Source organism: Phyllobates terribilis, unplaced genomic scaffold, assembly GCF_046119375.1.
Source record: "Phyllobates terribilis strain yellow unplaced genomic scaffold, ASM4611937v1 Scaffold_44__1_contigs__length_10104851, whole genome shotgun sequence".
NCBI lineage: Eukaryota > Metazoa > Chordata > Amphibia > Anura > Dendrobatidae > Phyllobates > Phyllobates terribilis.
Window position 1 is genome coordinate 1,151,350 of NW_027362804.1, and position 140,987 is coordinate 1,292,336.

The following is a 140,987-nucleotide window of genomic DNA, read 5'->3' on the forward strand; positions in this document are numbered from 1 at the left end:
TTGGAAGAGACGTGCAGGTCGCAGTAGCTTAACAAGACGGTTTAAATGCCCCTTGCAAAAGACATGTAGGTCGCAGTAGCTTAACAAGACGGTTTAAATGCCCCTTGTAAAAGACGATAAGGTCGCTGTAGCTTAACAAGGCGTTTTAAATGCCCCTTGGAAGAGCGGTGGAGGTCGCAGTAGATTAACAAGATGTTTTAAATGCCCCTTGGAAGAGACACGCAGGACGCAGTAGCTTAATAAGAAGGATTAAAAGCCCCTTGGAAGAGCGGTGGAGGTCGCAGTAGCTTAAAAAGACGGTTTAAATGCCCCTTGGAAGAGACGTGCAGGTCGCAGAAGCTTAACAAGATTGTTTAAACGCCCCTTGGTAGAGACGTGCAGGTCGCAGTAGCTTAACAAGACGGTTTAAATGCCCTTTGGAAGAGCGGTGGTGGTCGCAGTAGCTTAACAAGACGGTTTACATGCTCCTTGGAAGACACGTGCAGGTCGCAGTAGCTTAATAAGAAGGTTTAAATGCCCTTTGGAAGAGACATGCAGGTCGCAGTAGCTTAACAAGACGGTTTAAATTCCCCTTGGAGGAGACATGCAGGTCGCAGTAGCTTAACAAGACGGTTTAAATGCCCTTTGGAAGAGACGTTCAGTTCGCAGTAGCTTAATAAGACGGTTTAAATCCTTTTTGGAAGAGACATGCAGGTCGCAGCAGCTTAGCAAGACGCTTTAAATGCCCCTTGGAAGAGACGTGCAGGTCGCAGTAGCTTAACAAGATAGTTTAAATTCCCCTTGGAAGAGCGCTGGAGGTCGCAGTAGCTTAAAAAGACAGTTTAAATGCCCCTTGGAAGAGACGTGCAGGTCGCAGTAGCTTCACAAGACAATTTAAATCCCGCTTGGTAGAGACGTGCAGGTTGCAGTAGCTTAACAAGAGCATTTAAATGCCCCATGGAATAGGCTTGCAGGTCGCAGTAGCTTACCAAGACGGTTTAAATGCCTCTTGGAAGAGACATGCTGGTCACAGTAGCTTAACAAGACGGTTTAAATGCCCCTCGGAAAAGTGGTGGAGGTTACAGTAGCTTAACAAGACGGTTTAAATGCCCCTTGGAAGAGACATGCAGGTAGCAGTAGCTTAACAAGACGGTTTAAATGCCCCTTGGAAAAGTGGTGGAGGTTACAGTAGCTTAACAAGACGGTTTAAATGCCCCTTGGAAGAGACGTGCAGGTCGCAGTAGCTTAACAAGACGGTTTAAATGCCCCTTGGAAGAGGGGTGGAGGTCGCAGTAGCTTAACAAGAGGGTTTAAATGCCCCTTGGAAGAGCGGTGGTGGTCGCAGTAGCTTAACAAGACGGTTTGAATGCTCCTTGGATGAGACGTGCAGGTCGCAGTAGCTTAATAAGAAGGTTTAAATGCTCCTTGGAAGAGACATGCAGGTCGCAGTAGCTTAACAAGACGGTTTAAATTCCCCTTGGAAGAGACGTGCAGGTCGCAGTAGCTTAACAAGACTGTTTAAATGCCCCTTGGAAGAGACGTGCAGGTCGCAGTAGCTTAATAAGACGGTTTAAATCCCTTTTGGAAGAGACATGCAGGTCGCAGCAGCTTAACAAGATGCTTTAAATGCCCCTTGGAAGAGACGTGCAGGTCGCAGTAGCTTAACAAAACGGTTTAAATGCTCCTTGGAAGAGACGTGCAGGTCGCAGTACTTAACAAGACGGTTTAAATGCCCCTTACAAGAGACATGCAGGTCGCAGTAGCTTAACATGACGATTTAAATGCCCCTTGGAAGAAACGTGCAGGTCGCAGTAGCTTAACATGACCGTTTAAATGCCCCTTGTAAAAGACGATAAGGTCGCAGTAGCTTAATAAGAAGGTTTAAATGCCCCTTGGAAGAGACATGCAGGTCGCAGTAGCTTAACAAGACGGTTTAAATTCCCATTGGAAGAGACGTGCAGGTCGCAGTAGCTTAACAAGACGGTTTAAATGCCATTTGAAAGAGACGTGCAGGTCGTAGTACCTTAATAAGACGGTTTAAATCTTTTTTGGAAGAGACATGCAGGTCGCAGCAGCTTAACAAGACGCTTTAAATGCCCCTTGGAAGAGACGTGCAGGTCGCAGTAGCTTAAAAAGATAGTTTAAATTCCCCTTGGAAGAGCGCTGGAGGTCACAGTAGCTTAACAAGACAGTTTAAATACCACTTGGAAGAGACGTGCAGGTCGTAGTAGCTTAACAAGACGGTTTAAATGTCCCTTGGAAGAGACGTGCAGGTCGCAGTAGCTTAACAAGACGGTTTAAATGCCCCTTGGAAGAGAAGTGCAGGTTGCGGTAGCTTAACAAGACGGTTTAAATGCCACTTGGAAGAGCGGTGGAGGTCACAGTAGCTTAACAAGACAGTTTAAATGGCCCTTGGAAGAGATGTGCAGGTCGCATTAGCTTAATAAGAAGGTTTAAATGACCCTTGGAAGAGCCGTGCAGGTCGCAGTAGATTAACAAGACGGTTTAAATGCCCCTTGGAAGAGACGTGCAGGTCGCAGTAGCTTCACAAGACAGTTTAAATCCCCCTTGGTAGAGACGTGCAGGTTGCAGTAGCTTAACAAGAGCATTTAAATGCCCCATGGAATAGGCTTGCAGGTCGCAGTAGCTTACCAAGACGGTTTAAATGCCTCTTGGAAGAGACGTGCAGGTCACAGTAGCTTAACAAGACGGTTTCAATGCCCCTTGGAAGTGAAGTGCAAGTCGCAGTAGCTTAAAAAGACGGTTTAAATGCGCCTTGGAAGAGACATGCAGGTCGCAGTAGCTTAAATAGATGGTTTAAATGTGCCTTGGAAGAGACGTGCAGGTCGCAGTAGCTTAACAAGAAGGTTTAAATGCCCCTTGGAAGAGACGAGCAGTTTGCAGTAGCTTAACAAGATGGTTTAAATGCCCCTTGGAAGAGCGGTGGAGGTCACAATAGCTTAACAAGACAGTTTAAATGCCCCTTGGAAGAGACGTGCAGGTCACAGTAGCTTAACAAGATGGTTAAAATGCCCTTTGGAAGAGCGGTGGAGGTCGCAGTAGCTTAACAAGACGGTTTAAATGCCCCTTGGAAGAGACGTGCAGATCGCAGTAGCTTAACAAGACGGTTTAAATGCCCCTTGGAAGAGCGGTGGAAGTCGCAGTAGGTTAACAAGACAGTTTAAATGCCCCTTGGAAGGGACGTGCAGGTCGCAGAAGCTTAACAAGACGGTTTAAATACCCTTTGGTAGAGTAGAGCAGGTCGCAGTAGCTTAACAAGACGGTTTAAATGCCCCTTGGTAGAGCGGTGGAGGACGCAGTAGCTTAACAAGATGGTTTAAATGCCCCTTGGAAGAGACATGCAGGTCGCAGCAGCTTAACAAGATGGTTTAAATGCCCCTTGGAAGAGACGTGCAGGTCCCACTAGCTTAACAAGACGGATTAAATGCCCCTTGGAAGAGACATGCAGGTCGCAGTAGCTTAACAAGACGGTTTAAATGCCCCTTGGAAAAGTGGTGGAGGTTACAGTAGCTAAACAAGAAGGTTTAAATGCCCCTTGGAAGAGACGTGCAAGTCGCAGTATCTTAACAAGACGGTTTAAATGCCCCTTGGAAGAGACGTGCAGTTCGCAGTAGCTTAAAAAGATGGTTTAAATGCCCCTTGGAAGAGACATGCAGGTCGCAGTAGCTTAACAAGACGTTTTAAATGCCCCTTGGAAAAGTGGTGGAGGTTACAATAGCTTAACAAGACGGTTTAAATGCCCCTTGGAAGAGACGTGCAGGTCGCAGTAGCTTAACAAGTCGGTTTAAATGCCCCTTGAAAGAGGGGTGGAGGTCGCAGTAGCTTAACAAGACGGTTTAAATGACCCTTGGAAGAGCGGTGGTGGTCTCAGTAGCTTAACAAGACGGTTTAAATGCTCCTTGGAAGAGACATGCAGGTCGCAGTAGCTTAACAAGACGGTTTAAATTCCCCTTTCAAGAGACGTGCAGGTCGCAGTAGCTTAACAAGACGGTTTAAATGCCCCTTGGAAGAGACGTGCAGGTCGCAGTAGCTTAATAAGACGGTTTAAATCCCTTTTGTAAGAGACATGCAGGTCGCAGCAACATAACAAGACGCTTTAAATGCCCTTTGGAAGAGAAGTGCAGGTCGCAGTAGCTTAACAAAACGGTTTAAATGCTCCTTGCAAGAGACGTGCAAGTCGCAGTAGCTTAACAAGATGGTTTAAATGCCCCTTGCAAGAGACATGCAGGTCGCAGTAGCTTAACATGACGATTTAAATGCCCCTTGGAAGAAACGTGCAGGTCGCTGTAGCTTAACAAGACGTTTTAAATGCCCCTTGGAAGAGCGGTGGAGGTCGCAGTAGCTTAACAAGATGTTTTAAATGCCCCTTGGAAGAGACACGCAGGACCCAGTAGCTTAATAAGAAGGTTTAAATGACCCTTGGAAGAGACGTGCAGGTCGCAGTCGCTTAACAAGACGGTTTAAATGCCCCTTGGAAGAGAAATGCAGGTCGCATTAGCTTAAAAAGACGGTTTAAATGCCCATTGGAAGAGACATGCAGGTCTCAGTAGCATAACAAGACTGTTTAAAAGCCCCTTGGAAGAGCGGTGGAGGTCGCAGTAGCTTAAAAAGACAGTTTAAATGCCCCTTGGAAGAGACGTGCAGGTCGCAGAAGCTTAACAAGATGGTTTAAACGCTCCTTGGTAGAGACGTGCAGGTCGCAGTAGCTTAACGAGATGGTTTAAATGCCCCTTGGAAGAGCGGTGGTGGTCGCAGTAGCTTAACAAGACGGTTTACATGCCCCTTGGAAGAGAAATGCAGGTCGCATTAGCTTAAAAAGACGGTTTAAATGCCCCTTGGAAGAGACGTGCAGGTCTCAGTAGCATAACAAGACTGTTTAAAAGCCCCTTGGAAGAGCGGTGGAGGTTGCAGTAGCTTAAAAAGACGGTTTAAATGCCCCTTGGAAGAGACGTGCAGGTAGCAGTAGCTTAACAAGATGGTTTAAACGACCCTTGGTAGAGATGTGCAGGTCGCAGTAGCTTTACGAGACGGTTTAAATGCCCCTTGGAAGAGCGGTGGTGGTCGCAGTAGCTTAACAAGACGGTTTCCATGCTCCTTGGAAGAGACGTGCAGGTCGCAGTAGCTTAATAAGAAGGTTTAAATGCCCCTTGGAAGAGACATGCAGGTCGCAGTAGCTTAACAAGACGGTTTAAATTCCCCTTGGAAGAGACGTGCAGGTCGCAGTAGCTTAACAATACGGTTTAAATGCCCTTTGGAAGAGACGTGCAGGTCGCAGTACCTTAATAAGACGGTTTAAATCTTTTTTGGAAGAGACATGCAGGTCGCAGCAGCTTAACAAGACGCTTTAAATGCCCCGTGGAAGAGACGTGCAGGTCGCAGTAGCTTAAAAAGATAGTTTAAATTCCCCTTGGAAGAGCGCTGGAGGTCACAGTAGCTTAACAAGACAGTTTAAATACCACTTGGAAGAGACGTGCAGGTCGTAGTAGCTTAACAAGACGGTTTAAATGTCCCTTGGAAGAGACGTGCAGGTCGCAGTAGCTTAACAAGACGGTTTAAATGCCCCTTGGAAGAGAAGTGCAGGTTGCGGTAGCTTAACAAGACGGTTTAAATGCCACTTGGAAGAGCGGTGGAGGTCACAGTAGATTAACAAGACAGTTTAAATGGCCCTTGGAAGAGATGTGCAGGTCGCATTAGCTTAAGAAGAAGGTTTAAATGCCCCTTGGAAAAGCCATGCAGGTCGCAGTAGATTAACAAGACGGTTTAAATGCCCCTTGGAAGAGACGTGCAGGTCGCAGTAGCTTCACAAGACAGTTTAAATCCCCCTTGGTAAAAACGTGCAGGTTGCAGTAGCTTAACAAGAGCATTTAAATGCCCCATGGAATAGGCTTGCAGGTCGCAGTAGCTTACCAAGACGGTTTAAATGCCTCTTGGAAGAGACGTGCAGGTCACAGTAGCTTAACAAGACGGTTTCAATGCCCCTTGGAAGTGACGTGCAAGTCGCAGTAGCTTAAAAAGACGGTTTAAATGCGCCTTGGAAGAGACATGCAGGTCGCAGTAGCTTAAATAGATGGTTTAAATGTGCCTTGGAAGAGACGTGCAGGTCGCAGTAGCTTAACAAGAAGGTTTAAATGCCCCTTGGAAGAGACGAGCAGGTTGCAGTAGCTTAACAAGACGGTTTAAATGCCCGTTGGAAGAGCGGTGGAGGTTACAATAGCTTAACAAGACAGTTTAAATGCCCCTTGGAAGAGACGTGCAGGTAGCAGTAGCTTAATAAGAAGGTTTAAATGCCCCTTGGAAGAGACATGCAGGTCGCAGTAGCTTAACAAGACGGTTTAAATTCCCCTTGGAAGAGACGTGCAGGTCGCAGTAGCTTAACAAGACGTTTTAAATGCCCTTTGGAAGAGACGTGCAGGTCGCAGTACCTTAATAAGACGGTTTAAATCTTTTTTGGAGGAGACATGCAGGTCGCAGCAGCTTAACAAGACGCTTTAAATGCCCCGTGGAAGAGACGTGCAGGTCGCAGTAGCTTAAAAAGATAGTTTAAATTCCCCTTGGAAGAGCGCTGGAGGTCACAGTAGCTTAACAAGACAGTTTAAATACCACTTGGAAGAGACGTGCAGGTCGTAGTAGCTTAACAAGACGGTTTAAATGTCCCTTGGAAGAGACGTGCAGGTCGCAGTAGCTTAACAAGACGGTTTAAATGCCCCTTGGAAGAGAAGTGCAGGATGCGGTAGCTTAACAAGACGGTTTAAATGCCACTTGGAAGAGCGGTGGAGGTCACAGTAGCTTAACAAGACAGTTTAAATGGCCCTTGGAAGAGATGTGCAGGTCGCATTAGCTTAAGAAGAAGGTTTAAATGCCCCTTGGAAAAGCCATGCAGGTCGCAGTAGATTAACAAGACGGTTTAAATGCCCCTTGGAAGAGACGTGCAGGTCGCAGTAGCTTCACAAGACAGTTTAAATCCCCCTTGGTAAAAACGTGCAGGTTGCAGTAGCTTAACAAGAGCATTTAAATGCCCCATGGAATAGGCTTGCAGGTCGCAGTAGCTTACCAAGACGGTTTCAATGCCCCTTGGAAGTGACGTGCAAGTCGCAGTAGCTTAAAAAGACGGTTTAAATGCGCCTTGGAAGAGACATGCAGGTCGCAGTAGCTTAAATAGATGGTTTAAATGTGCCTTGGAAGAGACGTGCAGGTCGCAGTAGCTTAACAAGAAGGTTTAAATGCCCCTTGGAAGAGACGAGCAGGTTGCAGTAGCTTAACAAGACGGTTTAAATGCCCCTTGGAAGAGCGGTGGAGGTTACAATAGCTTAACAAGACGGATTAAATGCCCCTTGGAAGACCAGTGGAAGTCGTAGTAGCTTAACAAGACGCTTTAAATGCCCTGTGGAAGAGCGGTGGAGGTCGCAGTAGCTTAAAAAAACGGTTTAAATGCCCCTTGGAAGAGCGGTGGAGGTCGCAGTAGCTTAACAAGACAGCTTAAATGCCCCTTGGAAGAGACGTGAAGGTCGCAGTAGCTTAACAAGACGGTTTAAATGCCCCTCGGAAAAGTGGTGGAGGTTACAGTAGCTTAACAAGACGGTTTCAATGCCCCTTGGAAGTGACGTGCAAGTCGCAGTAGCTTAAAAAGACGGTTTAATTGTGCCTAAGAAGAGACATGCAGGTCGCAGTAGCTTAAATAGATGGTTTCAATGTGCCTTGGAAGAGACGTGCAGGTCGCAGTAGCTTAACAAGACGGTTTAAGTGCCCCTTGGAAGAGCGGTGGAGGTCGCAGTAGCTTAACAAGACAGCTTAAATGCCCCTTGGAAGAGACGTGAAGGTCGCAGTAGCTTAACAAGACGGTTAAATTGCCCCTTGGAAGAGACGTGCCGGTCGCAGAAGCTTAACAAGACGGTTTAAATGCCCCTTGGAAGAGAAGTGGAAATCGCAGTAGCTTAACAAGACAGTTTAAATGCCCCTTGGAAGAGACGTGCAAGTCGCAGAAGCTTAACAAGACGGTTTAAATGCCCCTTGGAAGAGACATGCAGTTCGCAGTAGCTTAACAAGACGGATTAAATGCCCCTTGGAAGAGCAGTGGAGGTCTCTGTAGCTTAACAAGACGGTTTAAATGCTCCTTGGCAGAGACGTGCAGGTCACAGTAGCTTAACAAGATGGTTAAAATGCCCTTTGGAAGAGCGGTGGAGGTCGCAGTAGCTTAACAAGACGGTTTAAATGCCCCTTGGAAGAGACGTGCAGATCTCAGTAGCTTAACAAGACGGTTTAAATGCCCCTTGGAAGAGCGGTGGAAGTCGCAGTAGGTTAACAAGACAGTTTAAATGCCCCTTGGAAGAGACGTGCAGGTCGCAGAAGCTTAACAAGGCGGTTTAAATACCCTTTGGTAGAGTAGAGCAGGTCGCAGTAGCTTACCAAAGACGGTTTAAATGCCCATTGGTAGAGCGGTGGAGGATGCAGTAGCTTAACAAGATGGTTTAAATGGCCATTGGAAGAGACATGCAGGTCGCAGCAGCTTAACAAGATGGTTTAAATGCCCCTTGGAAGAGACGTGCAGGTCCCACTAGCTTAACAAGACGGATTCAATGCCCCTTGGAAGAGACATGCAGGTCGCAGTAGCTTAACAAGATGGTTTAAATGCCCCCTGGAAAAGTGGTGGAGGTTACCATAGCTAAACAAGAAGGTTTAAATGCCCCTTGGAAGAGACGTGCAAGTCGCAGTATCTTAACAAGACGGTTTAAATGCCCCTTGGAAGAGACGTGCAGTTCGCAGTAGCTTAAAAAGATGGTTTAAATGCCCCTTGGAAGAGACATGCAGGTCGCAGTAGCTTAACAAGACGTTTTAAATGCCCCTTGGAAAAGTGGTGGAGGTTACAGTAGCTTAACAAGACGGTTTAAATGCCCCTTGGAAGAGACGTGCAGGTCGCAGTAGCTTAACAAGACGGTTTAAATGCCCCTTGGAAGAGGGGTGGAGGTCGCAGTAGCTTAACAAGACGGTTTAAATGCCCCTTGGAAGAGCGGTGGTGGTCTCAGTAGCTTAACAAGACGGTTTAAATGCTCCTTGGATGAGACGTGCAGGTCGCAGTAGCTTAATAAGAAGGTTTAAATGCTCCTTGGAAGAGACATGCAGGTCGCAGTAGCTTAATAAGACGGTTTACATCCCTTTTGGAAGAGACATGCAGGTCGCAGCAGCTTAACAAGTAGCTTTAAATGCCCTTTGGAAGAGACGTGCAGGTCGCAGTAGCTTAACAAAACAGTTTAAATGCTCCTTGGAAGAGACGTGCAGGTCGCAGTAGCTTAACAAGACGGTTTAAATGCCCCTTGCAAGAGACATGCAGGTCGCAGTAGCTTAACATGACGATTTAAATGCCCCTTGGAAGAAACGTGCAGGTCGCAGTAGCTTAACAAGACCGTTTAAATGCCCCTTGTAAAAGACGATAACTTCGCTGTAGCTTAACAAGACGTTTTAAATGCCCCTTGGAAGAGCGGTGGAGGTCGCAGTAGCTTAACAAGATGTTTTAAATGCCCCTTGGAAGAGACACGCAGGACCCAGTAGCTTAATAAGAAGGTTTAAATGACCCTTGGAAGAGACGTGCAGGTCGCAGTAGCTTAACAAGACGGTTTAAATGCCCCTTGGAAGAGACGTTCAGGTCGCAGTAGCTTAATAAGACGGTTTACATCCCTTTTGGAAGAGACATGCAGGTCGCAGCAGCTTAACAAGTAGCTTTAAATGCCCTTTGGAAGAGACGTGCAGGTCGCAGTAGCTTAACAAAACGGTTTAAATGCTCCTTGGAAGAGACGTGCAGGTCACAGGAGCTTAACAAGACGGTTTAAATGCCCCTTGCAAGAGACATGCAGGTCGCAGTAGCTTAACATGACGATTTAAATGCCCCTTGGAAGAAACGTGCAGGTCGCAGTAGCTTAACAAGACCGTTTAAATGCCCCTTGTAAAAGACGATAACATCGCTGTAGCTTAACAAGACGGTTTAAATTCCCCTTGGAAGAGACATGCAGGTCGCAGTAGCTTAATAAGACGGTTTACATCCCTTTTGGAAGAGACATGCAGGTCGCAGCAGCTTAACAAGTAGCTTTAAATGCCCTTTGGAAGAGACGTGCAGGTCGCAGTAGCTTAACAAAACAGTTTAAATGCTCCTTGGAAGAGACGTGCAGGTCGCAGTAGCTTAACAAGACGGTTTAAATGCCCCTTGCAAGAGACATGCAGGTCGCAGTAGCTTAACATGACGATTTAAATGCCCCTTGGAAGAAACGTGCAGGTCGCAGTAGCTTAACAAGACCGTTTAAATGCCCCTTGTAAAAGACGATAACATCGCTGTAGCTTAACAAGACGTTTTAAATGCCCCTTGGAAGAGCGGTGGAGGTCGCAGTAGCTTAACAAGATGTTTTAAATGCCCCTTGGAAGAGACACGCAGGACCCAGTAGCTTAATAAGAAGGTTTAAATGACCCTTGGAAGAGACGTGCAGGTCGCAGTAGCTTAACAAGACGGTTTAAATGCCCCTTGGAAGAGACGTTCAGGTCGCAGTAGCTTAATAAGACGGTTTACATCCCTTTTGGAAGAGACATGCAGGTCGCAGCAGCTTAACAAGTAGCTTTAAATGCCCTTTGGAAGAGACGTGCAGGTCGCAGTAGCTTAACAAAACGGTTTAAATGCTCCTTGGAAGAGACGTGCAGGTCACAGTAGCTTAACAAGACGGTTTAAATGCCCCTTGCAAGAGACATGCAGGTCGCAGTAGCTTAACATGACGATTTAAATGCCCCTTGGAAGAAACGTGCAGGTCGCAGTAGCTTAACAAGACCGTTTAAATGCCCCTTGTAAAAGACGATAACATCGCTGTAGCTTAACAAGACGGTTTAAATTCCCCTTGGAAGAGACGTGCAGGTCGCAGTAGCTTAACAAGACGGTTTAAATACCCCTTGGAAGAGACGTGCAGGTCGCAGTAGCTTAATAAGACGGTTTACATCCCTTTTGGAAGAGACATGCAGGTCGCAGCAGCTTAACAAGTAGCTTTAAATGCCCTTTGGAAGAGACGTGCAGGTCGCAGTAGCTTAACAAAACGGTTTAAATGCTCCTTGGAAGAGACGTGCAGGTCGCAGTAGCTTAACAAGACGGTTTAAATGCCCCTTGCAAGAGACATGCAGGTCGCAGTAGCTTAACATGACGATTTAAATGCCCCTTGGAAGAAACGTGCAGGTCGCAGTAGCTTAACAAGACCGTTTAAATGCCCCTTGTAAAAGACGATAACATCGCTGTAGCTTAACAAGACGTTTTAAATGCCCCTTGGAAGAGCGGTGGAGGTCGCAGTAGCTTAACAAGATGTTTTAAATGCCCCTTGGAAGAGACACGCAGGACCCAGTAGCTTAATAAGAAGGTTTAAATGACCCTTGGAAGAGACGTGCAGGTCGCAGTAGCTTAACAAGACGGTTTAAATGCCCCTTGGAAGAGAAATGCAGGTCGCATGAGCTTAAAAAGACGGTTTAAATGCGCATTGGAAGAGACGTGCAGGTCTCAGTAGCATAACAAGACTGTTTAAAAGCCCCTTGGAAGAGCGGTGGAGGTCGCAGTAGCTTAAAAAGACGGTTTAAATGCCCCTTGGAAGAGACGTGCAGGTCGCAGAAGCTTAACAAGATGGTTTAAACGCCCCTTGGTAGAGACGTGCAGGTCGCAGTAGCTTAACGAGACGGTTTAAATGCCCCTTGGAAGAGCGGTGGTGGTCGCAGTAGCTTAACAAGACGGTTTACATGCTCCTTGGAAGAGACATGCAGGTCGCAGTAGCTTAACAAGACAGTTTAAATTCCCCTTGGAAGAGACATGCAGTTCGCAGTAGCTTAACAAGACGGATTAAATGCCCCTTGGAAGAGCAGTGGAGGTCTCTGTAGCTTAACAAGACGGTTTAAATGCTCCTTGGCAGAGACGTGCAGGTCACAGTAGCTTAACAAGATGGTTAAAATGCCCTTTGGAAGAGCGGTGGAGGTCGCAGTAGCTTAACAAGACGGTTTAAATGCCCCTTGGAAGAGACGTGCAGATCTCAGTAGCTTAACAAGACGGTTTAAATGCCCCTTGGAAGAGCGGTGGAAGTCGCAGTAGGTTAACAAGACAGTTTAAATGCCCCTTGGAAGAGACGTGCAGGTCGCAGAAGCTTAACAAGGCGGTTTAAATACCCTTTGGTAGAGTAGAGCAGGTCGCAGTAGCTTACCAAAGACGGTTTAAATGCCCATTGGTAGAGCGGTGGAGGATGCAGTAGCTTAACAAGATGGTTTAAATGGCCATTGGAAGAGACATGCAGGTCGCAGCAGCTTAACAAGATGGTTTAAATGCCCCTTGGAAGAGACGTGCAGGTCCCACTAGCTTAACAAGACGGATTCAATGCCCCTTGGAAGAGACATGCAGGTCGCAGTAGCTTAACAAGACGGTTTAAATGCCCCTTGGAAAAGTGGTGGAGGTTACAGTAGCTAAACAAGAAGGTTTAAATGCCCCTTGGAAGAGACGTGCAAGTCGCAGTATCTTAACAAGACGGTTTAAATGCCCCTTGGAAGAGACGTGCAGTTCGCAGTAGCTTAAAAAGATGGTTTAAATGCCCCTTGGAAGAGACATGCAGGTCGCAGTAGCTTAACAAGACGTTTTAAATGCCCCTTGGAAAAGTGGTGGAGGTTACAGTAGCTTAACAAGACGGTTTAAATGCCCCTTGGAAGAGACGTGCAGGTCGCAGAAGCTTAACAAGACGGTTTAAATGCCCCTTGGAAGAGGGGTGGAGGTCGCAGTAGCTTAACAAGACGGTTTAAATGCCCCTTGGAAGAGCGGTGGTGGTCTCAGTAGCTTAACAAGACGGTTTAAATGCTCCTTGGATGAGACGTGCAGGTCGCAGTAGCTTAATAAGAAGGTTTAAATGCTCCTTGGAAGAGACATGCAGGTCGCAGTAGCTTAATAAGACGGTTTACATCCCTTTTGGAAGAGACATGCAGGTCGCAGCAGCTTAACAAGTAGCTTTAAATGCCCTTTGGAAGAGACGTGCAGGTCGCAGTAGCTTAACAAAACGGTTTAAATGCTCCTTGGAAGAGACGTGCAGGTCGCAGTAGCTTAACAAGACGGTTTAAATGCCCCTTGCAAGAGACATGCAGGTCGCAGTAGCTTAACATGACGATTTAAATGCCCCTTGGAAGAAACGTGCAGGTCGCAGAAGCTTAACAAGACCGTTTAAATGCCCCTTGTAAAAGACGATAACATCGCTGTAGCTTAACAAGACGTTTTAAATGCCCCTTGGAAGAGCGGTGGAGGTCGCAGTAGCTTAACAAGATGTTTTAAATGCCCCTTGGAAGAGACACGCAGGACCCAGTAGCTTAATAAGAAGGTTTAAATGACCCTTGGAAGAGACGTGCAGGTCGCAGTAGCTTAACAAGACGGTTTAAATGCCCCTTGGAAAAGACGTTCAGGTCGCAGTAGCTTAATAAGACGGTTTACATCCCTTTTGGAAGAGACATGCAGGTCGCAGCAGCTTAACAAGTAGCTTTAAATGCCCTTTGGAAGAGACGTGCAGGTCGCAGTAGCTTAACAAAACGGTTTAAATGCTCCTTGGAAGAGACGTGCAGGTCGCAGTAGCTTAACAAGACGGTTTAAATGCCCCTTGCAAGAGACATGCAGGTCGCAGTAGCTTAACATGACGATTTAAATGCCCCTTGGAAGAAACGTGCAGGTCGCAGTAGCTTAACAAGACCGTTTAAATGCCCCTTGTAAAAGACGATAACATCGCTGTAGCTTAACAAGACGGTTTAAATTCCCCTTGGAAGAGACGTGCAGGTCGCAGTAGCTTAACAAGACGGTTTAAATACCCCTTGGAAGAGACGTGCAGGTCGCAGTAGCTTAATAAGACGGTTTACATCCCTTTTGGAAGAGACATGCAGGTCGCAGCAGCTTAACAAGTAGCTTTAAATGCCCTTTGGAAGAGACGTGCAGGTCGCAGTAGCTTAACAAAACGGTTTAAATGCTCCTTGGAAGAGACGTGCAGGTCGCAGTAGCTTAACAAGACGGTTTAAATGCCCCTTGCAAGAGACATGCAGGTCGCAGTAGCTTAACATGACGATTTAAATGCCCCTTGGAAGAAACGTGCAGGTCGCAGTAGCTTAACAAGACCGTTTAAATGCCCCTTGTAAAAGACGATAACATCGCAGTAGCTTAACAAGACGTTTTAAATGCCCCTTGGAAGAGCGGTGGAGGTCGCAGTAGCTTAACAAGATGTTTTAAATGCCCCTTGGAAGAGACACGCAGGACCCAGTAGCTTAATAAGAAGGTTTAAATGACCCTTGGAAGAGACGTGCAGGTCGCAGTAGCTTAACAAGACGGTTTAAATGCCCCTTGGAAGAGAAATGCAGGTCGCATGAGCTTAAAAAGACGGTTTAAATGCGCATTGGAAGAGACGTGCAGGTCTCAGTAGCATAACAAGGCTGTTTAAAAGCCCCTTGGAAGAGCGGTGGAGGTCGCAGTAGCTTAAAAAGACGGTTTAAATGCCCCTTGGAAGAGACGTGCAGGTCGCAGAAGCTTAACAAGATGGTTTAAACGCCCCTTGGTAGAGACGTGCAGGTCGCAGTAGCTTAACGAGACGGTTTAAATGCCCCTTGGAAGAGCGGTGGTGGTCGCAGTAGCTTAACAAGACGGTTTACATGCTCCTTGGAAGAGACATGCAGGTCGCAGTAGCTTAACAAGACGGTTTAAATTCCCCTTGGAAGAGACGTGCAGGTCGCAGTAGCTTAACAAGACGGTTTAAATGCCCTTTGAAAGAGACGTGCAGGTCGCAGTAGCTTAATAAGACGGTTTAAATCCTTTTTGGAAGAGACATGCAGGTCGCAGCAGCTTAACAAGACGCTTTAAATGCCCCTTGTAAGAGACGTGCAGGTCGCAGTAGCTTAACAAAACGGTTTAAATGCCCCTTGGAAGAGACGTGCAGGTCGCAGTAGCCTAACAAGACGGTTTAAATGCCCCTTTCAAGAGACATGCAGGTCGCAGTAGCTTAACATGACGATTTAAATGCCCCTTGGAAGAAACGTGCAGGTCGCAGTAACTTAACAAGTCGGTTTAAATGCCCCTTGTAAGAGACGATAAGGTCGCTGTAGCTTAAAAAGACTTTTTAAATGCCCCTTGGAAGAGCGGTGGAGGTCGCAGTAGCTTTACAAGATGGTTTAAATGCCCCTTGGAAGAGATGTGCAGGTCACAGCAGCTTAAAAAGATGGTTTAAATGCCCAGTGAAAGAGACATGCAGGTCGCAGTAGCTTAACAAGACGGTTTAAATGCCCCTTGGAAGAGACATGCAGTTCGCAGTAGCTTATCAAGACGGTTAAATGCCCCTTGGAAGAGACGTGCAAGTCGCAGAAGCTTAACAAGACGGTTTAAATGCCCCTTGGAAGAGACATGCAGGTCGCAGTAGCTTAACAAGACGGTTTAAATCCCCCTTGGAAAACTGGTGGAGGTTACAGTAGCTAAACAAGAAGGTTTAAATGCCCCTTGGAAGAGACGTGCAAGTTGCAGTAGCTTAACAAGACGGTTTAATTGCCCCTTGGAAGAGACGTGCAGGTCGCAGTAGCTTAAAAAGACGGTTTAAATGCTCCTTGGAAGAGACATGCAGGTCGCAGTAGCTTAACAAGACGGTTTAAATTCCCCTTGGAAAAGTGGTGGAGGTTACAGTAGCTTAACAAGACGGTTTAAATGCCCCTTGGAAGAGACGTGCAAGTCGCAGAAGCTTAACAAGACGGTTTAAATGCCCCTTGGAAGAGACGTGCAGTTCGCAGTAGCTTAACAAGACGGATTAAATGCCCCTTGGAAGAGCAGTGGAGGTCGCAGTAGTTAACAAGACGGGTTAAATGCCCCTTGGCAGAGACGGGCAGGTCACAGTAGCTTAACAAGATGGTTAAAATGCCCTTTGGAAGAGCGGTGGAGGTTGCAGTAGCTTAACAAGACGGTTTAAATGCCCCTTGGAAGAGACGTGCAGATCTAAGTAGCTTAACAAGACAGTTTAAATGCCCCTTGGAAGAGCGATGGAGGTCGCAGTAGCTTAACAAGACGGTTTAAATGCCCCTTGGAAGAGACGTGCAGGTCGCAGTAGCTTAACAAGATGGTTTAAATACCCTTTGGTAGAGTAGAGCAGGTCGCAGTAGCTTAACAAGACGGTTTAAATGCCCCTTGGTAGAGAGGTGGAGGTCGCAGTAGCTTAAAAAGACGGTTTAAATGCCCCTTGTTAGAGACATGCAGGTCGCAGCAGCTTAACAAGATGGTTTAAATGCCACTTGGAAGAGACGTGCAGCTCCCAGTAGCTTAACAAGACAGTTTAAATGTCCCTTGGAAGAGACATGCAGGTCGCAGTAGCTTAACAAGCCGGTTTAAATGCCCCTTGGAAAACTGGTGGAGGTTACAGTAGCTAAACAAGAAGGTTTAAATGCCCCTTGGAAGAGACGTGCAAGTTGCAGTAGCTTAACAAGACGGTTTAATTGCCCCTTGGAAGAGACGTGCAGGTCGCAGTAGCTTAAAAAGACGATTTAAATGCCCCTTGGAAGAGACATGCAGGTCGCAGTAGCTTAACAAGACGGTTTAAATGCCCCTTGGAAAAGTGGTGGAGGTTACAGTAGCTTAACAAGACGGTTTAAATGCCCCTTGGAAGAGGCGTGCAGGTCGCAGTAGCTTAAAAAAACGGTTTAAATGCCCTTTGGAAGAGACGTGCAGTTCGCAGTAGCCTAACAAGACGGTTTAAATGCCCCTTGCAAGAGACATGCAGGTCGCAGTAGCTTAACATGACGATTTAAATGCCCCTTGGAAGAAACGTGCAGGTCGCAGTAGCTTAACAAGACGGTTTAAATGCCCCTTGTAAGAGACGATAAGGTCGCTGTAGCTTAAAAAGACATTTTAAATGCCCCTTGGAAGAGCGGTGGAAGTCGCAGTAGCTTTACAAGATGGTTTAAATGCCCCTTGGAAGAGACGTGCAGGTCACAGCAGCTTAACAAGATGGTTTAAATGCCCATTGAAAGAGACATGCAGGTCGCAGTAGCTTAACAAGACGGTTTAAATGCCCCTTGGAAGAGACATGCAGTTCGCAGTAGCTTAACAAGACGGTTAAATGCCCCTTGGAAGAGACGTGCAAGTCGCAGAAGCTTAACAAGACGGTTTAAATGCCCCTTGGAAGAGACGTGCAGTTCGCAGTAGCTTAACAAGACGGATTAAATGCCCCTTGGAAGAGCAGTGGAGGTCGCAGTAGTTAACAAGACGGTTCAAATGCCCCTTGGCAGAGACGTGCAGGTCACAGTAGCTTAACAAGATGGTTAAAATGCCCTTTGGAAGAGCGGTGGAGGTCGCAGTAGCTTAACAAGACGGTTTAAATGCCCCTTGGAAGAGACGTGCAGATCTCAGTAGCTTAACAAGACGGTTTAAATGCCCTTGGAAGAGCGGTGGAGGTCGCAGTAGCTTAAAAAGACGATTTAAATGCCCCTTGGAAGAGACGTGCAGGTCGCAGTAGCTTAACAAGATGGTTTAAATACCATTTGGTAGAGTAGAGCAGGTCGCAGTAGCTTAACAAGACAGTTTAAATGCCCCTTGGTAGAGAGGTGGAGGTCGCAGTAGCTTAACAAGACGGTTTAAATGCCCCTTGGTAGAGAGATGCAGGTCGCAGCAGCTTAACAAGATCGTTTAAATGCCCCTTGGAAGAGACATGCAGCTCCCAGTAGCTTAACAAGACAGTTTAAATGCCCCTTGGAATAGACATGCAGGTCGCAGTAGCTTAACAAGACGGTTTAAATGCCCGTTGGAAAACTGTTGGAGGTTACAGTAGCTAAACAAGAAGGTTTAAATGCCCCTTGGAAGAGACGTGCAAGTTGCAGTAGCTTAACAAGACGGTTTAAATGCCCCTTGGAAGAGACGTGCAGGTCGCAGTAGCCTAACAAGACGGTTTAAATGCCCCTTGCAAGAGACATGCAGGTCGCAGTAGCTTAACATGACGATTTAAATGCCCCTTGGAAGAAACGTGCAGGTCGCAGTAGCTTAACAAGACGGTTTAAATGCCCCTTGTAAGAGACGATAAGGTCGCTGTAGCTTAAAAAGACATTTTAAATGCCCCTTGGAAGAGCGGTGGAGGTCGCAGTAGCTTTACAAGATGGTTTAAATGCCCCTTGGAAGAGACGTGCAGGTCACAGCAGCTTAACAAGATGGTTTAAATGCCCATTGAAAGAGACATGCAGGTCGCAGTAGCTTAACAAGACGGTTTAAATGCCCCTTGGAAGAGACATGCAGTTCGCAGTAGCTTAACAAGACGGTTAAATGCCCCTTGGAAGAGACGTGCAAGTCGCAGAAGCTTAACAAGACGGTTTAAATGCCCCTTGGAAGAGACGTGCAGTTCGCAGTAGCTTAACAAGACGGATTAAATGCCCCTTGGAAGAGCAGTGGAGGTCGCAGTAGTTAACAAGACGGTTCAAATGCCCCTTGGCAGAGACGTGCAGGTCACAGTAGCTTAACAAGATGGTTAAAATGCCCTTTGGAAGAGCGGTGGAGGTCGCAGTAGCTTAACAAGACGGTTTAAATGCCCCTTGGAAGAGACGTGCAGATCTCAGTAGCTTAAAAAGACGGTTTAAATGCCCTTGGAAGAGCGGTGGAGGTCGCAGTAGCTTAAAAAGACGATTTAAATGCCCCTTGGAAGAGACGTGCAGGTCGCAGTAGCTTAACAAGATGGTTTAAATACCATTTGGTAGAGTAGAGCAGGTCGCAGTAGCTTAACAAGACAGTTTAAATGCCCCTTGGTAGAGAGGTGGAGGTCGCAGTAGCTTAACAAGACGGTTTAAATGCCCCTTGGTAGAGAGGTGCAGGTCGCAGCAGCTTAACAAGATCGTTTAAATGCCCCTTGGAAGAGACATGCAGCTCCCAGTAGCTTAACAAGACAGTTTAAATGCCCCTTGGAAGAGACATGCAGGTCGCAGTAGCTTAACAAGACGGTTTAAATGCCCGTTGGAAAACTGTTGGAGGTTACAGTAGCTAAACAAGAAGGTTTAAATGACCCTTGGAAGAGACGTGCAAGTTGCAGTAGCTTAACAAGACGGTTTAAATGCCCCTTGGAAGAGACGTGCAGGTCGCAGTAGCTTAAAAAGACGGTTTAAATGCCCCTTGGAAGAGACATGCAGGTCGCAGTAGCTTAACAAGACGGTTTAAACGCCCCTTGGAAAAGTGGTGGAGGTTACAGTAGCTTAACAAGACGGTTTAAATGCCCCTTGGAAGAGACGTGCAGGTCGCAGTAGCTTAACAAAACGGTTTAAATGCCCCTTGGAAGAGACGTGCAGGTCGCAGTAGCCTAACAAGACCGTTTAAATGCCCCTTGTAAAAGACGATAACATCGCTGTAGCTTAACAAGACGTTTTAAATGCCCCTTGGAAGAGCGGTGGAGGTCGCAGTAGCTTAACAAGATGTTTTAAATGCCCCTTGGAAGAGACACGCAGGACCCAGTAGCTTAATAAGAAGGTTTAAATGACCCTTGGAAGAGACGTGCAGGTCGCAGTAGCTTAACAAGACGGTTTAAATGCCCCTTGGAAGAGAAATGCAGGTCGCATGAGCTTAAAAAGACGGTTTAAATGCGCATTGGAAGAGACGTGCAGGTCTCAGTAGCATAACAAGTCTGTTTAAAAGCCCCTTGGAAGAGCGGTGGAGGTCGCAGTAGCTTAAAAAGACGGTTTAAATGCCCCTTGGAAGAGACGTGCAGGTCGCAGAAGCTTAACAAGATGGTTTAAACGCCCCTTGGTAGAGACGTGCAGGTCGCAGCAGCTTAACGAGACGGTTTAAATGCCCCTTGGAAGAGCGGTGGTGGTCGCAGTAGCTTAACAAGACGGTTTACATGCTACTTGGAAGAGACATGCAGGTCGCAGTAGCTTAACAAGACGGTTTAAATTCCCCTTGGAAGAGACGTGCAGGTCGCAGTAGCTTAACAAGACGGTTTAAATGCCCTTTGAAAGAGACGTGCAGGTCGCAGTAGCTTAATAAGACGGTTTAAATCCTTTTTGGAAGAGACATGCAGGTCGCAGCAGCTTAACAAGACGCTTTAAATGCCCCTTGTAAGAGACGTGCAGGTCGCAGTAGCTTAACAAAACGGTTTAAATGCCCCTTGGAAGAGACGTGCAGGTCGCAGTAGCCTAACAAGACGGTTTAAATGCCCCTTTCAAGAGACATGCAGGTCGCAGTAGCTTAACATGACGATTTAAATGCCCCTTGGAAGAAACGTGCAGGTCGCAGTAACTTAACAAGTCGGTTTAAATGCCCGTTGTAAGAGACAATAAGGTCGCTGTAGCTTAAAAAGACTTTTTAAATGCCCCTTGGAAGAGCGGTGGAGGTCGCAGTAGCTTTACAAGATGGTTTAAATGCCCCTTGGAAGAGATGTGCAGGTCACAGCAGCTTAACAAGATGGTTTAAATGCCCAGTGAAAGAGACATGCAGGTCGCAGTAGCTTAACAAGACGGTTTAAATGCCCCTTGGAAGAGACATGCAGTTCGCAGTAGCTTATCAAGACGGTTAAATGCCCCTTGGAAGAGACGTGCAAGTCGCAGAAGCTTAACAAGACGGTTTAAATGCCCCTTGGAAGAGACATGCAGGTCGCAGTAGCTTAACAAGACGGTTTAAATCCCCCTTGGAAAACTGGTGGAGGTTACAGTAGCTAAACAAGAAGGTTTAAATGCCCCTTGGAAGAGACGTGCAAGTTGCAGTAGCTTAACAAGACGGTTTAATTGCCCCTTGGAAGAGACGTGCAGGTCGCAGTAGCTTAAAAAGACGGTTTAAATGCTCCTTGGAAGAGACATGCAGGTCGCAGTAGCTTAACAAGACGGTTTAAATGCCCCTTGGAAAAGTGGTGGAGGTTACAGTAGCTTAACAAGACGGTTTAAATGCCCCTTGGAAGAGACGTGCAAGTCGCAGAAGCTTAACAAGACGGTTTAAATGCCCCTTGGAAGAGACGTGCAGTTCGCAGTAGCTTAACAAGACGGATTAAATGCCCCTTGGAAGAGCAGTGGAGGTCGCGGTAGTTAACAAGACGGGTTAAATGCCCCTTGGCAGAGACGGGCAGGTCACAGTAGCTTAACAAGATGGTTAAAATGCCCTTTGGAAGAGCGGTGGAGGTTGCAGTAGCTTAACAAGACGGTTTAAATGCCCCTTGGAAGAGACGTGCAGATCTAAGTAGCTTAACAAGACAGTTTAAATGCCCCTTGGAAGAGCGGTGGAGGTCGCAGTAGCTTAACAAGACGGTTTAAATGCCCCTTGGAAGAGACGTGCAGGTCGCAGTAGCTTAACAAGATGGTTTAAATACCCTTTGGTAGAGTAGAGCAGGTCGCAGTAGCTTAACAAGACGGTTTAAATGCCCCTTGGTAGAGAGGTGGAGGTCGCAGTAGCTTAAAAAGACGGTTTAAATGCCCCTTGTTAGAGACATGCAGGTCGCAGCAGCTTAACAAGATGGTTTAAATGCCACTTGGAAGAGACGTGCAGCTCCCAGTAGCTTAACAAGACAGATTAAATGTCCCTTGGAAGAGACATGCAGGTCGCAGTAGCTTAACAAGCCGGTTTAAATGCCCCTTGGAAAACTGGTGGAGGTTACAGTAGCTAAACAAGAAGGTTTAAATGCCCCTTGGAAGAGACGTGCAAGTTGCAGTAGCTTAACAAGACGGTTTAATTGCCCCTTGGAAGAGACGTGCAGGTCGCAGTAGCTTAAAAAGACGATTTAAATGCCCCTTGGAAGAGACATGCAGGTCGCAGTAGCTTAACAAGACGGTTTAAATGCCCCTTGGAAAAGTGGTGGAGGTTACAGTAGCTTAACAAGACGGTTTAAATGCCCCTTGGAAGAGACGTGCAGGTCGCAGTAGCTTAAAAAAACGGTTTAAATGCCCCTTGGAAGAGACGTGCAGGTCGCAGTAGCCTAACAAGACGGTTTAAATGCCCCTTGCAAGAGACATGCAGGTCGCAGTAGCTTAACATGACGATTTAAATGCCCCTTGGAAGAAACGTGCAGGTCGCAGTAGCTTAACAAGACGGTTTAAATGCCCCTTGTAAGAGACGATAAGGTCGCTGTAGCTTAAAAAGACATTTTAAATGCCCCTTGGAAGAGCGGTGGAGGTCGCAGTAGCTTTACAAGATGGTTTAAATGCCCCTTGGAAGAGACGTGCAGGTCACAGCAGCTTAACAAGATGGTTTAAATGCCCATTGAAAGAGACATGCAGGTCGCAGTAGCTTAACAAGACGGTTTAAATGCCCCTTGGAAGAGACATGCAGTTCGCAGTAGCTTAACAAGACGGTTAAATGCCCCTTGGAAGAGACGTGCAAGTCGCAGAAGCTTAACAAGACGGTTTAAATGCCCCTTGGAAGAGACGTGCAGTTCGCAGTAGCTTAACAAGACGGATTAAATGCCCCTTGGAAGAGCAGTGGAGGTCGCAGTAGTTAACAAGACGGTTCAAATGCCCCTTGGCAGAGACGTGCAGGTCACAGTAGCTTAACAAGATGGTTAAAATGCCCTTTGGAAGAGCGGTGGAGGTCGCAGTAGCTTAACAAGACGGTTTAAATGCCCCTTGGAAGAGACGTGCAGATCTCAGTAGCTTAACAAGACGGTTTAAATGCCCTTGGAAGAGCGGTGGAGGTCGCAGTAGCTTAAAAAGACGATTTAAATGCCCCTTGGAAGAGACGTGCAGGTCGCAGTAGCTTAACAAGATGGTTTAAATACCATTTGGTAGAGTAGAGCAGGTCGCAGTAGCTTAAAAAGACAGTTTAAATGCCCCTTGGTAGAGAGGTGGAGGTCGCAGTAGCTTAACAAGACGGTTTAAATGCCCCTTGGTAGAGAGATGCAGGTCGCAGCAGCTTAACAAGATCGTTTAAATGCCCCTTGGAAGAGACATGCAGCTCCCAGTAGCTTAACAAGACAGTTTAAATGCCCCTTGGAAGAGACATGCAGGTCGCAGTAGCTTAACAAGACGGTTTAAATGCCCGTTGGAAAACTGTTGGAGGTTACAGTAGCTAAACAAGAAGGTTTAAATGCCCCTTGGAAGAGACGTGCAAGTTGCAGTAGCTTAACAAGACGGTTTAAATGCCCCTTGGAAGAGACGTGCAGGTCGCAGTAGCCTAACAAGACGGTTTAAATGCCCCTTGCAAGAGACATGCAGGTCGCAGTAGCTTAACATGACGATTTAAATGCCCCTTGGAAGAAACGTGCAGGTCGCAGTAGCTTAACAAGACGGTTTAAATGCCCCTTGTAAGAGACGATAAGGTCGCTGTAGCTTAAAAAGACATTTTAAATGCCCCTTGGAAGAGCGGTGGAGGTCGCAGTAGCTTTACAAGATGGTTTAAATGCCCCTTGGAAGAGACGTGCAGGTCACAGCAGCTTAACAAGATGGTTTAAATGCCCATTGAAAGAGACATGCAGGTCGCAGTAGCTTAACAAGACGGTTTAAATGCCCCTTGGAAGAGACATGCAGTTCGCAGTAGCTTAACAAGACGGTTAAATGCCCCTTGGAAGAGACGTGCAAGTCGCAGAAGCTTAACAAGACGGTTTAAATGCCCCTTGGAAGAGACGTGCAGTTCGCAGTAGCTTAACAAGACGGATTAAATGCCCCTTGGAAGAGCAGTGGAGGTCGCAGTAGTTAACAAGACGGTTCAAATGCCCCTTGGCAGAGACGTGCAGGTCACAGTAGCTTAACAAGATGGTTAAAATGCCCTTTGGAAGAGCGGTGGAGGTCGCAGTAGCTTAACAAGACGGTTTAAATGCCCCTTGGAAGAGACGTGCAGATCTCAGTAGCTTAACAAGACGGTTTAAATGCCCTTGGAAGAGCGGTGGAGGTCGCAGTAGCTTAAAAAGACGATTTAAATGCCCCTTGGAAGAGACGTGCAGGTCGCAGTAGCTTAACAAGATGGTTTAAATACCATTTGGTAGAGTAGAGCAGGTCGCAGTAGCTTAACAAGACAGTTTAAATGCCCCTTGGTAGAGAGGTGGAGGTCGCAGTAGCTTAACAAGACGGTTTAAATGCCCCTTGGTAGAGAGATGCAGGTCGCAGCAGCTTAACAAGATCGTTTAAATGCCCCTTGGAAGAGACATGCAGCTCCCAGTAGCTTAACAAGACAGTTTAAATGCCCCTTGGAAGAGACATGCAGGTCGCAGTAGCTTAACAAGACGGTTTAAATGCCCGTTGGAAAACTGTTGGAGGTTACAGTAGCTAAACAAGAAGGTTTAAATGCCCCTTGGAAGAGACGTGCAAGTTGCAGTAGCTTAACAAGACGGTTTAAATGCCCCTTGGAAGAGACGTGCAGGTCGCAGTAGCTTAAAAAGACGGCTTAAATGCCCCTTGGAAGAGACATGCAGGTCGCAGTAGCTTAACAAGACGGTTTAAACGCCCCTTGGAAAAGTGGTGGAGGTTACAGTAGCTTAACAAGACGGTTTAAATGCCCCTTGGAAGAGACGTGCAGGTCGCAGTAGCTTAACAAAACGGTTTAAATGCCCCTTGGAAGAGACGTGCAGGTCGCAGTAGCCTAACAAGACAGTTTAAATGCCCCTTGCAAGAGACATGCAGGTCGCAGTAGCTTAACATGACGATTTAAATGCCCCTTGGAAGAAACGTGCAGGTCGCAGTAGCTTAACGAAATGGTTTAAATGCCCCTTGGAAGAGCGGTGGTGGTCGCAGTAGCTTAACAAGACGGTTTACATGCCCCTTGGAAGAGAAATGCAGGTCGCATTAGCTTAAAAAGACGGTTTAAATGCCCCTTGGAAGAGACGTGCAGGTCTCAGTAGCATAACAAGACTGTTTAAAAGCCCCTTGTAAGAGCGGTGGAGGTTGCAGTAGCCTAAAAAGACAGTTTAAATGCCCCTTGGAAGAGACGTGCAGGTCGCAGTAGCTTAACAAGATGGTTTAAACGCCCCTTGGTAGAGACGTGCAGGTCGCAGTAGCTTTACGAGACGGTTTAAATGCCCCTTGGAAGAGCGGTGGTGGTCGCAGTAGCTTAACAAGACGGTTTACATGCTCCTTGGAAGAGACGTGCAGGTCGCAGTAGCTTAATAAGAAGGTTTAAATGCCCCTTGGAAGAGACATGCAGGTCGCAGTAGCTTAAGAAGACGGTTTAAATTCCCCTTGGAAGAGACGTGCAGGTCGCAGTAGCTTAACAAGACGGTTTAAATGCCCTTTGGAAGAGACGTGCAGGTCGCAGTACCTTAATAAGACGGTTTAAATCTTTTTTGGAAGAGACATGCAGGTCGCAGCAGCTTAACAAGACGCTTTAAATGCCCCGTGGAAGAGACGTGCAGGTCGCAGTAGCTTAAAAAGATAGTTTAAATTCCCCTTGGAAGAGCGCTGGAGGTCACAGTAGCTTAACAAGACAGTTTAAATACCACTTGGAAGAGACGTGCAGGTCGTAGTAGCTTAACAAGACGGTTTAAATGTCCCTTGGAAGAGAAGTGCAGCTTGCGGTAGCTTAACAAGACGGTTTAAATGCCACTTGGAAGAGCGGTGGAGGTCACAGTAGCTTAACAAGACAGTTTAAATGGCCCTTGGAAGAGATGTGCAGGTCGCATTAGCTTAATAAGAAGTTTTAAATGCCCCTTGGAAGAGCCGTGCAGGTCGCAGTAGATTAACAAGACGGTTTAAATGCCCCTTGGAAGAGACGTGCAGGTCGCAGTAGCTTCACAAGACAGTTTAAATCCCCCTTGGTAGAGACGTGCAGGTTGCAGTAGCTTAACAAGAGCATTTAAATGCCCCATGGAAGAGACGTGCAGGTCGCAGTAGCTTACCAAGACGGTTTAAATGCCTCTTGGAAGAGACGTGCAGGTCACAGTAGCTTAACAAGACGGTTTCAATGCCCCTTGGAAGTGACGTGCAAGTCGCAGTAGCTTAAAAAGACGGTTTAAATGCGCCTTGGAAGAGACATGCAGGTCGCAGTAGCTTAAATAGATGGTTTAAATGTGCCTTGGAAGAGACGTGCAGGTCGCAGTAGCTTAACAAGAAGGTTTAAATGCCCCTTGGAAGAGACGAGCAGGTTGCAGTAGCTTAACAAGACGGTTTAAATGCCCCTTAGAAGAGCGGTGGAGGTCACAGTAGCTTAACAAGACAGTTTAAATGCCCCTTGGAAGAGACGTGCAGGTAGCAGTAGCTTAACAAGACGGATTAAATGCCGCTTGGAAGAGCAGTGGAATTCGTAGTAGCTTAACAAGACGCTTTAAATGCCCTTTGGAAGAGCGGTGGAGGTCGCAGTAGCTTAAAAAAACGGTTTAAATGCCCCTTGGAAGAGCGGTGGAGGTCGCAGTAGCTTAACAAGACAGCTTAAATGCCCCTTGGAAGAGACGTGAAGGTCGCAGTAGCTTAACAAGACGTTTTAAATGCCCCTCGGAAAAGTGGTGGAGGTTACAGTAGCTTAACAAGACGGTTTCAATGCCCCTTGGAAGTGACGTGCAAGATGCAGTAGCTTAAAAAGACGGTTTAATTGTGCCTAAGAAGAGACATGCAGGTCGCAGTAGCTTAAATAGATGGTTTCAATGTGCCTTGGAAGAGACGTGCAGGTCGCAGTAGCTTAACAAGACGGTTTAAATGCCCCTTGGAAGAGCGGTGGAGGTCGCAGTAGCTTAACAAGACAGCTTAAATGCCCCTTGGAAGAGACGTGAAGGTCGCAGTAGCTTAACAAGACGGATAAAATGCCCCTTGGAAGAGACGTGCCGGTCGCAGAAGCTTAACAAGACGGTTTAAATGCCCCTTGGAAGACAAGTGGAGTTCGCAGTAGCTTAACAAGACAGTTTAAATGCCCCTTGGAAGAGACGTGCAAGTCGCAGAAGCTTAACAAGACGGTTTAAATGCCCCTTGGAAGAGACGTGCAGTTCGCAGTAGCTTAACAAGACGGATTAAATGCCCCTTGGAAGAGCAGTGGAGGTCTCTGTAGCTTAACAAGACGGTTTAAATGCTCCTTGGCAGAGACGTGCAGGTCACAGTAGCTTAACAAGATGGTTAAAATGCCCTTTGGAAGAGCGGTGGAGGTCGCAGTAGCTTAACAAGACGGTTTAAATGCCCTTTGGAAGAGACGTGCAGATCGCAGTAGCTTAACAAGACGGTTTAAATGCCCCTTGGAAGAGCGGTGGAAGTCGCAGTAGGTTAACAAGACAGTTTAAATGCCCCCTGGAAGAGACGTGCAGGTCGCAGAAGCTTAACAAGACGGTTTAAATACCTTTTGGTAGAGTAGAGCAGGTCGCAGTAGCTTAACAAGACGGTTTAAATGCCCCTTGGTAGAGCGGTGGAGGACGCAGTAGCTTAACAAGATGGTTTAAATGCCCCTTGGAAGAGACATGCAGGTCGCAGCAGCTTAACAAGATGGTTTAAATGCACCTTGGAAGAGACGTGCAGGTCCCACTAGCTTAACAAGATGGATTAAATTCCCCTTGGAAGAGACATGCAGGTCGCAGTAGCTTAACAAGACGGTTTAAATGCCCCTTGGAAAAGTGGTGGAGGTTACAGTAGCTAAACAAGAAGGTTTAAATGCCCCTTGGAAGAGACGTGCAAGTCGCAGTATCTTAACAAGACGGTTTAAATGCACCTTGGAAGAGATATGCAAGTGGCAGTAGCTTAAAAAGACGGTTTAAATGCGCCTTGGAAAAGACGTGCAGGTTGAACTAGCTATAGAAGACGGTTTAAATGCCCCTTGGAAGAGACGAGCAGGTCGCAGTAGGTTAACAAGACGGTTTAAATGCCCCCTGAAAGAGAGGTGGAGGTGGCAGTAACTTAACAATACAGTTTAAATGCCCCTTTGAAGAGACGTGCAGGTCGCAGTAGCTTATCAAGACCGTTTAAATGCCCCTTGGAAGAGACATGCAGGACGCAGTAGCTTAATAAGAAGGTTTAAATGACCCTTGGAAGAGACTTGCAGGTCGCAGTAGCTTAACAAGACGGTTTAAATGCCCCTTGGAAAAGTGGTGGAGGTTACAGTAGCTAAACAAGAAGGTTTAAATGCCCTTTGGAAGAGACGTGCAAGTCGCAGTAGCTTAACAAGACGGTCTAAATGCCCCTTGGAAGAGACGTGCAGGTCGCAGTAGCTTAAAAAGACGGTTTAAATGCCCCTTGGAAGAGACATGCAGGTCGCACTAGCTTAACAAGACGGTTTAAATGCCCCTTGGAAGATCGGTGGAGGTCGCAGTAGCTTAACAAGACCGTTTAAATGCCCCTTGGAAAAGTGGTGGAGGTTACATTAGCTTAACAAGACGGTTTAAATGCTCCTTGGCAGAGACGTGCAGGTCACAGTAGCTTAACAAGATGGTTAAAATGCCCTTTGGAAGAGCGGTGGAGGTCGCAGTAGCTTAAAAAGACGGTTTAAATGCCCCTTGGAAGAGACGTGCAGATCGCAGTAGCTTAACAAGACGGTTTAAATGCCCCTTGGAAGAGCGGTGGAAGTCGCAGTAGGTTAACAAGACAGTTTAAATGCACCTTGGAAGAGACGTGCAGGTCGCAGAAGCTTAACAAGACGGTTTAAATACCTTTTGGTAGAGTAGAGCAGGTCGCAGTAGCTTAACAAGACGGTTTAAATGCCCCTTGGTAGAGCGGTGGAGGACGCAGTAGCTTAACAAGATGGTTTAAATGCCCCTTGGAAGAGACATGCAGGTCGCAGCAGCTTAACAAGATGGTTTAAATGCACCTTGGAAGAGACGTGCAGGTCCCACTAGCTTAACAAGACGGATTAAATTCCCCTTGGAAAAGACATGCAGGTCGCAGTAGCTTAACAAGACGGTTTAAATGCCCCTTGGAAAAGTGGTGGAGGTTACAGTAGCTAAACAAGAAGGTTTAAATGCCCCTTGGAAGAGACGTGCAAGTCGCAGTATCTTAACAAGACGGTTTAAATGCACCTTGGAAGAGATATGCAAGTGGCAGTAGCTTAAAAAGACGGTTTAAATGCGCCTTGGAAAAGACGTGCAGGTTGCACTAGCTATAGAAGACGGTTTAAATGCCCCTTGGAAGAGACGAGCAGGTCGCAGTAGGTTAACAAGACGGTTTAAATGCCCCCTGAAAGAGAGGTGGAGGTGGCAGTAACTTAACAATACAGTTTAAATGCCCCTTTGAAGAGACGTGCAGGTCGCAGTAGCTTATCAAGACCGTTTAAATGCCTTTTGGAAGAGACATGCAGGACGCAGTAGCTTAATAAGAAGGTTTAAATGATCCTTGGAAGAGACTTGCAGGTCGCAGTAGCTTAACAAGACGGTTTAAATGCCCCTTGGAAAAGTGGTGGAGGTTACAGTAGCTAAACAAGAAGGTTTAAATGCCCCTTGGAAGAGACGTGCAAGTCGCAGTAGCTTAACAAGACGGTCTAAATGCCCCTTGGAAGAGACGTGCAGGTCGCAGTAGCTTAAAAAGACGGTTTAAATGCCCCTTGGAAGAGATATGCAGGTCGCAGTAGCTTAACAAGACGGTTTAAATGCCCCTTGGAAGATCGGTGAAGGTCGCAGTAGCTTAACAAGACGGTTTAAATGCCCCTTGGAAAAGTGGTGGAGGTTACATTAGCTTAACAAGACGGTTTAAATGCACCTTGGAAGAGACGTGCATGTCGCAGTAGCTTAACAAGATGGTTTAAATGCCCCTTGGAAGAGACGTGCAGGTCGCAGTAGCTTAACAAGACTGTTTAAATGCCCCTTGGAAGATACGTGCAGGTCGCAGTAGCTTAACAAGACGGTTTAAATGCCACATGGAAGAGCGGTGGATGTCGCAGTAAATTAACAAGACAGTTTAAATGCCCCTTGGAAAAGTGGTGGAGGTTACAGTAGCTTAAAAAGACGGTTTAAATGCGCTTTGGAAAAGACGTGCAGGTTGCACTAGCTATAAAAGACGGTTTAAATGCCCCTTGGAACAGACGAGCAGGTCGCAGTAGGTTAACAAGACGGTTTAAATGCCCCCTGAAAGAGAGGTGGAGGTGGCAGTAACTTAACAAGACAGTTTAAATGCCCCTTTGAAGAGACGTGCAGATCGCAGTAGCTTAACAAGACGGTTTAAATGCCCCTTGGAAGAGCGGTGGAAGTCGCAGTAGGTTAACAAGACAGTTTAAATGCCCCTTGGAAGAGACGTGCAGGTCGCAGAAGCTTAACAAGACGGTTTAAATACCTTTTGGTAGAGTAGAGCAGGTCGCAGTAGCTTAACAAGACGGTTTAAATGCCCCTTGGTAGAGCGGTGGAGGACGCAGTAGCTTAACAAGATGGTTTAAATGCCCCTTGGAAGAGACATGCAGGTCGCAGCAGCTTAACAAGATGGTTTAAATGCACCTTGGAAGAGACGTGCAGGTCCCACTAGCTTAACAAGACGGATTAAATTCCCCTTGGAAGAGACATGCAGGTCGCAGTAGCTTAACAAGACGGTTTAAATGCCCCTTGGAAAAGTGGTGGAGGTTACAGTAGCTAAACAAGAAGGTTTAAATGCCCCTTGGAAGAGACGTGCAAGTCGCAGTATCTTAACAAGACGGTTTAAATGCACCTTGGAAGAGATATGCAAGTGGCAGTAGCTTAAAAAGACGGTTTAAATGCGCCTTGGAAAAGACGTGCAGGTTGCACTAGCTATAGAAGACGGTTTAAATGCCCCTTGGAAGAGACGAGCAGGTCGCAGTAGGTTAACAAGACGGTTTAAATGCCCCCTGAAAGAGAGGTGGAGGTGGCAGTAACTTAACAATACAGTTTAAATGCCCCTTTGAAGAGACGTGCAGGTCGCAGTAGCTTATCAAGACCGTTTAAATGCCCCTTGGAAGAGACATGCAGGACGCAGTAGCTTAATAAGAAGGTTTAAATGACCCTTGGAAGAGACTTGCAGGTCGCAGTAGCTTAACAAGACGGTTTAAATGCCCCTTGGAAAAGTGGTGGAGGTTACAGTAGCTAAACAAGAAGGTTTAAATGCCCTTTGGAAGAGACGTGCAAGTCGCAGTATCTTAACAAGACGGTTTAAATGCACCTTGGAAGAGATATGCAAGTGGCAGTAGCTTAAAAAGACGGTTTAAATGCGCCTTGGAAAAGACGTGCAGGTTGCACTAGCTATAGAAGACGGTTTAAATGCCCCTTGGAAGAGACGAGCAGATCGCAGTAGGTTAACAAGACGGTTTAAATGCCCCCTGAAAGAGAGGTGGAGGTGGCAGTAACTTAACAATACAGTTTAAATGCCCCTTTGAAGAGACGTGCAGGTCGCAGTAGCTTATCAAGACCGTTTAAATGCCTTTTGGAAGAGACATGCAGGACGCAGTAGCTTAATAAGAAGGTTTAAATGATCCTTGGAAGAGACTTGCAGGTCGCAGTAGCTTAACAAGACGGTTTAAATGCCCCTTGGAAAAGTGGTGGAGGTTACAGTAGCTAAACAAGAAGGTTTAAATGCCCCTTGGAAGAGACGTGCAAGTCGCAGTAGCTTAACAAGACGGTCTAAATGCCCCTTGGAAGAGACGTGCAGGTCGCAGTAGCTTAAAAAGACGGTTTAAATGCCCCTTGGAAGAGATATGCAGGTCGCAGTAGCTTAACAAGACGGTTTAAATGCCCCTTGGAAGATCGGTGAAGGTCGCAGTAGCTTAACAAGACGGTTTAAATGCCCCTTGGAAAAGTGGTGGAGGTTACATTAGCTTAACAAGACGGTTTAAATGCACCTTGGAAGAGACGTGCATGTCGCAGTAGCTTAACAAGACGGTTTAAATCTTTTTTGGAAGAGACATGCAGGTCGCAGCAGCTTAACAAGACGCTTTAAATGCCCCGTGGAAGAGACGTGCAGGTCGCAGTAGCTTAAAAAGATAGTTTAAATTCCCCTTGGAAGAGCGCTGGAGGTCACAGTAGCTTAACAAGACAGTTTAAATACCACTTGGAAGAGACGTGCAGGTCGTAGTAGCTTAACAAGACGGTTTAAATGTCCCTTGGAAGAGACGTGCAGGTCGCAGTAGCTTAACAAGACGGTTTAAATGCCCCTTGGAAGAGAAGTGCAGCTTGCGGTAGCTTAACAAGACGGTTTAAATGCCACTTGGAAGAGCGGTGGAGGTCACAGTAGCTTAACAAGACAGTTTAAATGGCCCTTGGAAGAGATGTGCAGGTCGCATTAGCTTAATAAGAAGTTTTAAATGCCCCTTGGAAGAGCCGTGCAGGTCGCAGTAGATTAACAAGACGGTTTAAATGCCCCTTGGAAGAGACGTGCAGGTCGCAGTAGCTTCACAAGACAGTTTAAATCCCCCTTGGTAGAGACGTGCAGGTTGCAGTAGCTTAACAAGAGCATTTAAATGCCCCATGGAAGAGACGTGCAGGTCGCAGTAGCTTACCAAGACGGTTTAAATGCCTCTTGGAAGAGACGTGCAGGTCACAGTAGCTTAACAAGACGGTTTCAATGCCCCTTGGAAGTGACGTGCAAGTCGCAGTAGCTTAAAAAGACGGTTTAAATGCGCCTTGGAAGAGACATGCAGGTCGCAGTAGCTTAAATAGATGGTTTAAATGTGCCTTGGAAGAGACGTGCAGGTCGCAGTAGCTTAACAAGAAGGTTTAAATGCCCCTTGGAAGAGACGAGCAGGTTGCAGTAGCTTAACAAGACGGTTTAAATGCCCCTTAGAAGAGCGGTGGAGGTCACAGTAGCTTAACAAGACAGTTTAAATGCCCCTTGGAAGAGACGTGCAGGTAGCAGTAGCTTAACAAGACGGATTAAATGCCGCTTGGAAGAGCAGTGGAATTCGTAGTAGCTTAACAAGACGCTTTAAATGCCCTTTGGAAGAGCGGTGGAGGTCGCAGTAGCTTAAAAAAACGGTTTAAATGCCCCTTGGAAGAGCGGTGGAGGTCGCAGTAGCTTAACAAGACAGCTTAAATGCCCCTTGGAAGAGACGTGAAGGTCGCAGTAGCTTAACAAGACGTTTTAAATGCCCCTCGGAAAAGTGGTGGAGGTTACAGTAGCTTAACAAGACGGTTTCAATGCCCCTTGGAAGTGACGTGCAAGATGCAGTAGCTTAAAAAGACGGTTTAATTGTGCCTAAGAAGAGACATGCAGGTCGCAGTAGCTTAAATAGATGGTTTCAATGTGCCTTGGAAGAGACGTGCAGGTCGCAGTAGCTTAACAAGACGGTTTAAATGCCCCTTGGAAGAGCGGTGGAGGTCGCAGTAGCTTAACAAGACAGCTTAAATGCCCCTTGGAAGAGACGTGAAGGTCGCAGTAGCTTAACAAGACGGATAAAATGCCCCTTGGAAGAGACGTGCCGGTCGCAGAAGCTTAACAAGACGGTTTAAATGCCCCTTGGAAGAGAAGTGGAGTTCGCAGTAGCTTAACAAGACAGTTTAAATGCCCCTTGGAAGAGACGTGCAAGTCGCAGAAGCTTAACAAGACGGTTTAAATGCCCCTTGGAAGAGACGTGCAGTTCGCAGTAGCTTAACAAGACGGATTAAATGCCCCTTGGAAGAGCAGTGGAGGTCTCTGTAGCTTAACAAGACGGTTTAAATGCTCCTTGGCAGAGACGTGCAGGTCACAGTAGCTTAACAAGATGGTTAAAATGCCCTTTGGAAGAGCGGTGGAGGTCGCAGTAGCTTAACAAGACGGTTTAAATGCCCTTTGGAAGAGACGTGCAGATCGCAGTAGCTTAACAAGACGGTTTAAATGCCCCTTGGAAGAGCGGTGGAAGTCGCAGTAGGTTAACAAGACAGTTTAAATGCCCCCTGGAAGAGACGTGCAGGTCGCAGAAGCTTAACAAGACGGTTTAAATACCTTTTGGTAGAGTAGAGCAGGTCGCAGTAGCTTAACAAGACGGTTTAAATGCCCCTTGGTAGAGCGGTGGAGGACGCAGTAGCTTAACAAGATGGTTTAAATGCCCCTTGGAAGAGACATGCAGGTCGCAGCAGCTTAACAAGATGGTTTAAATGCACCTTGGAAGAGACGTGCAGGTCCCACTAGCTTAACAAGACGGATTAAATTCCCCTTGGAAGAGACATGCAGGTCGCAGTAGCTTAACAAGACGGTTTAAATGCCCCTTGGAAAAGTGGTGGAGGTTACAGTAGCTAAACAAGAAGGTTTAAATGCCCCTTGGAAGAGACGTGCAAGTCGCAGTATCTTAACAAGACGGTTTAAATGCACCTTGGAAGAGATATGCAAGTGGCAGTAGCTTAAAAAGACGGTTTAAATGCGCCTTGGAAAAGACGTGCAGGTTGAACTAGCTATAGAAGACGGTTTAAATGCCCCTTGGAAGAGACGAGCAGGTCGCAGTAGGTTAACAAGACGGTTTAAATGCCCCCTGAAAGAGAGGTGGAGGTGGCAGTAACTTAACAATACAGTTTAAATGCCCCTTTGAAGAGACGTGCAGGTCGCAGTAGCTTATCAAGACCGTTTAAATGCCCCTTGGAAGAGACATGCAGGACGCAGTAGCTTAATAAGAAGGTTTAAATGACCCTTGGAAGAGACTTGCAGGTCGCAGTAGCTTAACAAGACGGTTTAAATGCCCCTTGGAAAAGTGGTGGAGGTTACAGTAGCTAAACAAGAAGGTTTAAATGCCCTTTGGAAGAGACGTGCAAGTCGCAGTAGCTTAACAAGACGGTCTAAATGCCCCTTGGAAGAGACGTGCAGGTCGCAGTAGCTTAAAAAGACGGTTTAAATGCCCCTTGGAAGAGACATGCAGGTCGCACTAGCTTAACAAGACGGTTTAAATGCCCCTTGGAAGATCGGTGGAGGTCGCAGTAGCTTAACAAGACCGTTTAAATGCCCCTTGGAAAAGTGGTGGAGGTTACATTAGCTTAACAAGACGGTTTAAATGCTCCTTGGCAGAGACGTGCAGGTCACAGTAGCTTAACAAGATGGTTAAAATGCCCTTTGGAAGAGCGGTGGAGGTCGCAGTAGCTTAAAAAGACGGTTTAAATGCCCCTTGGAAGAGACGTGCAGATCGCAGTAGCTTAACAAGACGGTTTAAATGCCCCTTGGAAGAGCGGTGGAAGTCGCAGTAGGTTAACAAGACAGTTTAAATGCACCTTGGAAGAGACGTGCAGGTCGCAGAAGCTTAACAAGACGGTTTAAATACCTTTTGGTAGAGTAGAGCAGGTCGCAGTAGCTTAACAAGACGGTTTAAATGCCCCTTGGTAGAGCGGTGGAGGACGCAGTAGCTTAACAAGATGGTTTAAATGCCCCTTGGAAGAGACATGCAGGTCGCAGCAGCTTAACAAGATGGTTTAAATGCACCTTGGAAGAGACGTGCAGGTCCCACTAGCTTAACAAGACGGATTAAATTCCCCTTGGAAAAGACATGCAGGTCGCAGTAGCTTAACAAGACGGTTTAAATGCCCCTTGGAAAAGTGGTGGAGGTTACAGTAGCTAAACAAGAAGGTTTAAATGCCCCTTGGAAGAGACGTGCAAGTCGCAGTATCTTAACAAGACGGTTTAAATGCACCTTGGAAGAGATATGCAAGTGGCAGTAGCTTAAAAAGACGGTTTAAATGCGCCTTGGAAAAGACGTGCAGGTTGCACTAGCTATAGAAGACGGTTTAAATGCCCCTTGGAAGAGACGAGCAGGTCGCAGTAGGTTAACAAGACGGTTTAAATGCCCCCTGAAAGAGAGGTGGAGGTGGCAGTAACTTAACAATACAGTTTAAATGCCCCTTTGAAGAGACGTGCAGGTCGCAGTAGCTTATCAAGACCGTTTAAATGCCTTTTGGAAGAGACATGCAGGACGCAGTAGCTTAATAAGAAGGTTTAAATGATCCTTGGAAGAGACTTGCAGGTCGCAGTAGCTTAACAAGACGGTTTAAATGCCCCTTGGAAAAGTGGTGGAGGTTACAGTAGCTAAACAAGAAGGTTTAAATGCCCCTTGGAAGAGACGTGCAAGTCGCAGTAGCTTAACAAGACGGTCTAAATGCCCCTTGGAAGAGACGTGCAGGTCGCAGTAGCTTAAAAAGACGGTTTAAATGCCCCTTGGAAGAGATATGCAGGTCGCAGTAGCTTAACAAGACGGTTTAAATGCCCCTTGGAAGATCGGTGAAGGTCGCAGTAGCTTAACAAGACGGTTTAAATGCCCCTTGGAAAAGTGGTGGAGGTTACATTAGCTTAACAAGACGGTTTAAATGCACCTTGGAAGAGACGTGCATGTCGCAGTAGCTTAACAAGATGGTTTAAATGCCCCTTGGAAGAGACGTGCAGGTCGCAGTAGCTTAACAAGACTGTTTAAATGCCCCTTGGAAGATACGTGCAGGTCGCAGTAGCTTAACAAGACGGTTTAAATGCCACATGGAAGAGCGGTGGATGTCGCAGTAAATTAACAAGACAGTTTAAATGCCCCTTGGAAAAGTGGTGGAGGTTACAGTAGCTTAAAAAGACGGTTTAAATGCGCTTTGGAAAAGACGTGCAGGTTGCACTAGCTATAAAAGACGGTTTAAATGCCCCTTGGAACAGACGAGCAGGTCGCAGTAGGTTAACAAGACGGTTTAAATGCCCCCTGAAAGAGAGGTGGAGGTGGCAGTAACTTAACAAGACAGTTTAAATGCCCCTTTGAAGAGACGTGCAGATCGCAGTAGCTTAACAAGACGGTTTAAATGCCCCTTGGAAGAGCGGTGGAAGTCGCAGTAGGTTAACAAGACAGTTTAAATGCCCCTTGGAAGAGACGTGCAGGTCGCAGAAGCTTAACAAGACGGTTTAAATACCTTTTGGTAGAGTAGAGCAGGTCGCAGTAGCTTAACAAGACGGTTTAAATGCCCCTTGGTAGAGCGGTGGAGGACGCAGTAGCTTAACAAGATGGTTTAAATGCCCCTTGGAAGAGACATGCAGGTCGCAGCAGCTTAACAAGATGGTTTAAATGCACCTTGGAAGAGACGTGCAGGTCCCACTAGCTTAACAAGACGGATTAAATTCCCCTTGGAAGAGACATGCAGGTCGCAGTAGCTTAACAAGACGGTTTAAATGCCCCTTGGAAAAGTGGTGGAGGTTACAGTAGCTAAACAAGAAGGTTTAAATGCCCCTTGGAAGAGACGTGCAAGTCGCAGTATCTTAACAAGACGGTTTAAATGCACCTTGGAAGAGATATGCAAGTGGCAGTAGCTTAAAAAGACGGTTTAAATGCGCCTTGGAAAAGACGTGCAGGTTGCACTAGCTATAGAAGACGGTTTAAATGCCCCTTGGAAGAGACGAGCAGGTCGCAGTAGGTTAACAAGACGGTTTAAATGCCCCCTGAAAGAGAGGTGGAGGTGGCAGTAACTTAACAATACAGTTTAAATGCCCCTTTGAAGAGACGTGCAGGTCGCAGTAGCTTATCAAGACCGTTTAAATGCCCCTTGGAAGAGACATGCAGGACGCAGTAGCTTAATAAGAAGGTTTAAATGACCCTTGGAAGAGACTTGCAGGTCGCAGTAGCTTAACAAGACGGTTTAAATGCCCCTTGGAAAAGTGGTGGAGGTTACAGTAGCTAAACAAGAAGGTTTAAATGCCCTTTGGAAGAGACGTGCAAGTCGCAGTAGCTTAACAAGACGGTCTAAATGCCCCTTGGAAGAGACATGCAGGTCGCAGTAGCTTAAAAAGACGGTTTAAATGCCCCTTGGAAGAGACATGCAGGTCGCACTAGCTTAACAAGACGGTTTAAATGCCCCTTGGAAGATCGGTGGAGGTCGCAGTAGCTTAACAAGACCGTTTAAATGCCCCTTGGAAAAGTGGTGGAGGTTACATTAGCTTAACAAGACGGTTTAAATGCTCCTTGGCAGAGACGTGCAGGTCACAGTAGCTTAACAAGATGGTTAAAATGCCCTTTGGAAGAGCGGTGGAGGTCGCAGTAGCTTAAAAAGACGGTTTAAATGCCCCTTGGAAGAGACGTGCAGATCGCAGTAGCTTAACAAGATGGTTTAAATGCCCCTTGGAAGAGCGGTGGAAGTCGCAGTAGGTTAACAAGACAGTTTAAATGCACCTTGGAAGAGACGTGCAGGTCGCAGAAGCTTAACAAGACGGTTTAAATACCTTTTGGTAGAGTAGAGCAGGTCGCAGTAGCTTAACAAGATGGTTTAAATGCCCCTTGGTAGAGCGGTGGAGGACGCAGTAGCTTAACAAGATGGTTTAAATGCCCCTTGGAAGAGACATGCAGGTCGCAGCAGCTTAACAAGATGGTTTAAATGCACTTTGGAAGAGACGTGCAGGTCCCACTAGCTTAACAAGACGGATTAAATTCCCCTTGGAAGAGACATGCAGGTCGCAGTAGCTTAACAAGACGGTTTAAATGCCCCTTGGAAAAGTGGTGGAGGTTACAGTAGCTAAACAAGAAGGTTTAAATGCCCCTTGGAAGAGACGTGCAAGTCGCAGTATCTTAACAAGACGGTTTAAATGCACCTTGGAAGAGATATGCAAGTGGCAGTAGCTTAAAAAGACGGTTTAAATGCGCCTTGGAAAAGACGTGCAGGTTGCACTAGCTATAGAAGACGGTTTAAATGCCCCTTGGAAGAGACGAGCAGATCGCAGTAGGTTAACAAGACGGTTTAAATGCCCCCTGAAAGAGAGGTGGAGGTGGCAGTAACTTAACAATACAGTTTAAATGCCCCTTTGAAGAGACGTGCAGGTCGCAGTAGCTTATCAAGACCGTTTAAATGCCTTTTGGAAGAGACATGCAGGACGCAGTAGCTTAATAAGAAGGTTTAAATGATCCTTGGAAGAGACTTGCAGGTCGCAGTAGCTTAACAAGACGGTTTAAATGCCCCTTGGAAAAGTGGTGGAGGTTACAGTAGCTAAACAAGAAGGTTTAAATGCCCCTTGGAAGAGACGTGCAAGTCGCAGTAGCTTAACAAGACGGTCTAAATGCCCCTTGGAAGAGACGTGCAGGTCGCAGTAGCTTAAAAAGACGGTTTAAATGCCCCTTGGAAGAGATATGCAGGTCGCAGTAGCTTAACAAGACGGTTTAAATGCCCCTTGGAAGATCGGTGAAGGTCGCAGTAGCTTAACAAGACGGTTTAAATGCCCCTTGGAAAAGTGGTGGAGGTTACATTAGCTTAACAAGACGGTTTAAATGCACCTTGGAAGAGACGTGCATGTCGCAGTAGCTTAACAAGACGGTTTAAATCTTTTTTGGAAGAGACATGCAGGTCGCAGCAGCTTAACAAGACGCTTTAAATGCCCCGTGGAAGAGACGTGCAGGTCGCAGTAGCTTAAAAAGATAGTTTAAATTCCCCTTGGAAGAGCGCTGGAGGTCACAGTAGCTTAACAAGACAGTTTAAATACCACTTGGAAGAGACGTGCAGGTCGTAGTAGCTTAACAAGACGGTTTAAATGTCCCTTGGAAGAGACGTGCAGGTCGCAGTAGCTTAACAAGACGGTTTAAATGCCCCTTGGAAGAGAAGTGCAGCTTGCGGTAGCTTAACAAGACGGTTTAAATGCCACTTGGAAGAGCGGTGGAGGTCACAGTAGCTTAACAAGACAGTTTAAATGGCCCTTGGAAGAGATGTGCAGGTCGCATTAGCTTAATAAGAAGTTTTAAATGCCCCTTGGAAGAGCCGTGCAGGTCGCAGTAGATTAACAAGACGGTTTAAATGCCCCTTGGAAGAGACGTGCAGGTCGCAGTAGCTTCACAAGACAGTTTAAATCCCCCTTGGTAGAGACGTGCAGGTTGCAGTAGCTTAACAAGAGCATTTAAATGCCCCATGGAAGAGACGTGCAGGTCGCAGTAGCTTACCAAGACGGTTTAAATGCCTCTTGGAAGAGACGTGCAGGTCACAGTAGCTTAACAAGACGGTTTCAATGCCCCTTGGAAGTGACGTGCAAGTCGCAGTAGCTTAAAAAGACGGTTTAAATGCGCCTTGGAAGAGACATGCAGGTCGCAGTAGCTTAAATAGATGGTTTAAATGTGCCTTGGAAGAGACGTGCAGGTCGCAGTAGCTTAACAAGAAGGTTTAAATGCCCCTTGGAAGAGACGAGCAGGTTGCAGTAGCTTAACAAGACGGTTTAAATGCCCCTTAGAAGAGCGGTGGAGGTCACAGTAGCTTAACAAGACAGTTTAAATGCCCCTTGGAAGAGACGTGCAGGTAGCAGTAGCTTAACAAGACGGATTAAATGCCGCTTGGAAGAGCAGTGGAATTCGTAGTAGCTTAACAAGACGCTTTAAATGCCCTTTGGAAGAGCGGTGGAGGTCGCAGTAGCTTAAAAAAACGGTTTAAATGCCCCTTGGAAGAGCGGTGGAGGTCGCAGTAGCTTAACAAGACAGCTTAAATGCCCCTTGGAAGAGACGTGAAGGTCGCAGTAGCTTAACAAGACGTTTTAAATGCCCCTCGGAAAAGTGGTGGAGGTTACAGTAGCTTAACAAGACGGTTTCAATGCCCCTTGGAAGTGACGTGCAAGATGCAGTAGCTTAAAAAGACGGTTTAATTGTGCCTAAGAAGAGACATGCAGGTCGCAGTAGCTTAAATAGATGGTTTCAATGTGCCTTGGAAGAGACGTGCAGGTCGCAGTAGCTTAACAAGACGGTTTAAATGCCCCTTGGAAGAGCGGTGGAGGTCGCAGTAGCTTAACAAGACAGCTTAAATGCCCCTTGGAAGAGACGTGAAGGTCGCAGTAGCTTAACAAGACGGATAAAATGCCCCTTGGAAGAGACGTGCCGGTCGCAGAAGCTTAACAAGACGGTTTAAATGCCCCTTGGAAGAGAAGTGGAGTTCGCAGTAGCTTAACAAGACAGTTTAAATGCCCCTTGGAAGAGACGTGCAAGTCGCAGAAGCTTAACAAGACGGTTTAAATGCCCCTTGGAAGAGACGTGCAGTTCGCAGTAGCTTAACAAGACGGATTAAATGCCCCTTGGAAGAGCAGTGGAGGTCTCTGTAGCTTAACAAGACGGTTTAAATGCTCCTTGGCAGAGACGTGCAGGTCACAGTAGCTTAACAAGATGGTTAAAATGCCCTTTGGAAGAGCGGTGGAGGTCGCAGTAGCTTAACAAGACGGTTTAAATGCCCTTTGGAAGAGACGTGCAGATCGCAGTAGCTTAACAAGACGGTTTAAATGCCCCTTGGAAGAGCGGTGGAAGTCGCAGTAGGTTAACAAGACAGTTTAAATGCCCCTTGGAAGAGACGTGCAGGTCGCAGAAGCTTAACAAGACGGTTTAAATACCTTTTGGTAGAGTAGAGCAGGTCGCAGTAGCTTAACAAGACGGTTTAAATGCCCCTTGGTAGAGCGGTGGAGGACGCAGTAGCTTAACAAGATGGTTTAAATGCCCCTTGGAAGAGACATGCAGGTCGCAGCAGCTTAACAAGATGGTTTAAATGCACCTTGGAAGAGACGTGCAGGTCCCACTAGCTTAACAAGACGGATTAAATTCCCCTTGGAAGAGACATGCAGGTCGCAGTAGCTTAACAAGACGGTTTAAATGCCCCTTGGAAAAGTGGTGGAGGTTACAGTAGCTAAACAAGAAGGTTTAAATGCCCCTTGGAAGAGACGTGCAAGTCGCAGTATCTTAACAAGACGGTTTAAATGCACCTTGGAAGAGATATGCAAGTGGCAGTAGCTTAAAAAGACGGTTTAAATGCGCCTTGGAAAAGACGTGCAGGTTGAACTAGCTATAGAAGACGGTTTAAATGCCCCTTGGAAGAGACGAGCAGGTCGCAGTAGGTTAACAAGACGGTTTAAATGCCCCCTGAAAGAGAGGTGGAGGTGGCAGTAACTTAACAATACAGTTTAAATGCCCCTTTGAAGAGACGTGCAGGTCGCAGTAGCTTATCAAGACCGTTTAAATGCCCCTTGGAAGAGACATGCAGGACGCAGTAGCTTAATAAGAAGGTTTAAATGACCCTTGGAAGAGACTTGCAGGTCGCAGTAGCTTAACAAGACGGTTTAAATGCCCCTTGGAAAAGTGGTGGAGGTTACAGTAGCTAAACAAGAAGGTTTAAATGCCCTTTGGAAGAGACGTGCAAGTCGCAGTAGCTTAACAAGACGGTCTAAATGCCCCTTGGAAGAGACGTGCAGGTCTCAGTAGCTTAAAAAGACGGTTTAAATGCCCCTTGGAAGAGACATGCAGGTCGCACTAGCTTAACAAGACGGTTTAAATGCCCCTTGGAAGATCGGTGGAGGTCGCAGTAGCTTAACAAGACCGTTTAAATGCCCCTTGGAAAAGTGGTGGAGGTTACATTAGCTTAACAAGACGGTTTAAATGCTCCTTGGCAGAGACGTGCAGGTCACAGTAGCTTAACAAGATGGTTAAAATGCCCTTTGGAAGAGCGGTGGAGGTCGCAGTAGCTTAAAAAGACGGTTTAAATGCCCCTTGGAAGAGACGTGCAGATCGCAGTAGCTTAACAAGACGGTTTAAATGCCCCTTGGAAGAGCGGTGGAAGTCGCAGTAGGTTAACAAGACAGTTTAAATGCACCTTGGAAGAGACGTGCAGGTCGCAGAAGCTTAACAAGACGGTTTAAATACCTTTTGGTAGAGTAGAGCAGGTCGCAGTAGCTTAACAAGACGGTTTAAATGCCCCTTGGTAGAGCGGTGGAGGACGCAGTAGCTTAACAAGATGGTTTAAATGCCCCTTGGAAGAGACATGCAGGTCGCAGCAGCTTAACAAGATGGTTTAAATGCACCTTGGAAGAGACGTGCAGGTCCCACTAGCTTAACAAGACGGATTAAATTCCCCTTGGAAAAGACATGCAGGTCGCAGTAGCTTAACAAGACGGTTTAAATGCCCCTTGGAAAAGTGGTGGAGGTTACAGTAGCTAAACAAGAAGGTTTAAATGCCCCTTGGAAGAGACGTGCAAGTCGCAGTATCTTAACAAGACGGTTTAAATGCACCTTGGAAGAGATATGCAAGTGGCAGTAGCTTAAAAAGACGGTTTAAATGCGCCTTGGAAAAGACGTGCAGGTTGCACTAGCTATAGAAGACGGTTTAAATGCCCCTTGGAAGAGACGAGCAGGTCGCAGTAGGTTAACAAGACGGTTTAAATGCCCCCTGAAAGAGAGGTGGAGGTGGCAGTAACTTAACAATACAGTTTAAATGCCCCTTTGAAGAGACGTGCAGGTCGCAGTAGCTTATCAAGACCGTTTAAATGCCTTTTGGAAGAGACATGCAGGACGCAGTAGCTTAATAAGAAGGTTTAAATGATCCTTGGAAGAGACTTGCAGGTCGCAGTAGCTTAACAAGACGGTTTAAATGCCCCTTGGAAAAGTGGTGGAGGTTACAGTAGCTAAACAAGAAGGTTTAAATGCCCCTTGGAAGAGACGTGCAAGTCGCAGTAGCTTAACAAGACGGTCTAAATGCCCCTTGGAAGAGACGTGCAGGTCGCAGTAGCTTAAAAAGACGGTTTAAATGCCCCTTGGAAGAGATATGCAGGTCGCAGTAGCTTAACAAGACGGTTTAAATTCCCCTTGGAAGATCGGTGAAGGTCGCAGTAGCTTAACAAGACGGTTTAAATGCCCCTTGGAAAAGTGGTGGAGGTTACATTAGCTTAACAAGACGGTTTAAATGCACCTTGGAAGAGACGTGCATGTCGCAGTAGCTTAACAAGATGGTTTAAATGCCCCTTGGAAGAGACGTGCAGGTCGCAGTAGCTTAACAAGACTGTTTAAATGCCCCTTGGAAGATACGTGCAGGTCGCAGTAGCTTAACAAGACGGTTTAAATGCCACATGGAAGAGCGGTGGATGTCGCAGTAAATTAACAAGACAGTTTAAATGCCCCTTGGAAAAGTGGTGGAGGTTACAGTAGCTTAAAAAGACGGTTTAAATGCGCTTTGGAAAAGACGTGCAGGTTGCACTAGCTATAAAAGACGGTTTAAATGCCCCTTGGAACAGACGAGCAGGTCGCAGTAGGTTAACAAGACGGTTTAAATGCCCCCTGAAAGAGAGGTGGAGGTGGCAGTAACTTAACAAGACAGTTTAAATGCCCCTTTGAAGAGACGTGCAGGTCGCAGTAGCTTAACAAGACGATTTAAATGCCCCTTGGAAGAGACATGCAGGACGCAGTAGCTTAATAAGAAGATTTAAATGACCCTTGGAAGAGACGTGCAGGTCGCAGTAGCTTAACAACACGGTTTAAATGCCCCTTGGAAGAGAAATGCAGGTCGCATTAGCTTAAAAAGACGGTTTAATTGCCCCTTGGAAGAGACGTGCAGGTCTCAGTAGCTTAACAAGACTGTTTAAAAGCCCCTTGGAAGAGCGGTGGAGGTCGCAGTAGCTTAAAAAGACAGTTTAAATGCCCCTTGGAAGAGACGTGCAGGTCGCAGAAGCTTAACAAGATGGTTTAAATGCCCCTTGGCAGAGATATGCAGGTCGCAGTAGCTTAACAAGACGGTTTAAATGCCCCTTGGAAGAGCGGTTGTGGTCGCAGTAGCTTAACAAGACGGTTTACATGCTCCTTGGAAGAGACGTGCAGGTCGCAGTAGCTTAATAAGAAGGTTTAAATGCCCCTTGGAAGAGACATGCAGGTCGCAGTAGCTTAACAAGACGGTTTAAATTCCACTTGGAAGAGACGTGCAGGTCGCAGTAGCTTAACAAGACGGTTTAAGTGCCCCTTGGAAGAGACGTGCAGGTCGCAGTAGCTTAATAAGACGGTTTAAATTTCTTATGGAAGAGACATGCAGGTCCCAGTAGCTTAACAAGACGCTTTAAATGCCCCTTGGAAGAGACGTGCAGGTAGCAGTAGCTTAACAAAACGGTTTAAATGCCCCTTGGAAGAGACGTGCAGGTCGCAGTAGCTTAACATGACGATTTAAATGCCCCTTGGAAGAAACGTGCAGGTTGCAGTAGCTTAACAACACGGTTTAAATGCCCCTTGGAAGAGAAATGCAGGTCGCATTAGCTTAAAAAGACGGTTTAATTGCCCCTTGGAAGAGACGTGCAGGTCTCAGTAGCTTAACAAGACTGTTTAAAAGCCCCTTGGAAGAGCGGTGGAGGTCGCAGTAGCTTAAAAAGACAGTTTAAATGCCCCTTGGAAGAGACGTGCAGGTCGCAGAAGCTTAACAAGATGGTTTAAATGCCCCTTGGCAGAGATATGCAGGTCGCAGTAGCTTAACAAGACGGTTTAAATGCCCCTTGGAAGAGCGGTTGTGGTCGCAGTAGCTTAACAAGACGGTTTACATGCTCCTTGGAAGAGACGTGCAGGTCGCAGTAGCTTAATAAGAAGGTTTAAATGCCCCTTGGAAGAGACATGCAGGTCGCAGTAGCTTAACAAGACGGTTTAAATTCCACTTGGAAGAGACGTGCAGGTCGCAGTAGCTTAACAAGACGGTTTAAGTGCCCCTTGGAAGAGACGTGCAGGTCGCAGTAGCTTAATAAGACGGTTTAAATTTCTTATGGAAGAGACATGCAGGTCCCAGTAGCTTAACAAGACGCTTTAAATGCCCCTTGGAAGAGACGTGCAGGTAGCAGTAGCTTAACAAAACGGTTTAAATGCCCCTTGGAAGAGACGTGCAGGTCGCAGTAGCTTAACATGACGATTTAAATGCCCCTTGGAAGAAACGTGCAGGTCGCAGTAGCTTAACAAGACCGTTTAAATGCCCCTTGTAAGAGACGATAAGGTCGCTGTAGCTTAACAAGACGGTTTAAATGCCCCTTGGAAGAGCGTTGGAGGTCGCAGTAACTTAAAAAGACGGTTTAAATGCCACTTGGAAGAGACATGCAGGTCACAGCAGCTTAACAAGATGGTTTAAATGCCCATTGGAAAAGACGTGCAGGTCTCAGTAGCTTAACAAGACTATTTAAAATCCCTTTGGAAGAGCGGTGGAGTTCGCAGTAGCTTAAAAAGACAGTTTAAATGCACCTTGGAAGAGACGTGCAGGTCGCAGAAGCTTAACAAGATGGTTTAAATGTCCCTTGGAAGAGCGGTGGTGGTCGCAGTAGCTTAACAAGACGGTTTACATGCTCCTTGGAAGAAATGTGCAGGTCGCAGTAGCTTAATAAGAAGGTTTAAATTCCCCTTGGAAGAGACATGCAGGTCGCAGTAGCTTAACAAGACGGTTTAAATTCCCCTTGGAAGAGCGGTGGAGGTCGCTGTAGCTTAACAAGACAGTTTAAATACCCCTTGGAAGAGACGTGCAGGTCGTAGTAGCTTAATAAGACGCTTTAAATGTCCCTTGTAAGAGACGTGCAGGTCGCAGTAGCTTAACAAGACGGTTTAAATGCCCCTTTGAAGAGAAGTGCAGGTCGCAGAAGCTTAACAAGATGGTTTAAACGCCCCTTGGTAGAGACGTGCAGGTCGCAGTAGCTTAACAAGACGGTTTAAATGTCCCTTGGAAGAGCGGTGGTGGTCGCAGTAGCTTAACAAGACGGTTTACATGCTCCTTGGAAGAAACGTGCAGGGCGCAGTAGCTTAATAAGAATGTTTAAATGCCCCTTGGAAGAGACATGCAGGTCGCAGTAGCTTAACAAGACGGTTTAAATTCCCCTTGGAAAAGACGTGCAGGTTGCAGTAGCTTAACAAGACGGTTTAAATGCCGCCTGGAAGAGACATGCAGGTCGCAGTAGCTTAATAAGACGGTTTAAATCCCTTTTGGAAGAGACATGCAGGTCGCAGCAGCTTAACAAGACGCTTTAAATGCCCCTTGGAAGAGACGTGCAGGTCGTAGTAGCTTAACAAAATGGTTTAAATGCCCCTTGGAAGAGAAATGCAGGTCCCAGTAGCTTAATAAGAAGGTTTAAATGACCCTTGGAAGAAATATGCAGGTCGTAGTAGCTTAACAAGACGGTTTAAATGCCCCTTGGAAAAGTGGTGGAGGTTACAGTAGCTAAACAAAACGGTTTAAATGCCCCTTGGAAGAAACATGCAAGTCGCAGTAGCTTAACAGAACGGTATAAATGCCCCTTGGAAGAGACATGCAGGTCGCAGTAGCTTAAAAAGACGGTTTAAATGCCCCTTGGAAGAGACATGCAGATCGCAGTAGCTTAACAAGACGGTTTAAATGCCCATTTTAAAAGTTGTGGAGGTTACAGTAGCTTAACAAGACGGTTTAAATGCCCCTTGGAAGAGACGTGCAAGTCGCAATAGCTTAACAAGATGATTTAAATGCCCCTTGGAAGAAACGTGCAGGTCGCAGTAGCTTAACAAGATGGTTTAAATTCCCCTTGGAAGAGCGGTGGAGGTCGCTGTAGCTTAACAAGACAGTTTAAATACCCCTTGGAAGAGACGTGCAGGTCGTAGTAGCTTAATAAGGCGGTTTAAATATCCCTTGGAAGAGACGTGCAGGTCGCAGTAGCTTAACAAGACGGTTTAAATGCCCCTTGGAAGAGAAGTGCAGGTCGCAGTAGCTTAACAAGACTGTTTAAATGCCACATGGAAGAGCGGTGGATGTCGCAGTAAATTAACAAGACAGTTTAAATGCCCCTTGGAAAAGTTGTGGAGGATACAGTAGCTTAACAAGACGGTTTAAATGCACCTTGGAAGAGACATGCAAGTGGCAGTAGCTTAAAAAGACGGTTTAAATGCGCCTTGGAAAAGACGTGCAGGTTGCACTAGCTATAAAAGACGGTTTAAATGCCCCTTGGAAGAGACGAGCAGGTCGCAGTAGGTTAACAAGACGGTTTAAATGCCCCCTGAAAGAGAGGTGGAGGTGGCAGTAACTTAACAAGACGGTTTAAATGCACCTTGGAAGAGACGTGCAAGTCGAAGTAGCTTAACAAGATGGTTTAAATTCCCCTTGGAAAAGACGTGCAGGTTGCAGTAGCTTAACAAGACGGTTTAAATGCCGCTTGGAAGAGACATGCAGGTCGCAGGAGCTTAATAAGACGGTTTAAATCCCTTTTGGAAGAGACATGCAGGTCGCAGCAGCTTAACAAGACGCTTTAAATGCCCCTTGGAAGAGACGTGCAGGTCGCAGTAGCTTAACAAAATGGTTTAAATGCCCCTTGGAAGAGACATGTAGGTCCCAGTAGCTTAATAAGAAGGTTTAAATGACCCTTGGAAGAGATATGCAGGTCGTAGTAGCTTAACAAGACGGTTTAAATGCCCCTTGGAAAAGTGGTGGAGGTTACAGTAGCTAAACAAAACGGTTTAAATGCCCCTTGGAAGAAACGTGCAAGTCGCAGTAGCTTAACAGAACGGTATAAATGCCCCTTGGAAGAGACATGCAGGTCGCAGTAGCTTAAAAAGACGGTTTAAATGCCCCTTGGAAGAGACATGCAGATCGCAGTAGCTTAACAAGACGGTTTAAATGCCCATTTTAAAAGTTGTGGAGGTTACAGTAGCTTAACAAGACGGTTTAAATGCCCCTTGGAAGAGACGTGCAAGTCGCAATAGCTTAACAAGATGATTTAAATGCCCCTTGGAAGAAACGTGCAGGTCGCAGTAGCTTAACAAGATGGTTTAAATTCCCCTTGGAAGAGCGGTGGAGGTCGCTGTAGCTTAACAAGACAGTTTAAATACCCCTTGGAAGAGACGTGCAGGTCGTAGTAGCTTAATAAGGCGGTTTAAATATCCCTTGGAAGAGACGTGCAGGTCGCAGTAGCTTAACAAGACGGTTTAAATGCCCCTTGGAAGAGAAGTGCAGGTCGCAGTAGCTTAACAAGACTGTTTAAATGCCACATGGAAGAGCGGTGGATGTCGCAGTAAATTAACAAGACAGTTTAAATGCCCCTTGGAAAAGTTGTGGAGGTTACAGTAGCTTAACAAGACGGTTTAAATGCACCTTGGAAGAGACATGCAAGTGGCAGTAGCTTAAAAAGACGGTTTAAATGCGCCTTGGAAAAGACGTGCAGGTTGCACTAGCTATAAAAGACGGTTTAAATGCCCCTTGGAAGAGACGAGCAGGTCGCAGTAGGTTAACAAGACGGTTTAAATGCCCCCTGAAAGAGAGGTGGAGGTGGCAGTAACTTAACAAGACGGTTTAAATGCACCTTGGAAGAGAAGTGCAAGTCGCAGTAGCTTAACAAGATTGTTTAAATGCCCCTTGGAAGAGACGTGCAGGTCGCAGTATCTTAACAAGACGGTTTAAATGCCCCTTGGAAGATACGTGCAAGTCGCAGTAGCTTAACAAGATGGTTTAAATTCCCCTTGGAAGAGCGGTGGAGGTCGCTGTAGCTTAACAAGACAGTTTAAATACCCCTTGGAAGAGACGTGCAGGTCGTAGTAGCTTAATAAGACGTTTTAAATGTCCCTTGGAAGAGACGTGCAGGTCGCAGTAGCTTAACAAGACGGTTTAAATGCCCCTTGGAAGAGAAGTGCAGGTCGCAGTAGCTTAACAAGACGGTTTAAATGCCACATGGAAGAGCGGTGGATGTCGCAGTAAATTAACAAGACAGTTTAAATGCCCCTTGGAAAAGTGGTGGAGGTTACAGTAGCTTAAAAAGACGGTTTAAATGCGCCTTGGAAATGACGTGCAGGTTGCACTAGCTATAAAAGACGGTTTAAATGCCCCTTGGAAGAGACGAGCAGGTCGCAGTAGGTTAACAAGACGGTTTAAATGCCCCCTGAAAGAGAGGTGGAGGTGGAAGTAACTTAACAAGACAGTTTAAATGCCCCTTTGAAGAGACGTGCAGGTCGCAATAGCTTAACAAGACGGTTTAAATGCCCCTTGGAAGAGACATGCAGGACGCAGTAGCTTAATAAGAAGGTTTAAATGACCCTTGGAAGAGACGTGCAGGTCGCAGTAGCTTAACAAGATGGTTTAAATGCCCCTTGGAAGAGAAATGCAGGTCGCATTAGCTTAAAAAGACGGTTTAATTGCCCCTTGGAAGAGACGTGCAGGTCTCAGTAGCTTAACAAGACTGTTTAAAAGCCCCTTGGAAGAGCGGTGGAGGTCGCAGTAGCTTAAAAAGACAGTTTAAATGCCCCTTGGAAGAGACGTGCAGGTCGCAGAAGCTTAACAAGATGGTTTAAACGCCCCTTGGTAGAGATGTGCAGGTCGCTGTAGCTTAACAAGACGGTTTAAATGCCCCTTGGAAGAGCGGTTGTGGTCGCAGTAGCTTAAAAAGATGGTTTACATGCTCCTTGGAAGAGACGTGCAGGTCGCAGTAGCTTAATACGAAGGTTTAAATGCCCCTTGGAAGAGACATGCAGGTCGCAGTAGCTTAACAAGACGGTTTAAATTCCACTTGGAAGAGACGTGCAGTTCGCAGTAGCTTAACAAGGCGGTTAAAATGCCCCTTGGAAGAGACGTGCAGGTCGCAGTAGCTTAACAAGATGGTTTAAATTCCACTTGGAAGAGACGTGCAGTTCGCAGTAGCTTAAAAAGACAGTTTAAATGCCGCTTGGAAGAGACGTGCAGGTCGCAGAAGCTTAAAAAGATGGTTTAAACGCCCCTTGGTAGAGACGTGCAGGTCGCAGTAGCTTAACAAGATGGTTTAAATGCCCCTTGGAAGAGCGGTGGTGGTCGCAGTAGCTTAACAAGACGGTTTACATGCTCCTTGGAAGAAACGTGCAGGTCGCAGTAGCTTAATAAGAAGGTTTAAATGCCCCTTGGAAGAGACATGCAGGTCGCAGTAGCTTAACAAGACGGTTTAAATTCCCCTTGGAAAAGACGTGCAGGTCGCAGTAGCTTAACAAGACGGTTTAAATGCCCCTTGGAAGAGACGTGCAGGTCGCAGTAGCTTAATAATACGGTTTAAATCCCTTTTGGAAGAGAGATGCAGGTCGCAGCAGCTTAACAAGACGCTTTAAATGTCCCTTGGAAGAGACGTGCAGGTCGCAGTAGCTTAACAAAACGGTTTAAATGCCCCTTGGAAGAGACGTGCAGGTCGCAGAAGCTTAACAAGACGGTTTAAATGCCTCTTGCACGAGACAAGCAGGTCGCAGTAGCTTAACATGACGATTTAAATGCCCCTTGGAAGAAACGTGCAGGTCGCAGTAGCTTAACAAGAACGTTTAAATGCCCCTTGTAAGAGACAATAAGGTCGCTGTAGCTTAACAAGACGGTTTAAATGCCCCTTGGAAGAGCGGTGGAGGTCGCAGTAGCTTAACAAGACGGTTTAAATGCCCCTTGGAAGAGCGGTGGCGGTCGCAGTAGCTTAACAAGACGGTTTAAATGCCACTTGGAACAGACGTGCAGGTCACAACAGCTTAACAAGATGGTTTAAATGCCCATTGGAAGAGACGTGCAGGTCGCAGTAGCTTAACAAGATGGTTTAAATGTCCCTTGGAAGAGACATGCAGGTCGCAGTAGCTTAACAAGAGGGTTTAAATGCCCCTTGGAAGAGACGTGCAGGTCGCAGTAGTTTAACAAGACAGTTTAAATGCCCCTTGGAAGAGACGTGCAGGTCGCAGTAGCTTAACAAGACGGTTTAAATGCCCCTTGCAAGAGACGTGCAGGTCGCAGTAGCTTAATAAGACGGTTTAAATGCCCCTTGGAAGAGCGGTGGAGGTCGCAGTAGCTTAACAAGACAGTTTAAATGCCCCTTGAAAGAGACGTGCAGGTCGCAGTAGCTTAACAAGACGTTTTAAATGCCCCTTGGAAGTGCGGTGGAGGTCGCAGTAGCTTAATAAGACGGTTTAAATGACCCTTGGAAGAGCGGTGGAGGTCGCAGTAGCTTAACAAGACAGTTTAAATGCCCCTTGAAAGAGACAGGCAGGTCGCAGCAGCTTAACAAGACGGTTTAAATACCCCTTGGTAGAGAAGTGCAGGTCGCCTTGGCTTAACAAGACGGATTAAATGCCCCTTGGAAGAGACTTGCAGGTCGCAGTAGCTTAACAAAGCTTTTTAAATGCCCCTTGGAAGAGACGTGCAGGTCGCAGTAGCTTAACAAGACGGTTTAAATGTCCCTTGGAAAAGTGGTGGAGGTTACAGTAGCTTAACAAGATGGTTTAAATGCCCCTTGGAAGAGCGGTGGTGGTCGCAGTAGCTTAACAAGACGGATTACATGCTCCTTGAAAGAGACGTGCAGGTCGCAGTAGCTTAATAAGAAGGTTTAAATGCCCCTTGGAAGAGACATGCAGGTCGCAGTAGCTTAACAAGACGGTTTAAATTCCCCTTGGAAGAGACGTGCAGGTCGCAGTAGCTTAACAAGGCGGTTTAAATGCCCCTTGGAAGAGACGTGCAGATCGCCGTAGCTTAATAAGACGGTTTAAATCCCTTTTGGAAGAGACATGCAGGTCGCAGCAGCATAGCAAAACGCTTTGAATGCCCCTTGGAAGAGACGTGCAGGTCGCAGTAGCTTAACAAAACAGTTTAAATGCCCCTTGGAAGAGACGTGCAGGTCGCAGTAGCTTAAAATAATGATTTAAATGCCCCTTGGAAGAAACGTGCAGGTCGCAGTAGCTTAACAAGACCGTGTAAATGCCCCTTGTAAGAGACGATAAGGTCGCTGTAGCTTAACAAGTCGGTTTAAATGCCCCTTGGAAGAGCGGTGGAGGTCGCAGTAGCTTAACAAGACGATTTAAATGCCCCTTGGAAGAGCGGTGGAGGTCACAGTAGCTTAACAAGATGCTTTAAATGCCACTTGGAAGAGACGTGCAGGTCAAAGCAGCTTAACAAGATGGTTTAAATGCCCATTGGAAGAGACGTGCAGGTCGCAGTAGCTTAACAAGATGGTTTAAATGCCCCTTGGAAGAGACGTGCAGGTCGCAGTAGCTTAACAAGACGGTTTAAATGCCCCTTGGAAGAGACGTGCAGGTCGCAGTAGCTTAACAAGACAGTTTAAATGCCCCTTGGAAGAGACGTGCAGGTCTGAGTAGCTTAACAAGATGGTTTAAATTCCCCTTGGAAGAGAGGTGGAGGTCGCTGTAGCTTAACAAGACAGTTTAAATACCCCTTGGAAGAGACGTGCAGGTCGTTGTAGCTTAATAAGACGGTTTAAATGTCCCTTGGAAGAGAAGTGCAGGTCGCAGAAGCTTAACAAGACGGTTTAAATGCCCCTTGGAAGAGAAGTGCAGGTCGCAGTAGCTTAACAAGACGGTTTAAATGCCACATGCAAGAGCGGTGAATGTCGCAGTAAATTAACAAGACAGTTTAAATGCCCCTTGGAAAAGTGGTGGAGGTTACAGTAGCTTAACAAGACGGTTTAAATGCCCCTTGGAAGAGACATGTAAGTGGCAGTAGCTTAAAAAGACGGTTTAAATGCGCCTTGGAAAAGACGTGCAGGTCGCACTAGCTATAAAAGACGCTTTAAATGCCCCTTGGAAGAGACGAGCAGGTCACAGTAGGTTAACAAGACCCTTTAAATGCCCCCTGGAAGAGAGGTGGAGGTGGCAGTAACTTAACAAGACAGTTTAAATGCCCCTTTGAAGAGACGTGCAGGTCGCAGTAGCTTAACAAGACGGTTTAAATGCCCCTTCGAAGAGCGGTGGACGTCGCAGTAGCTTAACAAGACAGTTTAAATGCCCCTTGCAAGAGACATGCAGGACGCAGTACTTAATAAGAAGGTTTAAATGACCCTTGGAAGAGACGTGCAGGTCGCAGTGGCTTAACAAGACGGTTTAAATGCCCCTTGGAAGAGAAATGCAGGTCGCATTAGCTTAAAAAGACGTTTTAAATGCCCCTTGGAAGAGACGTGCAGGTCTCAGTAGCTTAACAAGACTGTTTAAAAGCCCCTTGGAAGAGCGGTGGAGGTCGCAGTAGCTTAAAAAGACAGTTTAAATGTCCCTTGGAAGAGACGTGCAGGTCGCAGAAGCTTAACAAGATGGTTTAAACGCCCCTTGGTAGAGACGTGCAGGTCGCAGTAGCTTAACAAGACGGTTTAAATGCCCCTTGGAAGAGCGGTGGTGGTCGCAGTAGCTTAACAAGACGGTTTACATGCTCCTTGGAAGAGACGTGCAGGTCGCAGTAGCTTAACAAAGCGGTTTAAAAGCCCCTTGGAAGAGAATTGCAGGTCGCAGTAGCTTAACATAATGATTTAAATGCCCCTTGGAAGAAACGTGCAGGTCGCAGTAGCTTAACAAGACGGTTTAAATGCCCCTTGGAAGAGCGGTGGAGGTCGCTGTAGCTTAACAAGACGGTTTAAATGCCCCTTGGAAGAGCGGTGGAGGTCGCAGTAGCTTAACAAGACGATTTAAATGCCCCTTGGAAGAGCGGTGGAGGTCACAGTAGCTTAACAAGACGCTTTAAATGCCACTTGGAAGAGACGTGCAGGTCACAGCAGCTTAACAAGATGGTTTAAATGCCCATTGAAAGAGACGTGCAGGTCGCAGTAGCTTAACAAGATGGTTTAAATGCCCCTTGGAAGAGACGTGCAGGTCGCAGTAGCTTAACAAGACGGTTTAAATGCCCCTTGGAAGAGACGTGCAGGTCGCAGTAGCTTAACAAGACAGTTTAAATGCCCCTTGGAAGAGACGTGCAGGTCTCAGTAGCTTAACAAGATGGTTTAAATTCCCCTTGGAAGAGCGGTGGAGGTCGCTGTAGCTTAACAAGACAGTTTAAATACCCCTTGGAAGAGACGTGCAGGTCGTTGTAGCTTAATAAGATGGTTTAAATGTCCCTTGGAAGAGAAGTGCAGGTCGCAGAAGCTTAACAAGACGGTTTAAATGCCCCTTGGAAGAGAAGTGCAGGTCGCAGTAGCTTAACAAGACGGTTTAAATGCCACATGCAAGAGCGATGGATGTCGCAGTAAATTAACAAGACGGTTTAAATGCCCCTTGGAAAAGTGGTGGAGGTTACAGTAGCTTAACAAGACGGTTTAAATGCCCCTTGGAAGAGACATGCAAGTGGCAGTAGCTTAAAAAGACGGTTTAAATGCGCCTTGGAAAAGACGTGCAGGTCGCACTAGCTATAAAAGACGCTTTAAATGCCCCTTGGAAGAGACGAGCAGGTCGCAGTAGGTTAACAAGACGGTTTAAATGCCCCCTGGAAGAGAGGTGGAGGTGGCAGTAACTTAACAAGACAGTTTAAATGCCCCTTTGAAGAGACGTGCAGGTCGCAGTAGCTTAACAAGACGGTTTAAATGCCCCTTGGAAGAGCGGTGAATGTCGCAGTAGCTTAACAGGACAGTTTAAATGCCCCTTGCAAGAGACATGCAGGACGCAGTAGCTTAATAAGAAGGTTTAAATGACCCTTGGAAGAGACGTGCAGGTCGCAGTTGCTTAACAAGACGGTTTAAATGCCCCTTGTAAGAGAAATGCAGGTCGCATTAACTTAAAAAGACGTTTTAAATGCCCCTTGGAAGAGACGTGCAGGTCTCAGTAGCTTAACAAGACTGTTTAAAAGCCCCTTGGAAGAGCGGTGGAGGTCGCAGTAGCTTAAAAAGACAGTTTAAATGCCCCTTGGAAGAGACCTGCAGGTCGCAGAAGCTTAACAAGATGGTTTAAACGCCCCTTGGTAGAGACGTACAGGTCGCAGTAGCTTAACAAGACGGTTTAAATGCCCCTTGGAAGAGCGGTGGTGGTCGCAGTAGCTTAACAAGACGGTTTACATGCTCCTTGGAAGAGACATGCAGGTCGCAGTAGCTTAATAAGAAGGTTTAAATGCCCCTTGGAAGAGACATGCAGGTCGGAGTAGCTTAACAAGACGGTTTAAATTCCCCTTGGAAGAGACGTGCAGGTCGCAGTAGCTTAACAAGACGGTTTAAATGCCCCTTGGAAGAGACGTGCAGATCGCAGTAGCTTAATAAGACGGTTTAAATCCCTTTTGGAAGAGACATGCAGGTCGCAGCAGCTTAACAAAACGCTTTAAATGCCCCTTGGAAGAGACGTGCAGGTCGCAGTAGCTTAACAAAACGGTTTAAATGCCCCTTGGAAGAGACGTGCAGGTCGCAGTAGCTTAACATAACGGTTTAAATGCCCCTTGTAAGAGACGATAAGGTCGCTGTAGCTTAACAAGACGGTTTAAATGCCCCTTGAAAGAGCGGTGGAGGTCGCAGTAGCTTAACAAGACGGTTTAAATGCCCCTTGGAAGAGCGGTTTAGGTCGCTGTAGCTTAACAAGACAGTTTAAATACCCCTTGGAAGAGACGTGCAGGTCGTTGTAGCTTAATAAGATGGTTTAAATGTCCCTTGGAAGAGAAGTACAGGTCGGAGATGGAGATGGAGATGGAGATGGAGTTAACAGTAGCTTAACAAGATGCTTTAAATGCCACTTGGAAGAGACGTGCAGGTCACAGCAGCTTAACAAGATGGTTTAAATGCCCATTGGAAGAGACGTGCAGGTCGCAGTAGCTTAACAAGATGGTTTCAATGCCCCTTGGAAGAGACGTGCAGGTCGCTGTAGCTTAACAAGACGGTTTAAATGCCCCTTGGAAGAGACGTGCAGGTCGCAGTAGCTTAACAAGACAGTTTAAATGCCCCTTGGAAGAGATGTGCAGGTCGCAGTAGCTTAACAAGACGGTTTAAATGCCCCTTGCAAGAGACGTGCCGGTCGCAGTAGCTTAATAAGACGGTTTACATGTCCCTTGGAAGAGCGGTGGAGGTCGCAGTAGCTTAACTAGACAGTTTAAATGCCCCTTGAAAGAGACGTGCTGGTCGCAGTAGATTAACAAGACGTTTTAAATGCCCCCTGGAAGAGACATGCAGGTCGCAGCAGCTTAACAAGACGGTTTAAATGCCCCTTGGAAGAGACGTGCAGGTCCCAGTAGCTTAACAAGATGGTTTAATTTCCCTTTGGAAGAGACATGCAGGTCGCAGTAGCTTAACAAGACGGTTTATCATAGAATCATAGAATCATAGAATCATAGAATGGTAGAGTTGAAAGGGACCTCCTGGGTCATCTGGTCCAACCCCCTGCTCAAAGCAGGATTCACTAGATCATCTCAGACAGATGTCTGTCCAGCCTCTGTTTGAAGACGTCCATTGAAGGGGAACTCACCACCTCTCGTGGCAGCCTGTTCCACTCATTAATCACCCTAACTGTCAAAAAGTTTTTTCTAATATCTAATCTGTGTCTCCTCCCATTTAGTTTCATCCCATTGCTTCTAGTCTTTCCTTGTGCAAATGAGAATAAAGATGATCCTTCTACAATGTGACAGCCCTTGACATATTTGTAGACAGCTATTAAGTCTCCTCTCAGTCTTCTTTTTTGCAAGCTAAACATTCCCAAATCCTGCAACCGTTCCTCATAGGACATGGTTTGCAGACCAGTCACCATTCTGGTCGCTCTTCTCTGAACTTGCTCCAGTTTGTCTATGTCTTTTTTAAAATGTGGTGCCCAAAACTGTACACAGTATTCCAGATGAGGTCTGACCAAAGAGGAGTAAAGACCGATAATGACTTCACGTGATCTAGACTGTATGCTTCTGTTAATACATCCCAGAATTGTATTTGCCTTTTTTGCTGCTGCATCACACTGTTGACTCATGTTCAGTCTATGATCTATTAGTATACCTAAGTCTTTTTCACATGTACTGTTGCTTAGCTCTATTCCTCCCATTCTGTATATGCTTTTTTCATTTTTATTGCCCAGATGTAGTACTTTGCATTTTTCCCTGTTAAAAACCATTCTGTTGGTTGATGCCCACTGCTCCAGTTTATTTAGGTCTTTTTGAATCCTCTCTCTCTCTTTTCTAGTATTAGCTATCCCTCCTAGCTTTGTGTCATCAGCAAATTTAATCAGTTTACCCTCAATTCCTTCATCTAAATCATTGATAAAGATGTTGAACAATACAGGTCCCAGGACGGAGCCCTGTGGTACCCCACTTGAGACATTCATCCAGCTGGATGTGAAGCCATTTACAACCACCCTTTGAGTCCGATCACTAAGCCAGTTATGAATCCACCTAACAGTTGCCTGGTCCATTCCATACTTGGTCATTTTTTCAATAAGGATGGTGTGAGATACTTTGTCAAATGCTTTGCTGAAGTCAAGATATACTATATCTACAGCATTTCCCTGATCCACCCAGTCAGTGATTCTGTCATAGAAGGAAATTAAGTTAGTCTGACATGACTTGTTAGTTACAAACCCATGCTGACTCTGGTTAATCACTTCATTCTTATCCATGTATTTACATACATGTTGTTTAATAATTTGTTCAAAGATCTTTCCTGGTAAAGAAGTCAGACTCACCGGCCTATAGTTCCCTGGGTCCACCTTCTTCCCCTTTTTGAAGATAGGAACAACATTTGCTCTTCTCCAGTCTTCTGGGACTTCTCCTGTTCTCCAAGAATTTTCAAAGATTATGGAGAGTGGTTCTAAAATTTCTTCTACGATCTCCTTCAGTACTCTGGGGTGTAATTCATCTGGACCTGGAGACTTGAACTCATTTATGTTAGCTAAATATTCCCTCACAATCTTTCTGTTTACAGATAACTTGGATTCCTCTATTCCTTTAAAAGGACAGTGAAGATCAGTTGATGTTACATTTTCTTTCTGAGAGAAAACAGATGCAAAATAGGAAATAAAAAGTTCGGCCTTCTCAACATCCTCTCTTACCATTTCTCCATTTTCATCCTGTAAAAATCCTATAGCATCTTTGACTTTTCTTTTACTTTTGACATACCCCCAAAATCCTTTTTTATTGCTTTTGACATCTCTTGCAAGCCTTAATTCATTGTCAGCTTTAGCTAACCTGATACGTGCCCTACAGGATCTGCAGACTGCATTATAATCTTCTTTAGATATGCCTCCCTCTTTCCATTTAATAAACATTTCTTTCTTTCTTTTTAGCATGTGTTTAAGTTCTGTGTTCATCCATCCTGGTTTCCTTAAATGCTTCCCATTCTTCCTACTTTTCGGGATTGTTAACGATTGTGCTTTGAGAATCTCATTTTTAAAAATTTCCCATCCTTCCTGGACATTTTTGTCCTTAAGGACATCCAGCCATTGGATCCCTCCTATTCTCTTTCTGAGTCTCTTAAAATCTGCCTTTCTAAAATCTAACCTTGAAGTCTGAGTCTTCACATGTCTTCCTCCTCTAGCTATCCAAAATTCTATAATAGCATGATCGCTGCCTCCTAGGGTCCCAGCCACCTTTACCTCCTCAACCATTTCCTCCCTGTTTATAAGGATTAGATCCAAAGTAGCAGATCCCCTTGTTTTCTCCCCTACCTTTTGGAAGATAAAGTTGTCAGCAAGAGAGGATAAGAATTTGCTTGACCTGTTAGTTTTACTTGAGAGAGATTCCCAACAAATGTCTGGATAGTTGAAATCTCCCATGACCACTACGTCATATTTTTTGGAGAACTTGGTCATTTGATACATAAAGAGTTCATCCATATCTTCAGCTTGCCCAGGTGGCCTGTAGTAAATGCCTACAATGGTGTCCTTTCCGTTGTTCTCTCCTTGTATTCTTACCCAAACAGTTTCCACAGAACTCCCAGTCTCTGAAGCTTCAATCTCTGTGCAGATATACGCTTTTCTAACATACAATGCAACACCTCCTCCTCGTTTATCAAGTCTGTTTCTTGCAAATAAGTTGTATCCTTTTAGCCTTTTATTCCAATCATGTGTATCGTCCCACCAAGTTTCAGTGATTCCAATGACATCATATTCCTTTTCCTGCATTAGTAGTTCCAATTCTCCTTGTTTGTTGCCCATGCTTTGTGCATTTGTATAAAAACATTTTAGTTTGTGATTGGTTTCTCTTCCTCCCATATTTTTATTATTTAAATTGTTTTGTCTTTGTTCTTCCTTTCCACTTCCAGTAGCAGTTTAAATGCCCCTTGGAAAAGTGGTGGAGGTTACAGTAGCTAAACAAGAAGGTTTAAATGCCCCTTGGAAGAGACGTGCAAGTCGCAGTAGCTTAACAAGACGGTTTAAATGCCCCTTGGAAGAGACGTGCAGGTCGCAGTAGCTTAAAAAGACGGTTTAAATGCCCCTTGGAAGAGACATGCAGGTCGCAGTAGCTTAACAAGACGGTTTAAATGCCCCTTGGAAAAGTGGTGGCGGTTACAGTAGCTTAACAAGACGGTTTAAATGCCCCTTGGAAGAGACGTGCAAGTCGCAGTAGCTTTACAAGATGGTTTTAATTCCCCTTGGAAGAGCGGTGGAGGTCGCTGTAGCTTAACAAGACAGTTTAAATACCCCTTGGAAGAGACGTGCAGGTCGTAGTAGCTTAATAAGACGGTTTAAATGTCCCTTGGAAGAGACGTGCAGGTCGCAGTAGCTTAACAAGATGGTTTAAATGCCCCTTGGAAGAGAAGTGCAGGTCGCAGTAGCTTAACAAGACAGTTTAAATGCCACATGGAAGAGCGGTGGATGTCGAAGTAAATTAACAAGACAGTTTAAATGCCCCTTGGAAAAGTGGTGGAGGTTACAGTAGCTTAACAAGACGGTTTAAATGCCCCTTGGAAGAGACATGCAAGTGGCAGTAGCTTAAAAAGACGGTTTAAATTCGCCTTGGAAAAGACGTGCAGGTCGCACTAGCTATAAAAGACGGTTTAAATGCCCCTTGGAAGTGACGAGCAGGTCGCAGTAGGTTAAGAAGACGGTTTAAATGCCCCCTGGAAGCGAGGTGGAGGTGGCAGTAACTTAACAAGACAGTTTACATGCCCCTTTGAAGAGACGTGCAGGTCGCAGTAGCTTAACAAGACGGTTTAAATGCCCCTTGGAAGAGCAGTGGACGTCGCAGTAGCTTAACAAGACAATTTAAATGCCCCTTGGAAAAGACATGCAGGACGCAGTAGCTTAATAAGAAGGTTTAAATGACCCTTGGAAGAGACGTGCAGGTCGCAGTAGCTTAACAAGACGGTTTAAATGCACCTTGGAAGAGAAATGCAGGTCGCATTAGCTTAAAAAGACGGTTTAAATGACCCTTGGAAGAGACGTGCAGGTCTCAGTAGCTTAACAAGACTGTTTAAAAGCCCCTTTGAAGAGACGTGCAGGTCGCAGTAGCTTAATAAGAAGGTTTAAATGCCCCTTGGAAGAGACATGCAGGTCGCAGTAGCTTAATAAGAAGGTTTAAATGCCCCTTGGAAGAGACATGCAGGTCGGAGTAGCTTAACAAGACGGTTTAAATTCCCCTTGGAAGAGACGTGCAGGTCGCAGTAGCTTAACAAGACGGTTTAAATGCCCCTTGGAAGAGACGTGCAGATCGCAGTAGCTTAATAAGACGGTTTAAATCCCTTTTGGAAGAGACATGCAGGTCGCAGCAGCTTAACAAAATGCTTTAAATGCCCCTTGGAAGAGACGTGCAGGTCGCAGTAGCTTAACAAAACGGTTTAAATGCCCCTTGGAAGAGACGTGCAGGTCGCAGTAGCTTAACATAACGATTTAAATGTCCCTTGGAAGAAAAGTGCAGGTCGCAGTAGCTTAACAAGACGGTTTAAATGCCACTTGTAAGAGACGATAAGGTCGCTGTAGCTTAACAAGACGGTTTAAATGCCCCTTGGAAGAGCGGTGGAGGTCGCAGTAGCTTAACAAGACGGTTTAAATGCCCCTTGGAAGAGCGGTGGAGGTCACAGTAGCTTAACAAGACACTTTAAATGCCCATTGGAAGAGACGTGCAGGTCGCAGTAGCTTAACAAGATGGTTTAAATGCCCCTTGGAAGAGACGTGCAGGTCGCTGTAGCTTAACAAGACGGTTTAAATGCCCCTTGGAAGAGACGTGCAGGTCGCAGTAGCTTAACAAGACAGTTTAAATGCCCCTTGGAAGAGACGTGCAGGTCGCAGTAGCTTAACAAGACGGTTTAAATGCCCCTTGCAAGAGACGTGCCGGTCGCAGTAGCTTAATAAGACGGTTTAAATGTCCCTTGGAAGAGCGGTGGAGGTCGCAGTAGCTTAACTAGACAGTTTAAATGCCCCTTGAAAGAGACGTGCTGGTCGCAGTAGATTAACAAGACGTTTTAAATGCCCCCTGGAAGAGACATGCAGGTCGCAGCAGCTTAACAAGACGGTTTAAATGCCCCTTGGAAGAGACGTGCAGGTCCCAGTAGCTTAACAAGACGGTTTAATTTCCCTTTGGAAGAGACATGCAGGTTGCAGTATCTTAACAAGACGGTTTAAATGCCCCTTGGAAAAGTGGTGGAGGTTACAGTAGCTAAACAAGAAGGTATAAATGCCCCTTGGAAGAGACGTGCAAGTCGCAGTAGCTTAACAAGACGGTTTAAATGCCCCTTGGAAGAGACGTGCAGGTCGCAGTAGCTTAAAAAGACGGTTTAAATGCCCCTTGGAAGAGACATGCAGGTCGCAGTAGCTTAACAAGACGGTTTAAATGCCCCTTGGAAAAGTGGTGGAGGTTACAGAAGCTTAACAAGACGGTTTAAATGCCCCTTGGAAGAGACGTGCAAGCCGCAGTAGCTTAACAAGATGGTTTTAATTCCCCTTGGAAGAGCGGTGGAGGTCGCTGTAGCTTAACAAGACAGTTTAAATACCCCTTGGAAGAGACGTGCAGGTCGTAGTAGCTTAATAAGACGGTTTAAATGTCCCTTGGAAGAGACGTGCAGGTCGCAGTAGCTTAACAAGACGGTTTAAATGCCCCTTGGAAGAAAAGTGCAGGTCGCAGTAGCTTAACAAGACAGTTTAAATGCCACATGGAAGAGCGGTGGATGTCGAAGTAAATTAACAAGACAGTTTAAATGCCCCTTGGAAAAGTGGTGGAGGTTACAGTAGCTTAACAAGACGGTTTAAATGCCCCTTGGAAGAGACATGCAAGTGGCAGTAGCTTAAAAAGACGGTTTAAATTCGCCTTGGAAAAGACGTGCAGGTCGCACTAGCTATAAAAGACGGTTTAAATGCCCCTTGGAAGTGACGAGCAGGTCGCAGTAGGTTAACAAGACGGTTTAAATGCCCCCTGGAAGCGAGGTGGAGGTGGCAGTAACTTAACAAGACAGTTTACATGCCCCTTTGAAGAGACGTGCAGGTCGCAGTAGCTTAACAAGGCGGTTTAAATGCCCGTTGGAAGAGCAGTGGACGTCGCAGTAGCTTAACAAGACAATTTAAATGCCCCTTGGAAGAGACATGCAGGACGCAGTAGCTTAATAAGAAGGTTTAAATGACCCTTGGAAGAGACGTGCAGGTCGCAGTAGCTTAACAAGACGGTTTAAATGCCCCTTGGAAGAGAAATGCAGGTCGCATTAGCTTAAAAAGACGGTTTAAATGACCGTTGGAAGAGACGTGCAGGTCTCAGTAGCTTAACAAGACTGTTTAAAAGCCCCTTTGAAGAGACGTGCAGGTCGCAGTAGCTTAATAAGAAGGTTTAAATGCCCCTTGGAAGAGACATGCAGGTCGCAGTACCTTAACAAGACGGTTTAAATTCCCCTTGGAAGAGACGTGCAGGTCGCAGTAGCTTAACAAGACGGTTTAAATGCCCCTTGGAAGAGACGTGCAGGTCGTAGTAGCTTAATAAGACGGTTTAAATCCCTTTTGGAAGAGACATGCAGGTCGCAGCCGCTTAACAAGAAGCTTTAAATGCCCCTTGGAAGAGACGTGCAGGTCGCAATAGCTTAACAAAACGGTTTAAATGTCCCTTGGAAGAGACAAGCAGGTCGCAGTAGCTTAACATGACGATTTAAATGCTCCTTGGAAGAAACGTGCAGGTCGCAGTAGCTTAACAAGACCGTTTAAATGCCCCTTGTAAGAGACTATAAGGTCGCTGTAGCTTAACAAGACGGTTTAAATGCCCCTTGGAAGAGCGGTGGAGGTCGCAGTAGCTTAACAAGACGGTTTAAATGCCCCTTGGAAGAGCGGAGGAGGTCGCAGTAGCTTAACAAGACGGTTTAAATGCCACTTGGAAGAGACGTGCAGGTCACAGCAGCTTAACAAGATGGTTTAAATGCCCATTGGAAGAGACGTGCAGGTCGCAGTAGCTTAACAAGATGGTTTAAATGCCACTTGGAAGAGACGTGCAGGTCGCAGTAGCTTAAAAAGACGGTTTAAATGCCCCTTGGAAGAGACGTGCAGGTCGCAGTAGCTTAACAATACAGTTTAAATGCCCCTTGGAAGAGACGTGCAGGTCGCAGTAGCTTAACAAGACGGTTTAAATGCCCCTTGCAAGAGACGTGCAGGTCGCAGTAGCTTAACAATACGGTTTAAATGCCCCTTGGAAGAGCGGTGGAGGTCGCAGTAGCTTAACAAGACAGTTTAATTGCCACTTGAAAGAGACATGCAGGTCGCAGCAGCTTAACAAGACGGATTAAATGCCCCTTAGAAGAGACGTGCAGGTCGCAGTAGCTTAACAAAGCTTTTTAAATGCCCCCTGGAAGAGACGTGCAGGTCGCAGTACCTTAACAGGACGGTTTAAATGCCCCTTGGAAAATTGGTGGAGGTTACAGTAGCTTAACAAGACGGTTTAAATGCCCCTTGGAAGAGACGTGCAAGTCGCAGTAGCTTAACAAGACGGCTTAAATGCCCCTTGGAAGAGACGTGCAGGTCGCAGGAGCTTAACAAGTCGGTTTAAATGCCCCTTGGCAGAGCGGTGGAGGTCGCAGTAGCTAAATAAGACAGTTTAAATGCCCCTTGGAAGAGACATGCAGGTCGCATTAGCTTAACAATACGGTTTAAATGACCCTTGGAAGAGAAGTACAGGTCGCAGAAGCTTAACAAGACGGTTTAAATTCCCCTTGTTAGAGACGTGCAGTTCGCAGAAGCTTAACAAGATGGTTTAAATGCCCCATGGAGGAGACGTGCAGGTCGCAGTAGCTTAACAAGACGGTAAAAATGCCTCTTGGAGGAGACGTGCAGGTCGCAGAAGCTTAACAAGACTGTATAAATGCCCCTTGGAAGAGACGTGCAGTTCGCAGTAGCTTAACAAGACGGTTTAAATGACCCCTTGTTAGAGACGTGCAGGTCGCAGAAGCTTAACAAGACTGTTTAAATGCCCCTTGGAAGAGACGTGCAGTTCGCAGTAGCTTATCAAGACGGTTTAAATGCCCCTTGGAAGAGACGTGCAGGTCGCAGTAGCTTAACAAGACGGATTAAATGCCCCTTGGAAAAGCAGTGGAGGTCGCAGTAGCTTAACAAGACGGTTTAAATGCCCTTTGGTAGAGACGTGCAGGTCGCAGTAGCTTAACAAGACGGATTAGATGCCCCTTGGAAAAGCAGTGGAGGTCGCAGTAGCTTAACAAGACGGTTTAAATGCCCCTTGGTAGAGACGTGCAGGTCGCAGTAGCTTAAAAAGACGGATTAAATGCCCCTTGGAAGAGCGTTGGAGGTCGCAGTAGCTTAACAAGACTGTTTAAATGCCCCTTGGAAGAGACGTGCAGGTCGCAGAAGCTTAACAAGACTGTTTAAATGCCCCTTGGTAGAGACGTGCAGTTCGCAGTAGCTTAACAAGACGGTTTAAATGCCCCTTGGAAGAGACGTTTTGGTCGCAGTAGCTTAACAAGACGGTTTAAATGCCCCTTGGAAGAGCGGTGGAGGTCGCAGTAGCTTAACAAGACAGTTTAATTGCCCCTTGAAAGAGACATGCAGGTCGCAGCAGCTTAACAAGACGGATTAAATGCCCCTTGGAAGAGACGTGCAGGTCGCAGTAGCTTAACAAAGCTTTTTAAATGCCCCCTGAAAGAGACGTGCAGGTCGCAGTACCTTAACAGGACGGTTTAAATGCCCCTTGGAAAATTGGTGGAGGTTACAGTAGCTTAACAAGACGGTTTAAATGCCCCTTGGAAGAGACGTGCAAGTCGCAGTAGCTTAACAAGACGGCTTAAATGCCCCTTGGAAGAGACGTGCAGGTCGCAGGAGCTTAACAAGTCGGTTGAAATGCCCCTTGGCAGAGCGGTGGAGGTCGCAGTAGCTAAATAAGACAGTTTAAGTGCCCCTTGGAAGAGACCTGCAGGTCGCATTAGCTTAACAATACGGTTTAAATGACCCTTGGAAGAGAAGTACAGGTCGCAGAAGCTTAACAAGACGGTTTAAATTCCCCTTGTTAGAGACGTGCAGTTCGCAGTAGCTTAACAAGATGGTTTAAATGCCCCATGGAAGAGACGTGCAGGTCGCAGTAGCTTAACAAGACGGTAAAAATGCCTCTTGGAGGAGACGTGCAGGTCGCAGAAGCTTAACAAGACTGTATAAATGCCCCTTGGAAGAGACGTGCAGTTCGCAGTAGCTTAACAAGACGGTTTAAATGACCCCTTGTTAGAGACGTGCAGGTCGCAGAAGCTTAACAAGACTGTTTAAATGCCCCTTGGAAGAGACGTGCAGTTCGCAGTAGCTTAACAAGACGGTTTAAATGCCCCTTGGAAGAGACGTTTAGGTCGCAGTAGCTTAACAAGACGGATTAAATGCCCCTTGGAAGAGCAGTGGAGGTCGCAGTAGCTTAACAAGACGGTTTAAATGACCCCTTGGTAGAGACGTGCAGGTCGCAGAAGCTTAACAAGACTGTTTAAATGCCCCGTGGAAGAGACGTGCAGTTCGCAGTAGATTAACAAGACGGTTTAAATGCCCCTTGGAAGAGCCGTGCAGGTCGCAGTAGCTTAACAAGACGGATTAAATGCCCCTTGGAAAAGCAGTGGAGGTCGCAGTAGCTTAACAAGACGGTTTAAATGCCCCTTGGTAGAGACGTGCAGGTCGCAGTAGCTTAACAAGACGGATTAAATGCACCTTGGAAAAGCAGTGGAGGTCGCAGCAGCTTAACAAGACAGTTTAAATGCCCCTTGGTAGAGACGTGCAGTTCGCAGTAGCTTAACAAGACGGATTCGATGCCCCTTGGAAAAGCAGTGGAGGTCGCAGTAGCTTAACAAGACGGTTTAAATGCCCCTTGCTAGAGACGTGCAGGTCACAGAAGTTTAACAAGATGGTTAAAATGCCCTTTGGAAGAGCGGTTGAGGTCGCAGTAGCTTAACAAGACTGTTTAAATGCCCCTTGGAAGAGACGTGCAGGTCGCAGTATCTTAACAAGTCGGTTTAAATGCCCCTTGGAGGAGCGGTGGAGGTCGCAGTAGCTTAAAAAGACGGTTTAAATGCCCCTTGGAAGAGACGTCCACGTCGCAGTAGCTTAACAAGACGGTTTAAATACCCTTTGGTTGAGTAGAGCAGGTCGCAGTAGCTTAACAAGACGGTTTAAATGCCCCTTGGAAAACTGGTGGAGGTTACAGTAGCTAAACAAGAAGGTTTAAATGCCCCTTGGAAGAGACTTGCAAGTCGCAGTAGCTTAACAAGACTGTTTAAATGCCCCTTGGAAGAGACGTGCAGGTCGCAGTAGCTTAAAAAGACGGTTTCAATGCCCCTTGGAAGAGCGGTGGACGTCGCAGTAGCTTAACAAGACAGTTTAAATGCCACTTGGAAGAGACATGCAGGACGCAGTAGCTTAATAAGAAGGTTTAAATGACCCTTGGAAGAGGCGTGCAGGTCGCAGTAGCTTAACAAGACGGTTTAAATGCCCCTTGGAAGAGAAATGCAGGTCGCATTAGCCTAAAAAGACGGTTTAAATGCCCCTTGGAAGAGACGTGCAGGTCTCAGTAGCTTAAAAAGACGGTTTAAATGCCCCTTGGAAGAGACGTGCAGGTCGCAGAAGCTTAACAAGATGGTTTAAACGCCCCTTGTTAGAGACATGCAGGTCCCAGTAGCTTAACAAGATGGTTTAAATGCCCCTTGGAAGAGCGGTGGTGGTCGCAGTAGCTTAACAAGACGGTTTACACGCTACTTGGAAGAGACATGCAGGTCGCATTAGCTTAATAAGAAGGTTTAAATGCCCCTTGGAAGAGACGTGCAGGTCGCAGTAGCTTAACAAGACAGTTTAAATTCCCCTTGGAAGAGACGTGCAGGTCGCAGTAGCTTAACAAGACGGTTTAAATGCCCCCTGGAAGAGAGGTGGAGGTGGCAGTAACTTAACAAGACAGTTTAAATGCCCCTTTGAAGAGACGTGCAGGTCGCAGTAGCTTAACAAGACGGTTTAAATGCCCCTTGGAAGAGCGGTGGACGTCGCAGTAGCTTAACAAGACAGTTTAAATGCCCCTTGGAAGAGACATGCAGGACGCAGTAGCTTAATAAGAAGGTTTAAATGACCATTGGAAGAGACGTGCAGGTCGCAGTAGCTTAACAAGACGGTTTAAATGCCCCTTGGAAGAGAAATGCAGGTCGCATTAGCTTAAAAAGACGGTTTAAATGCCCCTTGGAAGAGACGTGCAGGTCTCAGTAGCTTAACAAGACTGTTTAAAAGCCCCTTGGAAGAGCGGTGGAGGTCGCAGTAGATTAACAAGACGGATTAAATGCCCCTTGGAAAAGCAGTGGAGGTCGCAGTAGCTTAACAAGATGGTTTAAATGCTCCTTGGTAGAGACTTGCATGTCACAGAAGCTTAACAAGATGGTTAAAATGACCTTTGGAAGAGCGGTGGAGGTCGCAGTAGCTTAACAAGACTGTTTAAATGCCCCTTGGAAGAGACGTGCAGGTCGCAGTATCTTAACAAGTCGGTTTAAATGCCCCTTGGAAGAGCGGTGGAGGTCGCAGTAGCTTAAAAAGACGGTTTAAATGCCCCTTGGAAGAGACGTCCACGTCGCAGTAGCTTAACAAGACGGTTTAAATACCCTTTGGTTGAGTAGAGCAGGTCGCAGTAGCTTAACAAGACGGTTTAAATGCCCCTTGGAAAACTGGTGGAGGTTACAGTAGCTAAACAAGAAGGTTTAAATGCCCCTTGGAAGAGACTTGCAAGTCGCAGTAGCTTAACAAGACTGTTTAAATGCCCCTTGGAAGAGACGTGCAGGTCGCAGTAGCTTAAAAAGACGGTTTCAATGTCCCTTGGAAGAGACATGCAGGTCGCAGTAGCTTAACAGGACAGTTTAAATGCCCCTTGGAAAAGTGGTGGAGGTTACAGTAGCTTAACAAGACGGTTTTAAATGCCCCTTGGAAGAGACGTGCAGGTCGCAGTAGCTTAACAAGACGGATTAAATGCCCCTTGGAAAAGCAGTGGAGGTCGCAGCAGCTTAACAAGACAGTTTAAATGCCCCTTGGTAGAGACGTGCAGTTCGCAGTAGCTTAACAAGACGGATTAGATGCCCCTTGGAAAAGCAGTGGAGGTCGCAGTAGCTTAACAAGACGGTTTAAATGCCCCTTGCTAGAGACGTGCAGGTCACAGAAGTTTAACAAGATGGTTAAAATGCCCTTTGGAAGAGCGGTTGAGGTCGCAGTAGCTTAACAAGACTGTTTAAATGCCCCTTGGAAGAGACGTGCAGGTCGCAGTATCTTAACAAGTCGGTTTAAATGCCCCTTGGAAGAGCGGTGGAGGTTGCAGTAGCTTAAAAAGACGGTTTAAATGCCCCTTGGAAGAGACGTCCACGTCGCAGTAGCTTAACAAGACGGTTTAAATACCACTTGGAAGAGACATGCAGGACGCAGTAGCTTAATAATAAGGTTTAAATGACCCTTGGAAGAGGCGTGCAGGTCGCAGTAGCTTAACAAGACGGTTTAAATGCCCCTTGGAAGAGAAATGCAGGTCGCATTAGATTAAAAAGACGGTTTAAATGCCCCTTGGAAGAGACGTGCAGGTCTCAGTAGCTTAAAAAGACGGTTTAAATGCCCATTGGAAGAGACGTGCAGGTCGCAGAAGCTTAACAAGATGGTTTAAACGCCCCTTGGTAGAGACATGCAGGTCCCAGTAGCTTAACAAGATGGTTTAAATGCCCCTTGGAAGAGCGGTGGTGGTCGCAGTAGCTTAACAAGACGGTTTACACGCTCCTTGGAAGAGACGTGCAGGTCGCAGTAGCTTAATAAGAAGGTTTAAATGCCCCTTGGAAGAGACGTGCAGGTCGCAGTAGCTTAACAAGACGGTTTAAATTCCCCTTGGAAGAGACGTGCAGGTCGCAGTAGCTTAACAAGACGGTTTAAATGCCCCCTGGAAGAGAGGTGGAGGTGGCAGTAACTTAACAAGACTGTTTAAATGCCCATTTGAAGAGACGTGCAGGTTGCAGTAGCTTAACAAGACGGTTTAAATGCCCCTTGGAAGAGCGGTGGACGTCGCAGTAGCTTAACAAGACAGTTTAAATGCCCCTTGGAAGAGACATGCAGGACGCAGTAGCTTAATAAGAAGGTTTAAATGACCCTTGGAAGAGGCGTGCAGGTCGCAGTAGCTTAACAAGACGGTTTAAATGCCCCTTGGAAGAGAAATGCAGGTCGCATTAGCTTAAAAAGACGGTTTAAATGGCCCTTGGAAGAGACGTGCAGGTCTCAGTAGCTTAAAAAGACGGTTTAAATGCCCCTTGGAAGAGACGTGCAGGTCGCAGAAGCTTAACAAGATGGTTTAAACGCCCCTTGGTAGAGACATGCAGGTCCCAGTAGCTTAACAAGATGGTTTAAATGCCCCTTGGAAGAGCGGTGGTGGTCGCAGTAGCTTAACAAGACGGTTTACACGCTCCTTGGAAGAGACGTGCAGGTCGCAGTAGCTTAATAAGAAGGTTTAAATGCCCCTTGGAAGAGACGTGCAGGTCGCAGTAGCTTAACAAGACGGTTTAAATTCCCCTTGGAAGAGACGTGCAGGTCGCAGTAGCTTAATAAGACGGTTTAAATGCCCCCTGGAAGAGAGGTGGAGGTGGCAGTAACTTAACAAGACAGTTTAAATGCCCCTTTGAAGAGACGTGCAGGTCGCAGTAGATTAACAAGACGGTTTAAATGCCCCTTGGAAGAGCGGTGGACGTCGCAGTAGCTTAACAAGACAGTTTAAATGCCCCTTGGAAGAGACATGCAGGACGCAGTAGCTTATTAAGAAGGTTTAAATGACCATTGGAAGAGACGTGCAGGTCGCAGTAGCTTAACAAGACGGTTTAAATGCCCCGTGGAAGAGAAATGCAGGTCGCATTAGCTTAAAAAGACGGTTTAAATGCCCCTTGGAAGAGACGTGCAGGTCTCAGTAGCTTAACAAGACTGTTTAAAAGCCCCTTGGAAGAGCGGTGGAGGTCGCAGTAGCTTAAAAAGACAGTTTAAATGCCCCTTGGAAGAGACGTGCAGGTCGCAGAAGCTTAACAAGATGGTTTAAACGCCCCTTGGTAGAGACGTGCAGGTCGCAGTAGCTTAACAAGACGGTTTAAATGCTCCTTGGAAGAGCGGTGGTGGTCGCAGTAGCTTAACAAGACGGTTTTCATGCTCCTTGGAAGAGACGTGCAGGTCGCAGTAGCTTAATAAGAAGGTTTAAATGACCCTTGGAAGAGACATGCAGGTCGCAGTAGCTTAACAAGACGCTTTAAATTCCCCTTGGAAGAGACGTGCAGGTCGCAGTAGCTTAACAAGACGGTTTAAATGCCCCTTGGAAGAGACGTGCAGGTCGCAGTAGCTTAACAAGACGGTTTAAATGCCCCTTGGAAGAGACGTGCAGGTCTCAATAGCTTAAAAAGACGGTTTAGATGCCCCTTGGAAGAGACGTGCAGGTCGCAGAAGCTTAACAAGATGGTTTAAACTCCCCTTGGTAGAGACATGCAGGTCCCAGTAGCTTAACAAGATGGTTTAAATGCCCCTTGGAAGAGCGGTGGTGGTCGCAGTAGCTTAACAAGACGGTTTACACGCTCCTTGGAAGAGACGTGCAGGTCGCAGTAGCTTAATAAGAAGGTTTAAATGCCCCTTGGAAGAGACGTGCAGGTCGCAGTAGCTTAACAAGACAGTGTAAATTCCCCTTGGAAGAGACGTGCAGGTCGCAGTAGCTTAATAAGACGGTTTAAATGCCCCCTGGAAGAGAGGTGGAGGTGGCAGTAACTTAACAAGACAGTTTAAATGCCCCTTTGAAGAGACGTGCAGGTCGCAGTAGCTTAACAAGACGGTTTAAATGCCCCTTGGAAGAGCGGTGGACGTCGCAGTAGCTTAACAAGACAGTTTAAATGCCCCTTGGAAGAGACATGCAGGACGCAGTAGCTTATTAAGAAGGTTTAAATGACCATTGGAAGAGACGTGCAGGTCGCAGTAGCTTAACAAGACGGTTTAAATGCCCCGTGGAAGAGAAATGCAGGTCGCATTAGCTTAAAAAGACGGTTTAAATGCCCCTTGGAAGAGACGTGCAGGTCTCAGTAGCTTAACAAGACTGTTTAAAAGCCCCTTGGAAGAGCGGTGGAGGTCGCAGTAGCTTAAAAAGACAGTTTAAATGCCCCTTGGAAGAGACGTGCAGGTCGCAGAAGCTTAACAAGATGGTTTAAACGCCCCTTGGTAGAGACGTGCAGGTCGCAGTAGCTTAACAAGACGGTTTAAATGCTCCTTGGAAGAGCGGTGGTGGTCGCAGTAGCTTAACAAGACGGTTTTCATGCTCCTTGGAAGAGACGTGCAGGTCGCAGTAGCTTAATAAGAAGGTTTAAATGACCCTTGGAAGAGACATGCAGGTCGCAGTAGCTTAACAAGACGGTTTAAATTCCCCTTGGAAGAGACGTGCAGGTCGCAGTAGCTTAACAAGACGGTTTAAATGCCCCTTGGAAGAGACGCGCAGATCGCAGTACCTTAATAAGACGGTTTAAATCCCTTTTGGAATAGACATGCAGGTCGCAGCAGCTTAACAAAACGCTTTAAATGCCCCTTGGAATAGACGTGCAGGTCGCAGTAGCTTAACAAAACGGTTTAAATGCCCCTTAGAAGAGACGTGCAAGTCGCAGTAGCTTAACATAACGATTTAAATGGCCCTTGGAAGAAACGAGCAGGTCGCAGTAGCTTAACAAGACGGTTTAAATGCCCCTTGTAAGAGATGATAAGGTCGCTGTAGCTTAACAAGACGGTTTAAATGCCCCTTGGAAGAGCGGTGGAGGTCGCAGTAGCTTAACAACACAGTTTAAATGCCCCTTGGAAGAGCGGTGGAGGTCACAGTAGCTTAACAAGACGCTTTAAATGCCACTTGGAAGAGACGTGCAGGTCACAGCAGCTTAACAAGATGGTTTAAATGCCCATTGGAAGAGACGTGCAGGTCACAGTAGCTTAAAAAGATGGTTTAAATGCCCCTTGGAAGAGACGTGCAGGTCGCAGTAGCTTAACAAGACGGTTTAAATGCCCCTTGGAAGAGACGTACAGGTCGCAGTATCTTAACAAGACGGTTTAAATGCCCCTTGCAAGAGACGTGCCGGTTGCAGGAGTTTAATAAGACGGTTTAAATGTCCCTTGGAAGAGCGGTGTAGGTCGCAGTAGCTTAACTAGACAGTTTAAATGCCCCTTGAAAGAGACGTGCTGGTCGCAGTAGATTAACAAGACGTTTTAAATGCCCCCTGGAAGAGACATGCAGGTCGCAGCAGCTTAACAAGAAGGTTTAAATGCCCCTTGGAAGAGACTTGCAGGTCCCAGTAGCTTAACAAGACGGTTTAAATGCCCTTTGGAAGAGACATGCAGGTCGCAGTAGCTTAACAAGACGGTTTAAATGCCCCTTGGAAAAGTGGTGGAGGTTACAGTAGCTAAACAAGAAGGTTTAAATGCCCCTTGGAAGAGACGTGCAAGTCGCTGTAGCTTAACAAGATGGTTTAAATTCCCCTTGGAAGAGCGGTGGAGGTCGCTGTAGCTTAACAAGACAGTTTAAATACCCCTTGTAAGAGACGTGCAGGTCATAGTAGCTTAATAAGACGGTTTAAATGTCCCTTGGAAGAGACGTGCAGGTCGCAGTAGCTTAACAAGATGGTTTAAATGCCCCTTGGAAGAGAAGTGCAGGTGTCAGTAGCTTAACCAGACAGTTTAAATGCCACATGGAAGAGCGGTGGATGTCGAAGTAAATTAACAAGTCAGTTTAAATGCTCCTTGGAAAAGTGGTGGAGGTTACAGTAGCTTAACAAGACGGTTTAAATGCCCCTTGGAAGAGACATGCAAGTGGCAGTAGCTTAAAAAGACGGTTTAAATGCGCCTTGGAAAAGACGTGCAGGTCGAACTAGCTATAAAAGACGGTTTAAATGCCCCTTGGAAGTGACGAGCAGGTCGCAGTAGGTTAACAAGACGGTTTAAATGCCCCCTGGAAGCGAGGTGGAGGTGGCAGTAACTTAACAAGACAGTTTAAATGCCCCTTTGAAGAGACGTGCAGGTCGCAGTAGCTTAACAAGACGGTTTAAATGCCCCTTGGAAGAGACATGCAGGACGCAGTAGCTTAACAAGACGGTTTAAATTCCCCTTGGAAGAGACGTGCAGGTCGCAGTAGCTTAACAAGACGGTTTAAATGCACCTTGGAAGAGACGTGCAGGTCGTAGTAGCTTAATAAGATGGTTTAAATCCCTTTTGGAAGAGACATGCAGGTCGCAGCAGCTTAACAACAAGCTTTAAATGCCCCTTGGAAGAGACGTGCAGGTCGCAATAGCTTAACAAAATGGTTTAAATGTCCCTTGGAAGAGACGTGCAGGTCGCAGTAGCTTAACAAGACGGTTTAAATGCCCCTTGCAAGAGACAAGCAGGTCGCAGTAGCTTAACATGACGATTTAAATGCCCCTTGGAAGAAACGTGCAGGTCGCAGTAGCTTAACAAGACCGTTTAAATGCCCCTTGTAAGAGACGATAAGGTGGAAGAGCGGTGGAGGTCGCAGTAGCTTAACAAGACGGTTTAAATGCCCCTTGGAAGAGCGGTGGAGGTCGCAGTAGCTTAACAAGACGGTGTAAATGCCACTTGGAAGAGACGTACAGGTCACAGCAGCTTAACAAGATGGTTTAAATGCCCATTGGAAGAGACGTGCAGGTCGCAGTAGCTTAACAAGATGTTTTAAATGCCACTTGGAAGAGACGTGCAGGTCGCAGTAGCTTAACAAGACGGTTTAAATGCCCCTTGGAAGAGACGTGCAGGTCGCAGTAGCTTAACAATACAGTTTAAATGCCCCATGGAAGAGACGTGCAGGTCGCAGTAGCTTAACAAGACGGTTTAAATGCCCCTTGGAAGAGCGGTGGAGGTCGCAGTAGCTTAACAAGACGGTTTAAATACCCTTTGGTTGAGTAGAGCAGGTCGCAGTAGCTTAACAAGACGGTTTAAATGCCCCTTGGAAAACTGGTGGAGGTTACAGTAGCTAAACAAGAAGGTTTAAATGCCCCTTGGAAGAGAATTGCAAGTCGCAGTAGCTTAACAAGACTGTTTAAATGCCCCTTGGAAGAGACGTGCAGGTCGCAGTAGCTTAAAAAGACGGTTTCAATGCCCCTTGGAAGAGACATGTAGGTCGCAGCAGCTTAACAAGACAGTTTAAATGCCCCTTGGAAAAGTGGTGGAGGTTACAGTAGCTTAACAAGACGGTTTTAAATGCCCCTTGGAAGAGACGTGCAGGTCGCAGTAGCTTAACAAGACGGTTTAAATGCCCCTTGGAAGAGCGGTGGACGTCGCAGTAGCTTAGCAAGACAGTTTAAATGAAACTTGGAAGAGACATGCAGGACGCAGTAGCTTAATAAGAAGGTTTAAATGACCCTTGGAAGAGGCGTGCAGGTCGCAGTAGCTTAACAAGACGGTTTAAATGCCCCTTGGAAGAGAAATGCAGGTCGCATTAGCTTAAAAAGACGGTTTAAATGCCCCTTGGAAAAGACGTGCAGGTCTCAGTAGCTTAACAAGACTGTTTAAAAGCCCCTTGGAAGAGCGGTGGAGGTCGCAGTAGCTTAAAAAGACGGTTTAAATGCCCCTTGGAAGAGACGTGCAGGTCGCAGAAGCTTAACAAGATGGTTTAAACGCCCCTTGGTAGAGACAGGCAGGTCCCAGTAGCTTAACAAGATGGTTTAAATGCCCCTTGGAAGAGCGGTGGTGGTCGCAGCAGCTTAACAAGACGGTTTACACGCTCCTTGGAAGAGACGTGCAGGTCGCAGTAGCTTAATAAGAAGGTTTAAATGCCCCTTGGAAGAGACGTGCAGGTCGCAGTAGCTTAACAAGACGGTTTAAATTCCCCTTGGAAGAGACGTGCAGGTCGCAGTAGCTTAAAAAGACGGTTTCAATGCCCCTTGGAAGAGACATGTAGGTCGCAGCAGCTTAACAAGACAGTTTAAATGCCCCTTGGAAAAGTGGTGGAGGTTACAGTAGCTTAACAAGACGGTTTTAAATGCCCTTGGAAGAGACGTGCAGGTCGCAGTAGCTTAACAAGACGGTTTAAATGCCCCTTGGAAGAGCGGTGGACGTCGCAGTAGCTTAGCAAGACAGTTTAAATGCCACTTGGAAGAGACATGCAGGACGCAGTAGCTTAATAAGAAGGTTTAAATGACCCTTGGAAGAGGCGTGCAGGTCACAGTAGCTTAACAAGACGGTTTAAATGCCCCTTGGAAGAGAAATGCAGATCGCATTAGCTTAAAAAGACGGTTTAAATGCCCCTTGGAAAAGACGTGCAGGTCTCAGTAGCTTAACAAGACTGTTTAAAAGCCCCTTGGAAGAGCGGTGGAGGTCGCAGTAGCTTAAAAAGACGGTTTAAATGCCCCTTGGAAGAGACGTGCAGGTCGCAGAAGCTTAACAAGATGGTTTAAACGCCCCTTGGTAGAGACATGCAGGTCCCAGTAGCTTAACAAGATGGTTTAAATGCCCCTTGGAAGAGCGGTGGTGGTCGCAGTAGCTTAACAAGACGGTTTACACGCTCCTTGGAAGAGACGTGCAGATCGCAGTAGCTTAATAAGAAGGTTTAAATGCCCCTTGGAAGAGACGTGCAGGTCGCAGTAGCTTAACAAGACGGTTTAAATGCCCCTTTGAAGAGACGTGCAGGTCGCAGTAGCTTAACAAGATGGTTTAAATGCCCCTTGGAAGAGCGGTGGACGTCGCAGTAGTTTAACAAGACAGTTTAAATGCCCCTTGGAAGAGACATGCAGGACGCAGTGGCTTAATAAGAAGGTTTAAATGACCTTTGGAAGAGACGTGCAGGTCGCAGTAGCTTAACAAGACGGTTTAAATGCCCCGTGGAGGAGAAATGCAGGTCGCATTAGCTTAAAAAGACGGTTTAAATGACCTTTGGAAGAGACGTGCAGGTCTCAGTAGCTTAACAAGACTGTTTAAAAGCCCCTTGGAAGAGCGGTGGAGGTCACAGTAGCTTAAAAAGACAGTTTAAATGCCCCTTGGAAGAGACGTGCAGGTCGCAGAAGCTTAACAAGATGGTTTAAACGCCCCTTGGTAGAGACGTGCAGGTCGCAGTAGCTTAACAAGATGGTTTAAATGCTCCTTGGAAGAGCGGTGGTGGTCGCAGTAGCTTAACAAGATGTTTTACATGCTCCTTGGAAGAGACGTGCAGGTCGCAGTAGCTTAATAAGAAGGTTTATATGCCCATTGGAAGAGACATGCAGGTCGCAGTAGCTTAACAAGACGGTTTAAATTCCCCTTGGAAGAGACGTGCAGGTCGCAGTAGCTTAACAAGACGGTTTAAATGCCCCTTGGAAGAGACGTGCAGATCGCAGTAGCTTAATAAGACGGTTTAAATCCCTTTTGGAAGAGACATGCAGGTCGCAGCAGCTTAACAAAACGCTTTAAGTGCCCCTTGAAAGAGACGTGCAGGTCGCAGTAGCTTAACAAAACGGTTTAAATGCCCCTTGGAACAGACGTGCAGGTCGCAGTAGCTTAATATAACGATTTCAATGCCCCTTGGAAGAAACGTGCAGGTCGCAGTAGCTTAACAAGACGGTTTAAATGCCCCTTGTAAGAGACGATAAGGTCGCTGTAGCTTAACAAGACGGTTTAAATGCCCCTTGGAAGAGCGGTGGAGGTCGCAGTAGTTTAACAAGACAGTTTAAATGCCCCTTGCAAGAGACGTGCCGGTCGCAGTAGCTTACCAAGACAGTTTAAATGCCCCTTGGAAGAGCGGTGGAGGTCGCAGTAGCTTAACTAGACAGTTTAAGTGCCCCTTGAAAGAGACGTGCTGGTCGCAGTAGATTAACAAGACGTTTTAAATGCCCCCTGGAAGAGACATGCCGGTCGCAGCAGCTTAACAAGACGGTTTAAATGCCCCTTGGAAGAGATGTGCAGGTCCCAGTAGCTTAACAAGACGGTTTAAATGCCCTTTGGAAGAGACATGCAGGTCGCAGTAGCTTAACAAGACGGTTTAAATGCCCCTTGGAAAAATGGTGGAGGTTACAGTAGCTAAACAAGAAGGTTTAAATGTCCCTTGGAAGAGACGTGCATGTCGCAGTAGCTTAACAAGACAGTATAAATACCCCTTGGAAGAGACGTGCAGGTCGTAGTAGCTTAATAAGACAGGTTAAATGTTCCTTGGAAGAGACGTGCAGGTCGCAGTAGCTTAACAAGACGGTTTAAATGCCCCTTGGAAGAGAAGTGCAGGTGTCAGTAGCTTAACCAGACAGTTTAAATGCCACATGGAAGAGCGGTGGATGTCGAAGTAAATTAACAAGACAGTTTAAATGCCCCTTGGAAAAGTGGTGGAGGTTACAGTAGCTTAACAAGACGGTTTAAATGCCCCTTGGAAGAGACATGCAAGTGGCAGTAGCTTAAAAAGACGGTTTAAATGCGCCTTGGAAAAGACGTGCAGGTCGCACTTGCTATAAAAGACGGTTTAAATGCCCCTTGGAGGTGACGAGCAGGTCGCAGTAGGTTAACAAGACGGTTTAAATGCCCCCTGGAAGCGACGTGGAGGTGGCAGTAACTTAACAAGACAGTTTAAATGCCCTTTGAAGAGACGTGCAGGTCGCAGTAGCTTAACAAGACGGTTTAAATGCCCCTTGGAAGAGCAGTGGACGTCGCAGTAGCTTAACAAGACAGTTTAAATGTCCTTTGGAAGAGACATGCAGGACGCAGTAGTTTAATAAGAAGGTTTAAATGACCCTTGGAAGAGACGTGCAGGTCGCAGTAGCTTAAAAAGACGGTTTAAATGCCCCTTGGAAGAGACGTGCAGGTCTCAGTAGCTTAACAAGACTGTTTAAAAGCCCCTTTGAAGAGACGTGCAGGTCGCAGTAGCTTAATAAGAAGTTTTAAATGCCCCTTGGAAGAGACATGCAGGTCGCAGTAGCTTAACAAGACGGTTTAAATTCCCCTTGGAAGAGACGTGCAGGTCGCAGTAGCTTAACAAGACGGTTTAAATACACCTTGGAAGAGACGTGCAGGTCGTAGTAGCTTAATAAGATGGTTTAAATCCCTTTTGGAAGAGACATGCAGGTCGCAGCAGCTTAACAAGAAGCTTTAAATGACCCTTGGAAGAGACGTGCAGGTCGCAATAGCTTAAAAAAACGGTTTAAATGCCCCTTGGAAGAGACGTGCAGGTCGCAGTAGCTTAACAAGACGGTTTAAATGCCCCTTGCAAGAGACAAGCAGGTCGCAGTAGCTTAACATGACGATTTAAATGCCCCTTGGAAGAAACGTGCAGGTCGCAGTAGCTTAACAAGACCGTTTAAATGCCCCTTGTAAGAGACGATAAGGTCGCTGTAGCTTAACAAGACGGTTTAAATGCCCCTTGGAAGAGCGGTGGAGGTCGCAGTAGCTTAACAAGACGGTTTAAATGCCCCTTGGAAGAGCGGTGGAGGTCGCAGTAGCTTAACAAGACGGTTTAAATGCCACTTGGAAGAGACGTGCAGGTCACAGCAGCTTAACAATATGGTTTAAATGCCCATTGGAAGAGACGTGCAGGTCACAGTAGCTTAACAAGATGGTTTAAATGACACTTGGAAGAGACGTGCAGGTCGCAGCAGCTTAACAAGACAGTTTAAATGCCCCTTGGAAGAGACGTGCAGGTCGCAGTAGCTTAACAATACAGTTCAAATGCCCCTTGGAAGAGACGTGCAGGTCGCAGTAGCTTAACAAGACGGTTTAAATGCCCCTTTGAAGAGACGTGCAGGTTGCAGTAGCTTAACAAGACGGTTTAAATGCCCCTTGGTAGAGACATGCAGGTCCCAGTAGCTTAACAAGATGGTTTAAATGCCCCTTGGAAGAGCGGTGGTGGTCGCAGTAGCTTAACAAGACGGTTTACACGCTCCTTGGAAGAGACGTGCAGGTCGCAGTAGCTTAATAAGAAGGTTTAAATGCCCCTTGGAAGAGACGTGCAGGTCGCAGTAGCTTAACAAGACGGTTTAAATTCCCCTTGGAAGAGACGTGCAGGTCGCAGTAGCTTAACAAGACGGTTTAAATGCCCCCTGGAAGAGAGGTGGAGGTGGCAGAAACTTAACAAGACTGTTTAAATGCCCCTTTGAAGAGACGTGCAGGTTGCAGTAGCTTAACAAGACAGTTTAAATGCCCCTTGGAAGAGACATGCAGGACGCAGTAGCTTAATAAGAAGGTTTAAATGACCCTTGGAAGAGGCGTGCAGGTCGCAGTAGCTTAACAAGACGGTTTAAATGCCCCTTGGAAGAGAAATGCAGGTCGCATTAGCTTAAAAAGACGGTTTAAATGCCCCTTGGAAGAGACGTGCAGGTCTCAGTAGCTTAAAAAGACGGTTTAAATGCCCCTTGGAAGAGACGTGCAGGTCGCAGAAGCTTAACAAGATGGTTTAAACGCCCCTTGGTAGAGACATGCAGGTCCCAGTAGCTTAACAAGATGGTTTAAATGCCCCTTGGAAGAGCGGTGGTGGTCGCAGTAGCTTAACAAGACGGTTTACACGCTCCTTGGAAGAGACGTGCAGGTCGCAGTAGCTTAATAAGACTGTTTAAAAGCCCCTTGGAAGAGCGGTGGAGGTCGCAGTAGCTTAAAAAGACAGTTTAAATGCCCCTTGGAAGAGACGTGCAGGTCGCAGAAGCTTAACAAGATGGTTTAAACGCCCCTTGGTAGAGACGTGCAGGTCGCAGTAGCTTAACAAGACGGTTTAAATGCTCCTTGGAAGAGCGGTGGTGGTCGCAGTAGCTTAACAAGACGGTTTTCATGCTCCTTGGAAGAGACGTGCAGGTCGCAGTAGCTTAATAAGAAGGTTTAAATGACCCTTGGAAGAGACATGCAGGTCGCAGTAGCTTAACAAGACGGTTTAAATTCCCCTTGGAAGAGACGTGCAGGTCGCATTAGCTTAACAAGACGGTTTAAATGCCCCTTGGAAGAGACTTGCAGGTCGCAGTAGCTTAACAAGACGGTTTAAATGCCCCTTGGAAGAGACGTGCAGGTCTCAATAGCTTAAAAAGACGGTTTAAATGCCCCTTGGAAGAGACGTGCAGGTCGCAGAAGCTTAACAAGATGGTTTAAACGCCCCTTGGTAGAGACATGCAGGTCCCAGTAGCTTAACAAGATGGTTTAAAAGCCCCTTGGAAGAGCGGTGGTGGTCGCAGTAGCTTAACAAGACGGTTTACACGCTCCTTGGAAGAGACGTGCAGGTCGCAGTAGCTTAATAAGAAGGTTTAAATGCCCCTTGGAAGAGACGTGCAGGTCGCAGTAGCTTAACAAGACGGTTTAAATTCCCCTTGGAAGAGACGTGCAGGTCGCATTAGCTTAATAAGACGGTTTAAATGCCCCCTGGAAGAGAGGTGGAGGTGGCAGTAACTTAACAAGACAGTTTAAATGCCCCTTTGAAGAGACGTGCAGGTCGCAGTAGCTTAACAAGACGGTTTAAATGCCCCTTGGAAGAGCGGTGGACGTCGCAGTAGCTTAACAAGACAGTTTAAATGCCCCTTGGAAGAGACATGCAGGACGCAGTAGCTTATTAAGAAGGTTTAAATGACCATTGGAAGAGACGTGCAGGTCGCAGTAGCTTAACAAGACGGTAAAAATGCCCCATGGAAGAGAAATGCAGGTCGCATTAGCTTAAAAAGACGGTTTAAATGCCCCTTGGAAGAGACGTGCAGGTCTCAGTAGCTTAACAAGACTGTTTAAAAGCCCCTTGGAAGAGTGGTGGAGGTCGCAGTAGCTTAAAAAGACAGTTTAAATGCCCCTTGGAAGAGACGTGCAGGTCGCAGAAGCTTAACAAGATGGTTTAAACGCCCCTTGGTAGAGACGTGCAGGTCGCAGTAGCTTAACAAGACGGTTTAAATGCTCCTTGGAAGAGCGGTGGTGGTCGCAGTAGCTTAACAAGACGGTTTTCATGCTTCTTGGAAGAGACGTGCAGGTCGCAGTAGCTTAATAAGAAGGTTTAAATGACCCTTGGAAGAGACATGCAGGTCGCAGTAGCTTAACAAGACGGTTTAAATTCCCCTTGGAAGAGACGTGCAGGTCGCAGTAGCTTAACAAGACGGTTTAAATGCCCCTTGGAAGAGACGTGCAGATCGCAGTAGCTTAATAAGACGGTTTAAATCCCTTTTGGAAGAGACATGCAGGTCGCAGCAGCTTAACAAAACGCTTTAAATGCCCCTTGAAAGAGACGTGCAGGTCGCAGTAGCTTAACAAAACGGTTTAAATGCCCCTTGGAACAGACGTGCAGGTCGCAGTAGCTTAACAATACAGTTCAAATGCCCCTTGGAAGAGACGTGCAGGTCGCAGTAGCTTAACAAGACGGTTTAAATGCCCCTTTGAAGAGACGTGCAGGTTGCAGTAGCTTAACAAGACGGTTTAAATGCCCCTTGGTAGAGACATGCAGGTCCCAGTAGCTTAACAAGATGGTTTAAATGCCCCTTGGAAGAGCGGTGGTGGTCGCAGTAGCTTAACAAGACGGTTTACACGCTCCTTGGAAGAGACGTGCAGGTCGCAGTAGCTTAATAAGAAGGTTTAAATGCCCCTTGGAAGAGACGTGCAGGTCGCAGTAGCTTAACAAGACGGTTTAAATTCCCCTTGGAAGAGACGTGCAGGTCGCAGTAGCTTAACAAGACGGTTTAAATGCCCCCTGGAAGAGAGGTGGAGGTGGCAGAAACTTAACAAGACTGTTTAAATGCCCCTTTGAAGAGACGTGCAGGTTGCAGTAGCTTAACAAGACAGTTTAAATGCCCCTTGGAAGAGACATGCAGGACGCAGTAGCTTAATAAGAAGGTTTAAATGACCCTTGGAAGAGGCGTGCAGGTCGCAGTAGCTTAACAAGACGGTTTAAATGCCCCTTGGAAGAGAAATGCAGGTCGCATTAGCTTAAAAAGACGGTTTAAATGCCCCTTGGAAGAGACGTGCAGGTCTCAGTAGCTTAAAAAGACGGTTTAAATGCCCCTTGGAAGAGACGTGCAGGTCGCAGAAGCTTAACAAGATGGTTTAAACGCCCCTTGGTAGAGACATGCAGGTCCCAGTAGCTTAACAAGATGGTTTAAATGCCCCTTGGAAGAGCGGTGGTGGTCGCAGTAGCTTAACAAGACGGTTTACACGCTCCTTGGAAGAGACGTGCAGGTCGCAGTAGCTTAATAAGACTGTTTAAAAGCCCCTTGGAAGAGCGGTGGAGGTCGCAGTAGCTTAAAAAGACAGTTTAAATGCCCCTTGGAAGAGACGTGCAGGTCGCAGAAGCTTAACAAGATGGTTTAAACGCCCCTTGGTAGAGACGTGCAGGTCGCAGTAGCTTAACAAGACGGTTTAAATGCTCCTTGGAAGAGCGGTGGTGGTCGCAGTAGCTTAACAAGACGGTTTTCATGCTCCTTGGAAGAGACGTGCAGGTCGCAGTAGCTTCATAAGAAGGTTTAAATGACCCTTGGAAGAGACATGCAGGTCGCAGTAGCTTAACAAGACGGTTTAAATTCCCCTTGGAAGAGACGTGCAGGTCGCATTAGCTTAACAAGACGGTTTAAATGCCCCTTGGAAGAGACTTGCAGGTCGCAGTAGCTTAACAAGACGGTTTAAATGCCCCTTGGAAGAGACGTGCAGGTCTCAATAGCTTAAAAAGACGGTTTAAATGCCCCTTGGAAGAGACGTGCAGGTCGCAGAAGCTTAACAAGATGGTTTAAACGCCCCTTGGTAGAGACATGCAGGTCCCAGTAGCTTAACAAGATGGTTTAAAAGCCCCTTGGAAGAGCGGTGGTGGTCGCAGTAGCTTAACAAGACGGTTTACACGCTCCTTGGAAGAGACGTGCAGGTCGCAGTAGCTTAATAAGAAGGTTTAAATGCCCCTTGGAAGAGACGTGCAGGTCGCAGTAGCTTAACAAGACGGTTTAAATTCCCCTTGGAAGAGACGTGCAGGTCGCATTAGCTTAATAAGACGGTTTAAATGCCCCCTGGAAGAGAGGTGGAGGTGGCAGTAACTTAACAAGACAGTTTAAATGCCCCTTTGAAGAGACGTGCAGGTCGCAGTAGCTTAACAAGACGGTTTAAATGCCCCTTGGAAGAGCGGTGGACGTCGCAGTAGCTTAACAAGACAGTTTAAATGCCCCTTGGAAGAGACATGCAGGACGCAGTAGCTTATTAAGAAGGTTTAAATGACCATTGGAAGAGACGTGCAGGTCGCAGTAGCTTAACAAGACGGTAAAAATGCCCCATGGAAGAGAAATGCAGGTCGCATTAGCTTAAAAAGACGGTTTAAATGCCCCTTGGAAGAGACGTGCAGGTCTCAGTAGCTTAACAAGACTGTTTAAAAGCCCCTTGGAAGAGTGGTGGAGGTCGCAGTAGCTTAAAAAGACAGTTTAAATGCCCCTTGGAAGAGACGTGCAGGTCGCAGAAGCTTAACAAGATGGTTTAAACGCCCCTTGGTAGAGACGTGCAGGTCGCAGTAGCTTAACAAGACGGTTTAAATGCTCCTTGGAAGAGCGGTGGTGGTCGCAGTAGCTTAACAAGACGGTTTTCATGCTTCTTGGAAGAGACGTGCAGGTCGCAGTAGCTTAATAAGAAGGTTTAAATGACCCTTGGAAGAGACATGCAGGTCGCAGTAGCTTAACAAGACGGTTTAAATTCCCCTTGGAAGAGACGTGCAGGTCGCAGTAGCTTAACAAGACGGTTTAAATGCCCCTTGGAAGAGACGTGCAGATCGCAGTAGCTTAATAAGACGGTTTAAATCCCTTTTGGAAGAGACATGCAGGTCGCAGCAGCTTAACAAAACGCTTTAAATGCCCCTTGGAATAGACGTGCAGGTCGCAGTAGCTTAACAAAACGGTTTAAATGCCCCTTAGAAGAGACGTGCAAGTCGCAGTAGCTTAACATAACGATTTAAATGGCCCTTGGAAGAAACGAGCAGGTCGCAGTAGCTTAACAAGACCGTTTAAATGCCCCTTGTAAGAGATTATAAGGTCGCTGTAGCTTAACAAGACGGTTTAAATGCCCCTTGGAAGAGCGGTGGAGGTCGCAGTAGCTTAACAACACAGTTTAAATGCCCCTTGGAAGAGCGGTGGAGGTCACAGTAGCTTAACAAGACGCTTTAAATGCCACTTGGAAGAGACGTGCAGGTCACAGCAGCTTAACAAGATGGTTTAAATGCCCATTGGAAGAGACGTGCAGGTCACAGTAGCTTAACAAGATGGTTTAAATGCCCCTTGGAAGAGACGTGCAGGTCGCAGTAGCTTAACAAGACGGTTTAAATGCCCCTTGGAAGAGACGTACAGGTCGCAGTATCTTAACAAGACGGTTTAAATGCCCCTTGCAAGAGACGTGCCGGTCGCAGTAGTTTAATAAGACGGTTTAAATGTCCCTTGGAAGAGCGGTGTAGGTCGCAGTAGCTTAACTAGACAGTTTAAATGCCCTTTGAAAGAGACGTGCTGGTCGCAGTAGATTAACAAGACGTTTTAAATGCCCCCTGGAAGAGACATGCAGGTCGCAGCAGCTTAACAAGAAGGTTTAAATGCCCCTTGGAAGAGACTTGCAGGTCCCAGTAGCTTAACAAGACGGTTTAAATGCCCTTTGGAAGAGACATGCAGGTCGCAGTAGCTTAACAAGACGGTTTAAATGCCCCTTGGAAAAGTGGTGGAGGTTACAGTAGCTAAACAAGAAGGTTTAAATGCCCCTTGGAAGAGACGTGCAAGTCGCTGTAGCTTAACAAGACGGTTTAAATGCCACTTGGAAGAGACGTGCAGGTCGCAGTAGCTTAAAATGACGGTTTAAATGCACCTTGGAAGAGACATGCAGGTCGCAGTAGCTTAACAAGACGGTTTAAATGCCCCTTGGAAAGGTGGTGGAGGTTACAGTAGCTTAACAAGACGGTTTAAATGCCCCTTGGAAGAGACGTGCAAGTCGCAGTAGCTTAACAAGATGGTTTAAATTCCCCTTGGAAGAGCGGTGGAGGTCGCTGTAGCTTAACAAGACAGTTTAAATACCCCTTGTAAGAGACGTGCAGGTCGTAGTAGCTTAATAAGACGGTTTAAATGTCCCTTGGAAGAGACGTGCAGGTCGCAGTAGCTTAACAAGATGGTTTAAATCCCCCTTGGAAGAGAAGTGCAGGTGTCAGTAGCTTAACCAGACAGTTTAAATGCCACATGGAAGAGCGGTGGATGTCGAAGTAAATTAACAAGTCAGTTTAAATGCTCCTTGGAAAAGTGGTGGAGGTTACAGTAGCTTAACAAGACGGTTTAAATGCCCCTTGGAAGAGACATGCAAGTGGCAGTAGCTTAAAAAGACGGTTTAAATGCGCCTTGGAAAAGACGTGCAGGTCGAACTAGCTATAAAAGACGGTTTAAATGCCCCTTGGAAGTGACGAGCAGGTCGCAGTAGGTTAACAAGACGGTTTAAATGCCCCCTGGAAGCGAGGTGGAGGTGGCAGTAACTTAACAAGACAGTTTAAATGCCCCTTTGAAGAGACGTGCAGGTCGCAGTAGCTTAACAAGACGGTTTAAATGCCCCTTGGAAGAGACATGCAGGACGCAGTAGCTTAATAAGAAGGTTTAAATGACCCTTGGAAGAGACGTGCAGGTCGCAGGAGCTTAAAAAGACGGTTTAAATGCCCCTTGGAAGAGACGTGCAGGTCTCAGTAGCTTAACAAGACTGTTTAAAAGCCCCTTTGAAGAGACGTGCAGGTCGCAGTAGCTTAATAAGAAGGTTTAAATGCCCCTTGGAAGAGACATGCAGGTCGCAGTAGCTTAACAAGACGGTTTAAATTCCCCTTGGAAGAGACGTGCAGGTCGCAGTAGCTTAACAAGACGGTTTAAATGCACCTTGGAAGAGACGTGCAGGTCGTAGTAGCTTAATAAGATGGTTTAAATCCCTTTTGGAAGAGACATGCAGGTCGCAGCAGCTTAACAAGAAGCTTTAAATGCCCCTTGGAAGAGACGTGCAGGTCGCAATAGCTTCACAAAATGGTTTAAATGTCCCTTGGAAGAGACGTGCAGGTCGCAGTAGCTTAACAAGACGGTTTAAATGCCCCTTGCAAGAGACAAGCAGGTCGCAGTAGCTTAACATGACGATTTAAATGCCCCTTGGAAGAAACGTGCAGGTCGCAGTAGCTTAACAAGACCGTTTAAATGCCCGTTGTAAGAGACGATAAGGTGGAAGAGCAGTGGAGATCGCAGTAGCTTAACAAGACGGTTTAAATGCCCCTTGTAAGAGCGGTGGAGGTCACAGTAGCTTAACAAGACGGTTTAAATGCCACTTGGAAGAGACGTGCAGGTCACAGCAGCTTAACAAGATGGTTTAAATGCCCATTGGAAGAGATGTGCAGGTCGCAGTAGCTTAACAAGATGTTTTAAATGCCATTTGGAAGAGACGTGCAGGTCGCAGTAGCTTAACAAGACGGTTTAAATGCCCCTTGGAAGAGACGTGCAGGTCGCAGTAGCTTAACAATACAGTTTAAATGCCCCATGGAAGAGACGTGCAGGTCGCAGTAGCTTAAGAAGACGGTTTAAATGCCCCTTGGAAGAGCGGTGGAGGTCGCAGTAGCTTAACAAGACGGTTTAAATACCCTTTGGTTGAGTAGAGCAGGTCGCAGTAGCTTAACAAGACGGTTTAAATGCCCCTTGGAAAACTGGTGGAGGTTACAGTAGCTAAACAAGAAGGTTTAAATGCCCCTTGGAAGAGAATTGCAAGTCGCAGTAGCTTAACAAGACTGTTTAAATGCCCCTTGGAAGAGACGTGCAGGTCGCAGTAGCTTAAAAAGACGGTTTCAATGCCCCTTGGAAGAGACATGTAGGTCGCAGCAGCTTAACAAGACAGTTTAAATGCCCCTTGGAAAAGTGGTGGAGGTTACAGTAGCTTAACAAGACGGTTTTAAATGCCCCTTGGAAGAGACGTGCAGGTCGCAGTAGCTTAACAAGACGGTTTAAATGCCCCTTGGAAGAGCGGTGGACGTCGCAGTAGCTTAGCAAGACAGTTTAAATGAAACTTGGAAGAGACATGCAGGACGCAGTAGCTTAATAAGAAGGTTTAAATGACCCTTGGAAGAGGCGTGCAGGTCGCAGTAGCTTAACAAGACGGTTTAAATGCCCCTTGGAAGAGAAATGCAGGTCGCATTAGCTTAAAAAGACGGTTTAAATGCCCCTTGGAAAAGACGTGCAGGTCTCAGTAGCTTAACAAGACTGTTTAAAAGCCCCTTGGAAGAGCGGTGGAGGTCGCAGTAGCTTAAAAAGACGGTTTAAATGCCCCTTGGAAGAGACGTGCAGGTCGCAGAAGCTTAACAAGATGGTTTAAACGCCCCTTGGTAGAGACAGGCAGGTCCCAGTAGCTTAACAAGATGGTTTAAATGCCCCTTGGAAGAGCGGTGGTGGTCGCAGCAGCTTAACAAGACGGTTTACACGCTCCTTGGAAGAGACGTGCAGGTCGCAGTAGCTTAATAAGAAGGTTTAAATGCCCCTTGGAAGAGACGTGCAGGTCGCAGTAGCTTAACAAGACGGTTTAAATTCCCCTTGGAAGAGACGTGCAGGTCGCAGTAGCTTAAAAAGACGGTTTCAATACCCCTTGGAAGAGACATGTAGGTCGCAGCAGCTTAACAAGACAGTTTAAATGCCCCTTGGAAAAGTGGTGGAGGTTACAGTAGCTTAACAAGACGGTTTTAAATGCCCCTTGGAAGAGACGTGCAGGTCGCAGTAGCTTAACAAGACGGTTTAAATGCCCCTTGGAAGAGCGGTGGACGTCGCAGTAGCTTAGCAAGACAGTTTAAATGCCACTTGGAGGAGACATGCAGGACGCAGTAGCTTAATAAGAAGGTTTAAATGACCCTTGGAAGAGGCGTGCAGGTCACAGTAGCTTAACAAGACGGTTTAAATGCCCCTTGGAAGAGAAATGCAGATCGCATTAGCTTAAAAAGACGGTTTAAATGCCCCTTGGAAAAGACGTGCAGGTCTCAGTAGCTTAACAAGACTGTTTAAAAGCCCCTTGGAAGAGCGGTGGAGGTCGCAGTAGCTTAAAAAGACGGTTTAAATGCCCCTTGGAAGAGACGTGCAGGTCGCAGAAGCTTAACAAGATGGTTTAAACGCCCCTTGGTAGAGACATGCAGGTCCCAGTAGCTTAACAAGATGGTTTAAATGCCCCTTGGAAGAGCGGTGGTGGTCGCAGTAGCTTAACAAGACGGTTTACACGCTCCTTGGAAGAGACGTGCAGGTCGCAGTAGCTTAATAAGAAGGTTTAAATGCCCCTTGGAAGAGACGTGCAGGTCGCAGTAGCTTAACAAGACGGTTTAAATTCCCCTTGGAAGAGACGTGCAGGTCGCAGTAGCTTAAAAAGACGGTTTAAATGCCCCCTGGAAGAGAGGTGGAGGTGGCAGTAACTTAACAAGACAGTTTAAATGCCCCTTTGAAGAGACGTGCAGGTCGCAGTAGCTTAACAAGATGGTTTAAATGCCCCTTGGAAGAGCGGTGGACGTCGCAGTAGCTTAACAAGACAGTTTAAATGCCCCTTGGAAGAGACATGCAGGACGCAGTGGCTTAATAAGAAGGTTTAAATGACCCTTGGAAGAGACGTGCAGGTCGCAGTAGCTTAACAAGACGGTTTAAATGCCCCGTGGAGGAGAAATGCAGGTCGCATTAGCTTAAAAAGACGGTTTAAATGCCCTTTGGAAGAGACGTGCAGGTCTCAGTAGCTTAACAAGACTGTTTAAAAGCCCCTTGGAAGAGCGGTGGAGGTCACAGTAGCTTAAAAAGACAGTTTAAATGCCCCTTGGAAGAGACGTGCAGGTCGCAGAAGCTTAACAAGATGGTTTAAACGCCCCTTGGTAGAGACGTGCAGGTCGCAGTAGCTTAACAAGACGGTTTAAATGCTCCTTGGAAGAGCGGTGGTGGTCGCAGTAGCTTAACAAGATGTTTTACATGCTCCTTGGAAGAGACGTGCAGGTCGCAGTAGCTTAATAAGAAGGTTTATATGCCCATTGGAAGAGACATGCAGGTCGCAGTAGCTTAACAAGACGGTTTAAATTCCCCTTGGAAGAGACGTGCAGGTCGCAGTAGCTTAACAAGACGGTTTAAATGCCCCTTGGAAGAGACGTGCAGATCGCAGTAGCTTAATAAAACGGTTTAAATCCCTTTTGGAAGAGACATGCAGGTCGCAGCAGCTTAACAAAACGCTTTAAGTGCCCCTTGAAAGAGACGTGCAGGTCGCAGTAGCTTAACAAAACGGTTTAAATGCCCCTTGGAAGAGACGTGCAGGTCGCAGTAGCTTAACATAACGATTTAAATGCCCCTTGGAAGAAACGTGCAGGTCGCAGTAGCTTAACAAGACCGTTTAAATGCCCCTTGTAAGAGACGATAAGGTCGCTGTAGCTTAACAAGACGGTTTAAATGCCCCTTGGAAGAGCGGTGGAGGTCGCAGTAGCTTAACAAGACAGTTTAAATGCCCCTTGCAAGAGACGTGCCGGTCGCAGTAGCTTACCAAGACAGTTTAAATGCCCCTTGAAAGAGACGTGCTGGTCGCAGTAGATTAACAAGACGTTTTAAATGCCCCCTGGAAGAGACATGCCGGTCGCAGCAGCTTAACAAGACGGTTTAAATGCCCCTTGGAAGAGATGTGCAGGTCCCAGTAGCTTAACAAGACGGTTTAAATGCCCTTTGGAAGAGACATGCAGGTCGCAGTAGCTTAACAAGACGGTTTAAATGCCCCTTGGAAAAGTGGTGGAGGTTACAGTAGCTAAACAAGAAGGTTTAAATGCCCCTTGGAAGAGACGTGCAAGTCGCAGTAGCTTAACAAGACCGTTTAAATGCCCCTTGGAAGAGACGTGCAGGTCGCAGTAGCTTAAAAAGACGGTTTAAATGCACCTTGGAAGAGACATGCAGGTCGCAGTAGCTTAACAAGACGGTTTAAATGCCCCTTGGAAAAGTGGTGGAGGTTACAGTAGCTTAACAAGACGGTTTAAATGCCCCTTGGAAGAGCGGTGGAGGTCGCTGTAGCTTAACAAGACAGTATAAATACCCCTTGGAAGAGACGTGCAGGTCGTAGTAGCTTAATAAGACAGGTTAAATGTCCCTTGGAAGAGACGTGCAGGTCGCAGTAGCTTAAAAAGACGGTTTCAATGCCCCTTGGAAGAGACATGTAGGTCGCAGCAGCTTAACAAGACAGTTTAAATGCCCCTTGGAAAAGTGGTGGAGGTTACAGTAGCTTAACAAGACGGTTTTAAATGCCCCTTGGAAGAGACGTGCAGGTCGCAGTAGCTTAACAAGACGGTTTAAATGCCCCTTGGAAGAGCGGTGGACGTCGCAGTAGCTTAGCAAGACAGTTTAAATGAAACTTGGAAGAGACATGCAGGACGCAGTAGCTTAATAAGAAGGTTTAAATGACCCTTGGAAGAGGCGTGCAGGTCGCAGTAGCTTAACAAGACGGTTTAAATGCCCCTTGGAAGAGAAATGCAGGTCGCATTAGCTTAAAAAGACGGTTTAAATGCCCCTTGGAAAAGACGTGCAGGTCTCAGTAGCTTAACAAGACTGTTTAAAAGCCCCTTGGAAGAGCGGTGGAGGTCGCAGTAGCTTAAAAAGACGGTTTAAATGCCCCTTGGAAGAGACGTGCAGGTCGCAGAAGCTTAACAAGATGGTTTAAACGCCCCTTGGTAGAGACAGGCAGGTCCCAGTAGCTTAACAAGATGGTTTAAATGCCCCTTGGAAGAGCGGTGGTGGTCGCAGCAGCTTAACAAGACGGTTTACACGCTCCTTGGAAGAGACGTGCAGGTCGCAGTAGCTTAATAAGAAGGTTTAAATGCCCCTTGGAAGAGACGTGCAGGTCGCAGTAGCTTAACAAGACGGTTTAAATTCCCCTTGGAAGAGACGTGCAGGTCGCAGTAGCTTAAAAAGACGGTTTCAATACCCCTTGGAAGAGACATGTAGGTCGCAGCAGCTTAACAAGACAGTTTAAATGCCCCTTGGAAAAGTGGTGGAGGTTACAGTAGCTTAACAAGACGGTTTTAAATGCCCCTTGGAAGAGACGTGCAGGTCGCAGTAGCTTAACAAGACGGTTTAAATGCCCCTTGGAAGAGCGGTGGACGTCGCAGTAGCTTAGCAAGACAGTTTAAATGCCACTTGGAGGAGACATGCAGGACGCAGTAGCTTAATAAGAAGGTTTAAATGACCCTTGGAAGAGGCGTGCAGGTCACAGTAGCTTAACAAGACGGTTTAAATGCCCCTTGGAAGAGAAATGCAGATCGCATTAGCTTAAAAAGACGGTTTAAATGCCCCTTGGAAAAGACGTGCAGGTCTCAGTAGCTTAACAAGACTGTTTAAAAGCCCCTTGGAAGAGCGGTGGAGGTCGCAGTAGCTTAAAAAGACGGTTTAAATGCCCCTTGGAAGAGACGTGCAGGTCGCAGAAGCTTAACAAGATGGTTTAAACGCCCCTTGGTAGAGACATGCAGGTCCCAGTAGCTTAACAAGATGGTTTAAATGCCCCTTGGAAGAGCGGTGGTGGTCGCAGTAGCTTAACAAGACGGTTTACACGCTCCTTGGAAGAGACGTGCAGGTCGCAGTAGCTTAATAAGAAGGTTTAAATGCCCCTTGGAAGAGACGTGCAGGTCGCAGTAGCTTAACAAGACGGTTTAAATTCCCCTTGGAAGAGACGTGCAGGTCGCAGTAGCTTAAAAAGACGGTTTAAATGCCCCCTGGAAGAGAGGTGGAGGTGGCAGTAACTTAACAAGACAGTTTAAATGCCCCTTTGAAGAGACGTGCAGGTCGCAGTAGCTTAACAAGATGGTTTAAATGCCCCTTGGAAGAGCGGTGGACGTCGCAGTAGCTTAACAAGACAGTTTAAATGCCCCTTGGAAGAGACATGCAGGACGCAGTGGCTTAATAAGAAGGTTTAAATGACCCTTGGAAGAGACGTGCAGGTCGCAGTAGCTTAACAAGACGGTTTAAATGCCCCGTGGAGGAGAAATGCAGGTCGCATTAGCTTAAAAAGACGGTTTAAATGCCCTTTGGAAGAGACGTGCAGGTCTCAGTAGCTTAACAAGACTGTTTAAAAGCCCCTTGGAAGAGCGGTGGAGGTCACAGTAGCTTAAAAAGACAGTTTAAATGCCCCTTGGAAGAGACGTGCAGGTCGCAGAAGCTTAACAAGATGGTTTAAACGCCCCTTGGTAGAGACGTGCAGGTCGCAGTAGCTTAACAAGACGGTTTAAATGCTCCTTGGAAGAGCGGTGGTGGTCGCAGTAGCTTAACAAGATGTTTTACATGCTCCTTGGAAGAGACGTGCAGGTCGCAGTAGCTTAATAAGAAGGTTTATATGCCCATTGGAAGAGACATGCAGGTCGCAGTAGCTTAACAAGACGGTTTAAATTCCCCTTGGAAGAGACGTGCAGGTCGCAGTAGCTTAACAAGACGGTTTAAATGCCCCTTGGAAGAGACGTGCAGATCGCAGTAGCTTAATAAAACGGTTTAAATCCCTTTTGGAAGAGACATGCAGGTCGCAGCAGCTTAACAAAACGCTTTAAGTGCCCCTTGAAAGAGACGTGCAGGTCGCAGTAGCTTAACAAAACGGTTTAAATGCCCCTTGGAAGAGACGTGCAGGTCGCAGTAGCTTAACATAACGATTTAAATGCCCCTTGGAAGAAACGTGCAGGTCGCAGTAGCTTAACAAGACCGTTTAAATGCCCCTTGTAAGAGACGATAAGGTCGCTGTAGCTTAACAAGACGGTTTAAATGCCCCTTGGAAGAGCGGTGGAGGTCGCAGTAGCTTAACAAGACAGTTTAAATGCCCCTTGCAAGAGACGTGCCGGTCGCAGTAGCTTACCAAGACAGTTTAAATGCCCCTTGAAAGAGACGTGCTGGTCGCAGTAGATTAACAAGACGGTTTAAATGCCCCTTGGAAGAGATGTGCAGGTCCCAGTAGCTTAACAAGACGGTTTAAATGCCCTTTGGAAGAGACATGCAGGTCGCAGTAGCTTAACAAGACGGTTTAAATGCCCCTTGGAAAAGTGGTGGAGGTTACAGTAGCTAAACAAGAAGGTTTAAATGCCCCTTGGAAGAGACGTGCAAGTCGCAGTAGCTTAACAAGACCGTTTAAATGCCCCTTGGAAGAGACGTGCAGGTCGCAGTAGCTTAAAAAGACGGTTTAAATGCACCTTGGAAGAGACATGCAGGTCGCAGTAGCTTAACAAGACGGTTTAAATGCCCCTTGGAAAAGTGGTGGAGGTTACAGTAGCTTAACAAGACGGTTTAAATGCCCCTTGGAAGAGCGGTGGAGGTCGCTGTAGCTTAACAAGACAGTATAAATACCCCTTGGAAGAGACGTGCAGGTCGTAGTAGCTTAATAAGACAGGTTAAATGTCCCTTGGAAGAGACGTGCAGGTCGCAGTAGCTTAACAAGACGGTTTAAATGCCCCTTGGAAGAGAAGTGCAGGTGTCAGTAGCTTAACCAGACAGTTTAAATGCCACATGGAAGAGCGGTGGATGTCGAAGTAAATTAACAAGACAGTTTAAATGCCCCTTGGAAAAGTGGTGGAGGTTACAGTAGCTTAACAAGACGGTTTAAATGCCCCTTGGAAGAGACATGCAAGTGGCAGTAGCTTAAAAAGACGGTTTAAATGCGCCTTGGAAAAGACGTGCAGGTCGCACTTGCTATAAAAGACGGTTTAAATGCCCCTTGGAGGTGACGAGCAGGTCGCAGTAGGTTAACAAGACGGTTTAAATGCCCCCTGGAAGCGACGTGGAGGTGGCAGTAACTTAACAAGACAGTTTAAATGCCCCTTTGAAGAGACGTGCAGGTCGCAGTAGCTTAACAAGACGGTTTAAATGCCCCTTGGAAGAGCAGTGGACGTCGCAGTAGCTTAACAAGACAGTTTAAATGTCCTTTGGAAGAGACATGCAGGACGCAGTAGTTTAATAAGAAGGTTTAAATGACCCTTGGAAAAGACGTGCAGGTCGCAGTAGCTTAAAAAGACGGTTTAAATGCCCCTTGGAAGAGACGTGCAGGTCTCAGTAGCTTAACAAGACTGTTTAAAAGCCCCTTTGAAGAGACGTGCAGGTCGCAGTAGCTTAATAAGAAGGTTTAAATGCCCCTTGGAAGAGACATGCAGGTCGCAGTAGCTTAACAAGACGGTTTAAATTCCCCTTGGAAGAGACGTGCAGGTCGCAGTAGCTTAACAAGACGGTTTAAATACACCTTGGAAGAGACGTGCAGGTCGTAGTAGCTTAATAAGATGGTTTAAATCCCTTTTGGAAGAGACATGCAGGTCGCAGCAGCTTAACAAGAGGATTTAAATGACCCTTGGAAGAGACGTGCAGGTCGCAATAGCTTAACAAAACGGTTTAAATGCCCCTTGGAAGAGACGTGCAGGTCGCAGTAGCTTAACAAGACGGTTTAAATGCCCCTTGCAAGAGACAAGCAGGTCGCAGTAGCTTAACATGACGATTTAAATGCCCCTTGGAAGAAACGTGCAGGTCGCAGTAGCTTAACAAGACCGTTTAAATGCCCCTTGTAAGAGACTATAAGGTCGCTGTAGCTTAACAAGACGGTTTAAATGCCCCTTGGAAGAGCGGTGGAGGTCGCAGTAGCTTAACAAGACGGTTTAAATGCCCCTTGGAAGAGCGGTGGAGGTCGCAGTAGCTTAACAAGACGGTTTAAATGCCACTTGGAAGAGACGTGCAGGTCACAGCAGCTTAACAATATGGTTTAAATGCCCATTGGAAGAGACGTGCAGGTCACAGTAGCTTAACAAGATGGTTTAAATGACACTTGGAAGAGACGTGCAGGTCGCAGCAGCTTAACAAGATGGTTTAAATGCCCCTTGGAAGAGACGTGCAGGTCGCAGTAGCTTAACAATACAGTTCAAATGCCCCTTGGAAGAGACGTGCAGGTCGCAGTAGCTTAACAAGACGGTTGAAATGCCCCTTGGAAGAGCGGTGGAGGTCGAAGTAGCTTAACAAGACAGTTTAAATGCCCCTTGAAAGAGACGTGCAGGTCGCAGCAGCTTAACAAGACGTTTTAAATGTCCCTTGGAAGTGCGGCGGAGGTCGCAGTAGCTTAATAAGACGGTTTAAATGCCCCTTGGAAGAGCCGTGGAGGTCGCAGTAGCTTAACAAGACAGTTTAAATGCCCCTTGAAAGAGACATGCAGGTCGCAGCAGCTTAACAAGAAGGATTAAATGCCCCTTGGAAGAGACGTGCAGGTCGCCGTAGCTTAACAAGACGGATTAAATGCCCCTTGGAAGAGACGTGCAGGTCGCAGTAGCTTAACAAAGCTTTTTAAATGCCCCTTGGAAGAGACGTGCAGGTCCCAGTACCTTAACAGGACAATTTAAATGCCCCTTGGAAAAGTGGTGGAGGTTACAGTAGCTTAACAAGACGGTTTAAATGCCCCTTGGAAGAGACATGCAAGTCGCAGTAGCTTAACAAGACGGCTTAAATGCCCCATGGAAGAGACGAGCAGGTCGCAGGAGCTTAACAAGACGGTTTAAATGCCCCTTGGTAGAGACGTGCAGGTTACAGAAGCTTAACAAGATGGTTAAAATGCCCCTTGGAAGAGCGGTGGAGGTCGCAGTAGCTTAACAAGACTGTTTAAATGCCCCTTGGAAGAGACGTGCAGGTCGCAGTATCTTAACAAGTCGGTTTAAATGCCCCTTGGAAGAGCGGTGGAGGTCGCAGTAGCTTAACAAGACGGTTTAAATGCCCCTTGGAAGAGACGTGCACGTCGCAGTAGCTTAACAAGACGGTTTAAATACCCTTTGGTTGAGTATAGCAGGTCGCAGTAGCTTAACAAGACGGTTTAAATGCCCCTTGGAAAACTGGTGGAGGTTACAGTAGCTAAACAAGAAGGTTTAAATGCCCCTTGGAAGAGACTTGCAAGTCGCAGTAGCTTAACAAGACTGTTTTTATGCCCCTTGGAAGAGACGTGCAGGTCGCAGTAGCTTAAAAAGACTGTTTCAATGCCCCTTGGAAGAGACATGCAGGTCGCAGTAGCTAAACAAGTCGGTTTAAATGCCCCTTGGAAGAGACATGCAGGTCGCATTAGCTTAACAATACGGTTTAAATGCCCCTTGGAAGAGAAGTACAGGTCGCAGAAGCTTAACAAGACGGTTTAAATTCCCCTTGGTAGAGACGTGCAGTTCGCAGTAGCTTAACAAGATGGTTTAAATGCCCCATGGAAGAGACGTGCAGGTCGCAGTAGCTTAACAAGACGGTTTAAATGCCCCTTGGAAGAGACGTGCAGGTCGCAGTAGCTTAACAAGACGGATTAAATGCCCCTTGGAAGAGCGGTGGAGGTCGCAGTAGCTTAACAAGACGGTTTAAATGACCCCTTGGTAGAGACGTGCAGGTCGCAGAAGCTTAACAAGACTGTTTAAATGCCGCTTGGAAGAGACGTGGAGTTCGCAGTAGCTTATCAAGACGGTTTAAATGCCCCTTGGAAGAGACGTGCAGGTCGCAGTAGCTTAACAAGACGGTTTAAATGCCCCTTGGAAGAGACGTGCAGGTCGCAGTAGCTTAACAAGACGGATTAAATGCCCCTTGGAAGAGCGGTGGAGGTCGCAGTAGCTTAACAAGACGGTTTAAATGACCCCTTGGTAGAGACGTGCAGGTCGCAGAAGCTTAACAAGACTGTTTAAATGCCGCTTGGAAGAGACGTGGAGTTCGCAGTAGCTTATCAAGACGGTTTAAATGCCCCTTGGAAGAGACGTGCAGGTCGCAGTAGCTTAACAAGACGGATTAAATGTCCCTTGGAAAAGCAGTGGAGGTCGCAGTAGCTTAACAAGACGGTTTAAATGCCACTTGGTAGAGACGTGCAGGTCGCAGTAGCTTAACAAGACGGATTAGATGCCCCTTGGAAAAGCAGTGGAGGTCGCAGTAGCTTAACAAGACTGTTTAAATGCCCCTTGGTAGAGACGCGCAGGTCACAGAAGTTTAACAAGATGGTTAAAATGCCCTTTGGAAGAGCGGTGGAGGTCGCAGTAGCTTAACAAGACTGTTTAAATGCCCCTTGGAAGAGACGTGCAGGTCGCAGAAGCTTAACAAGACTGTTTAAATGCCCCTTGGAGGAGACGTGCAGTTCGCAGTAGCTTAACAAGACTGTTTAAATGCCCATGGAAGAGACGTGCAGGTCGCAGTAGCTTAACAAGACGGTTTAAATGCCCCTTGGAAGAGACGTGCAGGTCGCAGTAGCTTAACAAGACGGATTAAATGCCCCTTGGAAAAGCAGTGGAGGTCGCAGTAGCTTAACAAGACGGTTTAAATGCCCCTTGAAAGAGACGTGCAGGTCGCAGTTTCTTAACAAGTCGGTTTAAATGCCCCTTGGAAGAGCGGTGGAGGTCGCAGTAGCTTAACAAGATGGTTTAAATGCCCCTTGGAAGAGACGTGCACGTCGCAGTAGCTTAACAAGACGGTTTAAATACCCTTTGGTTGAGTAGAGCAGGTCGCCGTAGCTTAACAAGACGGTTTAAATGCCCCTTGGAAAACTGTTGGAGGTTACAGTAGCTAACCAAGAAGGTGTAAATGCCCGTTGGAAGAGACTTGCAAGTCGCAGTAGCTTAACAAGACTGTTTAAATGCCCCTTGGAAGAGAAGTGCAGGTCGCAGTAGCTTAAAAAGACGGTTTCAATGCCCCTTGGAAGAGACATGCAGGTCGCAGTAGCTTAACAGGACAATTTAAATGCCCCTTGGAAAAGTGGTGGAGGTTACAGTAGCTTAACAAGACAGTTTAAATGCCCCTTGGAAGAGACGTGCAAGACGCAGTAGCTTAACAAGACGGCTTAAATGCCCCTTGGAAGAGACGTGCAGGTCGCAGTAGCTTAACAAGTCGGTTTAAATGCCCCTTGGAAGAGACATGCAGGTCGCATTAGCTTAACAATACGGTTTAAATGCCCCTTGGAAGAGACGTGGAGTTCGCAGTAGCTTATCAAGACGGTTTAAATGCCCCTTGGAAGAGACGTGCAGGTCGCAGTAGCTTAACAAGACGGATTAAATGCCACTTGGAAAAGCAGTGGAGGTCGCAGTAGCTTAACAAGACGGTTTAAATGCCACTTGGTAGAGGCGTGCAGGTCGCAGTAGCTTAACAAGACGAATTAGATGCCCCTTGGAAAAGCAGTGGAGGTCGCAGTAGCTTAACAAGACTGTTTAAATGCCCCTTGGTAGAGACGTGCAGGTCACAGAAGTTTAACAAGATGGTTAAAATGCCCTTTGGAAGAGCGGTGGAGGTCGCAGTAGCTTAACAAGACTGTTTAAATGCCCCTTGGAAGAGACGTGCAGGTCGCAGAAGCTTAACAAGACTGTTTAAATGCCCCTTGGAAGAGACGTGCAGTTCGCAGTAGCTTAACAAGACGGTTTAAATGCCCCTTGGAAGAGACGTGCAGGTCGCAGTAGCTTAACAAGACGGATTAAATGCCCCTTGGAAAAGCAGGGAGGTCGCAGTAGCTTAACAAGACGGTTTAAATGCCCCTTGGTAGAGACGTGCAGGTCACAGAAGCTTAACAAGATGGTTAAAATGCCCCTTGGAAGAGCGGTGGAGGTCGCAGTAGCTTAACAAGACTGTTTAAATGCCCCTTGGAAGAGACGTGCAGGTCGCAGTATCTTAACAAGTCGGTTTAAATGCCCCTTGGAAGAGCGGTGGAGGTCGCAGTAGCTTAACAAGACGGTTTAAATGCCCCTTGGAAGAGACGTGCACGTCGCAGTAGCTTAACAAGACGGTTTAAATACCCTTTGGTTGAGTATAGCAGGTCGCAGCAGCTTAACAAGACGGTTTAAATGCCCCTTGGAAAACTGGTGGAGGTTACAGTAGCTAAACAAGAAGGTTTAAATGCCCCTTGGAAGAGACTTGCAAGTCGCAGTAGCTTAACAAGACTGTTTAAATGCCCCTTGGAAGAGACGTGCAGGTCGCAGTAGCTTAAAAAGACGGTTTCAATGCCCCTTGGAAGAGACATGCAGGTCGCAGTAGTTTAACAAGACGGTTTAAATGCCCCTTGGAAAAGTGGTGGAGGTTACAGTAGCTTAACAAGACGGTTTTAAATGCCCTTTGGAAGAGACGTGCAGGCTCAGTAGCTTAACAAGACGGTTTAAATGCTCCTTGGAAGAGAGGTGGACGTCGCAGTAGCTTAACAAGACAGTTTAAATGCCACTTGGAAGAGACATGCAGGACGCAGTAGCTTAATAAGAAGGTTTAAATGACCCTTGGAAGAGGCGTGCAGGTCGCAGTAACTTAACAAGACGGTTTAAATGCCCCTTGGAAGAGAAATGCAGGTCGCATTAGCTTAAAAAGACGGTTTAAATGCCCCTTGGAAGAGACGTGCAGGTCTCAGTGGCTTAACAAGACAGTTTAAAAGCCCCTTGGAAGAGCGGTGGAGGTCGCAGTAGCTTATAAAGACGGTTTAAATGCCCCTTGGAAGAGACGTGTAGGTCGCAGAAGCTTAACAAGATGGTTTAAACGCCCCTTGGTAGAGACATGCAGGTCCCAGTAGCTTAACAAGATGGTTTAAATGCCCCTTGGAAGAGCGGTGGTGGTTGCAGTAGCTTAACAAGACGGTTTACACGCTCCTTGGAAGAGACGTGCAGGTCGCAGTAGCTTAACAAGACGGTTTAAATGCCCCCTGGAAGAGAGGTGGAGGTGGCAGTAACTTAACAAGACAGTTTAAATGCCCCTTTGAAGAGACGTGCAGGTCGCAGTAGCTTAACAAGACGGTTTAAATGCCCCTTTGAAGAGCGGTGGACGTCGCAGTAGCTTAACAAGACAGTTTAAATGCCCCTTGTAAGAGACATACAGGACGCAGTAGCTTAACAAGATGGTTTAAACGCCCCTTGGTAGAGACGTGCAGGTCGCAGTAGCTTAACAAGACGGTTTAAATGCCCCTTGGAAGAGCGGTGGTGGTTGAAGTAGCTTAACAAGACGGTTTACATGCTCCTTGGAAGAGACGTGCAGGTCGCAGTAGCTTAATAAGAAGGTTTAAATGGCCCTTGGAAGAGACATGCAGGTCGCAGTAGCTTAACAAGACGGTTTAAATTCCCCTTGGAAGAGACGTGCAGGTCGCAGTAGCTTAACAAGACGGTTTAAATGCCCCTTGGAAGAGACGTGCAGATCGCAGTAGCTTAATAAGACGGTTTAAATCCCTTTTGGAAGAGACATGCAGGTCGCAGCAGCTTAACAAAACGCTTTAAATGCCCCTTGGAAGAGACGTGCAGGTCGCAGTAGCTTAACAAAACGGTTTAAATGCCCCTTGGAAGAGACGTGCAGGTCGCAGTAGCTTAACATAACGATTTAAATGCCCCTTGGAAGAAACGTGCAGGTCGCAGTAACTTAACAAGACCGCTTAAATGCCCCTTGGTAGAGACATGCAGGTCCCAGTAGCTTAACAAGACGTTTTAAATGTCCCTTGGAAGTGCGGCGCAGGTCGCAGTAGTTAATAAGACGGTTTAAATGCCCCTTGGAAGAGCGGTGGAGGTCGCAGTAGCTTAACAAGACAGTTTAAATGCCCCTTGAAAGAGATATGCAGGTCGCAGCAGCTTAACAAGACGGTTTAAATACCCCTTGGAAGAGAAGTGCAGGTCGCAGTAGCTTAACAAGACGGTTTAAATACCCATTGGAAGAGACGTGCAGGTCGCAGTAGCTTAACAAAGCTTTTTAAATGCCCCTTGGAAGAGACGTGCAGGTCGCAGTACCTTAACAGGACAGTTTAAATGCCCCTTGGAATATTGGTGGAGGTTACAGCAGCTTAACAAGACGGTTTAAATGCCCCCTGGAAGAGACGTGCAAGTCGCAGTAGCTTAACAAGACGGCTTAAATGCCCCTTGGAAGAAACGTGCAGGTCGCAGGAGCTTAACAAGTCGGTTTAAATGCCCCTTGGAAGAGCGGTGGAGGTCGCAGTAGCTTAAAAAGACAGTTTAAATGCCCCTTGGAAGAGACGTGCAGGTCGCAGAAGCTTAACAAGATGGTTTAAACGCCCCTTGGTAGAGACGTGCAGGTCGCAGTAGCTTAACAAGACGGTTTAAATGCCCCTTGGAAGAGCGGTGGTGGTTGCAGTAGCTTAACAAGACGGTTTACATGCTCCTTGGAAGAGACGTGCAGGTCGCAGTAGCTTAATAAGAAGGTTTAAATGGCCCTTGGAAGAGACATGCAGGTCGCAGTAGCTTAACAAGACGGTTTAAATTCCCCTTGGAAGAGACGTGCAGGTCGCAGTAGCTTAACAAGACAGTTTAAATGCCCCTTGGAAGAGACGTGCAGATCGCAGTAGCTTAATAAGACGGTTTAAATCCCTTTTGGAAGAGACATGCAGGTCGCAGCAGCTTAACAAAACGCTTTAAATGCCCCTTGGAAGAGACGTGCAGGTCGCAGTAGCTTAACAAAACGGTTTAAATGCCCCTTGGAAGAGACGTGCAGGTCGCAGTAGCTTAACATAACGATTTAAATGCCCCTTGGAAGAAACATGCAGGTCGCAGTAACTTAACAAGACCGTTTAAATGCCCCTTGGTAGAGACATGCAGGTCCCAGTAGCTTAACAAGATGGTTTAAATGCCCCTTGGAAGAACGGTGGTGGTCGCAGTAGCTTAACAAGACTGTTTAAATGCCCCCTGGAAGAGAGGTGGAGGTTGCAGTAACTTAACAAGACAGTTTAAATGCCCCTTTGAAGAGACGTGCAGGTCGCAGTAGCTTAATAAGAAGGTTTAAATGCCCCTTGGAAGAGACATGCAGGTCGGAGTAGCTTAACAAGACGGTTTAAATTCCCCTTGGAAGAGACGTGCAGGTCGCAGTAGCTTAACAAGACGGTTTAAATGCCCCTTGGAAGAGACGTGCAGGGCGTAGTAGCTTAATAAGACGGTTTAAATCCCTTTTGGAAGAGACATGCAGGTCGCAGCAGCTTAACAAGAAGCTTTAAATGCCCCTTGGAAGAGATGTGCAGGTCGCAATAGCTTAACAAAACGGTTTAAATATCCCTTGGAAGAGACGTGCAGGTCGCAGTAGCTTAACAAGACGGTTTAAATGCCCCTTGTCAGAGCGGTGGAGGTCGCAGTTGCTAAACAAGACAGTTTAAATGCCCCTTGGAAGAGACATGCAGGTCGCATTAGCTTAACAATACGGTTTAAATGCCCCTTGGAAGAGAAGTACAGGTCGCAGAAGCTTAACAAGACGGTTTAAATGCCCCTTGGTAGAGACGTGCAGTGCGAAGTAGCTTAACAAGATGGTTTAAATGCCCCATGGAAGAGACGTGCAGGTCGCAGTAGCTTAACAAGACGGTTAAAATGCCCCTTGGAGGAGACGTGCAGGTCGCAGAAGCTTAACAAGACTGTTTAAATGCCCCTTGGAAGAGACGTGCAGTTCGCAGTAGCTTATCAAGACAGTTTAAATGCCCCTTGAAAGAGACATGCAGGTCGCAGCAGCTTAACAAGACGGTTTAAATACCCCTTGGAAGAGAATTGCAGGTCGCCGTAGCTTAACAAGACGGATTAAATGCCCCTTGGAAGAGACGTGCAGGTCGCAGTAGCTTAACAAAGCTTTTTAAATGCCCCTTGGAAGAGATGTGCAGGTCGCAGTACCTTAACAGGACGGTTTAAATGCCCCTTGGAAAATTGGTGGAGGTTACAGCAGCTTAACAAGACGGTTTAAATGCCCCCTGGAAGAGACGTGCAAGTCGCAGTAGCTTAACAAGACGGCTTAAATGCCCCTTGGAAGAAACGTGCAGGTCGCAGGAGCTTAACAAGTCGGTTTAAATGCCCCTTGGCAGAGCGGTGGAGGTCGCAGTAGCTAAACAAGACAGTTTAAATGCCCCTTCGAAGAGACATGCAGGTCGCATTAGCTTAACAACACGGTTTAAATGCCCCTTGGAAGAGAAGTACAGGTCGCAGAAGCTTAACAAGACGGTTTAAATGCCCCTTGGTAGAGACGTGCAGTTCGCAGTAGCTTAAAAAGATGGTTTAAATGCCCCATGGAAGAGACGTGCAGGTCGCAGTAGCTTAACAAGACGGTTAAAATGCCCCTTGGAGGAGACGTGCAGGTCGAAGAAGCTTAACAAGACTATTTAAATGCCCCTTGGAAGAGACGTGCAGTTCGCAGTAGCCTATCAAGACGGTTTAAATGCCCCTTGGAAGAGACGTGCAGGTCGCAGTAGCTTAACAAGACGGATTAAATGCCCCTTGGAAAAGCAGTGGAGGTCGCAGTAGCTTAACAAGACGGTTTAATTGCCCCTTGGTAGAGACATGCCGGTCGCAGTAGCTTAACAAGACGGATTAGATGCCCCTTGGAAAAGCAGTGGTGGTCGCAGTAGCTTAACAAGACTGTTTAAATGCCCCTTGGTAGAGACGTGCAGGTCACAGAAGTTTAACAAGATGGTTAAAATGCCCTTTGGAAGAGCGGTGGAGGTCGAAGTAGCTTAACAAGACTGTTTAAATGCCCCTTGGAAGAGACGTGCAGGTCGCAAAAGCTTAACAAGACTGTTTAAATGCCCCTTGGAAGAGATGTGCAGTTCGCAGTAGCTTAACAATACGGTTTAAATGCCCCTTGGAAGAGACGTGCAGGTCGCAGTAGCTTAACAAGACGGATTAAATGCCCCTTGGAAGAGTAGTGGAGGTCGCAGTAGCTTAACAAGACGGTTTAAATGACCCCTTGGTAGAGACGTGCAGGTCGCAGAAGCTTAACAAGACTGATTAAATGCCCCTTGGAAGAAACGTGCAGTTTGCAGTAGCTTAACAAGACGGTTTAAATGCCCCTTGGAAGAGACGTGCAGGTCGCAGTAGCTTAACAAGACGGATTAAATGCCCCTTGGAAAAGCAGTGGAGGTCGCAGTAGCTTAACAAGACAGTTTAAATGCCCCTTGGTAGAGACGTGCAGGTCACAGAAGCTTAACAAGATGGTTAAAATGCCCTTTGGAAGAGCGGTAGAGGTCGCAGTAGCTTAACAAGACTGTTTAAATGCCCCGTGGAAGAGACGTGCAGGTCGCAGTAGCTTAACAAGTCGGTTTAAATGCCCCTTGGAAGAGCGGTGGCGGTCGCAGTAGCTTAACAAGACGGTTTAAATGCCCCTTAAAAGAGACGTGCACGTCGCAGTAGCTTAACAAGACGGTTTAAATACCCTTTGGTTGAGTAGAGCAGGTCGCAGTAGCTTAACAAGACGGTTTAAATGCCCCTTGGAAAACTGGTGGAGGTTACAGTAGTTAAACAAGAAGGTTTAAATGCCCCTTGGAAGAGACTTGCAAGTCGCAGTAGCTTAACAAGACTGTTTAAATGCCCCTTGGAAGAGACGTGCAGGTCGCAGTAGCTTAAAAAGACGGTTTAAATGCCCCTTGGAAGAGACATGCAGGTCGCAGTAGCTTAACAAGACGGTTTAAATGCCCCTTGGAAAAGTGGTGGAGGTTACAGTAGCTTAACAGGACGGTTTTAAATGCCCCTTGGAAGAGACGTGCAGGTCGCAGTAGCTTAACCAGACGGTTTAAATGCCCCTTGGAAGAGCGGTGGACGTCGCAGTAGCTTAACAAGACAGTTTAAATGCCACTTGGAAGAGACATGCAGGACGCAGTAGCTTAATAAGAAGGTTTAAATGACCCTTGGAAGAGGCGTGCAGGTCGCAGTAGCTTAACAGGACGGTTTAAATGCCCCTTGGAAGAGAAATGCAGGTCGCATTAGCTTAAAAAGACGGTTTAAATGCCCCTTGGAAGAGACGTGCAGGTCTCAGCAGCTTAACAAGACTGTTTAAAAGCCCCTTGTAAGAGCGGTGGAGGTCGCAGTAGCTTAAAAAGACGGTTTAAATGCCCCTTGGAAGAGACGTGCAGGTCGCAGAAGCTTAACAAGATGGTTTAAACGCCCCTTGGTAGAGACGTGCAGGTCCCAGTAGCTTAACAAGATGGTTTAAATGCCCCTTGGAGGGGCGGTGGTGGTCGCAGTAGCTTAACAAGACGGTTTACACGCTCCTTGGAAGAGACGTGCAGGTCGCAGTAGCTTAATAAGAAGGTTTAAATGCCCCTTGGAAGAGACGTGCAGGTCGCAGTAGCTTAACAAGACGGTTTAAATTCCCCTTGGAAGAGACGTGCAGGTCGCAGTAGCTTAACAAGACGGTTTAAATGCCCCTTGGAAGAGACGTGCAGGTCGCAGTAGCTTAATAAGACGGTTTAAATCCCTTTTGGAAGAGACATGCAGATCGCAGCAGCTTAACAAGACGCTTTAAATGCCCCTTGGAAGAGACGTGCAGGTCGCAATAGCTTAACAAAACGGTTTAAATGCCCCTTGGAAGAGACGTGCAGGTCGCAGTAGCTTAACAAGCTGGTTTAAATGCCACTTGGAAGAGACGTGCAGGTCGCAGTAGCTTAACAAGACGGTTTAAATGCCCCTTGAAAAAGACGTGCAGGTCGCAGTAGCCTAACAAGACTGTTTAAATTCCCCTTGGAAGAGACGTGCAGTTCGCAGTCGCTTAACAAGACGGTTTAAATGCCCCTTGGAAGAGACGTGCAGGTCGCAGTAGCTTAAAAAGACGAATTAAATGCCCCTTGGAAAAGCAGTGGAGGTCGCAGTAGCTTAACAAGACGGTTTAAATGCCCCTTGGTAGAGACGTGCCGGTCGCAGTAGCTTAACAAGACGGATTAGATGCCCCTTGGAAAAGCAGTGGTGGTCGCAGTAGCTTAACAAGACTGTTTAAATGCCCCTTGGTAGAGACGTGCAGGTCACAGAAGTTTAACAAGATGGTTAAAATGCCCTTTGGAAGAGCGGTGGAGGTCGCAGTAGCTTAACAAGACTGTTTAAATGCCCCTTGGAAGAGACGTGCAGGTCGCAAAAGCTTAACAAGACTGTTTAAATGCCCCTTGGAAGAGACGTGCAGTTCGCAGTAGCTTAACAAGACGGTTTAAATGCCCCTTGGAAGAGACGTGCAGGTCGCAGTAGCTTAACAAGACGGATTAACTGCCCCTTGGAAGAGCAGTGGAGGTCACAGTAGCTTAACAAAACGGTTTAAATAACCCCTTGGTAGAGACGTGCAGGTCGCAGAAGCTTAACAAGACTGTTTAAATGCCCCTTGGAAGAGACGTGCAGTTTGCAGTAGCTTAACAAGACGGTTTAAATGCCCCTTGGAAGAGACGTGCAGGTCGCAGTAGCTTAACAAGACGGATTAAATGCCCCTTGGAAAAGCAGTGGAGGTCGCAGTAGCTTAACAAGACTGTTTAAATGCCCCGTGGAAGAGACGTGCAGGTCGCAGTAGCTTAACAAGTCGGTTTAAATGCCCCTTGGAAGAGCGGTGGAGGTCGCAGTAGCTTAACAAGACGGTTTAAATGCCCCTTGGAAGAGACGTGCACGTCGCAGTAGCTTAACAAGACGGTTTAAATACCCTTTGGTTGAGTAGAGCAGGTCGCAGTAGCTTAACAAGACGGTTTAAATGCCCCTTGGAAAACTGGTGGAGGTTACAGTAGTTAAACAAGAAGGTTTAAATGCCCCTTGGAAGAGACTTGCAAGTCGCAGTAGCTTAACAAGACTTTTTAAATGCCCCTTGGAAGAGACGTGCAGGTCGCAGTAGCTTAAAAAGACGGTTTAAATGCCCCTTGGAAGAGACATGCAGGTCGCAGTAGCTTAACAAGACGGTTTAAATGCCCCTTGGAAAAGTGGTGGAGGTTGCAGTAGCTTAACAAGATGGTTTTAAATGCCCCTTGGAAGAGACGTGCAGGTCGCAGTAGCTTAACAAGACGGTTTAAATGCCCCTTGGAAGAGCGGTGGACGTCGCAGTAGCTTAACAAGACAGTTTAAATGCCACTTGGAAGAGACATGCAGGACGCAGTAGCTTAATAAGAAGGTTTAAATGACCCTTGGAAGAGGCGTGCAGGTCGCAGTAGCTTAACAAGATGGTTTAAATGCCCCTTGGAAGAGAAATGCAGGTCGCATTAGCTTAAAAAGACGGTTTAAATGCCCCTTGGAAGAGACGTGCAGGTCTCAGTAGCTTAACAAGACTGTTTAAAAGTCCCTTGTAAGAGCGGTGGAGGTCGCAGTAGCTTAAAAAGACGGTTTAAATGCCCCTTGGAAGAGACGTGCAGGTCGCAGAAGCTTAACAAGATGGTTTAAACGCCCCTTGGTAGAGACGCGCAGGTCCCAGTAGCTTAACAAGATGGTTTAAATGCCCCTTGGAAGAGCGGTGGTGGTCGCAGTAGCTTAACAAGACGGTTTACACGCTCCTTGGAAGAGACGTGCAGGTCGCAGTAGCTTAATAAGAAGGTTTAAATGCCCCTTGGAAGAGACGTGCAGATCGCAGTAGCTTAACAAGACGGTTTAAATTCCCCTTGGATGAGACGTGCAGGTCGCAGTAGCTTAACAAGACGGTTTAAATGCCCCTGGGAAGAGACGTGCAGGTCGCAGTAGCTTAACAAGACGGTTTAAATGCCCCTTGGAAGAGACGTGCAGGTCGCAGTAGCTTAACAAGACGGATTAAATGCCCCTTGGAAGAGACGTGCAGGTCGCAGTAGCTTAATAAGACGGTTTAAATCCCTTTTGGAAGAGACATGCAGATCGCAGCAGCTTAACAAGACGCTTTAAATGCCCCTTGGAAGAGACGTGCAAGTCGCAATAGCTTAACAAAACGGTTTAAATGCCCCTTGGAAGAGACGTGCAGGTCGCAGTAGCTTAACAAGACGCTTTAAATGCCCCTTGCAAGAGATATTCAGGTCGCAGTAGCTAAACATGACGATTTAAATGCCCCTTGGAAGACACGTGCAGGTCAGAGTAGCTTAACAAGACGGCTTAAATGCCACTTGGAAGAGACGTGCAGGTTGCAGGAGCTTAACAAGTCGGTTTAAATGCCCTTTGGCAGAACGGTGGAGGTCGCAGTAGCTTAACAAGACAGTTTAAATGCCCCTTGGAAGAGACATGCAGGTCCCATTAGCTTAACAAGACGGTTTAAATGCCTCTTGGAAGAGAATTGCAGGTCGCAGAAGCTTAACAAGACGGTTTAAATACCACTTGGAAGAGACGTGCAGTTCGCAGTAGCTTAACAAGACGGTTTAAATACCCGTTGGAAGAGACGTGAAGTTCGCAGTAGCTTAACAAGACCGATTAAATGCCCCTTGGAAGAGCAGTGGAGGTCGCAGTAGCTTAACAAGACGGTTTAAATGCCCCTTGGAAAAGTGGTGGAGGTTACAGTAGCTTAACAAGACGGTTTAAATGCCCCTTGGAAGAGACGGGCAAGTCGCAGTAGCTTAACAAGACGGCTTAAATGCCCCTTGGAAGAGACTTGCAGGTCGCAGGAGCTTAACAAGTCGGTTTAAATGCCCCTTGGCAGATCGGTGGAGGTCGCAGTAGCTTAACAAGACAGTTTAAATGCCCCTTGGAAGAGACATGCAGGTCGCAGAAGCTTAACAAGTCGGTTTAAATACCCCTTGGAAGAGACGTGCAGTTTGCAGTAGCTTAACAAGACGGTTTAAATGCCCCATGGAAGAGACGTGCAGTTCGCAGTAGCTTAACAAGACGGATTAAATGCCCCTTGGAAGAGCAGTGGAGGTCGCAGTAGCTTAACAAGACGGTTTAAATGCCCCTTGGTAGAGACGTGCAGGTCACAGTAGCTTAACAAGACGGTTAAAATGCCCTTTGGAAGAGCGGTGGAGGTCGCAGTAGCTTAAAAAGACGGTTTAAATGCCCCTTGGAAGATCGGTGGAGGTCGCAGTAGCTTAACAAATCCGTTTAAATGCCCCTTGGAAGAGAAGTGAAGGTCGCAGTAGCTTAACAAGATGGTTAAAATGCCCCTTGGAAGAGACGTGCAGGTCGCAGAAGCTTAACAAGACTGTCTAAATGCCCCTTGGAAGAGACGTTCAGTTCGCAGTCGCTTAACAAGACGGTTTAAATGCCCCTTGGAAGAGACGTGCAGGTCGCAGTAGCTTAACAAGCTGGTTTAAATGCCACTTGGAAGAGACGTGCAGGTCGCAGTAGCTTAACAAGACGGTTTAAATGCCCCTTGGAAAAGACGTGCAGGTCGCAGTAGCTTAACAAAACAGTTTAAATGCCCCTTGGAAGAGACGTGCAGTTCGCAGTAGCTTATCAAGACGGTTTAAATGCCCCTTGGAAGAGACGTGCAGGTCACAGTAGCTTAACAAGATGGATTAAATGCCCCTTGGAAAAGCAGTGGAGGTCGCAGTAGCTTAACAAGACGGTTTAAATGCCCCTTGGTAGAGACGTGCCGGTCGCAGTAGCTTAACAAGACGGATTAGATGCCCCTTGGAAAAGCAGTGGTGGTCGCAGTAGCTTAACAAGACTGTTTAAATGCCCCTTGGTAGAGACGTGCAGGTCACAGAAGTTTAACAAGATGGTTAAAATGCCCTTTGGAAGAGCGGTGGAGGTCGCAGTAGCTTAACAAGACTGTTTAAATGCCCCTTAGAAGAGACATGCAGGTCCCATTAGCTTAACAAGACGGTTTAAATGCCTCTTGGAAGAGAATTGCAGGTCGCAGAAGCTTAACAAGACGGTTTAAATGCCACTTGGAAGAGACGTGCAGTTCGCAGTAGCTTAACAAGACGCTTTAAATACCCGTTGGAAGAGAAGTGAAGTTCGCAGTAGCTTAACAAGACCGATTAAATGCCCCTTGGAAGAGCAGTGGAGGTCGCAGTAGCTTAACAAGACGGTTTAAATGCCCCTTGGAAAAGTGGTGGAGGTTACAGTAGCTTAACAAGACGGTTTAAATGCCCCTTGGAAGAGACGGGCAAGTCGCAGTAGCTTAACAAGACGGCTTAAATGCCCCTTGGAAGAGACTTGCAGGTCGCAGGAGCTTAACAAGTCGGTTTAAATGCCCCTTGGCAGATCGGTGGAGGTCGCAGTAGCTTAACAAGACAGTTTAAATGCCCCTTGGAAGAGACATGCAGGTCGCAGAAGCTTAACAAGTCGGTTTAAATACCCCTTGGAAGAGACGTGCAGTTCGCAGTAGCTTAGCAAGACGGTTTAAATGCCCCATGGAAGAGACGTGCAGTTCGCAGTAGCTTAACAAGACGGATTAAATGCCCCTTGGAAGAGCAGTGGAGGTCGCAGTAGCTTAACAAGACGGTTTAAATGCCCCTTGGTAGAGACGTGCAGGTCACAGTAGCTTAACAAGACGGTTAAAATGCCCTTTGGAAGAGCGGTGGAGGTCGCAGTAGCTTAAAAAGACAGTTTAAATGCCCATTGGAAGATCGGTGGAGGTCGCAGTAGCTTAACAAGACCGTTTAAATGCCCCTTGAAAGAGAAGTGAAGGTCGCAGTAGCTTAACAAGATGGTTAAAATGCCCCTTGGAAGAGACGTGCAGGTCGCAGAAGCTTAACAAGACTGTTTAAATGCCCCTTGGAAGAGACGTGCAGTTCGCAGTCGCTTAACAAGACGGTTTAAATGCCCCTTGGAAGAGACGTGCAGGTCGCAGTAGCTTAACAAGCTGGTTTAAATGCCACTTGTAAGAGACGTGCAGGTCGCAGTAGCTTAACAAGACGGTTTAAATGCCCCTTGGAAAAGACGTGCAGGTCGCAGTAGCTTAACAAAACAGTTTAAATGCCCCTTGGAAGAGACGTGCAGTTCGCAGTAGCTTATCAAGACGGTTTAAATGCCCCTTGGAAGAAACGTGCAGGTCACAGTAGCTTAACAAGATGGATTAAATGCCCCTTGGAAAAGCAGTGGAGGTCGCAGTAGCTTAACAAGACGGTTTAAATGCCCCTTGGTAGAGACGTGCCGGTCGCAGTAGCTTAACAAGACGGATTAGATGCCCCTTGGAAAAGCAGTGGTGGTAGCAGTAGCTTAACAAGACTGTTTAAATGCCCCTAGGTAGAGACGTGCAGGTCACAGAAGTTTAACAAGATGGTTAAAATGCCCTTTGGAAGAGCGGTGGAGGTCGCAGTAGCTTAACAAGACTGTTTAAATGCCCCTTGGAAGAGACGTGCAGGTCGCAAAAGCTTAACAAGACTGTTTAAATGCCCTTGGAAGAGACGTGCAGTTCGCAGTAGCTTAACAAGACGGTTTAAATGCCCCTTGGAAGAGACGTGCAGGTCGCAGTAGCTTAACAAGACGGATTAAATGCCCCTTGGAAGAGCAGTGGAGGTCGCAGTAGCTTAACTAGATGGTTTAAATGACCCCTTGGTAGAGACGTGCAGGTCGCAGAAGCTTAACAAGACTGTTTAAATGCCCCTTGGAAGAGATGTGCAGTTCGCAGTAGCTTAACAAGACGGTTTAAATGCCCCTTGGAAGAGACGTGCAGGTCGCAGTAGCTTAACAAGACGGATTAAATGCCCCTTGGAAAAGCAGTGGAGGTCGCAGTAGCTTAACAAGACAGTTTAAATGCCCCTTGGTAAAGACGTGCAGGTCACAGAAGCTTAATAAGATGGTTAAAATGCCCTTTGGAAGAGCGGTAGAGGTCGCAGTAGCTTAACAAGACTGTTTAAATGCCCCGTGGAAGAGACGTGCAAGTCGCAGTAGCTTAACAAGACGGTTTAAATGCCCCTTGGAAGAGACGTGCACGTCGCAGTAGCTTAACAAGACTGTTTAAATACCCTTTGGTTGAGTAGAGCAGGTCGCAGTAGCTTAACAAGACGGTTTAAATGCCCCTTGGAAAACTGGTGGAGGTTACAGTAGTTAAACAAGAAGGTTTAAATGCCCCTTGGAAGAGACTTGCAAGTCGCAGTAGCTTAACAAGACTGTTTAAATGCCCCTTGGAAGAGACGTGCAGGTCGCAGTAGCTTAAAAAGACGGTTTAAATGCCCCTTGGAAGAGACATGCAGGTCGCAGTAGCTTAACAAGACGGTTTAAATGCCCCTTGGAAAAGTGGTGGAGGTTACAGTAGCTTAACAAGACGGTTTTAAATGCCCCTTGGAAGAGACATGCAGGTCACAGTAGCTTAACAAGACGGTTTAAATGCCCCTTGGAAGAGCGGTGGACGTCGCAGTAGCTTAACAAGACAGTTTAAATGCCACTTGGAAGAGACATGCAGGACGCAGTAGCTTAAGAAGAAGGTTTAAATGACCCTTGGAAGAGAAATGCAGGTCGCATTAGCTTAAAAAGACGGTTTAAATGCCCCTTGGAAGAGACGTGCATGTCTCAGTAGCTTAACAAGACTGTTTAAAAGCCCCTTGTAAGAGCGGTGGAGGTCGCAGTAGCTTAAAAAGACGGTTTAAATGCCCCTTGGAAGAGACGTGCAGGTTGCAGAAGCTTAACAAGATGGTTTAAACTCCCCTTGGTAGAGACGTGCAGGTCCCAGTAGCTTAACAAGATGGTTTAAATGCCCCTTGGAAGAGCGGTGGTGGTCGCAGTAGCTTAACAAGACGGTTTACACGCTCCTTGGAAGAGACGTGCAGGTCGCAGTAGCTTAATAACAAGGTTTTAATGCCCCTTGGAAGAGACGTGCAGGTCGCAGTAGCTTAACAAGACGGTTTAAATTCCCCTTGGAAGAGACGTGCAGGTCGCAGTAGCTTAACAAGATGGTTTAAATGCCCCTTGGAAGAGACGTGCAGGTCGCAGTAGCTTAATAAGACGGTTTAAATCCCTTTTGGAAGAGACATGCAGATAGCAGCAGCTTAACAAGACGCTTTAAATGCCCCTTGGAAGAGACGTGCAGGTCGCAATAGCTTAACAAAACGGTTTAAATGCCCCTTGGAAGAGACGTGCAGGTCGCAGTAGCTTAACAAGACAGTTTAAATGCCCCTTGCAAGAGACATGCAGGTCGCAGTAGCTAAACATGACGATTTAAATGCCCCTTGGAAGAAACGTGCAGATCAGAGTAGCTTAACAAGACGGCTTAAATGCCACTTGGAAGAGACGTGAAGGTTGCAGGAGCTTAACAAGTCGGTTTAAATGCCCTTTGGCAGAACGGTGGAGGTCGCAGTAGCTTAACAAGACAGTTTAAATGTCCCTTGGAAGAGACATGCAGGTCCCATTAGCTTAACAAGACGGTTTAAATGCCTCTTGGAAGAGAATTGCAGGTCGCAGAAGCTTAACAAGACGATTTAAATACCACTTGGAAGAGACGTGCAGTTCGCAGTAGCTTAACAAGACGGTTTAAATACCCGTTGGAAGAGACGTGAAGTTCGCAGTAGCTTAACAAGACCGATTAAATGCCCCTTGGAAGAGCAGTGGAGGTCGCAGTAGCTTAACAAGACGGTTTAAATGCCCCTTGGAAAAGTGATGGAGGTTACAGTAGCTTAACAAGACGGTTTAAATGCCCCTTGGAAGAGACGGGCAAGTCGCAGTAGCTTAACAAGACGGCTTAAATGCCCCTTGGAAGAGACTTGCAGGTCGCAGGAGCTTAACAAGTCGGTTTAAATGCCCCTTGGCAGATCGGTGGAGGTCGCAGTAGCTTAACAAGACAATTTAAATGCCCCTTGGAAGAGACATGCAGGTCGCAGAAGCTTAACAAGTCGGTTTAAATACCCCTTGGAAGAGACGTGCAGTTCGCAGTAGCTTAACAAGACGGTTTAAATGCCCCATGGAAGAGACGTGCAGTTCGCAGTAGCTTAACAAGACGGATTAAATGCCCCTTGGAAGAGCAGTGGAGGTCGCAGTAGCTTAACAAGACGGTTTAAATGCCCCTTGGTAGAGACGTGCAGGTCACAGTAGCTTAACAAGACGGTTAAAATGCCCTTTGGAAGAGCGGTGGAGGTCGCAGTAGCTTAAAAAGACGGTTTAAATGCCCCTTGGAAGATCGGTGGAGGTCGCAGTAGCTTAACAAGACAGTTTAAATGCCCCTTGGAAGAGAAGTGAAGGTCGCAGTAGCTTAACAAGATGGTTAAAATGCCCCTTGGAAGAGACGTGCAGGTCGCAGAAGCTTAACAAGACTGTCTAAATGCCCCTTGGAAGAGACGTGCAGTTCGCAGTGGCTTAACAAGACGGTTTAAATGCCCCTTGGAAGAGACGTGCAGGTCGCAGTAGCTTAACAAGCTGGTTTAAATGCCACTTGGAAGAGACGTGCAGGTCGCAGTAGCTTAACAAGACGGTTTAAATGCCCCTTGGAAAAGACGTGCAGGTCGCAGTAGCTTAACAAAACAGTTTAAATGCCCCTTGGAAGAGACGTGCAGTTCGCAGTAGCTTATCAAGACGGTTTAAATGCCCCTTGGAAGAGACGTGCAGGTCACAGTAGCTTAACAAGATGGATTAAATGCCCCTTGGAAAAGCAGTGGAGGTCGCAGTAGCTTAACAAGACGGTTTAAATGCCCCTTGGTAGAGACGTGCCGGTCGCAGTAGCTTAACAAGACGGATTAGATGCCCCTTGGAAAAGCAGTGGTGGTCGCAGTAGCTAACAAGACTGTTTAAATGCCCCTTGGTAGAGACGTGCAGGTCACAGAAGTTTAACAAGATGGTTAAAATGCCCTTTGGAAGAGCGGTGGAGGTCGCAGTAGCTTAACAAGACTGTTTAAATGCCCCTTGGAAGAGACATGCAGGTCCCATTAGCTTAACAAGACAGTTTAAATGCCTCTTGGAAGAGAATAGCAGGTCGCAGAAGCTTAACAAGACGGTTTAAATGCCACTTGGAAGAGACATGCAGTTCGCAGTAGCTTAACAAGACGCTTTAAATACCCGTTGGAAGAGACGTGAAGTTCGCAGTAGCTTAACAAGACCGATTAAATGCCCCTTGGAAGAGCAGTGGAGGTCGCAGTAGCTTAACAAGACGGTTTAAATGCCCCTTGGAAAAGTGGTGGAGGTTACAGTAGCTTAACAAGACGGTTTAAATGCCCCTTGGAAGAGACGGGCAAGTCGCAGTAGCTTAACAAGACGGATTAAATGCCCCTTGGAAGAGCAGTGGAGGTCGCAGTAGCTTAACAAGACGGTTTAAATGCCCCTTGGTAGAGACGTGCAGGTCACAGTAGCTTAACAAGACGGTTAAAATGCCCTTTGGAAGAGCGGTGGAGGTCGCAGTAGCTTAAAAAGACTGTTTAAATGCCCCTTGGAAGATCGGTGGACGTCGCAGTAGCTTAACAAGACGGTTTAAATGCCCTTTGGAAGAGAAGTGAAGGTCGCAGTAGCTTAACAAGATGGTTAAAATGCCACTTGGAAGAGACGTGCAGGTCGCAGAAGCTTAACAAGACTGTTTAAATGCCCCTTGGAAGAGACGTGCAGTTCGCAGTCGCTTAACAAGACGGTTTAAATGCCCCTTGGAAGAGACGTGCAGGTCGCAGTAGCTTAACAAGCTGGCTTAAATGCCACTTGGAAGAGACGTGCAGGTCGCAGTAGCTTAACAAGACGGTTTAAATGCCCCTTGGAAAAGACGTGCAGGTCGCAGTAGCTTAACAAAACAGTTTAAATGCCCCTTGGAAGAGCGGTGGAGGTCGCAGTAGCTTAACAAGACAGTTTAAATGCCCCTTGAAAGAGACATGCAGGTCGCAGCAGCTTAACAAGACGGTTTAAATACCCCTTGGAAGAGAAGTGCAGGTCGCCGTAGCTTAACAAGACGGATTAAATGCCCCTTGGAAGAGACGTGCAGGTCGCAGTAGCTTAACAAAGCTTTTTAAATGCCCCGTGGAAGAGACGTGCAGGTCGCAGTACCTTAACAGGACGGTTTAAATGCCCCTTGGAAAATTGGTGGAGGTTACAGTAGCTTAACAAGACGGTTTAAATGCCCCTTGGAAGAGACGTGCAAGTCGCAGTAGCTTAACAAGACGGCTTAAATGTCCCTTGGAAGAGACGTGCAGGTCGCAGGAGCTTAACAAGTCGGTTTAAATGCCCCTTGGCAGAGCGGTGGAGGTCGCAGTAGCTAAATAAGACAGTTTAAATGCCCCTTGGAAGAGACATGCAGGTCGCATTAGCTTAACAATACGGTTTAAATGCCCCTTGGAAGAGAAGTACAGGTCGCAGCATCTTAACAAGACGTTCTAAATGCCCCACGGTAGAGACGTGCAGTTCGCAGTAGCTTAACAAGATGGTTTAAATGCCCCATGGAAGAGACGTGCAGGTCGCAGTAGCTTAACAAGACGGTTAAAATGCCCCTTGGAGGAGACGTGCAGGTCGCAGAAGCTTAACAAGACTGTTTAAATGCCCCTTGGAAGAGACGTGCAGTTAGCAGTAGCTTAACAAGACGGTTTAAATGCCCCTTGGAAGAGACGTGCAGGCCGCAGTAGCTTAACAAGATGGATTAAATGCCCCTTGGAAGAGCAGTGGAGGTCGCAGTAGCTTAACAAGACGGTTTAAATGACCCCTTGGTAGAGACGTGTAGGTCGCAGAAGCTTAACAAGACTGTTTAAATGCCCCTTGGAAGAGACGTGCAGTTCGCAGCAGCTTATCAAGACGGTTTAAATGCCCCTTGGAAGAGACGTGCAGGTCGCAGTAGCTTAACAAGACGGATTAAATGCCCCTTGGAAAAGCAGTGGAGGTCGCAGTAGCTTAACAAGATGGTTTAAATGCCCCTTGGTAGAGACGTGCAGGTCGCAGTAGCTTAACAAGACGGTTTAAATGCCCCCTGGAAGAGAGGTGGAGGTGGCAGTAACTTAACAAGACAGTTTAAATGCCCCTTTGAAGAGACGTGCAGGTCGCAGTAGCTTAACAAGACGGTTTAAATGCCCCTTGGAAGAGCGGTGGACGTCGCAGTAGCTTAACAAGACAGTTTAAATGCCCCTTGGAAGAGACATGCAGGACGCAGTAGCTTAATAAGAAGGTTTAAATGACCCATGGAAGAGACGTGCAGGTCGCAGTAGCCTAACAAGACGGTTTAAATGCCCCTTGGAAGAGAAATGCAGGTCGCATTAGCTTAAAAAGACGGTTTAAATGCCCCTTGGAAGAGACGTGCAGGTCTCAGTAGCTTAACAAGACTGTTTAAAAGCCCCTTGGAAGAGCGGTGGAGGTCGCAGTCGCTTAAAAAGACAGTTTAAATGCCCCTTGGAAGAGACGTGCAGGTCGCACTAGCTTAACAAGACGCTTTAAATGCCCCTTGGAAGAGCGGTGGTGGTCGAATTAGCTTAACAAGACGGTTTACATGCTCCTTGGAAGAGACGTGCAGGTCGCAGTAGCTTAATAAGAAGGTTTAAATGCCCCTTGGAAGAGACATGCAGGTCGCAGTAGCTTAACAAGACGGTTTAAATTCCCCTTGGAAGAGACGTGCAGGTCGCAGTAGCTTAACAAGACGGTTTACATGCCCCTTGGAAGAGACGTGCAGATCGCAGTAGCTTAATAAGACGGTTTAAATCCCTTTTGGAAGAGACATGCAGGTCGCAGCAGCTTAACAAAACGCTTTAAATGCCCCTTGGAAGAGACGTGCAGGTCGCAGTAGCTTAACAAAACGGTTTAAATGCCCCTTGGAAGAGACGTGCAGGTCGCAGTAGCTTAACATAACGATTTAAATGCCCCTTGGAAGAAACGTGCAGGTCGCAGTAGATTAACAAGACCGTTTAAATGCCCCTTGTAAGAGACGATAAGGTCGCTGTAGCTTAACAAGACGGTTTAAATGCCCCTTGGAAGAGCGGTGGAGGTCGCAGTAGCTTAACAAGACGGTTTAAATGCCCCTTGGAAGAGCGGTGGAGGTCACAGTAGCTTAACAAGACGCTTTAAATGCCACTTGGAAGAGACGTGCAGGTCACAGCAGCTTAACATGATGGTTTAAATGCCCATTGGAAGAGACGTGCAGGTCGCAGTAGCTTTACTAGACAGTTTAAATGCCCCTTGAAAGAGACGTGCTGGTCGCAGTAGATTAACAAGACGTTTTAAATGCCCCCTGGAAGAGACATGCAGGTCGCAGCAGCTTAACAAGACGTTTTAAATGCCCCTTGGAAAAGACGTGCAGGTCCCAGTAGCTTAACAAGACGGTTTAAATGCCCTTTGGAAGAGACATGCAGGTCGCAGTAGCTTAACAAGACGGTTTAAATGCCCCTTGGAAAAGTGGTGGAGGTTACAGTAGCTAAACAAGAAGGTTTAAATGCCCCTTGGAAGAGACGTGCAGGTCCCAGTAGCTTAACAAGACGGTTTAAATGCCCCTTGGAAGGGACGTGCAGGTCGCAGTAGCTTAACAAGACGGTTTAAATGCCCCTTGGAAAAGTGGTGGAGGTTACAGTAGCTAAACAAGAAGGTTTAAATGCCCCTTGGAAGAGACGTGCAATTCGCAGTAGCTTAACAAGACGGTTTAAATGCCCCTTGGAAGAGACGTGCAGGTCGCAGTAGCTTAAAAAGATGGTTTAAATGCCCCTTGGAAGAGACATGCAGGTCGCAGTAGCTTAACAAGACGGTTTAAATGCCCCTTGGAAAAGTGGTGGAGGTTACAGTAGCTTAACAAGACGGTTTAAATGCCCCTTGGAAGAGACGTGCAAGTCGCAGTAGCTTAACAATATGGTTTAAATTCCCCTTGGAAGAGCGGTGGAGGTCGCTGTAGCTTAATAAGACGGTTTAAATGTCCCTTGGAAGAGACGTGCAGGTCGTAGTAGCTTAACTAGACCGTTTAAATGCCCCTTGGAAGAGAAGTGCAGGTCGCAGTAGCTTAACAAGACAGTTTAAATGCCACATGGAAGAGCGGTGGATGTCGAAGTAAATTAACAAGACAGTTTAAATGCCCCTTGGAAAAGTGGTGGAAGTTACAGTAGCTTAATAAGACGGTTTAAATGCCCCTTGGAAGAGACATGCAAGTGGCAGTAGCTTAAAAAGACGGTTTAAATGCGCCTTGGAAAAGACGTGCAGGTCGCACTAGCTATAAAAGACGGTGTAAATGCCCCTTGGAAGTGACGAGCAGGTCGCAGTAGGCTAACAAGATGGTTTAAATGCCCCCTGGAAGTGAGGTGGAGGTGGCAGTAACTTAACAAGACAGTTTAAATGCCCCTTTGTACAGACGTGCAGGTCGCAGTAGCTTAACAAGACGGTTTAAATGCCCCTTGGAAAAGACGTGCAGGTCGCAGTAGCTTAACAAAACAGTTTAAATGCCCCTTGGAAGAGACGTGCAGTTCGCAGTAGCTTATCAAGACGGTTTAAATGCCCCTTGGAAGAGACGTGCAGGTCACAGTAGCTTAACAAGATGGATTAAATGCCCCTTGGAAAAGCAGTGGAGGTCGCAGTAGCTTAACAAGACGGTTTAAATGCCCCTTGGTAGAGACGTGCCGGTCGCAGTAGCTTAACAAGACGAATTAGATGCCCCTTGGAAAAGCAGTGGTGGTCGCAGTAGCTTAACAAGACTGTTTAAATGCCCCTTGGTAGAGACGTGCAGGTCACAGAAGTTTAACAAGATGGTTAAAATGCCCTTTGGAAGAGCGGTGGAGGTCGCAGTAGCTTAACAAGACTGTTTAAATGCCCCTTAGAAGAGACATGCAGGTCCCATTAGCTTAACAAGACGGTTTAAATGCCTCTTGGAAGAGAATTGCAGGTCGCAGAAGCTTAACAAGACGGTTTAAATGCCACTTGGAAGAGACGTGCAGTTCGCAGTAGCTTAACAAGACGCTTTAAATACCCGTTGGAAGAGAAGTGAAGTTCGCAGTAGCTTAACAAGACCGATTAAATGCCCCTTGGAAGAGCAGTGGAGGTCGCAGTAGCTTAACAAGACGGTTTAAATGCCCCTTGGAAAAGTGGTGGAGGTTACAGTAGCTTAACAAGACGGTTTAAATGCCCCTTGGAAGAGACGGGCAAGTCGCAGTAGCTTAACAAGACGGCTTAAATGCCCCTTGGAAGAGACTTGCAGGTCGCAGGAGCTTAACAAGTCGGTTTAAATGCCCCTTGGCAGATCGGTGGAGGTCGCAGTAGCTTAACAAGACAGTTTAAATGCCCCTTGGAAGAGACATGCAGGTCGCAGAAGCTTAACAAGTCGGTTTAAATACCCCTTGGAAGAGACGTGCAGTTCGCAGTAGCTTAGCAAGACGGTTTAAATGCCCCATGGAAGAGACGTGCAGTTCGCAGTAGCTTAACAAGACGGATTAAATGCCCCTTGGAAGAGCAGTGGAGGTCGCAGTAGCTTAACAAGACGGTTTAAATGCCCCTTGGTAGAGACGTGCAGGTCACAGTAGCTTAACAAGACGGTTAAAATGCCCTTTGGAAGAGCGGTGGAGGTCGCAGTAGCTTAAAAAGACAGTTTAAATGCCCATTGGAAGATCGGTGGAGGTCGCAGTAGCTTAACAAGACCGTTTAAATGCCCCTTGAAAGAGAAGTGAAGGTCGCAGTAGCTTAACAAGATGGTTAAAATGCCCCTTGGAAGAGACGTGCAGGTCGCAGAAGCTTAACAAGACTGTTTAAATGCCCCTTGGAAGAGACGTGCAGTTCGCAGTCGCTTAACAAGACGGTTTAAATGCCCCTTGGAAGAGACGTGCAGGTCGCAGTAGCTTAACAAGCTGGTTTAAATGCCACTTGTAAGAGACGTGCAGGTCGCAGTAGCTTAACAAGACGGTTTAAATGCCCCTTGGAAAAGACGTGCAGGTCGCAGTAGCTTAACAAAACAGTTTAAATGCCCCTTGGAAGAGACGTGCAGTTCGCAGTAGCTTATCAAGACGGTTTAAATGCCCCTTGGAAGAAACGTGCAGGTCACAGTAGCTTAACAAGATGGATTAAATGCCCCTTGGAAAAGCAGTGGAGGTCGCAGTAGCTTAACAAGACGGTTTAAATGCCCCTTGGTAGAGACGTGCCGGTCGCAGTAGCTTAACAAGACGGATTAGATGCCCCTTGGAAAAGCAGTGGTGGTAGCAGTAGCTTAACAAGACTGTTTAAATGCCCCTAGGTAGAGACGTGCAGGTCACAGAAGTTTAACAAGATGGTTAAAATGCCCTTTGGAAGAGCGGTGGAGGTCGCAGTAGCTTAACAAGACTGTTTAAATGCCCCTTGGAAGAGACGTGCAGGTCGCAAAAGCTTAACAAGACTGTTTAAATGCCCTTGGAAGAGACGTGCAGTTCGCAGTAGCTTAACAAGACGGTTTAAATGCCCCTTGGAAGAGACGTGCAGGTCGCAGTAGCTTAACAAGACGGATTAAATGCCCCTTGGAAGAGCAGTGGAGGTCGCAGTAGCTTAACTAGATGGTTTAAATGACCCCTTGGTAGAGACGTGCAGGTCGCAGAAGCTTAACAAGACTGTTTAAATGCCCCTTGGAAGAGATGTGCAGTTCGCAGTAGCTTAACAAGACGGTTTAAATGCCCCTTGGAAGAGACGTGCAGGTCGCAGTAGCTTAACAAGACGGATTAAATGCCCCTTGGAAAAGCAGTGGAGGTCGCAGTAGCTTAACAAGACAGTTTAAATGCCCCTTGGTAAAGACGTGCAGGTCACAGAAGCTTAATAAGATGGTTAAAATGCCCTTTGGAAGAGCGGTAGAGGTCGCAGTAGCTTAACAAGACTGTTTAAATGCCCCGTGGAAGAGACGTGCAAGTCGCAGTAGCTTAACAAGACGGTTTAAATGCCCCTTGGAAGAGACGTGCACGTCGCAGTAGCTTAACAAGACTGTTTAAATACCCTTTGGTTGAGTAGAGCAGGTCGCAGTAGCTTAACAAGACGGTTTAAATGCCCCTTGGAAAACTGGTGGAGGTTACAGTAGTTAAACAAGAAGGTTTAAATGCCCCTTGGAAGAGACTTGCAAGTCGCAGTAGCTTAACAAGACTGTTTAAATGCCCCTTGGAAGAGACGTGCAGGTCGCAGTAGCTTAAAAAGACGGTTTAAATGCCCCTTGGAAGAGACATGCAGGTCGCAGTAGCTTAACAAGACGGTTTAAATGCCCCTTGGAAAAGTGGTGGAGGTTACAGTAGCTTAACAAGACGGTTTTAAATGCCCCTTGGAAGAGACATGCAGGTCACAGTAGCTTAACAAGACGGTTTAAATGCCCCTTGGAAGAGCGGTGGACGTCGCAGTAGCTTAACAAGACAGTTTAAATGCCACTTGGAAGAGACATGCAGGACGCAGTAGCTTAAGAAGAAGGTTTAAATGACCCTTGGAAGAGAAATGCAGGTCGCATTAGCTTAAAAAGACGGTTTAAATGCCCCTTGGAAGAGACGTGCATGTCTCAGTAGCTTAACAAGACTGTTTAAAAGCCCCTTGTAAGAGCGGTGGAGGTCGCAGTAGCTTAAAAAGACGGTTTAAATGCCCCTTGGAAGAGACGTGCAGGTTGCAGAAGCTTAACAAGATGGTTTAAACTCCCCTTGGTAGAGACGTGCAGGTCCCAGTAGCTTAACAAGATGGTTTAAATGCCCCTTGGAAGAGCGGTGGTGGTCGCAGTAGCTTAACAAGACGGTTTACACGCTCCTTGGAAGAGACGTGCAGGTCGCAGTAGCTTAATAACAAGGTTTTAATGCCCCTTGGAAGAGACGTGCAGGTCGCAGTAGCTTAACAAGACGGTTTAAATTCCCCTTGGAAGAGACGTGCAGGTCGCAGTAGCTTAACAAGATGGTTTAAATGCCCCTTGGAAGAGACGTGCAGGTCGCAGTAGCTTAATAAGACGGTTTAAATCCCTTTTGGAAGAGACATGCAGATAGCAGCAGCTTAACAAGACGCTTTAAATGCCCCTTGGAAGAGACGTGCAGGTCGCAATAGCTTAACAAAACGGTTTAAATGCCCCTTGGAAGAGACGTGCAGGTCGCAGTAGCTTAACAAGACAGTTTAAATGCCCCTTGCAAGAGACATGCAGGTCGCAGTAGCTAAACATGACGATTTAAATGCCCCTTGGAAGAAACGTGCAGATCAGAGTAGCTTAACAAGACGGCTTAAATGCCACTTGGAAGAGACGTGAAGGTTGCAGGAGCTTAACAAGTCGGTTTAAATGCCCTTTGGCAGAACGGTGGAGGTCGCAGTAGCTTAACAAGACAGTTTAAATGTCCCTTGGAAGAGACATGCAGGTCCCATTAGCTTAACAAGACGGTTTAAATGCCTCTTGGAAGAGAATTGCAGGTCGCAGAAGCTTAACAAGACGATTTAAATACCACTTGGAAGAGACGTGCAGTTCGCAGTAGCTTAACAAGACGGTTTAAATACCCGTTGGAAGAGACGTGAAGTTCGCAGTAGCTTAACAAGACCGATTAAATGCCCCTTGGAAGAGCAGTGGAGGTCGCAGTAGCTTAACAAGACGGTTTAAATGCCCCTTGGAAAAGTGATGGAGGTTACAGTAGCTTAACAAGACGGTTTAAATGCCCCTTGGAAGAGACGGGCAAGTCGCAGTAGCTTAACAAGACGGCTTAAATGCCCCTTGGAAGAGACTTGCAGGTCGCAGGAGCTTAACAAGTCGGTTTAAATGCCCCTTGGCAGATCGGTGGAGGTCGCAGTAGCTTAACAAGACAATTTAAATGCCCCTTGGAAGAGACATGCAGGTCGCAGAAGCTTAACAAGTCGGTTTAAATACCCCTTGGAAGAGACGTGCAGTTCGCAGTAGCTTAACAAGACGGTTTAAATGCCCCATGGAAGAGACGTGCAGTTCGCAGTAGCTTAACAAGACGGATTAAATGCCCCTTGGAAGAGCAGTGGAGGTCGCAGTAGCTTAACAAGACGGTTTAAATGCCCCTTGGTAGAGACGTGCAGGTCACAGTAGCTTAACAAGACGGTTAAAATGCCCTTTGGAAGAGCGGTGGAGGTCGCAGTAGCTTAAAAAGACGGTTTAAATGCCCCTTGGAAGATCGGTGGAGGTCGCAGTAGCTTAACAAGACAGTTTAAATGCCCCTTGGAAGAGAAGTGAAGGTCGCAGTAGCTTAACAAGATGGTTAAAATGCCCCTTGGAAGAGACGTGCAGGTCGCAGAAGCTTAACAAGACTGTCTAAATGCCCCTTGGAAGAGACGTGCAGTTCGCAGTGGCTTAACAAGACGGTTTAAATGCCCCTTGGAAGAGACGTGCAGGTCGCAGTAGCTTAACAAGCTGGTTTAAATGCCACTTGGAAGAGACGTGCAGGTCGCAGTAGCTTAACAAGACGGTTTAAATGCCCCTTGGAAAAGACGTGCAGGTCGCAGTAGCTTAACAAAACAGTTTAAATGCCCCTTGGAAGAGACGTGCAGTTCGCAGTAGCTTATCAAGACGGTTTAAATGCCCCTTGGAAGAGACGTGCAGGTCACAGTAGCTTAACAAGATGGATTAAATGCCCCTTGGAAAAGCAGTGGAGGTCGCAGTAGCTTAACAAGACGGTTTAAATGCCCCTTGGTAGAGACGTGCCGGTCGCAGTAGCTTAACAAGACGGATTAGATGCCCCTTGGAAAAGCAGTGGTGGTCGCAGTAGCTAACAAGACTGTTTAAATGCCCCTTGGTAGAGACGTGCAGGTCACAGAAGTTTAACAAGATGGTTAAAATGCCCTTTGGAAGAGCGGTGGAGGTCGCAGTAGCTTAACAAGACTGTTTAAATGCCCCTTGGAAGAGACATGCAGGTCCCATTAGCTTAACAAGACAGTTTAAATGCCTCTTGGAAGAGAATAGCAGGTCTCAGAAGCTTAACAAGACGGTTTAAATGCCACTTGGAAGAGACATGCAGTTCGCAGTAGCTTAACAAGACGCTTTAAATACCCGTTGGAAGAGACGTGAAGTTCGCAGTAGCTTAACAAGACCGATTAAATGCCCCTTGGAAGAGCAGTGGAGGTCGCAGTAGCTTAACAAGACGGTTTAAATGCCCCTTGGAAAAGTGGTGGAGGTTACAGTAGCTTAATAAGACGGTTTAAATGCCCCTTGGAAGAGACGGGCAAGTCGCAGTAGCTTAACAAGACGGATTAAATGCCCCTTGGAAGAGCAGTGGAGGTCGCAGTAGCTTAACAAGACGGTTTAAATGCCCCTTGGTAGAGACGTGCAGGTCACAGTAGCTTAACAAGACGGTTAAAATGCCCTTTGGAAGAGCGGTGGAGGTCGCAGTAGCTTAAAAAGACTGTTTAAATGCCCCTTGGAAGATCGGTGGACGTCGCAGTAGCTTAACAAGACGGTTTAAATGCCCTTTGGAAGAGAAGTGAAGGTCGCAGTAGCTTAACAAGATGGTTAAAATGCCACTTGGAAGAGACGTGCAGGTCGCAGAAGCTTAACAAGACTGTTTAAATGCCCCTTGGAAGAGACGTGCAGTTCGCAGTCGCTTAACAAGACGGTTTAAATGCCCCTTGGAAGAGACGTGCAGGTCGCAGTAGCTTAACAAGCTGGCTTAAATGCCACTTGGAAGAGACGTGCAGGTCGCAGTAGCTTAACAAGACGGTTTAAATGCCCCTTGGAAAAGACGTGCAGGTCGCAGTAGCTTAACAAAACAGTTTAAATGCCCCTTGGAAGAGCGGTGGAGGTCGCAGTAGCTTAACAAGACAGTTTAAATGCCCCTTGAAAGAGACATGCAGGTCGCAGCAGCTTAACAAGACGGTTTAAATACCCCTTGGAAGAGAAGTGCAGGTCGCCGTAGCTTAACAAGACGGATTAAATGCCCCTTGGAAGAGACGTGCAGGTCGCAGTAGCTTAACAAAGCTTTTTAAATGCCCCGTGGAAGAGACGTGCAGGTCGCAGTACCTTAACAGGACGGTTTAAATGCCCCTTGGAAAATTGGTGGAGGTTACAGTAGCTTAACAAGACGGTTTAAATGCCCCTTGGAAGAGACGTGCAAGTCGCAGTAGCTTAACAAGACGGCTTAAATGTCCCTTGGAAGAGACGTGCAGGTCGCAGGAGCTTAACAAGTCGGTTTAAATGCCCCTTGGCAGAGCGGTGGAGGTCGCAGTAGCTAAATAAGACAGTTTAAATGCCCCTTGGAAGAGACATGCAGGTCGCATTAGCTTAACAATACGGTTTAAATGCCCCTTGGAAGAGAAGTACAGGTCGCAGCATCTTAACAAGACGTTCTAAATGCCCCACGGTAGAGACGTGCAGTTCGCAGTAGCTTAACAAGATGGTTTAAATGCCCCATGGAAGAGACGTGCAGGTCGCAGTAGCTTAACAAGACGGTTAAAATGCCCCTTGGAGGAGACGTGCAGGTCGCAGAAGCTTAACAAGACTGTTTAAATGCCCCTTGGAAGAGACGTGCAGTTAGCAGTAGCTTAACAAGACGGTTTAAATGCCCCTTGGAAGAGACGTGCAGGCCGCAGTAGCTTAACAAGATGGATTAAATGCCCCTTGGAAGAGCAGTGGAGGTCGCAGTAGCTTAACAAGACGGTTTAAATGACCCCTTGGTAGAGACGTGTAGGTCGCAGAAGCTTAACAAGACTGTTTAAATGCCCCTTGGAAGAGACGTGCAGTTCGCAGCAGCTTATCAAGACGGTTTAAATGCCCCTTGGAAGAGACGTGCAGGTCGCAGTAGCTTAACAAGACGGATTAAATGCCCCTTGGAAAAGCAGTGGAGGTCGCAGTAGCTTAACAAGATGGTTTAAATGCCCCTTGGTAGAGACGTGCAGGTCGCAGTAGCTTAACAAGACGGTTTAAATGCCCCCTGGAAGAGAGGTGGAGGTGGCAGTAACTTAACAAGACAGTTTAAATGCCCCTTTGAAGAGACGTGCAGGTCGCAGTAGCTTAACAAGACGGTTTAAATGCCCCTTGGAAGAGCGGTGGACGTCGCAGTAGCTTAACAAGACAGTTTAAATGCCCCTTGGAAGAGACATGCAGGACGCAGTAGCTTAATAAGAAGGTTTAAATGACCCATGGAAGAGACGTGCAGGTCGCAGTAGCCTAACAAGACGGTTTAAATGCCCCTTGGAAGAGAAATGCAGGTCGCATTAGCTTAAAAAGACGGTTTAAATGCCCCTTGGAAGAGACGTGCAGGTCTCAGTAGCTTAACAAGACTGTTTAAAAGCCCCTTGGAAGAGCGGTGGAGGTCGCAGTCGCTTAAAAAGACAGTTTAAATGCCCCTTGGAAGAGACGTGCAGGTCGCACTAGCTTAACAAGACGCTTTAAATGCCCCTTGGAAGAGCGGTGGTGGTCGAATTAGCTTAACAAGACGGTTTACATGCTCCTTGGAAGAGACGTGCAGGTCGCAGTAGCTTAATAAGAAGGTTTAAATGCCCCTTGGAAGAGACATGCAGGTCGCAGTAGCTTAACAAGACGGTTTAAATTCCCCTTGGAAGAGACGTGCAGGTCGCAGTAGCTTAACAAGACGGTTTACATGCCCCTTGGAAGAGACGTGCAGATCGCAGTAGCTTAATAAGACGGTTTAAATCCCTTTTGGAAGAGACATGCAGGTCGCAGCAGCTTAACAAAACGCTTTAAATGCCCCTTGGAAGAGACGTGCAGGTCGCAGTAGCTTAACAAAACGGTTTAAATGCCCCTTGGAAGAGACGTGCAGGTCGCAGTAGCTTAACATAACGATTTAAATGCCCCTTGGAAGAAACGTGCAGGTCGCAGTAGATTAACAAGACCGTTTAAATGCCCCTTGTAAGAGACGATAAGGTCGCTGTAGCTTAACAAGACGGTTTAAATGCCCCTTGGAAGAGCGGTGGAGGTCGCAGTAGCTTAACAAGACGGTTTAAATGCCCCTTGGAAGAGCGGTGGAGGTCACAGTAGCTTAACAAGACGCTTTAAATGCCACTTGGAAGAGACGTGCAGGTCACAGCAGCTTAACATGATGGTTTAAATGCCCATTGGAAGAGACGTGCAGGTCGCAGTAGCTTTACTAGACAGTTTAAATGCCCCTTGAAAGAGACGTGCTGGTCGCAGTAGATTAACAAGACGTTTTAAATGCCCCCTGGAAGAGACATGCAGGTCGCAGCAGCTTAACAAGACGTTTTAAATGCCCCTTGGAAAAGACGTGCAGGTCCCAGTAGCTTAACAAGACGGTTTAAATGCCCTTTGGAAGAGACATGCAGGTCGCAGTAGCTTAACAAGACGGTTTAAATGCCCCTTGGAAAAGTGGTGGAGGTTACAGTAGCTAAACAAGAAGGTTTAAATGCCCCTTGGAAGAGACGTGCAGGTCCCAGTAGCTTAACAAGACGGTTTAAATGCCCCTTGGAAGGGACGTGCAGGTCGCAGTAGCTTAACAAGACGGTTTAAATGCCCCTTGGAAAAGTGGTGGAGGTTACAGTAGCTAAACAAGAAGGTTTAAATGCCCCTTGGAAGAGACGTGCAATTCGCAGTAGCTTAACAAGACGGTTTAAATGCCCCTTGGAAGAGACGTGCAGGTCGCAGTAGCTTAAAAAGATGGTTTAAATGCCCCTTGGAAGAGACATGCAGGTCGCAGTAGCTTAACAAGACGGTTTAAATGCCCCTTGGAAAAGTGGTGGAGGTTACAGTAGCTTAACAAGACGGTTTAAATGCCCCTTGGAAGAGACGTGCAAGTCGCAGTAGCTTAACAATATGGTTTAAATTCCCCTTGGAAGAGCGGTGGAGGTCGCTGTAGCTTAATAAGACGGTTTAAATGTCCCTTGGAAGAGACGTGCAGGTCGTAGTAGCTTAACTAGACCGTTTAAATGCCCCTTGGAAGAGAAGTGCAGGTCGCAGTAGCTTAACAAGACAGTTTAAATGCCACATGGAAGAGCGGTGGATGTCGAAGTAAATTAACAAGACAGTTTAAATGCCCCTTGGAAAAGTGGTGGAAGTTACAGTAGCTTAATAAGACGGTTTAAATGCCCCTTGGAAGAGACATGCAAGTGGCAGTAGCTTAAAAAGACGGTTTAAATGCGCCTTGGAAAAGACGTGCAGGTCGCACTAGCTATAAAAGACGGTGTAAATGCCCCTTGGAAGTGACGAGCAGGTCGCAGTAGGCTAACAAGATGGTTTAAATGCCCCCTGGAAGTGAGGTGGAGGTGGCAGTAACTTAACAAGACAGTTTAAATGCCCCTTTGTACAGACGTGCAGGTCGCAGTAGCTTAACAAGACGGTTTAAATGCCCCTTGGAAGAGCAGTGGACGTCGCAGTAGCTTAACAAGTCAGTTTAAATGCCTCTTGGAGGAGACATGCAGGACGCAGTAGCTTAATAAGAAGGTTTAATTGCCCCTTTTAAGAGAAATGCAGGTCGCATTAGCTTAAAAAGACGGTTTAAATGCCCCTTGGAAGAGACGTGCAGGTCTCAGTGGCTTAACAAGACTGTTTAAAAGCCCCTTTGAAGAGACGTGCAGGTCGCAGTAGCTTAATAAGAAGGTTTAAATGCCCCTTGGAAGAGACATGCAGGTAGCAGTAGCTTAACAAGACGATTTAAATGCCCCTTGGAAGAGACGTGCAGGTCGTAGTAGCTTAAAAAAACGGTTTAAATCCCTTTTGGAAGAGACATGCAGGTCGCAGCAGCTTAACAAGAAGCTTTAAATGTCCCTTGGAAGAGACGTGCAGGTCGCAGTAGCTTAACAAGACGGTTTAAATGCCCCTTGCAAGAGACAAGCAGGTCGCAGTAGCTTAACATGACGATTTAAATGCCCCTTGGAAGAAACGTGCAGGTCGCAGTAGCTTAACAAGACCGTTTAAATGCCCCTTGTAAGAGACGATAAGGTCGCTGTAGCTTAACAAGACGGTTTAAATGCCCCTTGGAAGAGCGGTGGAGGTCGTAGTAGCTTAACAAGACGGTTTAAATGCCCCTTGGAAGAGCGGTGGAGGTCGCAGTAGCTTAACAAGACGGTTTAAATGCCACTTGGAAGAGACGTGCAGGTCACAGCAGCTTAACAAGATGGTTTAAATGCCCATTGGAAGAGACGTGCAGGTCGCAGTAGCTTAACAACATGGTTTAAATGCCACTTGGAAGAGACGTGCAGGTCGCAGTAGCTTAACAAGACTGTTTAAATGCCCCTTGGAAGAGACGTGCAGGTCGCAGTAGCTTAACAATATACTTTAAATGCCCCTTGGAAGAGACGTGCAGGTCGCAGTAGCTTAACAAGACGGTTTAAATGCCCCTTGGAAGAGCGGTGGAGGTCGCAGTAGCTTAACAAGACAGTTTAAATGCCCCTTGAAAGAGACGTGCAGGTCGCAGTAGCTTAACAAGACGTTTTAAATGTCCCTTGGAAGTGCGGCGGAGGTCGCAGTAGCTTAATAAGACGGTTTAAATGCCCCTTGGAAGAGCGGTGGAGGTCGCAGTAGCTTAACAAGACAGTTTAAATGCCCCTTGAAAGAGACATGCAGGTCGCAGCAGCTTAACAAGACGGTTTAAATACCCCTTGGAAGAGAAGTGCAGGTCGCCGGTAGCTTAACAAGACGGATTAAATGCCCCTTGGAAGAGACGTGCAGGTCGCAGTAGCTTAACAACACTGTTTAAATACCCCTTGGTAGAGACGTGCAGGTCACAGAAGTTTAACAAGATGGTTAAAATGCCCTTTGGAAGAGCGGTGGAGGTCGCAGTAGCTTAACAAGACTGTTTAAATGCCCCTTGGAAGAGACGTGCAGGTCGCAGTAGCTTAACAAGACGGATTAAATGCCCCTTGGAAGAGCAGTGGAGGTCGCAGTAGCTTAACAAGAAGGTTTAAATGCCCCTTGGAAAACTGGTGGAGGTTACAGTAGCTAAACAAGAAGGTTTAAATGCCCCTTGGAAGAGACTTGCAAGTCGCAGTAGCTTAACAAGACTGTTTAAATGCCCCTTGGAAGAGACGTGCAGGTCGCAGTAGCTTAAAAAGACGGTTTAATTGCCCCTTGAAAGAGACATGCAGGTCGCAGTAGCTTAACAAGAGGGTTTAAATGCCCCTTGGAAAAGTGGTGGAGGTTACGGTAGCTTAACAAGACGGTTTTAAATGCCCCTTGGAAGAGACGTGCAGGTCGCAGTAGCTTAACAAGACGGTTTAAATGCCCCTTGGAAGAGCGGTGGACGTCGCAGTAACTTAACAAGACAGTTTAAATGCCACTTGGAAGAGACATGCAGGACGCAGTAGCTTAATAAGAAGGTTTAAATGACCCTTGGAAGAGGCGTGCAGGTCGCAGTAGCTTAACAAGACGGTTGAAATGCCCCTTGGAAGAGAAATGCAGGTCGCATTAGCTTAAAAAGACGGTTTAAATGCCCCTTGGAAGAGACGTGCAGGTCTCAGTAGCTTAACAAGACTGTTTAAAAGCCCCTTGGAAGAGCGGTGGAGGTCGCAGTAGCTTAAAAAGACGGTTTAAATGCCCCTTGGAAGAGACGTGCAGGTCGCAGAAGCTTAACAAGATGGTTTAAACTCCCCTTGGTAGAGATGTGCAGGTCCCAGTAGCTTACAAGATGGTTTAAATGCCCCTTGGAAGAGCGGTGGTGGTCGCAGTAGCTTAACAAGACGGTTTACACGCTCCTTGGAAGAGACGTGCAGGTCGCAGTAGCTTAATAAGACGGTTTAAATCCCTTTTGGAAGAGACATGCAGGTCGCAGCAGCTTAACAAGACGCTTTAAATGCCCCTTGGAAGAGACGTGCAGGTCGCAGTAGCTTAACAAAACGGTTTAAATGCCCCTTGGAAGAGACGTGCAGGTCGCAGTAGCTTAACAAGACGGTTTAAATGCCCCTTGCAAGAGACATGCAGGTCGCAGTAGCTAAACATGACGATTTAAATGCCCCTTGGAAGAAACGTGCAGGTCAGAGTAGCTTAACAAGACGGCTTAAATGCCACTTGGAAGAGACGTGCAGGTTGCAGGAGCTTAACAAGTCGGTTTAAATGCCCCTTGTCAGAACGGTGGAGGTCGCAGTAGCTTAACAAGACAGTTTAAATGCCCCTTGGAAGAGACATGCAGGTCCCATTAGCTTAACAAGACGGTTTAAATGCCCCTTGGAAGAGAAGTGCAGGTCGCAGAAGCTTAACAAGACGGTTTAAATGCCACTTGGAAGAGACGTGCAGGTCGCAGTAGCTTAACAAAACGGATTAAATGCCCCTTGGAAGAGACGTGCAGGTCGCAGTAGCTTAACAAGACGGTTTAAATGCCCCTTGCAAGAGACATGCAGGTCGCAGTAGCTAAACATGACGATTTAAATGCCCCTTGGAAGAAACGTGCAGGTCAGAGTAGCTTAACAAGACGGCTTAAATGCCACTTGGAAGAGACGTTAAGGTTGCAGGAGCTTAACAAGTCGGTTTAAATGCCCCTTGGCAGAACGGTGGAGGTCGCAGTAGCTTAACAAGACAGTTTAAATGCCCCTTGGAAGAGACATGCAGGTCCCATTAGCTTAACAAGACGGTTTAAATGCCCCTTGGAAGAGAAGTGCAGGTCGCAGAAGCTTAACAAGTCGGTTTAAATGCCACTTGGAAAAGACGTGCAGTTCGCAGTAGCTTAACAAGACGGTTTAAATACCCGTTGGAAGAGACGTGCAGTTCGCAGTCGCTTAACAAGACGGTTTAAATGCCCCTTGGAAGAGACGTGCAGGTCGCAGTAGCTTAACAAGCTGGTTTAAATGCCACTTGGAAGAGACGTGCAGGTCGCAGTAGCTTAACAAGACGGTTTAAATGCCCCTTGGAAAAGACGTGCAGGTCGCAGTAGCTTAACAAAACAGTTTAAATGCCCCTTGGAAGAGACGTGCAGTTCGCAGTAGCTTATCAAGACGGTTTAAATGCCCCTTGGAAGAGACGTGCAGGTCACAGTAGCTTAACAAGATGGATTAAATGCCCCTTGGAAAAGCAGTGGAGGTCGCAGTAGCTTAACAAGACGGTTTAAATGCCCCTTGGTAGAGACGTGCCGGTCGCAGTAGCTTAACAAGACGGATTAGATGCCCCTTGGAAAAGCAGTGGTGGTCGCAGTAGCTTAACAAGACTGTTTAAATGCCCCTTGGTAGAGACGTGCAGGTCACAGAAGTTTAACAAGATGGTTAAAATGCCCTTTGGAAGAGCGGTGGAGGTCGCAGTAGCTTAACAAGACTGTTTAAATGCCCCTTGGAAGAGACATGCAGGTCCCATTAGCTTAACAAGACGGTTTAAATGCCTCTTGGAAGAGAATTGCAGGTCGCAGAAGCTTAACAAGACGGTTTAAATGCCACTTGGAAGAGACATGCAGTTCGCAGTAGCTTAACAAGACGCTTTAAATACCCGTTGGAAGAGACGTGAAGTTCGCAGTAGCTTAACAAGACCGATTAAATGCCCCTTGGAAGAGCAGTGGAGGTCGCAGTAGCTTAACAAGACGGTTTAAATGCCCCTTGGAAAAGTGGTGGAGGTTACAGTAGCTTAACAAGACGGTTTAAATGCCTCTTGGAAGAGACGGGCAAGTCGCAGTAGCTTAACAAGACGGATTAAATGCCCCTTGGAAGAGCAGTGGAGGTCGCAGTAGCTTAACAAGATGGTTTAAATGCCCCTTGGTAGAGACGTGCAGGTCACAGTAGCTTAACAAGACGGTTAAAATGCCCTTTGGAAGAGCGGTGGAGGTCGCAGTAGCTTAAAAAGACGGTTTAAATGCCCCTTGGAAGATCGGTGGACGTCGCAGTAGCTTAACAAGACGGTTTAAATGCCCTTTGGAAGAGAAGTGAAGGTCGCAGTAGCTTAACAAGATGGTTAAAATGCCACTTGGAAGAGACGTGCAGGTCGCAGAAGCTTAACAAGACTGTTTAAATGCCCCTTGGAAGAGACGTGCAGTTCGCAGTCGCTTAACAAGACGGTTTAAATGCCCCTTGGAAGAGACGTGCAGGTCGCAGTAGCTTAACAAGCTGGCTTAAATGCCACTTGGAAGAGACGTGCAGGTCGCAGTAGCTTAACAAGACGGTTTAAATGCCCCTTGGAAAAGACGTGCAGGTCGCAGTAGCTTAACAAAACAGTTTAAATGCCCCTTGGAAGAGCGGTGGAGGTCGCAGTAGCTTAACAAGACAGTTTAAATGCCCCTTGAAAGAGACATGAAGGTCGCAGCAGCTTAACAAGACGGTTTAAATACCCCTTGGAAGAGAAGTGCAGGTCGCCGTAGCTTAACAAGACGGATTAAATGCCCCTTGGAAGAGACGTGCAGGTCGCAGTAGCTTAACAAAGCTTTTTAAATGCCCCCTGGAAGAGACGTGCAGGTCGCAGTACCTTAACAGGACGGTTTAAATGCCCCTTGGAAAATTGGTGGAGGTTACAGTAGCTTAACAAGACGGTTTAAATGCCCCTTGGAAGAGACGTGCAAGTCGCAGTAGCTTAACAAGACGGCTTAAATGCCCCTTGGAAGAGACGTGCAGGTCGCAGGAGCTTAACAAGTCGGTTTAAATGCCCCTTGGCAGAGCGGTGGAGGTCGCAGTAGCTAAATAAGACAGTTTAAATGCCCCTTGGAAGAGACATGCAGGTCGCATTAGCTTAACAATACGGTTTAAATGCCCCTTGGAAGAGAAGTACAGGTCGCAGCATCTTAACAAGACGTTCTAAATGCCCCACGGTAGAGACGTGCAGTTCGCAGTAGCTTAACAAGATGGTTTAAATGCCCCATGGAAGAGACGTGCAGGTCGCAGTAGCTTAACAAGACGGTTAAAATGCCCCTTGGAGGAGACGTGCAGGTCGCAGAAGCTTAACAAGACTGTTTAAATGCCCCTTGGAAGAGACGTGCAGTTCGCAGTAGCTTAACAAGACGGTTTAAATGCCCCTTGGAAGAGACGTGCAGGCCGCAGTAGCTTAACAAGACGGATTAAATGCCCCTTGGAAGAGCAGTGGAGGTCGCAGTAGCTTAACAAGACGGTTTAAATGACCCCTTGGTAGAGACGTGTAGGTCGCAGAAGCTTAACAAGACTGTTTAAATGCCCCTTGGAAGAGACGTGCAGTTCGCAGTAGCTTATCAAGACGGTTTAAATGCCCCTTGGAAGAGACGTGCAGGTCGCAGTAGCTTAACAAGACGGATTAAATGCCCCTTGGAAAAGCAGTGGAGGTCGCAGTAGCTTAACAAGATGGTTTAAATGCCCCTTGGTAGAGACGTGCAGGTCGCAGTAGCTTAACAAGACGGTTTAAATGCCCCCTGGAAGAGAGGTGGAGGTGGCAGTAACTTAACAAGACAGTTTAAATGCCCCTTTGAAGAGACGTGCAGGTCGCAGTAGCTTAACAAGACGGTTTAAATGCCACTTGGAAGAGCGGTGGACGTCGCAGTAGCTTAACAAGACAGTTTAAATGCCCCTTGGAAGAGACATGCAGGACGCAGTAGCCTAACAAGACGGTTTAAATGCCCCTTGCAAGAGACATGCAGGTTGCAGTAGCTTAACAAGACGGTTGAGATGCCCCTTGGAAGAGCAGTGGCGGTAGCAGTAGCCTAACAAGACGGTTTAAATGCCCCTTGCAAGAGACATGCAGGTTGCAGTAGCTTAACAAGACGGTTGAGATGCCCCTTGGAAGAGCAGTGGCGGTAGCAGTAGCTTGACAAGACTGTTTAAATGCCCCTTGGAAGAGACATGCAGGTCGCAGTAGCTTAGCAAGATGGTTTAAATGCCCCTTCGAAGAGACATGCAGGTCGCAGTAGCTTAACAAGACGGTTTAAATGCCCCTTGGAAGAGACGTGCAGGTCGCAGTAGCTTAACAAGACGTTTTAAATGCCCCTTGGAAGAGACATGCAGGTCGCAGCAGCTTATCAAGACAGTTTAAATGCCCCTTGGAAGAGACTTGCAGGTCACAGTAGCTTAACAAGACGGTTTAAATGCCCCTTGGAAAAGACGTGCAGGTTGCAGTAGCTTAACAAGACGGTTTAAATGCCCCTTGTAAAAGAGGTGGAGGTTACAATAGCTTAACAAAACGGTTTAAATGCCCATTGAAAGAGACGTGCAGGTCGCAGTAGCTTAACAAGACGGTTAAAATGCCCCTTGGAAGAGCGGTGGCGGTAGCAGTAGCTTAACAAGACGGTTTAAATGCCCCTTGGAAGAGACATGCAGGTCGCAGTAGCTTAACAAGACGGTTTAAATGCCCCTTGGAAGAGCAGTGGAGGTCGCAGTAGCTTAACAAGACGGTTTAAATGCCCCTTGGAAGAGACATGCAGGTCGCAGCTGCTTAACAAGACGGTTTAAATGCCCCTTGAAAGAGACGTGCAGGTCGAAGTAGCTTAACAAGACGGTTTTAAATGCCCCTTAGAAGAGACATCCAGGTCGCAGTAGCTTAACAAGACGGTTTAAATGCCCATTGGAAAAGTGGTGGAAGTTACAGTAGCTAAACAAGACGGTTTAAATGCCCCTTGGAAAAGACGTGCAAGTCGCAGTAGCTTAACAAGATGGTTTAAATTCCCCTTGGAAGGGACATGCAGGTCACAGCAGCTTATCAAGACGGTTTAAATGCCCCTTGGAAGAGACTTACAGGTCGCAGTAGCTTAACAAGACGTTTTAAATGCCCCTTGGAAGAGACATGCAGGTCGCAGCAGCTTATCAAGACGGTTTAAATGCCCCTTGGAAGAGACTTACAGGTCGCAGTAGCTTAACAAGACGGTTTAAATGCCACTTGGAAGAGAAGTGCAGATTGCAGTAGCTTAACAAGACGGTTTAAATGCCCCTTGGAAAAGACATGCAAGGCGCAGAAGCTTAACAAGACTGTATAAATGCCCGTTGAAAGAGACGTGCAGGTCGCAGTAGCTTAACAAGACGGTTAAAATGACCCTTGGAAGAGCGGTGGCAGTAGCAGTAGCTTAACAAGACTGTTTAAATGCCCCTTGGAAGAGACGTGCAGGTCGCAGTAGCTTAACAAGACGGTTTAAATGCCCCTGGGAAGAGCTGTGGAGGTTGCAGTAGCTTAACAAGACGGTTTAAATGCCCCTTGGTTGAGACATGCAGGTCGCAGAAGCTTAAGAAGAAGGTTTAAATGCCTCTTGAAAGAGCGGTGGAGGTCGCAGTAGCTTAACAAGACGGTTTAAATGCCCCTTGGAAGAGACATGCAGGTCGCAGCAGCTTATCAAGACTGTTTAAATGCCCCTTGGAAGAGACTTGCAGGTTGCAGTAGCTTAACAAGATGGTTTAAATGCCCATTGGAAGAGACGAGCAGGTCGCAGTAGCTTAACAAGAAGGTTTAAAGGCCCCTTGGAAGAGACAAGCAAGTCGCAGTAGCTTAACAAACGGTTTAAATGTCCCTTGGAAAAGTGGTGGAGGTTACAATAGCTTAACAAGATGGTTTCAATGCCCCTTGCAAGAGACAAGCAGGTTGCAGTAGCTTAACAAGACGGTTGAAATGCCCCTTGGAAGAGCAGTGGCGGTAGCAGTAGCTTAACAAGAGGGTTTAAATGCCCCTTGGAAGAGACGTGCAGGTCGCAGTAGCTTAACAAGATGTTTAAATGCCCCTTGGAAGAGCGGAGGAGTTCGCAGTAGCTTAACAAAACTGTTTAAATGCCCCTTGGAAGAGACATGCAGGTCGCAGCAGCTTAACAAGATGGTTTAAATGCCCCTTGGAAGAGATGTGCAGGTCGCAGTAGCTTAACAAGACAGTTTAAATGCCCCTTGGAAGAGACTTGCAGGTCACAGTAGCTTAACAAGACGGTTTAAATGCCCCTTGGAAAAGAAGTGCAGGTTGCAGTAGCTTAACAAGACGGTTTAAATGCCCCTTGGAAAAGAGGTGGAGGTTACAGTAGCTTAACAAGACGGTTTAAATGCCCATTGAAAGAGACGTGCAGGTCGCAGTAGCTTAACAAGACGATTTAAATGCCCCTTGGAAAAGACGTGCAAGTCGCAGTAGCTTAACAAGATGGTTTAAATTCCACTTATAAGAGACATGCAGGTCGCAGTAGCTTAACAAGATGGTTTAAATGCCCCTTGGAAGAGACGTGCTGGTCGCTGTAGCTAAACAAGACCATTTAAATGCCCCTTGGAAGAGACATGCAGGTCGCAGTAGCTTAACAAGATGGTTTAAATGTCCCTTGGAAGAGAAGTGCAGGTCGCAGTAGATTAACAAGACGTTTTAAATGCCCCTTGGAAAAGTGGTGGAGCTTACAGTAGCTTAACAAGACGGTTTAAATGCCCCTTGGAAAAGACTTGCAAGTCGCAGTAGCTTAACAAGACGGTTTAAATGCCCCTTGGAAGAGCGGTGGAGGTCGCAGTAGCTTAACAAGACGGTTTAAATGCCCCTTGCAAGAGACATGCAGGTTGCAGTAGCTTAACAAGACGGTTGAAAAGCCCCTTGGAAGAGACGTGCAGGTCGCAGTAGCTTAACAAGATTGCTTAAATGCCCCTTGGAAGAGCGGTTGAGGTCGCAGTAGCTTGACAAGACTGTTTAAATGCCCCTTGGAAGAGACATGCAGGTCGCAGCAGCTTAACAAGACGGTTTAAATGCCCCTTAGAAGAGATGTGCAGGTCGCAGTAGCTTAACAAGACAGTTTAAATGCCCCTTGGAAGAAACATGCAGGTCGCAGTAGCTTAACAAGATGGTTTAAATGACACTTGGAAAAGACTTGCATGTCGCAGTAGCTTAACAAGATGGTTTAAATGCCCCTTGGAAGAGACATGCAGGTCGCAGTAGCTTAACAAGATGGTTTAAAGGCTCCTTGGAAAAGACGAGCAGGTCGCAGTAGCTTAACAAGACGGTTTAAAGGCCCCTTGGAAGAGACGAGCAAGTCGCAGTAGCTTAACAAGACGGTTTAAATGTCCCTTGGAAAAGTGGTGGAGGTTACAATAGCTTAACAAGACGGATTAAATGCCCCTTGGAAGAGACGTGGAGGTCGCAGTAGCTTAACAAGACAGCTTAAATGCCCCTTGCAAGAGACATGCAGGTTGCAGTAGCTTAACAAGACGGTTGAGATGCCCCTTGGAAGAGCAGTGGCGGTAGCAGTAGCTTAATAAGAGGGTTTAAATGCCCCTTGAAAGAGACGTGCAGGTCGCAGTAGCTTAACAAGATGGTTTAAATGCCCCTTGGAAGAGCGGTGGAGTTCGCAGTAGCTTAACAAGACTGTTTAAATGCCCCTTGGAAGAGACATGCAGGTCGCAGCAGCTTAACAAGACAGTTTAAATGCCCCTTGGAAGAGATGTGCAGGTCGCAGTAGCTTAACAAGACAGTTTAAATGCCCCTTGGAAGAAACATGCAGGTCGCAGTAGTTGAACAAGATGGTTTAAATGCTCCTTGAAAGAGACGTGCAGGTCACAGTAGCTTAACAAGATGGTTTAAATGCCCCTTGGAAAAGTGGTGGAGGTTACAGTAGCTTAACAAAACTGATTAAATGCCCCTTGGAAACATGTGCAAATCGCAGTAGCTTAACAAGACGATTTAGATGCCCCTTGGAAGAGACGTACAGGTCGCAGTAGCTTAACAAGACGGTTTAAATGCCCCTTGGAAGAGAAGTGCAGGTTGCAGTAGCTTAACAAGACGGTTTAAATGCCCCTTGGAAAAGAGGTGGAGGTTACAGTAGCTTAACAAGACGGTTTAAATGCCCGTTGAAAGAGGCGTGCAGGTCGCAGTAGCTTAACAAGACGGTTAAAATGCCCCTTGGAAGAGCGGTGGCGGTAGCAGTAGCTTAACAAGATGGTTTAAATGCCCCTTGGAAGAGACTTGCAGGTCACAGTAGCTTAGCAAGATGGTTTAAATGCCCCTTCGAAGAGACATGCAGGTCGCAGTAGCTTAACAAGACGGTTTAAATGCCCCTTGGAAGAGACGTGCAGGTCGCAGTAGCTTAACAAGACGTTTTAAATGCCCTTTGGAAGAGACATGCAGGTCGCAGCAGCTTATCAAGACAGTTTAAATGCCCCTTGGAAGAGACTTGCAGGTCACAGTAGCTTAACAAGACGGTTTAAATGCCCCTTGGAAAAGACGTGCAGGTTGCAGTAGCTTAACAAGACGGTTTAAATGCCCCTTGGAAAAGAGGTGGAGGTTACAATAGCTTAACAAAACGGTTTAAATGCCCATTGAAAGAGACGTGCAGGTCGCAGTAGCTTAACAAGACGGTTAAAATGCCCCTTGGAAGAGCGGTGGCGGTAGCAGTAGCTTAACAAGACGGTTTAAATGCCCCTTGGAAGAGACATGCAGGTCGCAGTAGCTTAACAAGACGGTTTAAATGCCCCTTGGAAGAGCAGTGGAGGTCGCAGTAGCTTAACAAGACGGTTTAAATGCCCCTTGGAAGAGACATGCAGGTCGCAGCTGCTTAACAAGACGGTTTAAATGCCCCTTGAAAGAGACGTGCAGGTCGAAGTAGCTTAACAAGACGGTTTTAAATGCCCCTTAGAAGAGACATCCAGGTCGCAGTAGCTTAACAAGACGGTTTAAATGCCCATTGGAAAAGTGGTGGAAGTTACAGTAGCTAAACAAGACGGTTTAAATGCCCCTTGGAAAAGACGTGCAAGTCGCAGTAGCTTAACAAGATGGTTTAAATTCCCCTTGGAAGGGACATGCAGGTCACAGCAGCTTATCAAGACGGTTTAAATGCCCCTTGGAAGAGACTTACAGGTCGCAGTAGCTTAACAAGACGTTTTAAATGCCCCTTGGAAGAAACATGCAGGTCGCAGCAGCTTATCAAGACGGTTTAAATGCCCCTTGGAAGAGACTTACAGGTCGCAGTAGCTTAACAAGACGGTTTAAATGCCACTTGGAAGAGAAGTGCAGATTGCAGTAGCTTAACAAGACGGTTTAAATGCCCCTTGGAAAAGACATGCAAGGCGCAGAAGCTTAACAAGACTGTATAAATGCCCGTTGAAAGAGACGTGCAGGTCGCAGTAGCTTAACAAGACGGTTAAAATGACCCTTGGAAGAGCGGTGGCAGTAGCAGTAGCTTAACAAGACTGTTTAAATGCCCCTTGGAAGAGACGTGCAGGTCGCAGTAGCTTAACAAGACGGTTTAAATGCCCCTGGGAAGAGCTGTGGAGGTTGCAGTAGCTTAACAAGACGGTTTAAATGCCCCTTGGTTGAGACATGCAGGTCGCAGAAGCTTAAGAAGAAGGTTTAAATGCCTCTTGAAAGAGCGGTGGAGGTCGCAGTAGCTTAACAAGACGGTATAAATGCCCCTTGGAAGAGACATGCAGGTCGCAGCAGCTTATCAAGACTGTTTAAATGCCCCTTGGAAGAGACTTGCAGGTTGCAGTAGCTTAACAAGATGGTTTAAATGCCCATTGGAAGAGACGAGCAGGTCGCAGTAGCTTAACAAGAAGGTTTAAAGGCCCCTTGGAAGAGACAAGCAAGTCGCA